Source organism: Vombatus ursinus, unplaced genomic scaffold, assembly GCF_900497805.2.
Source record: "Vombatus ursinus unplaced genomic scaffold, bare-nosed wombat genome assembly UNPS02005236.1, whole genome shotgun sequence".
Classification (NCBI taxonomy): domain Eukaryota; kingdom Metazoa; phylum Chordata; class Mammalia; order Diprotodontia; family Vombatidae; genus Vombatus; species Vombatus ursinus.
Window position 1 is genome coordinate 3417402 of NW_020945014.1, and position 144179 is coordinate 3561580.

The window sequence follows — 144179 nt, forward strand, 5'->3', positions numbered from 1 at the left end:
GTGATGGTCTAGGAAAGAATTGAAGGTAGAAGAACAGACCGGGGTCCCAATGAGGAGGAAGAAGCATGGCTAGGATTTTCAAGGCAGAGGGAGAGGTGGAATGGCAAGAGATATGATAAGAGATTGTGACCATATAATGCAGGGGTGGGGAACCTGCAGCCTCGAGGCCACATGTGGCCCTCCACATCCTCAAGGGTGGCCCTATGACTGAATCCAAACTTCACAGAACAAATCTCCTTAATAAAAGGATTTGTTCTGTAAAACTTAGACTCAGTCAAAAGGCCACATCCAAGGACTTAGAGGGCCACATATGGCCGTGAGGCTGCAGGTTCCCATCCCTGATATAATGCAATGGTGTCACATTCAAATAGAAATGGGGGTTACTAAATCATATATAAGGATCCCTGTGGGGCACATACTGACTTAGAAAACTACATGTTAATATTACCTACGTATTATTGTGTTTTTATTTACTTTTCTTAAATATTCCCCAATTGCATTTTAAGCTGGTTTGGGCTGCACTTGGGTGTGTTGTGGGCCATATATTTGACACCTTTCATATAAAGTATGGTGGTTGGCAGCTCTCTGAGAACAGAACCAAGCAGCAATTTTTTAAAGTCATTTTTTCTATATTAAAGTTTTATTGGTGCTTTTTTTTCCAATTCAACAAGCATTTATTAATAGTAACAGTAATAGGTTTTTACAGGTTTTCAAAGCACTTTACAAATATTACATCATGGGATCCTCACAACAACTCTGGGAGGGAGGGAGGTGCTAATTTATTAAACACCTAGTATGTGCCAGGGTTTTATTGTTACCTTCTTAGACTTTTCCTTGTAACAGAGATATCCAACCGAGCAGAACAAAGAGTTTCCCAGGTCTTAACAATTTATGTTCATTTCATTCTCTACTCCACCATTAAGACACTACCTGTGTGACCTTAAGTAAGTTGCCTAACTTTTGCATCTGGGTTTCCTCATCTGTAAATTGAAGAGGTTGAATTGCATGGTTTCTGAGACCCCTTCCAGATCAAGGTTATGATTTTCTGAACTTTTTGGCTGAGCACAGAAGGGAGGGACCTGTGTTCTATGAAGAATTCTCTAGAGTTGATTGGCCATTACATTGAACTGATTTCTGATGCCTTTAATGTAAACAGTGTGGTGGTTATTGTATATATCTCTTGGTTCTTTTTACTTTGCTTTCTAACAACTCATAAAAGTCTTCCCGAGTTTCACTGCTTTACCTATAATCATAATTCCTTATGGAATATAATATTCTAATAATCAAAAAGTATTAAGTGACCATAAAGGGTTCCTGGCACTGTACAGGGGAAGGGAGGGAGGGAGAAAGGAAAAAAGGAAGGAAGGAAGGAAGAAAAAGAAGGGGGAAGGTAAGAAGGAAAAAAAGGAAGGAAAGAAGGAAAGAAAGAAAGAAAGAAAGAAAGAAAGAAAGAAAGAAAGAAAGAAAGAAAGAAAGAAAGAAAGAAAGAAAGAAAGAAAGAAAGAAAGAAAGAGGGAGAAAAGAAGGAAGGAAGTAAAGGAGAGAGGAAGGGAAGGGAAGAAAGAGAAGGAAGGGAGAAAACAAGCATTTTTATCAAGCATTTACTATATGATAAGCATTGTGTAAGGACTTCACAGATACTCTCATTTGACCCTTACAATAACCCTGAGAGACAGGTGCTATGTTATTATTATTCCCACTTAACAGTTGAGGAAACTGAGGTTGGGAGAGGTTAACTGACTTGGCCAGGGTCACACAACTAGTATGTGTCTGGAGGTAGGATGTACATTGGGCCTTCCTGACTCCAGCCCAAAGTTCTATCTATTGTTCTACTTAACTGCCTAGATTCCTTTGTTCTGGAGATACATGTATTAAAAATAAAACCAGTCCCCTACACAAGCACATACACACACACATACACATTTACATACCTATGAATATATGTACATAATATATGTATAAATATATATGCACATCATAGATAAATATATACATATATAATAAATAGTTAAAATTATAACAATAGCTAGCATTTATATGGCACCTTAAAGGTTGGCAAAACCCGTTTATAAATTTTTCCTTTTTTAAATTTTGAATAATATTTCATTTTTTCCAATTACATGTAAAAACAATTTTTAACATTTGTCTTTTTATTTTGAGTTCCAAATTCTCTCTCTCTCTCCCTCCCTTCCTCTCTCCTCAAGATGGCAAGTAATTTGATATAGGTTATACATGTTCAATCATGCAAACATATTTCCATATTAGTCATGGTGTGAAAGAAAACACAGACAAAAAACACACACAGAAAAAAAGAAAGTGAAAAATTGTATGCTTCGATCTGCATTCAGCCTCCATCAGTTTTTCCTCTGGAGGTGGGAAGCATTTTTCAGCATGAGTCCTTCAGAGTCTTGGATGGTTGTATTGCTGAGAATAGCTAAGTCATTCACAATTGATCACCATGCAATTTTGCTATTACTGTATACAATGCTCTGGTTCTGCTCCTCTTCACTTTGCATTAGCCCATGTAAGTCTTTCCAGATTTTTCTGAAAGTAATCTGTTTATCATTTCTTATAGCACAATAGTATTCAATCACAGTCATATACCACAGTTTGTTCAGTCACTCACCAATTGATGGGTATCCCCTAAATTTCCAATTCTTTTCCACTACAAGAAGAACTACTATAAATATTTTTTATACAGATTTGTCCTTTTCCCTTTTTTATCTCGGGGTTATAGTACTCACAGATTTATAGCCCTTCTTGGGCATAGTTCCAAATTTCCTTCCAGTCAGATCAGTTCACAATTCAGCCAACAGTCATTAGTGTCCCCGAGTTTCTCACATCCCTTCCAACACATCATTTTCCTTTTCCGTCATGTTAGATAATCTGATAGGCATGAAGTGGTACCTCAAAGTTGTTTTAATTTGCATTTCTCTAATCAATGGTGATTTAGAGCATTTTTTCTTTTTTTGTTTGGGTTTTTTCTTTTAGCGAGGAGGAGAGGTAATCAGGGTTAAGTGACTTCCCAAGGGTCATAGAATATCTTTTTTCATATGACTATAGATAGCTTTTATTTCTTAAACTGGAAACTCCTTGTTCATATCCTTTGACCATTTATCAAATGAGGAATGATTTGTATTCTTATAAATTTGACTTAGTTCTCTATATATTTGAGAAATTTAGGCCTTTATCTTGCTATAAGATACTTGTTATAAAGACACTTGCTATAAAAATTTCTCCCAGCTTTCTGTTTTCCTTCTAATTGCATTGGTTTTATTTATGCAAAAAACTTTTTTGTTAGTCAAACTTACCCATTTTACATCTCACAATGCTCTTTATCTCTTGTTTGGTCATAAATTCTTCCTTTATCCAAAGACCTGACAGGTAAACTATTACATGCTCCCCTAATTTGCTTATGGTATCACCCTTAATATCTAAATCATGTACCCATTTTGACCTTATTTTGGTATATGGTGTGAAATATGTTGGTCTATACCCTAGTTTCTGCAAAATCGCTTTCCAGTTTTCCCAGTAGTTTTTTTTTTTTTAAATAGCAAGTTCTTGTTTCAAAAGCTTCTATCTTTAGGTTTATCAAACACTAGATTAATATGGTCATTTACTACTGCATATTGTGTACTTAATCTATTCCACTGATCTACCACTCTTATTTCTTCAGTACCAGATAGTTTTGATGATCAGTAGTTTGCACTACAATTTGAGATCTAGTGTGGCTAAGCCACCCTCCTTCACATTTTCTTCATTGATTCCTTTGATATTCTTGATCTTTTGTTCTTCCACATGAATGTTGTTATTATTTTTTCTAGCTCTATAAAATAATTTTTGGTAGTTTTATTGGTATGGCACTGAATAAGTAAACTAATTTAGGGAGAATTATGATTTTTATTATATTGACTCAGCCTACCCATGAGCAATTAATATTTTTCTAGTGGTTCAGATGACAATGCATAGGTGGGGAACCTGCAGCCTTGAGGCCACATGTGTGAAAAATTGTAATTGTGTTCATACGGTTCCTGGCTTTGTCTTGGCAAATAGACTCCCAAGTATTTTGTATTCTCTACAATTATTTTAAATGGAATTTCTCTTTCTATCTCTTGCTGCTGGACTTTGTTGATAATATATACACATGTTGATGATTCATGTGAATTTATTTTATATCCTGCAACTTTGCTCAAGTTGTTAATTATTTCAACTAGTTTTTTGATTGATTTTCTAGGGTTCCCTAAGTATACCATTATATAATCTACAAACAGTAATAGTTTTATTTCTTCATTGCTTATTCTAATTCCTTCAATTTCTTTTTTTATTCTTAGAGCTAAAATTTCTATACAATATTGAAAATAATAGTGTTGATAATGGGTATCCTTGCTATACCCTTAATTTTGGTGGGAAGGCTTATAGCTTATCCCCATTAAAGAAAATGCTTGCTGATGGTTTTAGATAGATACTACTTAACATTTTAAGAAAAGCAGGTAGGTGGCGCAGTGGATAGAGTAACGGCCCTGAAGTCAGGAGGACCTGAGTTCAGATGTGACTTCAGACCAAACACCTGACACTTACTAGCTGTGTGACCCTGGGCAAGTCACTTACCCCCAATTGCCCAAAAATCTGAAGCTCCATTTACTTCTTATGCTTTCTAGTGTTTTTAACAGGAATGTTGCATTTTGTCAAAAGCTTCTCTGCATTTATTTAAATAATCATAAGATTTCTGATGGTTTTGTTATTATGGTCAGTTGTGTTGACAGTTTTCCTAATATTGAACTAGCCTTGCATTCCTAGTATAAATCTCATGCATGATCTTTGTGATATATTGCTATAATCTCCTTGCTATTATTTTATTTAAAAGTTTTACATCAACTCATTAGGGAAATTGGTTTATAGTTTTCTTTCTTTGTGTTTACTCTTCCTTGTTTAGGTATCAGCACCATATTTGTGTCACAAAAGGAATTTGGAAGGACTCCTTTGCCTATTTTTCCAAATAGTTTATATAGTATTGGAATTAATTATTCCCTCTATGTTTGGTAGAATTCACTTCTTAATCCAACTGGTCCTGGAGATTTTTTCTTAGGAAGCTCATTTTGATGTCTTGATCAATTTCTTTGTCTAAGATAGAGCTATTTTAAGTATTCTATTTCCTCTTCTGTTAACATGGGCAATTTGTACTTTTATAAATATGCATCCATTTCACTTAGATTGTTAGACTTATTGGCAAAATATCGAGCAAAATAGTTCCTAATAATTGTTTTAATTTCCTGTTCATTGGTGGTGAATTCACTCTTTTCATTTTTGATAATGATAATTTGGTTTTCTTCTTTCTTTTTTAATCAAATCAATCATTGGTTTATCTATTTTATTGGGATTTTCCCCCATAAAACCAATAGCTCCCAATTTTATTTATTAGTTCAATGGTTTTCTTGCTTTCAATTTTATTAATCTTTCCTTTGATTTTCAGGACTTCCAATTTGGTGTTTAACTAGGGATTTTTAGTTTGCTCTATTTTTTTACTTGCATATCCAATTTATTGATCTGTTCTTTCTCTATTTTATTGAAATAAGCATTTAGAGATATAAATTTTCCCATAAGTACTGCTTTGGTTGCATTCCATAAATTTTGATATATTGTCTTATTGTTGCCATTCTATTTAATGAAATTATTGATTATTTCTATGAGATTTGTTCTTTGACACATTCTTTAGGATTAGATTATTTAGTTTCCAATTAATTTTAATCTATGTTTCCATGGCCCTTTATTGAATGTAATTTTATTGCATTATGATCTGAAATAGATGCATTTAATATTTCTGCTTTTCTGTATTTGGTTGCGAGATTTTTATGCCCTCATATATGGTCATTTTTGTATAGGCGTCATGTATCACTGAAAAAAAAAACTACATTCCTTTCTATTCCCATTAAATTTTCTCCAGAAGTTTATCATAGCTAACTTTTCTAAGATTCTTTTCATTTCCTTAACTTCATTTTGTTTATTTTTTGGTTAGAATATCTAGTTCTGAAAGGGACAAGTTGAGGTTCCCCATTAGCATGGTTTTACTATTTTCTCCTATAATCCTTTTAACTTTTTCTTTAAGAATTTGGATGCTATTCCTACAAATACTTTTTCATGTGATTCCCACAACAACCCTGAGAGGTAGGTGCTATTATTATCCCCATTTTACAGATAAGGAAACTGATACAAACAGGAGTTGAGGAACATGGCTAAGGGTCACACAGCTAGTAAGTATCTGAGGCTGGACTTGAACTTGGGTCTTCCTGACTCCAGGCCCATTGTTCCATCCACTGTGCCATCTAGACAAGTAGGACATAAACCAAGAGAAAGCAACATCACACTAACCGTAAGAGGGAACAGTAGCCACAATTTCTTTAGCCGTTACCCAAATGTTGGACTCACATTTTGTTTTCAGTTCCTTACTATTACAAAAAGGATTGCTATAAATATTTTGATATATGTGAGACCTTCCCCTCTCCTTAAGGGACATACAACAGTGGTAACACTGAGTCAGAGGGTATGAATAGTCTGGTAACTTTTCTAGCACAATTACAAATTGTTTTCAAGAATCATTAGACTTTGCAGTTCCACAACAGCACATTAATAATAAGTAACATTTATATAGTACCTATCACATGGCAGGCACTGTGCTAAGCACTTTACAAATATTATCTGATTTGGTCCTCACAACAATCCTGGGAAGTAGGTGTTGTTATTATTTCCATTTTACAGATGATGAAACTGATGGTAAGTGACTTGCCCAAGGCCACAAATCTTGTAAGTATCTGAGGCTGAATTTGAATTTGGGTCTCCCTTACTCCTGGCCTAGGACTCTATCCACTGTGTCACCTAGCTGCTCCTATACAGTTTTAATGGTTGGTGAAAACCTACAATTTGACAAGTGCTATTTTACAATATAATTTTAGGTCTGATGATATACTACTACTTTTAATTCATGCTTTTTTTCTCTTATTTCCTTTGAGATTCTTGACCACTTTGTTTATCCAAATAAATTTTATCTAGTTCTCTAAAAAGTAGCACTCTTGTACTTTGATTATCATAAAAATAAACATGTTAATTAATTTAGGTGTGCAACACCTAAATTTTGTTACATTGGCATAGCTCAACCATGAGCAGTGAATGTCTCTCTAATTATCTTGTCTACTTTTATTTCTGTAAAGAATTTTTTCAGTTGTATTTATTACAAAGGTATCAAAGATAGATACACGTATTATATATGTAGTATATGTGTGTATTTGAGATTTGCATGCATTATTTTTTGTTTATTTTGAATTGTATTTTTCTCTATATCTAAGGTAGTGAGGTGGTACAGTGGAGAGAGCTGGGTTCTTTTAAATTAAGAAAAGATGAGTCTAAATCTAACCTCAGACACTTACTAAATAAGTGAACCTAGACAAGTCACTTAATCTCCATGTGCCTCTAATTCCTCTGGCATAAAATGAGGATGATAATAGTGCCTGGTTTCCAGGGTTGTTGTAAGGACCAAATGAGGTAATATTTGTAAAAAGCTTAGCACAGTACCTGGTACGTAGTAGGTGCTTAAAAAGTGATTGTTTTCCTTTCTTCTTTCTGGGTGTTGTTAGTAATATAAAAGAAGGCTGATTTTGTATCCTATTAGTGTGATTATTGTTTTGATTACCCTTTCCATTGAAACTCTGAGATTCTCTACGTAAACCACCATATTGTCTGCCAGTAAGAACAATTTTGCCTCCTCTACAAGGCACTTGACCTTGGAAACTAATACTAGAGAGGCCTGTCTGCAGTCTCCCTGAGTCCATGTATCAAGGCAGAAGTGGAACAGCAGAAACACTAAGCCGCAACTACTGCCCACTTTCAGTGATTCATTGTTGTTGCGGTTCAGTCATTCAGTTGTGTCTGACTATTCATGACTCCATGGACTGTAACTGGCCAATACCGTCCATAGCATTTTCTTGGCAAAGAATGTTTTGCCATTTCCTTTTCCAGTGTCTAGTGATTCTCCTGGACACAAATGACACTGCCAAAAGGAACCTAAAACATGTCATTAGAGATTTCAAAGTTCTGAGCATGAACCAAAAGATCCTTGGTTTGCAGGTGGTTGGTATATTCATCACTGGCTTAGCCTGAAGAACAGCGAACATAGAGGACATGTAACAGCTCCTTCAAGTATTTGACGAGTTGTCATGTGAAATAAAAGTGTTGGACTTTTTCTTTTCAGTCTCAGGAAGCAGAAGTAAAAGCAATGGGTCAAAAGTGGAAGAGGCTTGTTGTCAGGAAAAACTTCCTACTCATTGGAACAATCCCAAAGTGAAGTCAGCTATTCAAGAAGTAGAGTGCTCTCTCTCTCTCTCTCTCTCTCTCTCTCTCTCTCTCTCTCTCTCTCTCTCTAAGGGAAGGCTAGATGATGGGAACATCATGGAGGAAGGCATTCTCAGTCTGGGTGAATTGGACTAAATGACTTCTGAGGTTTCTTTCTATTTGAAGTTCAGTGTTTCTGTGATTTTGACTTGAATAAAAAGCATAGATAACATGAAAATTTAATAATGATAGTTAACAGATTGGATGACAATCAAGAAGGATAATGGGTGGCTAGAATGATGGCCTGAAGGTTATAAGATGAAATTTAATAAATTTAAATTCTTATACTTGGTTGTGAAAAAGCAATTATAAAAGTACAGGATGGAAGGAGAAGGTTAGACATCTCCCCCCATGAAAAATATCTGGAAGTCTTCACAACTGGAGTCAACAGTGGAAGCCAAAAAAAAAAAGTGAATGCAATCTTAGGATTTGTTAAGAGAGGTCTAGTGTCAAAAACAGTTACTGTGCTTCTCCCTTGCCCTGGTTTGACCTCATTTGGAGTGTTGCATCCATTTATGAGTCCCATATTTTAGGACAGAGTGTCTGGAGCAGTCCAGAGGAGGAAAACAGATGATAAGAGGACCAACTGAGGGACCTATGGAAGTTTATCCTGGAGAAGAGTAGGTTTGCAAAGGACCAAGTATTTATGGTCAAGGTCATAAAATATATGAGTTACTTATTGTTGCTGCTGTCATTCAATCATTCAGTCATACCCAACTCTTTGTGACCCTATGGACCATACTCTGTATGACGTTTTCTTTTGCAAAGATATTGGAGTATGATTTACCATTTCCTTATCCAATGGATTAAGGCAAACAAAGGTTAAATGATTTTTCCAGGGTGTCTTAAACTAATACAATTTAGAATCACTGAATCTTAGAACCAGAAGGAAACTAAGAGCAACACCTCTCCATCAATCTCCCTCCCTCCTCCTCCACAAAAGAGTGCCCTTTAAAGCGTTGCTAACTGTCTAGGTTAGGTGTCTAATATACTAACCTATTTAAACATGGGCATCGAGGTGGCCCATTGGATAGACAGGTAAGCTTAGAGTCAGAAAGAACTGAGTTGGAATCCTGCCTTAGGCATTTACTAGATATGTGACCTTTGGGCAAGTCACTTAACCTCTTCCAGCCTCAGTTTCCTCATCTGGAAAATAGGGATAATAAAAGCACCTACCACATCTTGTTGTAACAATCAGATGAAATAATCTTTGTAAACTTTATAGTGTTATATAACTTCTAGCTGTCATTATTATTATCACCATCATCATTATTATCTTTAGTGTCAAGAAACCTACTATATCACAAGTCCATCAATTGAATAGCATGAATGTTTCATTAATAATTTATAGGGTTTAGAGGCTGCCAATATTCCATGCCTGACCATAAATTTCATCATAGCAGAACCTGAAATTAGGAGATCATTGAGGGGATCTCTTCAAAGAGAGAGCCAACTTCTCAATCATCACAACCAGTACCACACAAAGATCATTGGACTTAGCATCAGAATATCTTGGTTCAAATTCTGGCTTTGGCACCTGACTTAGCTGTTGAACAAATCACTTAACTTCTCTGAGACTCAGGCTCCTTCTTTGTTAAATGAACAATAATTAAATCATGTGTCTATAGATTCAGGGCTGCAAGGAGACGTAGAGGTCATTGAGTCCAACCCCTTAATTTTAGGGACAAGGAGACTGAGACCCAGAGAGGTTGGTTAAGTGATTTGTGTAAGGTCAAATATCTGGTAGACGTCAGAGGCAGGATTCAAACCCACATTACCCTGACTCCAGGTGCAGCATTTTATGCACTATGCTAAGCAGTGTCTCTTGCGTTCCTCACGATAGTCTTGTAAGGAAAGGAACTTTGTAAACCAAAGTGCTAGCAAAATTCAAGTAATTATTACTATCATTGAGCAAAGGTTAAGGGAGACCTTTCCCAAAGCTTTAGCCAATGGGCAACCCTTGAACTGGCCTCTTCTGTTGTTTGTCCCCACTCTCATGAAGATTTCAACCACTGGGACAATACTTTCTAACTACAAGGAGTTGAGCTCAGTCATGGAGGTCCCATAAGTGACTCTCTGGCCCAATCTATAAAATACATAATGGTGTTTGTGTTAGTGGGACAGTAGATATAGTACTGTGTCTAGATCAGGAAGACCTGAATTCACATCCAACTAAAGACATGTACTAGCTATTTGACCCTAGGCAAGCCATTTAACCTCAGTTCACTTATTTGTAAAATGGGGATAATAGTAGCACCTACTTCCCAAGGTTATTTTGATCGAATGTGCTAATATTTGTAAAGTGCTTAGTGCCATGCCTGGCAAATAGCAGGTGCTTAATAAATATTTGTTCTCTCCCGTTCCCCCAGCCGCTCAGATTCCATCCTGGCAATACTAGTCCTTGAGCTATTGCCCAGAATTTCCAACCTCAAGGGAATGCTTACATGCCGTGAAAGCCTCCTGAGGCATACACAGCAGCCAAAGCCACACACAATACCAAACTCCAGAGACCGGGGAACAGCCCAAGACAGGATCAGTTTCTTGGACCTTTCCCACACACAATCTTGGCATTGAAAGAGACCTCAAAGGAGGATCACAAGATCACAGGTGTAGAGCTTAGATGGACCTTAGAGGCCATTTATGCCAGTCCCCTCATTTTACAGATGAGCAACCTGAAGAATCCCACAAGGGTAAGCAATTTGCCCAGAATCCTAAAAGGTAGTGAGAGAAAGCTGAAGTTTGAACTTGGTCCTTTGGCCCTATATCCAACTTCTCTTTCTACTGTGCCAAGTGTCAAGACCAACTCATACCTGAATAGAAATATCTCTGCAACATATACAAGTGATCATTTTGTATTAACTTGAAGACTCCCAGTGATAAGAAACTCACTACCTCCCAAAGTAAATTGTCCCCTTTTGGAATACCTCTACTGCTAGGAAGTTTTCCCACATTTTGAGCTGAATCATGTCCCTCCCCTTCATTGCTCGCTCTTTTTCTCTCTGGCAGGTCCAAGTGGAACAAGTTAAATACTTCTTCTCCATAACTGTTTTTCTAATGATTGGAGACAGCTACTGAGCCCTCCTAAGTCTCTTCTTCTCAAGGCTAAACAGCAGATTTCACTTGTCAATGCCCTTCCTAAAATCCGTTGTCCAGAACTGTAGTAATAGCACCCGACATTGGGTCTGAGCATGGCAGGGTTTGCCATGCCCTTCAGTGTGTCACACATTGAACCGGCAGAATTTCATCAAGTTGAGTCAGCCTCATCATAAATATAGTACACCAGCTCTGAATGCCAGTTCTATAATGCTTGACGTTTTGCAGGGTGCTTTCCTCATAATAACCCTATGAGGCTGGCAAGACAAGTATTATAGTCATAGTATAGATCATCAAACTCAGTCTCAAAAAGTTAAGTAACTTCTAGCTAAGGCTCGGAGTTAGGATTTGTATCCCAGACATAGTTTCTTTTTTAAATAAAGTTTTATTGATGGCTTTTGTTCTTACATTACCATACTTTTTAATGTATCTTTCTCCTCCCATCCTATCCCAAAGAGTCATCCTACATAATAAATGTATAAAGAAAGAAAGAATAGGTGGGGGGAGGGAGGAGTTTTGAAAACAAAACAACATATTTTTTAAAAGTCTTGTATTATTTGCATTATCCCATACCCATGATTACCCAGTTCTGCAAAGGAGCAGAAGGAGGCGCTTTCTTGTAACTCTTTGGGGCCAAGCTCAGTCATTACAATTTTGCTGCATTTCACTTTGGCTGATTATGTTGTTCTTCCCATGTATTTGGAATTAGTCATAATCTATATAGCTTTCCTGGGTTTGCTTATTTTACTTTGTATCAGTTCATGTAAGTATTCCCATGCTTCTCTGCATTTGTCACATTCATTGTTTCTTTGTTTAGTAATTACCCAGTGGACCAGGGTCTACTTTGTTTCCAGTTCTTTACTATCACTAAAAGCATTTTTATGAATATTTTAGTAGAGGCAGCAAGGGTGGCGGCTTTCTTTTTGTCATTGACCTTCTTGAGGTATATGCCTAGCAGTGGGATCTCTGGGGTACCCAGGCCACCAACTCCAAGGGTAATGCTGCTTCTGTATATGTCGCTTCCTTTCAAAAATGGCTTCCCTTAAAATAGGAGCAAGAGAAGCTCCTGATGGCCTATCATTGATGCCTAGCCTAGATGTGTTCTGCCACCCCTGTTCATGATGCTAACATACCCACTGCTCTGCTTTCTACTTCAGATTATCTTCCCTCTTCCCTTCAAAGTGGAAAACACCCAACAGAAAACCTAGTAAACCCATCCATAAAGATTTCATCTGTGGGGAAGGTATGGTCAAACCCACCAGCATCTCACTGAAAAAGTCCAAGAGCAGTCAGGTAGCTTTTGTACCACAAGACCACAAAATATTCATGGAGGAAGCATACAATTCAGGTGAGCCTGGAATCTTGATATCTTCTATCATCCCCCCCCCACACACACACACACACGGGATATAGTAACAGAGTGGGAGAGACTATACCAACCTCAGTTCTAAGTCATCCTCAGGGAGTGAGGGACCCCAGGGATATGAAGGGAAGAGAGCTAATTTCCAATTTAACCACTTGGCGCAAGCAATGTAAAGTGGCACTGAGGGGCAAGCAGATGGGTGCTAAGACCAACTCTGATGGAGAGAAGACCCAAATATTAACTTCAGAGGCAGAGACCTGGGATATTACCTCATGGTAAGAAATACAGAGATCGCATAGAAGAAGAGTGGGGTGAGTTGTGGAAGGCAGGACCTCAACACACTATGAAGCTATCGTTGGGAAGGCTGTTACCTGAGAAGGAGCAAAGGGTGATTGGAAAGTTGCCTAATAGAAACTATTCTCTCTAAATTTCAGTGCTTTCAAAGCCACTGTCACCCCCTTCTAGTTACAACTTTAGTAAAGGGTCCAAGTGCTCCTTAGGATTTATGAAAGGGCTCAGGACACCTGAGAGAAAGTGAGGGGCCTGGGCCCTTCTTATGGAATGTGAAGTACCTGGAGTATCTCTTGCAGATGTGAGAGCCATGCCTAATCCGAAAGGTTAATGATACCCAGGGAAAATGGTACTATATATCCACCCACTCCCCATCCCATTCAGATGAAAACCCAGAGCACCCAGAGCACTCTTAAAAGAGGAAAAAAAATTCCTAAAAAGTAGCCCAAGGGGCATGCGGAGAGGAGAGTTGTGGTATTGGTAGTTCTCTAGAAATTGGTCTTATACATTTGAGCCTCATCTATCTCCTCATCTACCCCAACTCCAATCACTTCCCAAAGTAAGACCTGGGCCTGTCATCTCTAGCCTCTATACCTGAGACTCAGGTTGGGTTCTGTAACTTCTCATCTTTTTATTTCCTCCCCGGAGTTGAAGTTAGGAGCAGCTAAATGGTACAGTGTCAGAGTCACAACTACCTCCCAGGGTTGTTGTGAGAACCAAATGAGATAATAATTGTAAAGCGCTTAGCATAGTGCCTGGCAATTATTGTTATTATTATTATGCAACAGATAATAATAATGATAACAGTAACAACAAAAACAAGAATAAATATCTGACATCTATGATTCATTTCACAAAACGTTATAACTAGGGGGAACCTTAGCAGTCCAGAGGTTCCCAAACTTATTTGACCTACTGCCCCCTTTTCAAAAAAAATTTACTCAGTACCTCCTTGGAAATCTACTTTCTTTAACCCTTTAATGTTTTTTTAATTTGCATCATTTCAAAAATATATAAAATATATTTTAAATGATGCATCTTAAATTTAATAATTTATTATAAATTTGTGGGTTTTCCCTACATTGAAATTTTGATGACTCAATATTGCATCATGTAACTGTATAGTATTATATTACAAATAAGTCATTACACACACGTATTCCTGCCAATGTATGCTAGATTTCCCAACAATGCACAATACACTTGCCTGCCAACACTTGCTTGTTAAGACCTGTCAATGGACTTGACCAACAATTGGTTATTACTTGTGTTTTGTGTGTTTATTTGGAAAATAATGCAATCACTATGACTTTAAGTCTGTTACACAACAAATGAAATGTGTACAAATGATTTTCAAATTTTTTTTATCTTCTTTCATTATGTTTCCATCCCTTCCCCTTATTTTTGTTCAATGCTCTCCAATTGTATCTGAGGCCATTGCCACCCCCCTGGATCATTCCAACACCCCCCGGGGGTGATATCACACACTTTGGGAACCTCTCTGGTCCAACCCATCCCTGAGCAAGAATCCTCTCTAATTATCTCTATATTATTCCAGACAAGTGATCATACCTAGTCTTGGCTTAAAAACTCCCACTGTTGAGGAAACTCACTACTTCTAGAGATTATCCATTCTACTTTCTCATTGTTCAGAAGTGGTTCCCTACATTGAACTTAAATTTACATCTTCCACCTATCAGAGTTCTGTCCTCTGAGGCCAAGAAGACATTGATACAGGATATCTCATTCGTTCTTTCTCTGTGTGTGTGTGTGTTAAAATCACAGTCATTCTTTATTATTCCCATAAATAAATTTCTATATGCTCCATGGAACTCATATACTGCAAATACACAGGTCTATATCCATAGGGCCCCCTTGAGGGAGGAGGAGGAGAGGCCAGAGGATAGATAATCCTTTTGCAAGGTCTTAATTTTTAGGTTTGTCATTTGATCTTTAAGGAAAGGTGAATTAAGTCATGTAACCTTATCATGTAACCTCATGTTACAAATGAGGAAACTGATTTCTTTAGGACATACTACCTGGAATATTGGTCAATAACTAGTTTTGAGTTACTTTTGGGGTAGGTCACTGGGCCCAGCATGCTCTCCAACCCTCTTTCCTATGGTCATTCAATTCATCAATGAGCAGGAGGCTGAGCACCTCCTACAGGCCCAAGCATAGTAAGGGAGCCTCTGGTTGAACAATCACTCACAATATGGAAGAGTGAGAGAATGCCAGACAGACAGCTCTGAGTGAATAACAGCTGCTTTAACTTCTAAGCCTGGAGGGGAACTGGGAAATCAGGAAAGTATAGTTCAAGGAGCTCTTAATTATAGGGGTTAGAAGATCTGGGTTCTAGTCTCAGCACTAGCTCACTATGTGACCTCAAGCAAATCACTTCTCTGTGTATCAGTTTCTTCATCTATGAAAAGAGAACATTGAACTATGGTCTGTGCTAGCTTTAAGAATCTAACTATAAAACAGGGTACAATAGTATCCCATTATGGGTATAGGCCATAATTTGTTTAGTCATTCCCCAACTGAGGGGCACTCCCTTACTTTCCAGGTCTTTGTCACCAAAAAAAAAAGTGCTCCTATAAAAATATTTTTATACATATGGGTCCTTTTGCTCTTTCTTTGACAGGTATAAGCCTAGTAATGGTTTAGTTGGGTAAAATGGATAGACTTAAGATCTCCAAACAATGCACGGATTCAGGGTGCAGAATGAGACGTGCATTTTTGGACATGGCCAATGTGGGAATTTGTTTTGCTTTGCTATGAATATTAGTTAGGAGGGTTTTATTTCTTTTTCTTTCTTTTTGGGAAGAAGAGGGGAGAAGGGAGATAAAATAAACACTTGTTAATTTTTTTAAAAGAACAAAATGTAATTTTTAAAAATGGCAGGGCAGAAAGGGACATGTCTAGAGAGAGACACAAACTCAGTTCTCAGAGTGTAAAAGAGGATCACCTAAGTTAGCATCAATGATAAGATACCAAGTGCTCAGAGTCAGCTAGCTATCCCTACCCATGTTGCATCATAACCCTGTTCCTTTCCATCCTGTCTTGTCCATTTCAGCCATCTGTTTTAAGCTTCTCCAGGACTTGGGGAGTTCTGACATCCCCCAAGTGAAAATGGTAACCAAGAAACTCAACAATATGGCTAAAATAGAGCAGAACATGGTACTAGAGACCATCAACGATTACTTCATGGACAACTTAGAGGTAGGAACATTGAAAATGAGTCATTTTAAGAGATGCATCTTGGCCAAGAAGAAAGAGCTCCAGGCTTGGAAAATCAAGAGAGACCTAGATAGTACTCATACCTTTACCATAGACTCACTGTATAGCCTTGGGCAAATTTCTTCCCCTTGCCAAGCCTTGGATTCTGTTTCTAAAAAATGAGGGGGTGACCCACCACTTAATCTTTAAGCCTTCCTCAACTAATCATTAATCTGGTTTCATGTCAGCATTTTCACATTGGGAATGAAGCCATGTGCAAGGTATTACGTGGTACATGGCAAAAGCAGGCATAGCCCCTGTTCTCACGTGGTTTATCATCTAGATGAAGGACCTCTAGATGGTGACTCCAGAAATGAGATAATTAGCCTTTGAGTCAGAAGGCCTGGACCAAGTCCTGGCTTCTCATTTATTAGCTGTGTCACCATAAACAAATCATTTCAGTTCTCTTAAGTCTCAGGGTTTGTTTTTTTTCTCCCATCTTTTTAGTGGGCTCTTCTTCCAATGTCCTTAATGTTGGTGCTGTCCATGGTTCTGATATAAGCATTTTTCTCTCTATATTTCTTCCTTAGCAACGTTATTTACATCCCCAGCTTTCATTACCTACTCTGGGCACATGAGTCACAACTCTCCTGTCTCAATACCTTTGCATTGGATGTAGCCCATGCCTTGGAGGCACACCTTCACTTCCATCTCTTTGAATTCCTCATTTCCTTCAAGACTTAACACAGATACATTCTTCTAATGTTTGTTGTTGACTTCTACCTGAAGTCTTTTGTATTCCACTTCTACTACTTTCCACCCAAAACTATCTTGTACATATTTTGCATTTACCTAACATATATACATCTACACACACATATATATACATGTATATGAACATATCATTTCCTTAACCTTAAATTATAAGTTCTTTGAGAGTAGATACAGGTTCTCATTTTGTCTCTGTATCTCTAGAGCCTAGCACAGTGCCTGACATTTTAAGTACTTAATTATCATTGCTTGATCTCTAATGCCTGTCTGTGATTCTCCTTCCACTTGGTATCTCTGATCCTACACTTTTGTTTGCCATCTTTGCCTGTTTATCACACTATCACCCAAAATTTAACCTGTCTCAACTATACTCCTATATCAAACTGAAAAATGTTTCCTTCTCACTCATCCTTTAAATTACAACTCAAAGGCCGCCTCCTCCAGGAAGATTTCCCTGATCCTCTGCTTTGATAATGACTTTCCCCCTCAGACCTTGTGTAGCTTTCTGTTTTATAACTATTCAATACAATTTGGAATAGTTTGTTTATGGATTCAAGGAAGAGACGTACATATGACTTATTCTCAGAGAATTGATCTAACAAGTCTGCTATTAATATCCAACAAAGGATATATTGAGGACATGCACATTTCTGTGACTTAGTTGTTCTGGGTTCTAGTCTTCTGTCTTGACCCTGGGCTATATCTCAGACACTTACTAGCTGTGTGATTCTGGGCAAGTCACTTAACCTCTGTCTGCCTTGGTTTCCTCAGGTGCAAAATGGAGGTAACAATAGCACGTAGGGTTGGTGGGAGAATCAAAGCAATAATATTTGTAAAGTGCTCAGCACAGTGGCTGGCACATAGTAGATACTTAATAAATGCTTGTTACCTTCCTCCTTATATCATGGCCCATGTAAGTTCAAATAGAAAATGGTCAGGTCTGCTAGGACAAGTCTGGTTTTGAGTTGTCTATTGCTTCTCTCATGCCTGAAGGTGCATTCCTTTATACTTGAGAGCAAACAGTCTATTCAGATGTACTTAATAAATGCATCAATCATAAGCAAGCCAGAGATGACTAGCTGCCCAGGATGGTTCAATTTATTTGATGCTTAAGGTTGCTCCTTAATGCATTCACCATTTACTCTGGCTCATTCTGTTGACTTGTCACCACTTCTCTCTCTCTCTCTCTCTCTCTCTCTCTCTCTCTCTCTCTCTCTCTCTCTCTCTGTCCATATATATATATATATATATACACACATATACATATATGTATATATATGTATATATATATAATCTGTCTCTATCTCTCAACATGAGCATCATGTATGATTAGCCTGTGTCCCATGTCTTGTGTAACCTGTGGCCCAGTGCCTCATACTCTAGGTTTCTACATACCTTGTTCTGTCTTGGGAGCTTCTTAAAATGCACTCTTTGCCTTATTTGTCCCCAATCAGAGTAGCCTCTAGAAATCTCTATAACTCATGGGTAGGTCTCAAAAATGGGTGAAAGGTCATTCAGGCACTGTGTAAGCATCCAGTTAACAATGTATTTCAGCCACAGAACTACTTTTAATTCCATACTACAGAAAATGTAGCAGCAAACTAAAGGATTCATAATAACCAATAGTCATTATAATTCTCCTTCCCTCTCCAGTACTACTCTAAGAGTTTGGAACTCCCCAAAAGGAATTTGTTGCTTGGGTTCACTAGAGAAGACAGAGACTACAAGTTGTAGATAAATTTCTAATGTTCTAAGCCCTCTAGAAAAAGTTTGCTTCCTCTACCAATGAAACCACATGTCCAGACTACTAATGACAACAAATTATTCCATATCATCTTAAACTTATTATTCCAAGTTTACAGATGAAAAAAGTTAGATTTCAATCACAAATATCAGACCTAGAATTCAGACACATGTCTCTTGATCAAATCTAGCACTATTTTTAATAAATTACAATGGTGGGCATGTCTAACCAGTGGGAGAGAAGTTTGGAGCAGGAGCCTTCCCCAGAGACCTACAAATCTTACCCAGGAAGGCAGTTGTTGAAGTTTAGGGTCATTTACAATCTCCCCCTTGTCAAGTCACATTTCTGGTCCTTAGTGACTTTCTCTCTGTGTCACCTACAGCTTTCTGCCAAGCATAGATACCGATTATTCCAGATCCTTGAGTGCATCATCCTCGAGGCTCCGCAAATCCAGGAAGACTGGGGAGAAAGATGTATTGGGCTTGCTTTGGAAAACATGACCAAGACCACGGTAAGGACCTTTTCTGTAAGAGGTTTAACCTGGGACCTTTGAAGGCAGAAAGCCTCCCCTCCATCTAAAATACACTAACACACAGTCATTCACATACATACATACTTATGCTCACATACACATATGCACATGCACACACACACACATACACACACACACACACACACACTCACACAACTGGACTCATAATCAGTAGACCTGGGCTGAAATTCATTTATTAAGCACCTACTATATGTTTAACATGGCTCTTAGGATGTGAAGTTTAAATAAGAAACAGTCTATTCTCAAGTAGCCTACAGTCTATGATACCCACCGTTACATGATAAATATATTCTAAGTGAAGTCCCAAGAGGAAGACTGTGACTAAAGGGCAACAATGAAGGAAGGTTTTCAACTTCTTGGCTTTTAAATGACTTTGAACAGGTAACCTCACCTCTCTGAGCCTCAGTTTCCAGAACCAGTAAAATGGGATCATGAGACCTACACTACATACCTCATTAGGATACTTGAGGGAATGGGCCTGTAAACTTTAAAGCCCTTTAGAAATATGAGGTAACCTAGGCAAGGAAGGGGTGGGTTACTGTAACAAAGAGAATGTTCTCTCTTTCCTGCTGCCTACATTGGTAATGGAGTCTTGCAACAAAAGCCCATGGCTACATACACCCAGTTATGAATAATGGCCAATCTCTTCCACTTCAGCTCATATTGTTAGAAAGTTCTTCCTTTTATTGAGTCTCCTGTAACTTCTCCTGTAACTCCTGTAAGCCTCTGGGTTTGTTTCCTTTGGGAATCAAGAACAAATCTAATCCTCTTTCCACATTACAATCCTTCAGATATTCAAAGTAAGGGCTTGTGTCAAATGAAATGTCTAGTTATATGCCCCCAAAGCTGGTCTTCCTCACTTCACTATTTCTTTCAGTGACATCACTGTTTACTCAGACTGCCATAGTGGAAATCCTAAAAATTCTATCACTGACCCTACTCCCTCATTTCCCATATCTATTTAGTCACCAAGTTCTGCCATCTCTCTCTCCCATATCCCTTCTTCCTCATTATTCCCTTTGTCACCATCTGGTACAAGCATGGACTATTCTACAATAGCTTCCCAGCAGGCCTTCCCATCTCCACCTCCTTTATTTCCGTTACCTCCAGTTTGTCCTTCATATGCTGCCAGATTAAATTTATTGGTCATGTCACTCTCCTGCTCAAAAACTTTTGGAAGCCCCTTTTGCTGTAGAGGAAATCCCAAACACACTTTAGCCTGACATTCAAGGCTTTCCACAATCTGGTACCCTACCTTTCCAGACTGATGTCATAACTCTCTTCTTTCCCCATACCCTGTGGTCTGGTTCACTGGAGCACCCTTTGGCCCCTAAATGCAATGCACTTTCTCATTTCTGTACCTTTGCTCAGATTATTCTCAGCCTTTGCAATGAATTTGCCCTTCACTGCACCTATTGAAATCCCACCCCTGCATCAAAAACCAGGGCAGATGTCAACTTGAGGGAAGCCTTCTCTAGCTAGTTAACAACCTTCCTCTGCTGCCTCAGAGCTTGGATAGCACTTTGAACCTTTCAAATGCACCTGTCATGTATTAATTTGCAGTGTTATACCCTCCATCATACAGTTAGCTCCATGAAAAGAAGGAATATGTCCTATCTAAGTTTTGTATCTCCTGTAGTATCTAACATACTACTCTACACAGTAGGAGTTTAATAAATATTTTTGCTTAAATAATTCTAACTATTCCTTACATCGAGAAATAATGCTTGGCAGCTTACAAATTACCTGCACACACACACACACACACACACACACACACACACTCAATTAACACTCACAAATGTGCTATGAATTTGGTAGCATAGAAATGACTATCCCCATTTTACCAATGAAGAAATTGAGGGTCCAAAGATAACGACTTGTTTAAAGTCACATACCAGTAGTAACAATAGCAGTAGCAGTAGTAGTAGTAGTAGTAGTATATAATAATAATAGTAGTAATATTAGTAGTAGGTATGCTAGGTAGTGTAGTGGATAGAGTTCCAGGCCAAGAAGACTGATATTCCCGAGTTCAAATCCAGCCTCAGACACTTACTAACTGTGTGACCCTGAGCAAGTCACTTAACATGATTTGCCTCAGTTTCCTCATCTGTAAAATGAGGTGGAGAAGGAAATGGCAAACCATTTGCCAAGAAAACCCCAAATGTGATCATGAAAAGTTAAACAGAACTGAAATGACTGAACAAGAAATAATAGTAGTAATAGTAATTAGTAATAATGGTATTATCTAATAATAGTAATATTAGTAATAATTATAATCATTCACATTACTAGATACTTTTTTAAGGTTGACAAAACATTTTCCATACCACAGTCTTGTAAGAGATATAGGATAAGTATTAATATTCCTACTTTACAGAAGAGGAGGCCGAGTCTCAAAGACGTAAAAAGTAAAATGACTCCCACATCATTCCATGACCAACAAATGTGTCAGAATCAAGATATCAATGAATGTTCTCTGACTCCAGGGCACTATATAGGGTCCTTTCCACTACACTGCAGCTATCCTAGAAGTAAGTGAACTCCAGATCCAGGCCTATGCAAGAAACTCTTTCCTGGCCAGTGTTCTTCCCACAATGCCACCCTAGCTCTCTCTACTGAGACAGTTCAATGCCTTCCTTGAATTTGGATGCAGATTAAGATGATGGAGAAACCTCTGTCCATGGCTAGCCTCAGAAAGCAGTGAGACCAAATAGCTACTTCATTCATACCAATAATGTACCCCAGGAAGCATTCTTGAGGAAGGGATTTCACCTTTACAGGCTTCAGTTTTCCCATCTGTACAATGGTAATGAAAGCATGTGTGTGTGTTATGTGTGTATATATCGTCCAGACCTTTGCATGAGCATTGGGAAACTTCTGATGAGGAAATTATCTCTACAAGACAGAATTCTCTCTACATCTATTCTGCAACTTATCATCTTAGAAAGGTAGTTATGACACTGAAACTCTAAATGACATGCCCACAGTCACACAGCCAGTATATGTCAGAAACATGAGATGCACAACTGGGTCCTCTGACTCCAAGTCTATGCCATAGTGTCCTTTGGATAAGGATTATATCATAGTGATAATATATCATTTCTATCTCATAGAATTCCTCTGTTTTTGAATAATCATAATAACAATAGCTAACATTTATATACAGCCTACTATGTGCCAGGCATTGTGCTAAGTGCTTTACAAATATCATCTCATTTGATCCTTATAATAACTCTGGGAGGTAGATCCTGTTATTATCCCTACTTTATAGATGAAGAAGCTGAGGCAGTCAGAAGTTAAGTGACTTGGTCAAGGTCACATAGCTAGTAAGTACCTGAGACTGAATCTGAACTCAGGTTTTCCTAACTCCAAGCCTGGCATTCTGCCTACTGTGTCCCCTGGTTATCTTCATGGCACCCTTAAAGGTTGCTCAAATACCCCATTCTACCCAAAGCTTTTGCTGTTTCCCCCAGCTGCCAGTAATGCCCTCTTTCCTCAATAAGCCCATTATATGTGATTACTTTATATTTATTTTGCATTTGTTCTGTGTATATTTCTATATGTGCATGTTGTCTCTGTCCTTAGAATGCAAACTTCCCGTGGGCAGGGACTCTTTTACTTTTCTCTTTGTGTCTCCAGAGCCTGGTCCAGTGGCCTGGCACATAGTAGGCACTTGATAAATATTTGTTGATTGATTACTGAGATGTGTGTACTATACAGATAGCACATATAAAACACTATGTATGCTGTTAGATGCTCAGTGACTATCATTTGACTCATCAGACTTCTGCCCCACATGCTCGTCTTAATCAGGTTTTCCCCCTCCCCCTCTGTTGCTCTAGGAACTAGAAGATATTTATCAGGATGCTGCCAGCAACGTGCTCTTGGCTATGTGCAAACACTCTTGGAATCTAGTATTCAGCAAGATCGAGGAAGATTTCCTAACTGGCATTTTCCCCCATCGCAGCCTTCTCTATGTGCTGGGCATCATCTCTACCAATGGTTTGGTTCTTCCTATGTGACTTTAGTGGTCCCCAATGTTTGGTGTTCAGTTCACAGGGTGGCAGGTCTAAAAGACAGGATCAAGAATGCTCCTATTTGATGTTCACACTGTCAACCACCCTCTGCAGAATTACAGCCAATTATAGCAGCTAGGTGGCACAGTGGATAGAAGACTGGGCATGGGGTCAGGAAAACCTGAGTTCAAATCTGGTCTCACTTACTGTGTGACCCTGAGCCAGTCATACAACTGCTGTCTGCCTCAATTTATTCAACTGTAAAATGGGGATAATAATACCTACTTCCCAGGATTGTTTTGAGGATCAAAGGAGATAATTGTAAAGTGCTTATTATAGTGCCTGTCACAGAGTAAGTGCTATATAAATGGTAGCTGTTAGTGGATTAGATAAAGGAGTGGTGATAAATAGGAAAGAGACAAAGACAAACTTGTGTGAATGGGAGGATAGTGATACCTCAGAAAAGATAAAAAAAAAAGTTTGGAGGAGGGGTGGGCTTGGGGGGGAGTTAATTAATTCCATTTTGGACCTGTTGAGTTCGAGATGTTGATGGAGCATTAATTAGGTGGTGTCGATCTGGAATCAGGCAGTGGAAGGCTGGAGTTAGGGAGGATAAATAAGGTTAAATATATAGATTTGGGAATCACCTGCTCTGGAAGCTAATAAAATCTTCAAGAAAATAAATATAAAGGAGAGAAGGCTCAGGACGGAATCTTGGGGGACAACCATACTTAGATGGCAAGAAATGGCTGAAGAATCAGAAAAGTAGAAGATTGAGAAAAAAATGTTCAGGGAGGTAGGAAGACCAGGAGGAAGTAATGTCACAAGCTAAGGGAGAAGAGAGTGTCCAAAGGAAGGGAATAGTCATCAGTGTCACAGACTACAGAGAGACAAGTCAAGGAGATGGGATGACTAAGAAAAGGCCATTGGGCTTAGCAGTTAAAGCACTGGTACCCTTGGTGAAGAATAGTTCCAGTACATAGGCAGAACCCAGATTGAAAAAAGAACTAAGGAGTGAGTGGTAGGGCAGTGGAGACTGAAAGTGTAAGAAATTCTTTACAAGAATCTGACATTGAAAGGGAAGAGGGAGATCTAGAGTGGTAGCTTGAGGTGATGGCAGGGTCAAGTGAAGGGTATTTTTAAGGATGGAATAGCCCCAACAATATTCATAGGCAGTAAGGAAGGAGCCAGTAAATATATGAGGAAAATGGAGAGAGAGGTAGAGAAGAGGAGAGGAGGAGAGAGGACAGGACAGGAGAAGAGAGAGGAGAAGAGGAAAGGGGAAGGGAGGGGAGGGTAGAGGAGAATAAGAAGGCTGCTAGGTGCTGTGCTAAGTGCTTTATAAATATTACCTCATTCATAAATATTATCTCATATCTCAGAAGAATTGAGGGTATATGAATAGAGGGGCTAGCCTTGGAAAAGAGAAGGACCACTTCTTTGCTTAGAGGGGTAAGGGAGAAAGAGGATGGATGAAAATGTTGAGAGGTTTAGAAGTATGGAGTAGAGATGAGGAAATGTGTGATTGATGGTCTCTATTTTCTTTAAGTGAGAAACCAAGGCCATCTGCTGAGAGGTAGAGAAGTGAGAGTGACATTGGAGGTTTAAGGAGAAAAGGAGGAGTTTTGGACCAGCTGTGGAAAGGAGTGGGGCAAGCAAACAAGTACAAATGGTTTTCTTTATGTCAATGAGGGTCCCATTGGGATTCAATAACTTGGATGCATAATGGATGCAATCAATGAAGGAGCAGATGTGGCAGCATAAAGGGTTATTAAGGGTGATTAAGGGTTCATGACAGCAAGGGGGTGGGGGATGATGAATGGCAGGGAGGACAAGAGGACAAATGGAGTCAAGATTGCAGGACAACATGAAGTTGAACTGGTCAACTCTAGAGTCAAAGCTGCAAAGGGAATAAATGAGGCCAGGAACAGATGTGGTAAACTAGAGGAATGGAGGATTTGGCAGCAAAGGATAGATTTAGAAGGAGGGTGGAGAACTCTAGAATGAAGGAGAGAGGCAAGGTGGCACAGTATATTAGAGGAATGGACTTGAGTCTGAAAACTATGGTTTGGATCCCGTCTTGGATGCAAACCACCCATGTGACCCTGGGCAAAACATAGGTTTGGATCTTTTCTAGGACCCATACTAGTTGTAAGACCTTGAGCAAGTGACTTAACCTTACTCAGCCTCATTTTCTTGCTCTGTTAAGTGGGAATAATGATAGTAGCATTTACCTCACATAATTTACGGAACTCTCAAAACACTATGTAAACAGTGCTATTGTTATTTATTAATGATGAAACTCAGATTCCAAAGCATACAGTGCAGGGAAGGCAGAAGAGAGGGATTACAGTGTGATAAAGTCAAAGGTGATACAGTAATAAGACTATGGGGAGAGATAGATAGGGATAGGAGAATTTTACCTGTGGAGATATAGTAACCCTGATGGGCAGGGATTTAGAAGGGAGTGAAATGTAAAAATTTGATAACATAACTGGAAAAATAACAACTGATGGAGCCTTTTTCCAGTATCCTTTGATGCTAGAGGACAGCACTGATACAAGTGTTTTCCTCTCTAAACATGGGAGCTTAGGGTTTGGAGAAGTAGTTGGTACCAAAGGCCTAAGTCTCCATGAACCATACTGGGGCTCACACTCTAGCTATATCTCAGCATGCTAGAAGGTACACTCAACAGAAATCTTCCACTTGGAGCATGCTCTTTGGCAGTCCTATCATTTGTGACCCTGGTCCCTTTGGCATTTGATCTGATAACTAAAGCCCTAGTTAGGAGAGCATTTGACCTTTGTCCCAGCCTTTCCAGTACCAGGCACAGTTGCCATCCTCTAGATTAGCTTCCGGTTTGTCCCTGCTAAAATGTGGCACCCAGAACAAGCAATATAATCCTCCACGAGTTCATAAAATGTAGTCCAACTCCTACCTAAAGCATGGACATCCTCTACAAGAAACATCTATAGCTCTATTTGATTATTTCCAATCTCCAGGAATTCACTCCTTTGGACTCTCTCCCCATACTGTCATGGGAGTGCAGACTCCTTGGGTGGAATCTTTGCCACTGAAGCACCATGTCTGCTGCCAGAGTCAAACTGGAAAAAGAGAATAGACACTCCAAGGCACAGATTGGGCAATGGAATTTGTTGTTCCATCAACTACATGATCTAACTCCCCTACTAGACTGAAAGCTGCATGAGGGCAGGAACCATATATTCTTTCTTTTGGCTATCTCCTTCCAATGTCAATCACAGATACTAGGCAGTTAGGTGATATTATGGATAGAATACTAGACTTGGACTCAAGAAGATCTGAGTTAAAATCTTGCATCAGACACTTAACAGCTGTGTGACCCTGAACAAGTCACTTACTCTCCCTCAACCTCAGTGTCCTCATAGGTAAAATGGGAATAATAATAGCACCCACCTCTGAAGATCACTGTGAGAAAGAATTAAATGAGATAATATCTGTAAAGTGCTTTGCAAACCTTAGAGTGCTATATAAATACTAGCTACTATCATGATTGCACATAGTACAGAAAGTACTAAACAAATGGTTACTGAATGCATGGAGGGAGGGATGGACGGATAATCGGAGGGATGGATGAGTATCAGGAAAAATGGGGACCAATCTACGGCAGGTCTAAACCCTGGCTCAGTCCTCACTGCGTCTTTTCTGTCTTTCTGCAACAGATAAACTACTTACTCCCACACAGAGAGATCACTGGCAAGAACAGCTGATTCAGGTATGAAAAACTGGCCACATATCAAGCTGAATGGCTAATAATGTCAATAATAATAATTAATACTTCTTTAGCATTCTAATGGTGTTTCAAACTACTTTCTTCACAACACCCTGTGAGAGTGTTGCATGTATTATAGCCATTTTACAGAGGAGGCTCAGAGTGGTGACATGCTCATACAGATAACAACAGCAACAACAATAACTAGCATTTATATAGTGCTAAGGTTTACAAAGCATTTGACAATATTATCTCAATTGATCCTCAAAACAACTCCTATTTCATAGATGTGGAAACTAAGGCTGAGGGAGATTTAGCTAGCCCAAGATCTCACAGCTATAAATGACTGATTTTTACTCAAGTCTCCCTGACTTCAGAAGCTGTGCTCTACCCACTGTGCCACCGAGCTACCTCAGAGATGAAACTTGGACTCTGGTCTCTCTGACACCAAATCCAGAGCTCTTTCTGATACTTCATGATGCAAATAGTCTCCTAGAAAGCCCATCATCCACAGCTCCATGGGTCAGAGACAAATGGCAATTGTGCATTGACTTTGAGGGTCTATGGAAGGTAAAGGATGATTTTCTGACCTTCAGAGGCCAAGGACCTAGAAATTACCTACTGTGAAGTATGTGATGCTTTCAAATCTCTACCCTGGTGAACTTGGTCAGTGCAAAAGTCTGCTTTGTGAATATGAAGCAGCTAGGTGCCACTGTGGATAGAGCATTGAACTTGGAATCAGGAAGACCTGAGTTCCAATCCTACTCAGAAACTTGTTAACTATGTGACCTTAGGCAAATCACTGAACTCCGATGTGCTTCAGTTTCCTAATGAGGGAATAATATCAGCACCTGCCTCCCAGGCTGATTGTGAGGATCAAATGAGTTAATATGTAAAGCATTTTTCAAACCTTCAAGATTGGTACATGGGGATATGAGAGTAGAGGATAAAATCTGCAAGAGTAAGAAGTGGCTGAATAAAGGCCTGGAGTTTAAGGAGAGTGCTTAGCAGAGTTTTGAAAGAGAGAGGAGTTGTGGTTCAACAGAAAGTATGATGGATTTGAGACCAGAAGAGCTGAGTTCAAATTTTGGCTGGGGAGCTCTCTCCCTCTCTCTGAACCAAAGTTTCTCCATTTATAAAGTGATGTCGTTGGACTAGATAACTTCCGAGCTCTCTTCTAGCTTTCTATCCTTTAAACACGAAAGCCTATGAAGCATGACATGAGATTTGGTAGAGGATGAGGAAGGGAGGAAACATTCCTGGCAGGGTGGGCAGCAGGTAAAGGAGCTTTGGAGCCAATGAGGGTGAACCACGTATAGGAGACAAGTAGGAACAAGGAGGTTTTGACCAAACCCCAAAAGTGATGACCTGAGCAGGCTAGATGAATCACCAAAATGCCAAGCCACCTTGTCCTCTCAAACCTGCATTCCCCCAGATCTCCTTCTATCACATTTCTCATTCCTTTTAGGTTTGGGGATCAGTAACCAAATGCTAGAACCTCACAACTGGAAGGAACCTTAGCGACCACCTAACCCAGCTTCCCTTCCCAAATAGGCATCCCTTTTACAGCCCCTTTCCCCCCCTACCCCCCCCCCTGCAGGTATTTACCTAATCCCTTATGGAACATTTCCATTAGGAAGCTTCTCATCATTAGGTCTGTTTTAACGAGTCTGCTTTAAGAGGGGAAACCCCCCCTCCAAAAAAAAAACTTGTACTAGATGTTATCGAGTCTGCTATGCCCTAAATCTGTTGAAGGCTTATAATCTTAAGGCTTAGACACAGAATACCAGGAAACTAAATTCCACAAAATAAATCCACAATTTTGCTCAAGAAAGAGAAAAATGTAATGGGAACACCCAGCTCATGGATGATTAGCTCACAAACAAGCATGCAGTCCATAAAAAATTATTCCTTTTTAATGTAAATAGAATAATTAATAATAATCCTAGAAATATGTCATGATTATTCCTGGAAAGAGGATGCCAATGGAATAGTAATGATATCTATTCTAGAAACAGTGGAGCCTGCCTGAACATGAGGCCATGTACACTTCCCATCACCTATGAGAACAGACAGAAACAAAGACAAGGAGAGACAGACAGAAAGAGAAAAGGGTATGGGGGGGAGGATAGGGAATTAGGAGAAGAAGAGAGAGGGGAAGAAAAAAATTGCAACCAGACCTGTTCTCCTTGAACTTAACTCCAGATTTAAGCAAATCTAAAATAGCTAGCAAGGTTGGGCCACATTTCCTCTCTTATGGCCATACAGAAGGGAAAGACCAAGGACACAGCCAAGATGCTACTGCCTGGTTTGCCAGAAAAAAGGGAATAGAGTAAGTAAAAATCAAGAAAAAATATCCCTTAACACCTGATTGATGCCTCACCTACTCTTATGTTCAAACGAGGTCATGGACCTTTTATCATGTATCTTTAAACTAACTCTCTTCTCTCCCAAAGAGTAAGACAATCCTATCTTCATTAGAAGTTGTGCCATCCCATATTGCCCCACTAATCTATTTGGACACTTTACCTTGGTGAGAATAATGTGCAGTACACAGACACGAAGAGTGTAAATCGAGTTACCAATGATATTCACATGTCTGCTCTTTCTGCCTTGTTCCTCAATCAGGTTAAGTACCACCTTCTGTACTGGTGAATGGTGGTACCTAGTTTGGGAAAGTGTCATAGCCAATTTGACGGTTTATTAATCACAAAATAACAATAGATCTCTAGCTTTAAAAAAAAAAGTTGTGCCATCCAGGAGTTAGTTTGGAACACAGGTAGTCTGACCCCATTGTGTGAAGAGAAAGTAATCTACTTCCATCTAGTCCACAGGACTCCTTGGGACTGCATCTCTGGATGAAGGGAGTCCTACCCTATATTTCTTGTAGAAAGCAAGCTATCCCCTCAATAACACGTCTAGAAGGTGTCATTTGATAGCTGTGATAGTGACTGGGATGTGAAGAAACTGAGAAAGCCTTGTCCTATGTGTCAAATGAAAAAAAAAACTCAGATTTAAAAGATCTAAGGGTAGAATTGTGGGTACGAAGACAAGAGGGGGCAGCTAGGAGGCCATGAGTTCAAATCCGGTCTCAGACCAGATACGTGACACTTACTAGCTGTGTGACCCTGGGCAAGTCACGACCCCAATTGCCTCAACCAAAAAAAAAAAAAAAAAAGACAAGAAAGTGAGCGATATGATGATTCAAGGCATTGAAAACCTGACATTGGGGAGATGTATGGGTGCTAGTTGAGGCAAAAAAAAAAGGGAACCCTTGATTCCCTCTCACCCAGCTCAGATAGGGGAGAGATTCAAATCTGCCATCTCAATGACTTCTTAATATCTGCCCACAGATAGGAGCCAGGTCTGTTCAGTTCTTAACAGTAGATGGATGGGCAAAGTCACTAATGCTTGCTGTCACCAGACCTGACCAGACTTACATGGAGCAAAATCCAGAAAAGGTTTGTTTCAGAGATCTCCACTTCTCTCCACCCTAACATTCACTGCCTCTTCTACTCCCCTACCTGAGGACACGGCATCTCCATTTACCTAATGCCATGATACACACTGGGAAGGAAAATAAATTGGCCACCCTCCAATTTAACCTCCTCTGATGGGGGAACCATCACATATCATTATAGTTCATAATTACATAGCATTTGGGGTTTTACAAAAATACTTTGCTCATAATTTCCCTGTAGGGTAGGTAATGTATAAATGGTCCCACACTTTACAGATGGGCACAGTGAATAGAGCTCTGGGCCTGGAGTCAGGAAAATCTGAGTTCAAATCTGACCTCAGATACTTACTAGCTGTGTGACCCCAGGCAAGTTACTTAACTCTGTCTCAATTTCTTCATCTGTAAAATAAGGTGGAGAAGGAAATGGCAAATCACTTTGCCAAGAAAACCCCAAATGGGGTCACAAAGAGTCAGACATGACTGAAACAATGGAATAGCATCTTATAGATAAGGAAACAGACTACGTGGGGAGGGTAAAGCATCCCACTCAGGGCCACACAACTCATATCAGAGCCAAGGCTTGAATCCAAGTTGTTTGACTACTTCCCTTTTTCCCTTTTATTAAAATTCTGATTTAACAAACACCATATAAAATGGGCATTTCCATATACATAATAGAACAAACTAAAGAGGATTATACATGAAATTGCAGTCCTCTATAATGTATAACTTGGTTTTATTTTAAAGCAGTTTCAACGGGTAACTTTCAAAGTTGTCCTTCTTATCTGTGCGCATCTTTTGGACCTTCTTGTGTGTTTTCTCTTTATTTTTTAAATTCAATTTTATTTTGTTTTTGGTTCTGAATTCTCTTCCTCTTTCTTTCCACCTCCACTAACCATTGAGAAGGCAAAAATAATTACATATATGTATGGTCATGCTAAACAAATTTCTGCATTAGTCAAGAAAGAAAAAAGAAAGAAAGAGGAGAGAGAGTGAGAGAGAAAAAGAGAGAGAGAAAGAAAAAAGAGAGAAAGAAGGAAGAGGAAGGAGAGAGTAGAAGGGATGGAAGGAACAAAGGAAAGAAGGAAAGAAAAGGAAGGAAGGGAAAGAAGAAAGAGAAAAATGAAAAGAAAGAAAGTCAAAGAAAGAAAAAGAGAGGGAGAAAGGAAGGAAAGGAAGGGAAAAGAGAGGGAAGGAAAGAGAAAGAAAGAAGGAAGGAAGAAAAATAGGAAAGAGAAAGAAAGGGAGAAAGGGGAAGGAAAAAAGTAACAAACAAAAAGAGAAACAAAGAAAGTAACAGAAACAAAAAAAGAAAAAGAAGGAAACAAAGAAAGAAAATATGCTTTCATCTGGGTCTGTCTGCTCTCTCTCTGGAGATTGATAGCATATTTCATGTTTTCATGTCTTTACATGTTTCAAGAAAGATACCTCAACAACTATCCTTTGTTCTTTCCACTAGACCACACTGCCCTCATGAGTCTCAGTTAGAGTGGGAGGTTGAGAGTGAGAGGGGCTCTAAAGAAAGGAGCAAGGCCTTGCCTACACCTTTGGCATGAGCAATGTTGCCTTCCTTTGCATCGCCTCAAATGCCATTCCTCCTTCCTCTCCATCTTTGAATCCTACCCAGCTTTCAAGGCCTAGCTTTCGTCCTACTTCTTAAGGCAGGAACTTCTCTGGCCACTCTAGGACACCTTCATCTCTTCCTTCTCTGAATCCTTCTACGATTCTTAAGCAGCAGCAATAGTAACTCGGTGGACACTTAGCACGTCCTGCCTTTTCAAATCAACAAGTATTTATTGAGGCCCTACTGTGTGCAGAGTACTATGCTAGGGAAGGAAGGTGGTGTTGTTGAGTAGTTTCAGTCATGACTGACTCTCTGTGACCCGCTTTGGGGTTTTCTTGGCAAAGATACTAGAGTGGTTTGCCATTTCCTTCTTCAGCTCATTTTACAGTTGAGGAAACTGAGGTAGACTGAGTTGAGGAAACTGGGGACTTGCCAAGGGTCACACAGCTAGTATCTTAGGCTGAATTTGAACTCAGGTTCTCCTGACTCCAGGCCAGCGCTCTATTCACTGCACTACCTAGCTGCTTTTGTACTTAACTACTTTGTGTGTATGTCTATATGTATGTATATATGCATTCATTAACCTTATATGTGTGTATACATATTTTTTTTCTTTTTTATACATACCTCTTATCTGTGCCACTAGAATGTAAGTTCACTGTAACTAGGGGTTGTTTCACTTTTTTGTATTCATATCCCCAGAACCTAACACAGTACCTGGCACATAGTAGGCTCATAATAAATACTTGTTGATTGATTATCACTCTTCAATTTATTTCACTCTTTATGCTTTTGATCTTTCAGTGTCTCCTTCACTCTCTCTGCCTCCTGTTTCTCTTCTCTGGCCTCCCTCCCTTCTCTCACTGGCATGAAACTATTGTCTTGTCCCAAATAGATACTCTGTTTATCTCTTAGCTTCAACAATCTAGAAACTCAGGGGGTGGGACTAAAGGACCACTAAGGTCTCTTCCATGCAATGGTGCACTAGAGCCAGTTGGGAAGGGTTTACTGGAGCCAATTATTAAATTTTCAATGTGAGCATTCACACCTCAAAAATGGACAAATGCTACAAATCAAGGCTTGATTTATTGTTTTGTTGATTGTCTAGACTTACAGTGATGGAGAAAATTCTAACAATGCAAATTAGTGTGTGTCCATATATAAATTTTTTTTCCCAAAATGATGGTTATTATACATTTACGAGCATAGCCCTGCACACATCTCTAAATTCTATAATCCTCTATGTCTCTGCCTGTGCCTTCTACATTTTTATATCCTTGATGTTTCAGACAACAAAGTTAGAGGTTGGAAGGTGTACTCCAATACAATCTAATCTAATAAACATTCGTTTTACTTACTATGTAAATAAAACTCACTTTACTTTACTTTTTTACTTACCTTACTTTATGTTGACTATGTACCAGCCACTGTGCTAAGCACTGGGGATACAATTAATTAAAAGAAAGATAGATTCTGCCCTTAAGGGGCTTATAATCTAGAGGGGGGAGACAGAACATAAAAAGAGGCAGGGAAGGAGAGAGAGAGAACGCCAGGTAGTACCAGTCATGGGGGCATCTTGTTCCAAGGAGTTGAAGAGCAGCAGACACAAAGCAGAGTGAGCTGAGAGTCCAGTTTCTACCTTCTATAAAGGAAGGCATTGTGTGGAGTTTGGTACTCTGTCCTGCAGCGCCCCCCCCCCAGAGGTGAAAACTAACACCTATACTCTACCACATATCATCAAACTGCATATAAATGTCAGCGGCTTTTTGTCATCTGCAAAAACATACTGTCTGCTCCCCAGGTGATGGTTGGGCTCAAATGAGAAGATGCATGTTGAGAGCTTTGTAAGTCTTAGAACATTACTTAAATGTTAGCTATCATTATTCATTAGGATCTCAGGGAAGGCTTTGCGGGAAGGGCCTCTAACCTACCATTCCAAGCAGTTAAGTGGTGCAGTAAATACAGTGCTAGGTATATAGTCAGGAAGACCCGAGTTCAAATCCAGCCTCAAACAATTGCTAACTATATGACCCTGGACAAGTCACTTAAACCTTTGTCTGCCTCCATTTTCTCAACTGTAAAATGAGGATAATAATAATGCCTACCTCTCAGGATCATGGTGAGGGTCAAATATGATACTATTTGTGAAGTCCTTCCACAGTGTCTGGCATATAATAAGTACTTAATAATAAATGATTATTTCCTTTTAGGCTTATTTCACTGAACTCTTCATTTCAGCCATTCCAGCTGTTTCCCAAACCCGACACTCCATTTTCCTTCTCTGTGCACTTGTACAGACTATTTCCCATGCCAAGAAGGACCCTCCCGCCTCATTTCTATTTTTCAGAATATCTATTTTCCTTCAAGGATCAGCTCAGCTGTAACCTCCCCACAATGCCATCCCTAGCCCTAGCCCCTAAGTTCCTGGTGTTCTCCCTTTCCTCAGTTTATCTTATCTTTTTGAACGTTATATCCCTCTGGAGAATGTAAGCCCCTTCAAGCCAGGGGCTGCTTCACTTTTTTCCTTTTGAATTTCTAACACCTAGCACAGTGTCTCGTTTATAGTAGGCACTTAATACTTGAAAGAACACCTAGGCCTTCTCCTCACTCTGGCCCAGGTATCAGGTGGTAATTCCCTGTATAACTCTAACCTTGTACCTTTCTCAGACTTTCCTGTTCATCTACTATGGGATGATTCTCCGAGCAGCCAACAACAGCTCCATGGTCAGGAAACACCTCAGGTCACTTCTGGACACATCCCATCAGTCCCTGCAACAGAGAGAGGTGATCATATCAATAGCTATCCCAGACTGTTCTAGTGCACGTCTAACTGTGAAGAACTCATCTATTCACAAAATATACCTGATCGTTTGGTCATAAACTGAATACTAATTCATTCACTGGCTGAACCCTATCCCTAACTAAAGATGACTTACTCAAACTCCCATCACAGCCTGAGCCCTAAACTCAACCACAGATTAGGCCCTAACCCCCACTCCAGACTGAGTGCCGACCCTATGACCAGCCTTGACCATCATCACAGACTAAGATCTAACCCTGGTCCTAGGCTAAAGTCTAACCCTAACCCTAGACTAAACTCTCCCCACAGCCACAGACTAAGGTCTGCCTCTGTCCACAGACTGGTCTAAGTTTAGAAACTAAGCCCTGATTCCAAGCATACCTTGTCATCTAATTTTATCTTCCTCATCCCATATCTGCTACCCCAGGTGCAAACAACTTCCCTAGAAATAAGGTAAAACGCAAGGTCACATGGCTCTCAAGCAGGGGTGTGCTGGAGCCAACTCTTTCCAGCCCATTAGAGTGAATTGTTAAATTTTCAGCGTGAGCATTTATACTTCCGAAATAGGCAAACCACAAATCAGAGGCTTGATTTATTATCTAGACGTAAGAAAATGATAGAGAAAATTATAACTATGTGTCCTGCTTACATTTTTTCCCCAGAGAACCAAATGTTAAACATCTACTAACCCACCTCTGCCCTTAGGGGGAAATCCAGCAGACTTGCCATATTCTCATACCTAAAGGGTAACTGTCCATACCTCTGCAGTGCTTTAAGATTTACAAAGCATTTTCCTCATGGTGATTCCATGAGGTAGGAGGTACAAGTCCTATTGTCTCCATTTTGCTACCTTAGACAGGCTTCCTGATTCTGCATCCAGGGCCCTTCCCATCATTTTTCTCTATATGCCAATGTAATGGGGGAATCAACTAGTAAGTGCTCAATCCTTAGAAAGTGGCCAGTCCCATAGTATAATTTTTTTTTATTTTTTTTAATTTTATTTTTAATTTATGGAATAAAATAAGCATTTTCATAACATAATATAATAAAAAACAAAGATGATTGGACATAAAACTGCAAACCTATTATGTACAACTTGCTATTCTTTATAGGAGTTCCAAGTTTGACCTTTGTCCCCTTACAAAATTGTCCCTGTCCCCACAAATACCTTCTGATCATTGAGGCCTAAAATTCAGTAAGGTCCTGAGTTTCATGTAGTATGATATGGTATGATGTAAAGAACCCTAGACTTGGAGTCAAAATATATGAATTCATATCCTGATCTTTTTTTTAAACCACAGTACTATGGGGCAGCTAGGTGGAGCAGTGGATAGAGCACTGGCCCTGGAGTCAGGAGGACCCGAGTTCAAATTCAGCTTCAGACACTTAACACTTGCTAGCTGTGTGACCCTGGACAAGTCACTTAGCCCTGATTGCCTTGCCAAAAAAAAATTATTTTTTAAAAACCACAGTACTATGGGAAGACCACTCATCATTCAGAGCCTCAGTTTCTTCATCTATAAAATAGGAAAAGGGAAGGGGGAAGGGTGTTGAAAGGAACACACATTTATTAAGCACTTATTATGTGCTAGGCACTAAATGCTTTCCTCACAACAACCCTGGGAGATAGGTGCTATTATTTATCCCAATTTTACAGTTGAGGAAACTGAGGCAGACAAAGGTCAAATGATTTACTCAGTGTCACACACCTAGTAAATGTCTAAGGTCAGATCTGGACTCAGGTTTTCCTGACTCCAGGAACAGTACTCTATCCGTTGCTCTACCTAGCCATCTCAATCCTGGAAAATGCATTGACTTTTGGGTCCCTCACTTCACCTCCCTGGGTGTCAGTTTCCTCATCTGTAAAACTCTGGGATTGGACTAGATTACCTCTAAGAGCTCTCCCATCTTTAAATCAATGATCCTAAAAAAAAAAAAAAAAAAAAAATAACATTTATATAGCCTATCTCATAGGGCTTCTGTAAGGAGGACGCACATTGTAAAATGTAAAGCAATATGAATGTTATTGATTTTGATAGGGATTCAGGACACCTGAGTTCTATATCTGCCTTTACCACTGACTCACTGTGTTATCTAGGGGGAATGACGTCCCCTCCCTTCTCTAGGCCTCAGTTTCCCCATGGAGTAAGCCCTTTCTCCTCTAAGATCCCATGAACCTTGGACCAATCTGTCTTGTTCTGGGAACCTGCAGTTTACCAGCATCCCTACTTCTCTTGTCCTCTTTCAGGGAATTGCCCTCACCATAGGATTAACAGCAGCACGACATTTGGATGATGCTTGGGCGGTCCTAGACCAGTTTGGCCGGACAGGACCTTTGAAGCGGATTCTTAACATCTTTAACATTAAGGTAGTTGTACTCTATGTCCACAAAGGAGCTCTGCCACCACCTCTCCCTCACCTCTTCACAGGGACATTAAACAATAAGGGGTCTATGACACATAACCTGTCTAATGTTCAGCATGAATCTCTCCATCTCTGAGCCACAGTTTTAGTAACTATAAAATGGGGAATTTGTGTTAGCCCTTCTCCCAAGTCCTTTTGATCTCTAAAGCCGAGGATCTCTTGTATCACAGAATCTCACATTCAGGATTCTCTGCAATGCCCACCTCCCCCTTCCAAACAGGAATACTTCCTCAAATTACCGTTCACCCACCATCAGCATCACGCAGGGACCTATGACAGTCACTGCTCCCTGAAACATAGAAAAGGAGGATAAGTGGAAAGGAGCAGAGAATGGGCAGCAGGGATTCCAAGTAGTAGAGAAAAGAATTGGAAAACTGAAGAGATTATAAGGACAAAGAAATATTGCATGCAATAAATAGGCAGGGTGGGGCACAGGAAGAGGGACAAACATCAACACCCCAAAGAGAAATCTAAAACCTAGAAGAAAGGAGAGAGGCATTTGCATATGTGAATACATGAGTCACCAAATCAATTCTCCTCTTCCTTGACTGACTAAGCTGTATGAAAGCATCATATATCTTCCCCAACATGAAGCTCAGGGCCCTATACTTAGGATATGCTCAATAAATATTTGTTGAATCAGTCAATAAGTTGATCAATGAATGAGATTTGTTTAGGGCCAGCCAGGCAAGAAGGGCTTGGATTCTTGCTACCATGCATTGACTTTCCCCATGACATAAACTTCTCCAGGCCTGGAACCCACCCACCCTTTTCAAGTCTATACATTTTATAAATTGGGGAAAACAAGGGCCCCAGCATGGGCTGCTACCTCTTGACTTCCTCCTCTTCCCTCTCCAGGAAGAATTAGGGACCTGAAGCCAAGCTCCTTACCAGAGAGGCATATTGTTCAGGGAAAATTGATGGATTTGGAGTCAGAGGACCTGGGTTCAAATCCCAGCTCTGCCATTTACTATCCATGATATTGGGCAAGATGTTTACCCTCCCCTGGCCTCATTTTCCTAATCTGTAAAATGATGGGATTATACTCACTGACTTCTAAAGGTCCCTCCTCCTAGTTCTAAATCTATGATCCTATGATACCTGGTCCTCGGGATGCCACTGTCCAAAAACAGCGATGCCTGTCGACAAATCCAATGTTAAAGACTGTGTTTGATTGTTCTTTCCTTCTGCTATCTCCCTAGGAGGAAGAAGACCCAAAGTGGAGGTGGGCCAGCAGTACCATCCTTCTCTCCTATGGGCAGATGGCAACCAAGGCCAAAGAGAATATCCTCCCTTGGGTGGACAACATCTCCTCGAGAATGGTCTTCTACTTCCGAAGTAGCTACTGGGTATCAAAAACGTTGCCTGCTCATAGAGAACCAGAAATTAAGATCACAGACTCTCTTAGAATCTCAAATTCAAAAGCACAGAGATGTAGAATCTTAGAATTACATACAAAATATTACAATCATAGAATCATAGGATAATGGAGACATAGAGTCTTTAAATTATAAAACCTCCCTTGTCTCACTGAAGCATGAAAAGACTAGGGAGAGCTCTGCCTTCTCAAAGGCTAAACCAACAGAACCAGCTCTTATAGGCCCTACGAAGATGGAAAGGAAAGTCTTTTGAGTATAGGCCTGGTGATAAATTTCTTTCAGTTTGCTGAAGGCCTGCTTAGCTAAATGGAGAAAGACTCATTTCCTGTTTAGTCACAGGTGCTTAGGAAACCATTTATAAGTTGTGGAGGGGTTGTGGTATCTGTTAATGAAGGGCAGCACCCACATGAGTAAAATTATTGTTGTGGGAGCTATCTTCTGTGTTGGGTTCATACTCCTCCATCTTGGGATATTACTAATGAGTTGGTGACATGACAGAGTTCTTTCTGATCTCTGGGGGCTTGGACCTCCAGGCTGAACTTTCTGCTACCACCTCCCCTAACTTCATAGTATTCAGAGAGGGAATATTGTGCCTGAGCCATCCTTCAATATCATAAAACCCAAAAAGGTAAAAGCCCCAAACAACTGGTTCCTATGACTAATAAATTCACACTTCCTCCTCTCTTAATCTCAATGACTCAGTCCCTCTCTGCCAGAGATAAATATCCCTTTCCATGCTGCCCTTTCTCTGTACTCTTGTCTAATTCAAGTCAACCCTACCACTTCTCAGCCCTTTACATCCTCAAGCCTCCCTTTCCATGTGCACCCTTTGACTGAATTCAAACTTCACAGAACAAATCCTTTCATTAAGGGGATTTAGATTCAGTCAAAGGGCCACACTTGGGGACCTAGAGGGCCACATGTGACCTCAAGGCCACAGGTTCCTCAACACTGTCCAAGACCATCCCTGCTTCTCTACCCTATTCATATCACAGACCATACAGTTGCCAAGAACATTGTTCTCCACCCTTGAACTCCCTTGCCTGTGGTCTTAACCACATTTCATTATTGCTAATCTTCAAACCTGTATCACTTCTACCATCTGCCTTCTCCATAATCCCAAATACTTCTGAAGGAAACAACCCCACTGTTCCAATTGAATTTATTTCAAATCCATATTATTTGCTCCCAGTTGGGCCCTCTTTCTCTTCTTTCCTCAGGCCTCTCACACCACCATCTGTTCTCTCTTAACCCCATTCCCCACAGATGTCATTATTTCCTTTTCCAAGAAAATAGAGTCCATCCTTCATGAACTCCCTCTTTGCCTCCTATTCCACACCTCGAAATCTGTCTATATCTTTACCTAGATGTATCTCCATTACTCCTTTTTTGTTTTTGAGGTAACCTCTCAACCTTTATCCTTGAATCCCTTTCCCTCCTATCTCTCCTAGGAGCTTGCCTCATTGAATGTTTCCCCTCTTTCTCTCATAATCAATCTCTTGCCTTTCTATTGGTTCTTTTCCTGACTACAAATGTACCCTGGTCTACCCCAACCTGAAAAAGCCCTCATTTGACTCTGTTATTCCCTCATGCTATCATTGTGTAAGTCTCCTCCCTTGCACAGCCTAATGACTAGAAAGAGTTACACATGTTTTCTCTACTTCTTCATTAACCCCTCACTACTCAAGCTGTTGCAATTTGGCCTTGAACTCCACTACTTGACTGGTTACCAATGACCTCTTAATTTCTCAGTCTTCAACCTCCTTGAGACTCTGCAACTTTTGATACTCAAAAGCACTCCCCTCCTTCCATGGAAATGTTGTCTCATTTCTCATCTTCCCTGTCTGTATCCTTTTCAAATCCCCTTGGCTGGATAATTATCCATTGCGTTTCCTATTAACATGATATTTTTCATCAGTTACTACTTCTAGCCCCTCTTCACTTTTCTCTCTTGGAGATTTCATCAGCTCCCATAGATTCCAGTGTCAGCTCTTTGTAGACAATACCCATGTCTCTATGTCTAGCCCTGATCTAGTCCACCTTCTGAATTCTAGGCCAGAATTAGCAGTATCATCAACTATTGCTGAATTTCTCTTCCTGGATGCCCTATAGGCATTTCAAACTCAACTTGGTAATAAGGTCAATTGCTGTTTTCTTCAACTAAAATCTCCAATCCTCTAAACTTTCATATTTCTGTTGCAGGTGCGACTTAGGTTCAAGACCATGGAGTCATACTGGACTCTTTCCTCCCCCTTCCCTCCCACATCCAATCATTTGAGAAATCTTTCTGGTTTTGTTGAGTCTAACCCCAAAACATCTCTTGTGTTTATCCCCTTTTTGCTACTCACACAAGCAACACCCTAACTTAGGCCCTTATCTCTCATATGGATTACTATAAAATCCTCCTAATTGGTCGCCCAGTTTCTTAGTGTTGGGAGGACCCTCAACCTGACTTCTCACTGAGTAGGAAATCCCTTCTTCAGCATCCCTGCACATGAGTATCCATCCTCCTTCTTGAAGGCCTAAAGTGACAAGGAAACTCATTACCTCTAATACATACCATTACACTTTGAGTTAGCTCTAATTTCCAAGGAAGTTTTTCCTTCCTTCAAGCCAAAGTTTGTTTGCAACTTCCTTCCCATTGCTCCTAGAATAAACAGAATAAATTTAATCCTTCCTTGATGTGACAGCCATTCAAATAGTTGATGATGGAGCTGGCATATCTCTCTTAAGTCTTCTCTGCTCCATTCCCTCTTTTCTTCAGTTTTAACAGCTTTAAAATGCACTAAGACTTTTGGCACACCCTGTATATGGTGTTTTACAGTCCCCTCATCATCCTAGTGAGTCTACTCCAACCCTTCTCCAGCTCTGTCCTTCCTCAAATGTGGTGTTCACATCATTATCCTCGCCTTAGAGAGAAGGAAACTGAGACTTGGGTTGAGTGATTCTCCGGCGTCACATAGCCAGTAAACGACAGAACAGGGAACTTCTGACTCCAACTCTCAAACTTTTTCCAGTTCCTTGTTACTATCCTTAAATATATTCAAAATAAAAGGCCCACACGAATTTGTGGATGTGATTACTGAGCCCCTATTGTAAACTTGCAAGGGCTTGTGGAGAATAGGAGAGGCGCCATATACCTAGAAACAGATAAGGGTGGTCCCATTTTGCAAAAAGACAAAGAAAATGGATTCTGCAAAGTAGTCACCATTGAGTTTGATGCCTAATCTCTCACAATTCTCAAAGGATTATAAAACAGACGGATATTGAGGACTTTGAAGGGGAAGTGATCTTCACTTGAAACTAGGAAAGATCCCCGAAGAATAAAATTTTTCCAGATCAACCTCATTTCCTTTTTGAAAGAGTTACTAAATGAGCAGACTATTTTAAAATTAGTCTACCTAGAAATTAGTAAGGCTTTGGCAGAACCTTCTTTGGTATTCTCATGAACAAGATAGAGATATATGGCCTAGATGATAGCAGAGTTTGGAGGATTCAGAAATGGTGGAATGAGCAGACCCAGGTTAATTAATGGGTGAATGACAGCCTAGATAGAGATCTTTAGTGAAATGCCAAATGGTTTCTGCTGGAGTCTAAGTCTGTTCAATATTTTAATATTTATGTACTTATCTATCCTACATATGTATGTATATATGTGTTTGTTTGTTTGTTTGTTTTACATAGCTCGGTGGTGTAATAGATAAAGCACTGAGCATGGAATCAGAAAGACCCGAGTTCAAATCCAGTCTCATACACTTACTAAATGTGTGACCCTGGGCAAGTTACTGCTGTCTGCCTCAATTTCTTCAACTATAAAATGGGAATAATAATGGTACCCACCTCCCAGGGTTGTCATGAGGATTAAATAAGATAATAATTATGAAGTGCTTAACATAGTGCCTAGCACATAATAGATGCTTATTAAGTGCTTATTTCCTTCCTTCTTTCTTTCCTTCCTTTGTTATGAGTTACTTAGATGAAGTCATTCTAGCATGTTTATGAAATTAGTAGATTATATATAATTTGGGAAGGGACATATCTAACTCACTGGATATCAAGGATAGGGACTCAGAAAGATGAAAATTAGTAGGTATTATCTTAAAATCCATCACTTAGGTATAAAAATAAATAAACAAACAGGACAAATATAGGAAGGAAGAAGCATAGCTAGAAAACAATGTAAGTTATGAAAACTAATATTGTGAGTCAAATAATGGTGGGTGAGGCTAGGGAGATTGAGTGTACTGAAAGCTCAATATGAACCAATTACATGACGTGGAAAACTACACACACATACATACATACACACACACACACACACACACACACAGAGTGGTTTTAGACTATGTGATTGGAAACCTAATGCCAAAACAAGGGAAAACTCTATTATCCCCTACCCTGGTCAGACCTCCTACCATCCAGAATGGTATTTTCAGGTCTGGGCACCTGTTAGGAAAGACATCAACAGATGATAGTAGGAAGGTATAGAAGGAAAGTAATGCAGGTGTTGAAGGGACTTGAAATTAAGTCAATAGTTAAAGAAAACTTGAATTTTTGAGCTTAGAACTAGTTGAGGGGAGGGCATAACCATGGCTTCAAGTACTTAAAGGGCTAACATGTGAAAGAGAGATTAAATTTATTCTGTTTGGCCTCAGAAAAATTAGAAACAGTGGGTAGAAATTGCAGAAAGAAGTTGATTTAGGCTTGATGTAAGGAAAAATTTAATAATCAAATCTGGACAAAAAGGGAATGAGCTTGCCTTAAGAGAGAGTGTTTCCCATCCTTGGAGGTCTTCAGGAAATGGCTGAATGACCCCTTGGAAGAGGCAACATGGTACAGTAGAAAGAACATTGGATTTAGAAGACCAGGTTTCAAATCTCAGTTCAGTCATTTACAACCTGTGTGACTTTGGATAAGTCACTTCATCTCTTTTGGCTTCAAGTTCCTCATTGGGAAAATAAAGGCATTAGATGATTTTGGTAAGGCACTTAACCTCCTGGTGACTCACTTTCCTTATTGGCAAAATGAGAGGGTTGAACTACAGGACCTCTGAGGTCTCTTCTTGCTCTAGCACTATTGTCCTTATTAGGAATGCTGTCAGAGGGCTTTTATGAGTTGAGCAAGAAATTAAACAAGATACCCTCTGAGCTCCATTCTAGTTCCATAAATCTGCTTTCATGAATAAAAAGTGAGCCAGACTGTCTGGAAAGGAATGGGAGAGAGGAAGTAAACCAATTTGGGTTAAGAAGGGGAGGCATGTTGGGGAAAGAGGAACAATGGCTCAGTCTAACTAGAGGGGAAAGTGCATTTCTGGGGCGGGGGGTGGACAGTGTCTAGCTATAGGGGAGAATACAAGCCAGGGAATATGAGTAAACCAGTCTCTGATTGGAGAAAGTTAAAGTCAGAGAAAATAAATGGTCCCATCTTCTAGAAGAAGCGTTTCCCAACTCTCCATAATGTTAGGGCCTTCCTTCTATTGATTATCTCCAATGTATACTGTATATAGCTTGTTTGTATATAGCTGCTCACATGCTGTCTTCCTCATTGGACTGTGGAGAGCAAGGACTATCTTTTGCGTTTTTCTTTGTATTCCCAGTGCTTAGCACACAGAGAACCCATAGTAGGTGCTTCAGAAGTTCTTAATGAATGAATGAAACATTCTGCCTAGAGACGAGTGCTTAATGGGACAGTAAGTAGAGGAATATGACTGAAAAGGATACTTATTGAGGGACAATGAAGGGGCTGTGCTTTGTGGGACAATGAATGGATGAGGGGATGGATTAGTCTGGCTGCTGAGGAAGTTACCTTTGGGGAAATGGTGAGTGAACTGGCATGGCTAGATAGTAGGCTGTGCACTGGGAAACAGTGGATAAAAGCAGAATGCATGACCTGGCTAAAAATAATAATAATAATAACTTTTTGTCCAGAATGGTGATTTCTAGAGAATTCTTGTAAATAAACTCTCACTAACAATGCAGATAGGTCTGCAACTCTTAAACTCTCACTAACAATGCAGATGGGTCTGCAACTCCTTGTCTTGAAAGATTGTCTGAGGCAATGGGGCACACTGCCAGGTCTGAGGCAAGGTTAGAACTATTTAGTTTTTCTAGACTCTAAGGCCAACCTTCCATCTACTACACCATGACATTTTTCAACAATAATAATAATGATGCTGATAACAACTGACCATTTATATAGTGCTAGATAAAATCTGCAAATTGTTTTACATACATGAACTTATTTAAGCCTCACAACAAGCTTAAGAGGTGGGCACAAACAGATATCATTATGCCCATTTTACAGATGACAAAAGGAGGCTGAGAGAAGTTAAGTGATCTTGCCCAAGGTCAAACAGTAAATATCAGAAGCAAGATTAGAACCAAAGCCTTCTAGCCTCCAGATGAAGAAGTGTAAACTTGAGAGGAAGTGTAATGTTGGGGAACCACTCTGGAAGACAATGGGGTTGACTAGCCTGACAACTAAAGAGGAATGAGCAGACCAAGGACAGTGAAGTTTCATTCCATTTTAAGAGGAAGAGGAAGCATGCTAGGGATGGTGTGTGAAAGGAACTGTAGAGGAGAATGTGATGTTATAGGGCTGTAAGTGATCCAATCTGGCTGGAAAGGCAGAGGGTGAATTCGGGAGTAAGTAAAGGAATCTGGCTGGAGCAGTGGGTACCTGTCAGGGATAGCAAGTGAACCAATGTGGCTAGAGAGGTGAGCACATATAAGAGGTAATGAGCAAGCTGGAGAGAGGAAGATGCATGTTGGGGTCAGAGTCTGACTGTAGAGGAAGATGTGTGGCTTGGGTAAAGTAAATGGTCTAATGTGGATAGAAAGGGGGAGGTATGTTTGAGGGAGTTTGAGTTGACAAGTCAGGTTGGAAATGATGGTGTATGTTTGGATGGCCATGAGGGGACCAATTCAATTGAAAAAGAGCGTTCATATTTCTGGACAGTAAGATGACAAACCTGTCTGGGGATAGTCTATGTATAAGCAAGTATGAATAGAGGGCACATGTTGGGAGACACTGAGTGATTGTCTCAGTCTCAATAGAGAAGAGGATTCATTCGGGGAAAGTGAATGAGATGATCAATCTGGCTAGAAAAAAGGCAGTGTACTGGGGACTGTAAGTGCGTCAGTTTAGCTGTGAAGAAAATGGGTACCTGTGGGTATACCTCAAGTAGACAAGGTGGGTCCATGTACAGGATAGTAATGGAATAATATATTCTTGCCACTGAAGAGGCTACATTCAGGGACAGTAAGAAAGTAGATGAGCCTGTCTACAGAGCAGGGGAAAATAATGAAGAAGTGTGAGTGGACTAGACTGGCTGTAAAGGCAGTTACATTACAGAGCACAGGAAATGAACCAGTCTGACTGCTGGAGGTGGACCCATATTAGACCCAATGAGTAGACCAGTTTGGCTATCTTTTTTTTCCTTTTTAGGCAATTGGGGTTAAGTGACTTGCCCAGGGTCACATAGCTAATAAGTGTCAAGTGTTTGATCTGAGGCCAGATTTGAACTCAGGTCCTCCTGACTTCAGGGCCAATGCTCTATCCACTGCTCCACCTAGCTGCCCCCCAGTTTGTCTAGAGAGATGAGTACAATGTCGGAGGAGAATGGATTGACAAGACTCCCTGGAGAGGAAGAAGTTTTGGGGACACTGTATATGTTGAGGAAAACTGAGTGAACCAATCCTACTGGTGAGGAAAATACACATTGGGCTAAAGATAGAGTAAGTGGATCAATTTGATAGAAAAGGAGTAATGCATTTTGAAAGAAAATGAGTGGATCCTTCTGGTTGGACAAGAGGTTGAATGCTGGGTAACAGTAAATAAACCAATACAGCTGAAGCCACAATGGCGTATTTTGAGAGACAATGAGTAGAAATAGCTGACTGCAGAAGAAAATGCATAGTTGATGAGAGTGAATGAATGGGCCAGTCTGGCTCTAAAAGTAGACCAATTAGACCTGGAGGGGAAGGGTAGGGAAAATAAGCATTTAAGTAGCACCTACTGTTTGCCAGACACTGTACTAAATGCTTTTTACAAATATTATCTCATTTGATCCTTAAAACAATCCTAAAAGGTATTCCCACTTTACATTTGAGGAAACTGAGGCAAACCAAGGTTAAGTTACTTGCCCAGGGTTCACACAGCTATTAAGTTTCTGAGGCAAGATTTGAACTTTAGTCTTCCTGACTCCAGGCCCAGGACCAGCATTCTATCTGCTGTGCCACCAGCTGCCTCTGGGGAGGCAGAGGAGAGTTAGTGTGGATGAACAGTAAAGAACAGGCGAGAGAATGTTGCTGAAGAGTGAGGGAACTACTCTGTCTAAAAAGGGGGATAAGATGCATATTAGGAAACACTTAGCATGACCAGTTGGCCCAGAAGAGTTGGGTGCATATGGTGGACCATGAGTTTTCCTGGAAAAGAAGATGCATATTAGTAGACAGTGAATGAACAATCTGACAAGGCAGACAGACATGTTTATGGGGGACAGCGTGGACTGTTTTTGCTAAATAAGAAAGTTTACTTTAGAAGAAAATGAATGGACCAGACTAAATAGAAGGGTACAAATTGTGAGAAACTATATGAACTAATCAGTCTGGAGAGGAAGGTAAGTGCATACTGGGAGACAATGAGTGGAACAGTTTGCCTAGAGAGAAGATGTACATGAGGGAAACATGATTGGGTCAGTTTGACTGGCAAGAGATGGAGTCATAGGATCATAGATTAGGGTTAGAAGGAACCTCAGGGGCCATATTAATTAGTTTTTAAAATGGAATTGTGCAGATGGAGAAGGTTGGTACATGTTGGGGGATTGTTAATGGTCCATTCAGGATGGCTCAAGAGAAGGATGTCTGTGCTGGAGTACAGAAGATGGACTAGTATGGCTGGAGAGGGAGGAGTATTGGAGGACAATGAGTGGATCCATTATTCTGACTAAGAACATTCATGTGAAAGAACAGTGAGTTTTAAGCCAATCTGCCCAGAACGGGGATTGTCTTGGGGGGACATTGAGTGGAACACTTTCGTGTGATACACATGTGAGAGAATGGAAAAAGAGAGGTCTCATCTGGGTGTAATGTAAGAGCATACAGGCAACAGTAATTGGACCAATGTGGCTGAAGAAGAGGGTAAATATTAGGGACAGGAAGTGGGCAAGTCTTTCTGTAATGGTGGGTGCACATCAGAAGGGAGTGACTATATATTTGGCTGTGATAAGGATGCACGTATAGGATAGTGAATGAGCTTCACAGTTTGAGAGGAGAGAAAAATGTAAATTTGGGGACTATGATTGAATGGCAAAATCAGATTATAGAGGATGATGGACTTTTCTAGATAGGAATGTGGATTCATTTGGGCAACCTTGAGTAGATCAGTTTGATTAGAGAGAAGAGTGTGCCATGTTGGAGGAATGGGAAAAGGGACCCCTCTGGCTGGAGGGTTGGGTCTGTAGAAGACAGTGAATGAACCAATCTGCCTAGGAACTCAGGGGGTACATGTTGGGAGACAGTGGATGCACCAGTCTGGCTGCTGATTAGTATGTGAGTATGGGACGGTTCATGAGGGATGTCATCCATCTGAAAAAAGATACATGTTGTGTAAGAAGAGGACCAGCAAGTGGACCCAGAAGAGGCTACCCTTTGGTAGAGAGAAAGTGGACAAGCGTATCAGAACAATAAGTCCTAGGGGATGCTAAGTGTGGAACAGCAAAGTGTATCTCTAGCTGGAAAGCAATAATGTACATGTCAGAAACAGTGAGTGGACCTCTCTAGCTAGAGGGGAAAATGAATTGTCGAGAAGCAGAGAATGGACTTTTCTGGCTAGAGAGGATGCAATGTTAGAGGACTGATTAGACCAGCCTTGATATAGAAAGAGGGGTATGAGAATAAATCATTTTATCTGCAAAAGGAGCTACATTTGGTGGACCATTCTGGAGAGAACAGAATGCATGTTGTGGGAGAGTTGATTGGTCATACTGACTAGAGAGGAAGATAATGTTAGGATACTGGGAGCAACAGCCCTCTGGCCAAAGAAAAGTGTGCTGAGAGATGATGAAGGAACTGCTTTGGCTAGAATAGAGGCATATGTTGGTGGACAGCGAGTGTAGCATTCTAGATGGAGAGGAGGATACATTTTTGTGGACAGTGAATCAACCAGGCTGCCTGGTGAAATGGGTACATTCGGTGGAGAAAGGGAGTGCAACCATTTGGCTAGAGAAATGGATGCATAATGGGAAAACTGAATGGAACTAGAATGACTGTAGAAGAGATGACTGCATGTTGGGACCAATGAGTATACCAATCAGAAAGGAGAAGGATGAATGTTGAGGGAGAATAAGCAAGTTATCCTGGAATGAAGCAACAAGGCATTTTGGAAGGAGATGACTAAAACAAGTTGTCTTTAGAAGAAGATTCAAGTTAGGAGGCCAGTCTAGCTAGAAGGTCTTTATTTGGCAACACTCAATAGGTCAGTCTGGCTATATAGGAAGACGTATATTGGGAGCACAGTAAGTGAACCAAGGTAATCAGAGTTGGGTGCTGATTAGTAGACTCAAGTGGAGACCAGTCAAAATGGGCTGGGGAGGGAGAATTGGGGTACATGTTAGACAACAATGAATAGACATGCCTTACTGGAAAGGTGAACACATTTGGAGGGAGAGGGAGAGAATCATTCCAGAAAAGTACATGTCCAGGACAAATAGTGAGACAGGTTGCAAAGGAAGATTCATTCAAGGGAAAATGAATGAGTGTACTAGTCTATTGGAATGAGGGTGCTTGTTAGGGACAGTAAATGGACCATTGTAATTGGAGATGTGTATTGTTAAGGGAAAGAGAAAGAAAGATATGTATTAGGAAACAATGAGTGGACCAATCTGACCAAAGAGGAGCGTTTACTTCAGGAATACAGTGAGTAGACCGATTTGGCTGAAGAAAGGGCATGTGGGGTAATAATAGAAACGCTGTCTGAAGAGGAGGGTACATCTTGGAAAACAATAAGTGGACTTGTCTGGCAGGAGAAGGGTATCAAAGCTGGGGGACAATGAGTGGATGTGTTTGATTGGAGATTATGAATTTGGGGGGAAACTGAGTGGACTAGCTTAACTCTAGAGGTTGGGCTGCATATTTAGGGAGGGTGAGGGGACCAGTTTGGCTAAAGAGGAGGCTATTTGTTGGAGGATAAGCCAGTCTGATGGAAAGGGCTATTGAAAGTTGGGAGACAGTGAGTGCATTGTGCTGTCTAGATAGGACAGTACATTACTGGGGGACAATGAATAGCCCAGTCAGGCTTAAACAAAAGTTATGTGTTGGGACACAATTCATGGTCCAGTCTAATTGGATAAGGAGGTTTTGGATATTGGGGGACAGCGAATGAAACATGTTGAATACAAAGAAGAGTGCATATTAAGGAGTAAGTGAATAGAATAGTGTGACTAGAGATGAGGTGCCTGTAGGGGACAGCTAGTGAGCGGGCCAATTTGTCTGGAGAGGAAGGTTCATATAAAGGAACAAACAATTCGATGTTGTAGGTCCAGAGGACTTAACGTTTGGATTTTGGAGAGGTAATCAGTCTCTCCCGCCTTTCCCTCACCACTTATTTGTGATTTGTCCAATTTGTGATTTAGTCTTCCTTACTCCAGGCCCAGTCCTTCCTAGTGTTGCCTTCTAAATGGATGGTTATCTAGATCATCCATTTGCCAGCACACAAAAACCATGAAAGACTACCCTGGAACAAAACTTAGATATCCTCATGAGATTTCTTGAAGGCTATTTTTTTTAAGTCAGCTGAGACCACAGAGGCCTTTGATGCAAGGTACTACAATTTTCCTAGGCATTTCTAGGAAGTTTGCATCTCACTGTGAGGCTGTAAATCAAGTCTCATATCAACTATCCATGTCACACGGTGTCAGCATCCTCAGATCAGTTGGTAAGAAGCAGTAGCAAGAAAGGGCTTCCCATATTTCCCTGCAATGTCTCTTCTCTGATGAGGGCTGGTGATATTTCACCAGTTTTATTGCTTTCCAGGGATTCTAAAGCAATGATTGGTGAGGAAACAAGGTATTATCTGTTGCTTCTGCTCTCAAATCTATCCTTTGGGATCTTTGAGAATTAGAATTAATTGAAAAAGGGAAAGAGGGAGAAAAGGAAGGTGGGAAGGTCTGATTCATCCCTTGGCTAATGTTGTAAATATATTGGACCTGTTTGGGGGGGTATTGGCTGGGGTCTGTGACAATTCTTGTCTGTAAACTTCCCAGAGTCCAAGAACCCAAGGGTTTGCACAGATGGACATAGTCTGTACAACTATAGCTCCTTGGAAGTTTGGGGGAAAAAAAAAACTTCTCAAGGTTCAGGAGATAATGCAAGCTTAGCAAATGGCAAATAAACAGTAGCACCATTAAATGCATTATTGGCCTGATTTTTTTTTAACTTAATTTCAGTTTTCTGGAGCCAACCTCAAGATTTTAAAGCATGTTAGTGCCATATACCGTAGGTGGAGTAAACATTAACACTCACTTGGGTTTTTGTCTAATACTTCATATTTAGAGTATTTTGCATCTATGAGATGATTTAGGAGTTAAGGGTTCTAAAAAAAAAGGCCCCTAGAATAATGGAAAAGTCTGGATAGAGAAAAGAATGCATATAGGAAGTTAATGAGTAACTGAATCAGTTTGGCCTTTCCTAGTCCCTCCTCCCCCACCCTAGCTGCTAGTGCCTTCCCCTTAGAGATTCCTTCACCTAATCTGTATTTATTTTATGTGTTACCACTTATTTTCATGGTGTCTTCTCAATTAGAATGTGAGATTTTTTCAGGGGAGAGGGAGGATAGGCATTGTTTTGTTTTTACCTTTCTTTGTATTCCTAATCTTGGCACAGATTTAGCACTGAATATAAAGTATTTGATTGATTGGGTGGGTAGAAGGATGCATGGTTGCGGTACAGAGACTAGACAAGTCTGACTAGACAGGAAGATACACTGTTGGGGAACAGTGAGTGTAATTCTATGGTCATAGAAGAAGTAAGGGGACATCATTAATGTACCCAACTGGCTACAAAGTAGGGTGTATTTTGGGAGACAATGAGTAGACAAGTCAAGCTGAAGAGTTATATGATTGTTAGGGAAAACTGGGGGGAACAATCTGACTGGTGACGAAGTTACATGTTAGGGACAGTGAGTGGATCATTCTGGCTGATGGGTGTGGTGAAGGTTGAGAAACAGTAAATTGACCTATCTGACTGTGGGGATCCATAGAAGGGACAATGAGTGGTTGAATAGGAAGGTGCACGTTCAGGGACAGTGAATAAAATAATCTGACTGGAAAAGAGGAAGGATTGGTGGGGACCAGTAAGTGGTACACTTGGACTACAGAAGAGGTTGTGTTTGGGGGGACAATGACAGAATCAGTCTAGCAACAGAACAGGGTTCATGGGAGAGACAGAGTAACTAAATCAGTCTTGACTGAAAAAAGATGGTGGAAGATTTTGGGTGGAACAATCTGGTGGTAAAGATGGTATATATTAGGGGATATTAAGTGGACTAGTCTAGCTGGAGAGGAAGATGGTTTCTGGGAAGGGATAGAGAGATCAAATTTTGGCAAACAGTGGAGAATGCTATAGTCCAAAAGCATTCCTGGGATTTGTGTCAGTAAAAGAAGCTGGGCGTAGAAAGAAGGGAGGAAGGCGGCCTATGTTTGAATCCCTGTATGAACATAATGCAACAATATAATGGAGATGAGTAGAGGACAAGACCCCTCCCAAGGTCTAGTCAGGCTCATCTCCAGAAAACCAAACTAGAATACACATTATAGAGGGCCCAGGCCATCCTCTTGGATTGGTCTGTCTTGAGACATCCTCCTCCTAACTAGAAATGGCCTTGGGCCCAAACAGTCCCTGGGACTCCAAGCCTCCCAGAGACTCCACCCCTTGCCCTCACACACACTAAGTATGGCTCTGAAAGGGCACAAATGGATACCTTTTCATACCCACACACTCTCTGACTTGATTTTCCATGTCTCCTTCCCTATGGGGTTACCAGGATGACACCCTCAAGCAGAGCTTCCTAGAGGCAGTCCTGTTGCTGGTGGGGGCCATCAGCAGGAATGAGGGGGCCCACAGTTATGAGTTCACCCAGGTGCCTGAGCTCATCGACAGCCTACTGGTAAGTGAAAGGGTATGGAGAAAGAGTGAAGATCAACAGTGGGACAGGGAAAACTAGGACACAGGTCCCTGAAGTGGCCCCTGAACCTGTATAAATGTGGGCAGTGTCAAAGGATCATAGTATTTAGAGCTGGAAGAGACCATAGAACACATTGAGTCCAACCCCTTCATTTTACAAATGACAAGTCCATGGCCTAAACAGGATAGCTGAAATGTGAACCTAAGTTCCCTGACTCCAAATCTAGCACCCTTAACACTAACCTATGGTATTTGTGTCTTGCACAGGGGCTAGCTTCCAATAGGATTGAAAACTATGAAAAGCTAGTCTTTCTAAACATGAGCCAATGTTCCTCACATATGATGCCACTCCCACCATTTTGTTTTTCACTTTTCAACTAATGACTCCTTATCCCACCTAGACAACCACAGTTCCCAAACTCAGAATTCACCGAGTCCTACAACTTTCACCTCAAAGGTCCAGATAACACTAGGAAGCATGAATGGAATCACAAAGCATTTCTTGGTAACCCACTTGGTGCTTTGTACTAGAAGTCCCAATATATTAAGGAAAACATCCTAACAATGACAGAGATCTAACAGTAAGTTCCCCATCAGTGGAAGCCTTCATCAGAGGCTAGATGCCCAATCAATCAACCAGTCAGCTAGCACTTCTTAATGACTGCTTGACAAGAATGTTGTAGAGGGGATTCCCTTCCAGGTATAGGTTTGACTAGATGCCCTCTGAGGTTGTTTTTTACTCTCTGATTTTTAATACCTTACTAGATATAGTCAAATAGCCTGGGACCTAACACATATATGTATACACACACATTTTCCCCATCGCTCATCTAAGACTCAGCACCCCTTTTCTAGGACCACTTTCCTTTTCTGAAACAATGTCCTGTCCCTACTGATAATCCAATAGTAGTTAGGCTACTAAGGGGGAATTTTGGAGTCTCTCTGCGAAGTCCATTTGAGAAGGTACCTAAACGAGAATTCTCCCTAGGATGTCTCAGTCTTCTCATCTGTAAAATGGGAGGTTGGACCAGATGGTCTTGAAGGTCTGTTCCAGGATCTATGATCCTATATCCTGATTGCTGACAATCATGAGGCTAGGAACTGTGCCTTAGCTAAACTTTGCACACAGTAGGTACTTCATAAATGTCTGTAGTATATAAACTTGAATTCTCCCCTCTCTCCTATTCTCTACTTAATTGAGCTCTGATTTCTTCAGTTTGGTGGTCCCTGGGCATGTTTGTTTCGCAGGGAATCACTCTGAGGAGGACTGGGAGGAACAGACTTTGAGAATGGAGAACAGCAGTGGGGAATAGACATGACCACCTGACCAAGACAGGGAATGTCCAGAACTCCCTCGGGAGGTTTTTAGGAGGGAGGGTAGTCTCTACTTTGAGGGGGTTGGGAAGAAGGTGTGGGAGAGGAAATCTGTGTTTGAGGCTAGGCGAGGGCTTGATTCACTGCAGGACACACCAGTTTCTCTGTACAGGGACCTAGAGATCTTAATCCGTATGACTAATCCTTTATTTTGGGGACTTGCAGGTGCTGATGAAGAAAGAACCCCAGGACACTCTCTGTACCACAATTCGACAGCAGGTCATGTGTGCCATTTCAGGACTTTGGTAGGCTCATCCTGTCCTCCTCAGAGTGATTCCCAGTGAAACCAACATGGCCAGGGACCACCAAACTGAAAAAGCCAGGGCTCAATTAGGTGGAGGATGGGAGAGAGGGAGAATTCAAATTCATATCCTGCAGACATTGATGAAGTACTTACTGTGTGAGAAGCTTAGCTAAGGCACAGTTCCTGGCCTCATGGAGCAGGAAGGCTAGTAGAATAGCACACTATGTTGGGGTTGGGGGGTGATGCATTTGAGAGGTGCAAATGAGAGGCGACATGTGGCCTCAAGGCCGCAGGTTCCCCACCCCTGGCCAGTAACTAATTTTCCCTCTGTTGGAGAACTTCTATTGATTGATTTGTTTATGTTCCAAGTTTTTAATTGGATTTTCTCCCTCTCGAAATCATGTTTCCCCAACACTTTCTGACTCCTCTTTTGATGGTTATTGGTATGATGGTATGGTAAAGCACATCTTTTGGTGTGCTCAGGGCTGGAGCACAAAGCTCTCAGACTTGGTACTAATTCCATTGTCTTCTTTTTCTTCTCTATTTGGTCCAAATTAGATTTTTTTTTTTTACTGTAACTCAAATCACGCTCACATTCTTTTGTTTTTCTGATAACCTCGCAGCAAACTGAGGCCAGTGTTGGACTTTAAAAAGAAATCCAAGATTCTCTTCACTTGCTTCCAAAGTGTGTTTAAACTGCCCCTGGTGGAGGCTCTGGAGAAGCACACCTGTCTCCTGGCAGACCCTCCTGACATACAGGTGATGCCACCAGCTGTTCTCCGTTATAGAGGGGTGTTCAGCAGAGGTGGATGGCCAATATCTAGCATTAGAAGATTTATCTTCACCTCCCTTCATCAGGGTCCAAGCATTTTTAGAACAAAAACATCCTAAGGAAGAGGGAAAGATTGTGCTTGTGTTCTCAAAAAAAAGCTATAACTGACCTTGTGGCATAAAACACAAGTTATACAATATCAGACCTAAAAGCAATGTTACCAATGATCTCTTCTGACTGCCCTCATTGTACATCCTGAAAATGGCCCCTAAGTGAAGGCCAGGAAGGGTGATATACCAATAGGAGACACTAGACCATAAATATATGGACGACACATGAAGCAACTAAACAAAGGGAAATGCCTTTATTTGGCTCAAGTCAACCCTGACCACTTAGTCCTTGTCCAAATGAGACCCCGATCAAGGCTACCTTTGGTACAACCCAAGACTCCCTCACCTTTCTGACTTTAGTTTCTCCCCTTCTAGAAACTCTACATGGACACCATGAGCACCTTAGATGAGCTTCTCCAGAGCTTAATCACAGAGAATCCCAAGCCAGAAGAACTTCACTTCATGCTAGGGGTAACCCAGGTTTTGGTGGGGGGCAGAGGGAAACAGGTTTATGTGGGATACCATCCACTAAACCCAATAGGGTAGGAGACTGTATCTGATCTTCTAAGTTACCACACATTGTATCATCTGTTTTTGGCACATATTAAATGCTTATTAAACATTTTTTCATTCATTTGTGGGATGATAATGTGACTGAAGATCAGGACACAAAGTTTATTCTAGGTTCCATTACCATTGTGATTTGGTAGGATGTAAAGTCAGAGAAAAATAGATGTTTTAGCTTTTTAAAAGTCAGAGCTGAAAGGAAAAATAGAATGCAGAACATATTTGGTAAAAGCCAAAATGAACTTAAAATATAGAACATAAAAAGATAGCTCTAATAGGAAGCTTAAAACATAGAATATGAGTGCAAAAGGACTTTAGAACACGGAATGTCAGAACTAGAAAGATCCTAAAATACAGGACACTAGTGTGCATGCTGGAAGGACCCCTACATTCCATCTAGTTCAATCACTCATTTTCAGAGAAGGAACCTGAAGCTCACTTAGGTAAAATGGCTAAGCATGACCATGGTCACATGGTAGAACCTGGACGTTAACTCAAGTCCTAAGGTCGGGAAGAAGATTGGGTTTAAGTAGTAAAGGGATTTATTCTGTTTCATACTTGGTGAGTTTAATGTGCCAGTAGCAAATGCAGATATAAATTTCTAGCACACAGTCAAACATGGGTGTAAAATTTAGGATTGAGGTCATGGTTGCAGGCACGTATTTGGTAGTGATATACATAAAGGTGATCATTGAAGTTATCACCTTTAGTAGATAAGAGTTCTAAAGAACAATGGAGATAGAGAAGAGGGCTGAGATACATAGTCTGTGGGAAGTCTATTTTTTAGGGGAAGGAAAAAGGAAGGAGGTGTCAGAGAGATGGAAAAAGAAGCTGGCATGGTATAGTTCCAGTACAAGATGAAAATATCCAGGAGTGGGGGCCAAATGCTACAGAAAAGACCAAAATGGTGGGGACTAAAAAAATTATGTGGGAGGTATAAGTATGAGGAAATTATCATTTTGAGGATGCACTGGAAATTCTGAATTATCACCACCATCATCACAACTATCAATAAACACCCACCAATGATCATTACTATCACTTTCTAATCAACATCACCATTTTCACCTGAATCATCACTGTCACCATCAGTAGCATCATTGTCATTACCATTGTATTCCCATCATCACCATCAATATTTCCATTGCCATTACTGTATTCCCATCACCATCATTAGCATAATCCCATCACCACCAGTATCACGATCACTATCTTATTCCCATCAACTTCATCAGCATCATTGTCACAATCATTACCATCCCCATCCCCATGACTTCATTCACCATTACTATCATTCTCATCATCCTCATCACCATCATCAAAATCACAATTTTATTCATCATAGTTACTATTATCACTTACATGAGACTATATTTATTAACCCATAATTAAATATAGTGTTGGGTTTGTTGCTATAATGAATGATACGATAAAACTGGAAGGGAAGTTGGTATGGCCCAAAAGAACTAAGCTTGAAGGTCTCTAGCTTTATGGCCCATCTCTAGCAATTTTCCCAACACTGTCCTCCTAAGGGCTAGACTCATACCACACCAGAGTGAAGGGTACCCCTTCAGAATCCAACCTAGGGTTCAGTATCTCCAGTGCACCAATGATTCCCAGTGATAAAACATATCAAATGATCTCTCCTCTTCTCCATTTATCTAGATACTACCCATCTTTCAAAGTCTAGCACTGATCGCACTTCTGCCAGGAAGCTTTCCTTGACTCCTCTAATTGGAAGGGATCCTTCCCTTTCCCTAAATATGATAGGGCTCTTTCAATCTAAATCACCTGATCTTTCCCTTGATTACAATCTGTCTTGTGTTGATCTCTAGGGTCTTAAACCCTACTCCAATTCCTAGGACTAAGAACATGGATAAAACAGGATCGGGAATAAGAAAATCTTTTATGTCTATATATTTAGCACTTTCTACCACATTAGCCTCATGTAGGCTGCATTTTTTTCCTCCAGTTATGATTTGTATAAAACCCAAGTGCAGCCCATAGTTTGTGCTGTTACAGCACATATCTATAACTTTTTTTTCTTTCACATAGATCCAAAAGGATGAGAGTGTAATGGTGGGAAGAACCCTGGAGTTAGCTCTAAAAAAAAAAAAATCTGACTCCTAATCTCAGTTCTGCCTCTTACCACGTATGTGACCTTGGGCAAGTCACTCCCTCTCTCTAAACTTCAGTTTTCTCCTCAATAAAATTAGGGGACTAGACTAGATGATCTCTAAGGTCCCTTCAAGGGGCTTTTATCTTAGGAGTTGACACCTATATTTGAACCGATATGTTACTTTTGTAACCATATGTAACCATTTTCTCACTTGAATGTTCCCAGAGGTAAGGCAAGGGGTTATCATCTCTACATTACAGATGAGGATACTGAGGCCCAGAGAAGTAAAGGGATTTTCCTCATATCTCTATGCTCTTTAAAAGTTACAAAGTGCTTCTTATGAGATAGGTGCTATTACCCCTATTTCACAGAGGAGGAGACTGAGGCTCAAATAAGTTAAGTGACTTGCCCAGGGTCTCACAGAAAGTAAATATTAGAGGTAGGAAGTGATCCCAGGCCTTCTGATGCCCAGTCAATGCATTTCAATCATACTATACCACATGATATTCCCTCAACGTCAGAAATCCTTTTGTCAAGGTCCCTAAGGAAGCATCAGTTGCACCTACCTATATATTAGTAAAAGCCAAAATGAACTTAAAGTATAGAACATAAAAAGATAGCTCTAATAGGAACCTTAAAGCATAGGATAAAAGTACATATATAATACATACATATATATAGCAACTACCTATCATTTGCCCCATTCTGTGCCCCAAAAAACATAAGGAATAGAAGAAAATAAGAAAATTCCCTCTCCTCTCATATAGTTTTACATTTTTCTACTGGAGACAAGAGAATCATAAAACAAGTGGAAATACAAAGCAGGCTATATGGCATAGAGACATTCCTGTTGCTTAGAGAAGCCAAGGAGAGCTTCCTAGAGAAGACGATGTTTGATCTGGGGTCTAATGGAGGATATAATTTGAATAAGGAGGGAGAAAGAGAGGGAGACATCTCCCAGTGGGAGGGATGGGAGTAGGACAGTAGATGCTAGTGTACCTTCACAGATGTTCCGTTGGTCCCAATGGCTCTGTCCTAACTGCCCCTTTGTTCTCCCCCAGCACATGTACAGCTGGCTGGCCTCGGAGAAGGCTCATGAGCGTCAGCGGGCTGTTAGATGCTTCATGGTTCTCCTCAAGTTTCTGGCCCAGAAAGCCTTCCTGGATGTGAGTATCACCATCACCTGACCCCTCCCCCATCCCTTCTTTACTGCATCCTTCCCTATTGCTGATGGAAATGTATAAGTGAACTCTTCCACATTATAGACTGTAGGTATAAAAGGAGTTCCAGAAAATAAGGCAGTCCTAATCTCTATCTCCCGTCAGGACTACATTTGAAGGAGAGGATAGATCAGCCCATAATTATGCCTAAGGAGGGAGATTTCATACCTACACTGACTGCATAAGCATCATAACTTTCATTAGCACTATTATACGATACCATGCTGGGGGGAGAAATGGGGGGAGCTACTGTTGCAGAACTAGGCTTCCAATCCCAGGTCCTCTAACTCCAAATTAATCATTCTTTCCACTATGCCATACTCTCGACCCACTTCTCTCTCTCTCTCTCTCTCTCTCCCTATAGATATATATATATATATATATATATATATATATATACACAAATATATTTACAAACATATATACATATATATAATGGAAAACTTTTATTGTATGTGGAGCAGGTTAGCTGAAAAGTTTGGATGATTCCAATTTTGTTGGCAATATCCAAAGCCTCATAGTTTGGGGCATGTCAGAGCTAGGTCTCCTCTTCATCAGGCCAGATCACTGTGCTGACCTTGGTCAAACTGATTTTGTACCACTTCTCTTTAGTCAGCTTGATCTGATGTTTTTTGGCTTTAACATTTGCAAAGAATACCGGGGTAGGGGTATTTGAACTTCTTCACAAGAGACTCAATGGTCAAGGGAAACAATGATGGCATGGTAACCAAGCTTGTTCGTTCTAGGGGATACTTTTCTGAGGGTACTTGGACTGTTTTTAAACCTAAAATGTCTTGGATTGCCAGAATGTGAAAGACATTTGGATTTTCATCTTTTGGGAGCAGAGTTATGAACATCCTTCATCACTGCCTTCTTGACCTTCAAGAACTTTGACTTGGTTTCTGTCTTGGGAGGGACAACCACTTCCTTCTCTGACTTTGGATACCATATTGGAGGAAAGAGTGCATAACACTACCTCTTGAAACACTGAAAATAAATATCAATGTTATAAGTATACTTTGGCTAAGCCCAAAGATAGATTTGAACATAGAGATTACTCCAATGGCTCTCTAATCTTATCATCTTATCAAAATTCTACAGATTTTTGATCCATCTATGCCTGCCCAACTTGGATGATTCTTGAACAAGTCCTAATAAATTCACCAAAAATCCTGGAATCCTCCCTTACTTTTCCATCAGAAGAATATCAGTGGAACATTCAGATTGTTCATGTTAGCTCTTGATCTTAGCACATGGACTTTTTTATACTGAACATTTTTAAATGACATCTTTTACTCTGTTCTCCTTAATCCCTTCTTTGTATTATTTTATGGACCACTTCCACTAGTCATGGTCCTCTCTGTTGGTCTCTTAGTGATAATCACATTTAATTGTTTGGAGATTGTTGTATTCCATGACTCATAACTATAAGATAATACCAGGAGAACACTGGTATTAAAGAGATAAGTCTTTGTTTCAAGGAGAAATTTGGAGTCATTAAAAGAATATGGCAATTTCCCCATAGGTATTTCAGCCCAGTCTCAGCTTCCTGTTTAATTCTCCAGTTAACTGTCCAAGTACATTACACTCATACATGTATACATATATACATATATGGAGATATATCTATGTTTCTATGTAAATGTATGTGGCGTGTATACATATTCACATACATGTGTGTATTTATGCATGCATGTGTGTGCATATAAACACATATATTCACAAGCTTTATAACTTGCCCATCTCATTTTATAACATGTGTTGGACAATAAGCATTCTTCACTTGGTTTTTCTTGTGGGAATAATTAGGCCAAATTCTTGAGTAGTTATGAGCCTCATTCAGGAGGCTCTGTAATAGATCAGGAATTAATGCAACCAGCACAGTATCATCAAGCAGGAGCCATCAGAAAAATGTTGCCATCTATCTACAGGGCATCCCTCTTCCTTTTGCACTTTACACCACAGCCATCACCTTAACTCTCCCTGTTTTATGCCCCAATTGATATCTTCCCACCTATTCGTATGTTCCTTCATTCCACAAAATTACTCTGTATTCACTACATACATTCACACATGTATATATACACAAATAGACATGTAGCTATATATTATGCATGTAAACATATAACTATTTACATGCTATAAAATGTAAGTTCTCACTCTGACCCCCACAGTAGAATGTAAATTCCTTGTGGAAAGAGATTATCTATTTTTACCTTTCTATCCCCCCAGCATCTACCGTAGATGTACGTGCTTAATAATTGCTCATTGAATTAAAATGATTTGAATATTCATAATCAGAATCATCAAACAAGTCATTTCTGGGTTTGCTTCTCTCAACAATCTTTGTCTGACTCTAATATCTACTTGAGAGACCCCTTGTTAGAGTAGAGCTTTGAAAAAATAAAAGCTGCATTTTGCTCTTTCTACATAAACAAATGCCTTCCTTTCTTTCCATTTTTGGTAATCATCAAACATAGGAGAAACTCGTAATGACCTTTCAGTCAATTGTGTGACATTAAAAACATAGGTGTCTGTAGAAACTCATCCTGTGAGGATTCTGGAATATTCCTCTCTCCAAGCAGCCACCATCCCCCACTGGTGAGCTCTTCTGAGGACCCCCATTTTAAGGAGGGGCATGGGCCAAGCACCCTTCATTCCTTTCCTGGCTCTGCTTACTTTCTGGACTTCTCTGACGTGCCTCAGCTGCCTCATCAGCCAAAAACATCCTGTAGCCCCTTTCTCCCTTTGATGAATTCCTCCCAAGACCTCCATTTTGAGGGAGGCTCAGACCAGCTCCTCTTCTTTCCTCACCAAGGTCTGCTTCTACCTCCATGCCCTTGCTCAGGTACTTCCTCCCTCCATTCCCCCAATTCACACTTTTCAAATCCCTTTCATGTGTTATCTCCCCTCATTAGAACATAAGCTCCTTGGGGACAGACACTGTCTTTTTTATTGTACTTGGATCCCCAGCCTTTGGCACAATGCCTGGCACATAGGAAGCACTTAACAAATGTTTGCAGATTTGTCTTGTGAGGGTGCTTAGGTGCATTTTAGGGGTGGAAAACTAGGACAAATAAATACCTCTATGCCATAGGTCAATTGTGGAAAGAGCAATCATTTAAGAATCAGAAAGCCTGGATTCAAATTCGAACCTCAGTTTCCTCATCTATAAAATGAAAAGGATGAGTTAGATGAGCTCTAAGGTCCCCAGCTATGTTTCTCTTCTTTATTTTCTCTTGCCAGACAACAGAAGAATTTGGAAGAATTGGGCACCCTGTGGGCATGCTGGGCATGTTATGTCAGGATCCAGACAAAGACATACAGCAACTGGTGCTTGAAGCAATTAACTATCTCTACCAAATCCTCCTATATCAGAAAGGTGATCCCTGGCAGGACCCCTCATTTACTGACTCACCTTTCTGTCTCCATACCTCCTCCTACAAAGTTACCATCAATCCCAAACTCACCTCCCAACACTGAGCATGCCCTGACGAATGATCTTATTCCAACCATGATAGTAATCTCTGTGACAACACGCTATGTGACCATGATCCCACCCTAGAACACCTCCCTACCCTAACCTCACCCAAACTCTAAGTACATTTCTATCACTTATCCACCTCCAGTATTCCTGACCTCATCCTCCATACCAGCCACATCTCTCAGGCTTGACAATACTAACTCCTGGCCATGCCATCTCAGCCCTGACCTCACCCCCAACTTTGACCATACCATGGCCCTTACCAAATAACCAACCTTGAACTCACTAGAAACCTGACCACAATCCAGCTCTAACATTAATTCATTCATGATCATGTCCACTGACCTTGACCAAACCCCCAAGCTTGACCACATCCCACCTTTTCACATATCCCCATCCTGACCTAACCTGATCCAAACCTGATTCCAACTCTGACCTCATATCGAGCCCTATACACACCCTTCTCCCACCATACCCTAATATCAACTACATCCCCAAACTTGGCCCCTCATTGACTATGCCCCAACCTTGACACTTACTCTATTTCCAACTCTGAAATAGAAATAGCGCCAACTAGAGTTGTTTTTTTTTAAGAAACAGCAGCCATTGACAATCATCTCTCTTCACCAGGCTTGAATGCATCTGACCTTTTCAGAAACGTGGGGCAGAGTGAAGAAACCCAGTATCTATCAAAGCAGGAACCAATACCCATGCCAGATGTTCCTCTCAACCCCAGCTCCCACATTATTAAGGTCAAAGCTCTCAAGGGACTAGCGGGGCAAAATGGGAGGGGTTTGCTTGGATCTTCTGGGAGATTCATGTCTCTTGTAGGCCAGCTAGAAGCTTTACCTCCCAGCCTTTACTGAAAAGACAATGGTGAAGAGTAACACGGAAAGAATATTGGATTTAAAATCAAAAGTGGTTGTTACTGTTGTTGTTCAGTCATTTCAGTCGGGTCCAACTCTTTGTGACCCCATTTGGTGTTTTCTTGGCAAAGATACTGGAATGGTTTGCTATTTCCTTCTCCAGCCCATTTTACAGATGAGGAAACTGAGGCAATTAGGGTTAAATGACCTGCCATGGGTCACATGGTTAGAAAGTGTCTGAGGCCAGATTTAAACTCAGGAAAATGAGTCTTCCTGACAGGATTTGGGTTCAAATGTCACTTCACTCTCAGCACCTACTACCTATGTGACCTTGGAGAAATCATTTAACTTCCCTGGGTTTCAGTTTCCTCATCTGTAAAATGCTATCAGTTCCTTGATGGGCACATATATACTGTGCTATATTTAAAAAAAAAGTCATTTTCTAAAGTTAACCTACAAGTCATGGTCTTTAGTGATGGGGTTACTAGCCTGGTAAAAGAATGGAATTCTATAGACACAGTATTGTATGTGAATTTCAGCAAAGCATTTGACAACCACATTATCCTTGAGAACAAAAATGGATAAAGATGTAGGTTGGCTGGTTGACAGCTAGGTAAGCTTTGAAACTGTTTATGCCTGAACCTAAAAAGTAGTCATTAATGGAGAGATAACAAGTTTGGCAGGAGGTTTGAGTGGAGAGCTTGAGATCTGTTCTGTTTAACTTTTTCTCAGTGATTTGGATTAAGGGATAAGGTACAAGAGCAGCTAGGTGGCATAGTGGATAGAGTGCCAGGCCTGGAGTCAGGAAGATTCATCTACCTGAGCTCAACTATGGCCTCAGACACTTAACTAGCTGTGTGACCCTGGGTGAGTCACTTAACTTTGTTTGCCTCAGTTTCCTCATCTGTAAAATGAGCTGGAGAAGGAAATGGCAAACCACTCTGGTATCTTCACCAAGAAAACCCCAAATGGGGTCACAAAGAGTCAGACATGACTGAAAGTGACTAAACAAAAAAAATCGTAACAGGTGCATGCTTATCCAATTTGCAGACAGCACAAAATTAGGAAGGAAAGAATAGTTCAGGGGATCATAGTGTCATAGATTTAGAACAGGAAGGGAGAGGACTTCAAAACTATCATCAAGTCCAATGATCTCATTTTACAGCTTAAGAAACTGAAACCTAGAAAGGGGCAACAAAGTGCCCCAGGTCACACAAGTCAAAAGTAATAGAGCTGGGGTTTAAATCCAGGCCCTCTAACTCCAACACCAGCATGTTTTTTACAATAGCACATTGGATGCCAGAGTCAGAATCCAAAAACATCTCACCAACTTGAGCACTGAACCAAATCCAATTAAGTACATTTTTTCAGACAATTGGAATTAAGTGACTTGCCCAGGGTCACACAGCTAATAGTGTCAAGTGTTTGATCTGAGGCCGGATTTGAACTTAGGTCCTCCTGACTTCAGGGCTGGTGCTCTATCCACTGTGCCACCTAGCTGCCCCTCAATTATGTACATTTTTATTAAGGATCATTGTAAAGACCTACACTTGGGTTAAGAAAAACCAAATGGGTCCAGTGGTCTGATAGATCTCGGGTACAGATCTATTAGCAGTTAGAGAAAAAGCTTAGTTAGATTGGCCTCCGCTTCAGCAAGGTCTCTCTCCTGCTTAGAGTTGTTGTTAATAGTAGTATTATCATTATTATTATTTTCTATCTTATAGTGGAAAGAGCACTGAATTTTTGGAATCAAGAGAACTGACTTCAAATCTCAACTCTGCTATCTACCTATGTGACCCTGGGCAAGTGGTCCTACCCCTCTGGGCCTCCAAATATGTCCAAATGAAGATGCAATGATACCTGAGGTCCCTTACAGTTCTAAATTCTATGACCCTATGAACAGTTCTAGGAACTAGGGGAAAGGGGAAAGGAACAAGCATTTATTAAGGACTTACTATGTGCAAGAAATGGTAAACCACTCCAGTACCTTTGACCCCAAATGGGGTAAGAGTCTAACAGGACTGAAAAACAACTCAACAAAAATGTGCCAGGCACATCTATCTCATTTGATCCTCACAACAACCCTAAGAGGAAGGTGATATTATTATCCCCATTTTACTTGGGGAAACTAAAAAGAAAGAAATTAAGTGACTCACCCAGGGTTACCCATTGAGTAAGTGTCTGAAGCCAGATTTGAACTCAAATCTTCCTGACCCCAGGCCCAGCACTCCATCCATAATGTAACCTAACTTTGGAACATACAATTATTGTGTCTAATCACTGAGGGTCCAGCTATCAGATCTCTTGCCATCTGACCATCCAGACAAGCCCTTAATATTAATTGGTCATAAGACATAGTTCAGGAAAACAATCCCTGCACTGAGTTAAGAGAACTGGTTTCTTACTCCAGCTCTGACACCAAATTGCTATGAGACCTTCAATTCTATTCACCAAGAGTTTCTTAGGAGCACCTACTAGGTTGCTCTGGATGGTCACTGGAGATGCAAAGGCAAAGATTAAACAGTCCCTGGCCCTCTGAGAACTTACATTCTACCGGGGGGAAATAAAATCTACCCAGATAAGTAAAGACAAAAATCTATTCAAAGAAAATCCACAGTAATTTGTTGGGGAGAAATAACCAACAAATGGGAGCATCAAGAAGGCTTCTTGGAAGAGGTGATCCTTGAGCTGAGCCCTGAAGGATGATGGGGATTCCATGGCATGCTGGTGAAGAAAGGGAGCAATCCAAGTGCAGGGAACAGCCTGTACAAATGAACAAAAACAGGAAATGGAATACTATGTACAGAAAGCAACAAGCAAGCCAATTTGGCTGGAAGACACATTTTGTGAAAGGGAATAATGTGAGATCAGCCTGAAAACATAAGTTGGAGCCAGATTATAAAGTTCTTTTGTGTCCATAAAGAAGAACTTGTATTTTCTCTCAGAAGCAATAGGGAGCCCCTGAAACCTATTAAAGAGGGGAGTAACATGGTCAGATGTGCATTGTAGAAATATCAATTTGGCAGTTGCATGGAGAATGGATTTGAAAGGAGAGGCTAGACTTTAGTTATCAGATACAAGGAGACCAAGTAAGATTCCCTTCAAAGATTCCATTTTAACAGTCCAGCTAAGAAATGATGAGAAGGACTAAACTGTGTAAGTGGAAAGAAGGGGACACATAGAAGAGATGCTATGAAAGTAGAATAAACAAGACTTTGACAACTGGTTGAATATGGAGGGAGAGTAGAGGCTCATGGATGACTCCAAGATTTCCTATCTAGATGATTGGAAGGATGATGGCACCATTGAAAGAAATAGGGATGTTAAAGAGAAAGTTGAGTTTGAAGGGAAAGATAATGAAGTTTGAGATTTCAATGAGACCTCCCCAGTGGAAATGTCAAGCAGGCATTTGGTGATGGCGGACCTGAGCTCAAGAGTGAAATAAGGGCTGAATGTGTTGATTTGGGTGTTACCCTGCATAGAAATGATATTTGAATCATGGGTACTGATAAGATCACCTATAGAAGGTGTGTAAAAAGAGAAGAAAGTACTAGAAGATAATGTCAGTTCAGCAAAAAGATTGAGAAAGGGGAGTCAGAAAGACAGGAAAATCAAAAGAGGGCAGGGTCATGAAAACCCAGGAATGGAAGAGTATCTCAGGGTGGTCGTTGGTGTCAAATACTATACAAAGACCAAGAAGGATTAGGACTTAAAAGAGGTCATTGGATTTAGTCATTAAGAAGTCACTGGTGAACTTTCAGAGAGCATTTCTGATCAAGTAGTGGGATCAGAAGATGGATGTACAAGGGATTGAGAAGTGAGTAGGAGGCGAAGAATTAGAAATATCAAATACAAATGCAGACAAAGGCAACTACTTGGCACTGTGAATATGGTGCTGTACTAGTTTGAGTCAAGCCTCAGATAGTGACCCTGGGCAAATCACTTAACCTTTCTAAGCCTCAGTTTCTTCATCTGTAAAATGGGGAAAATAATAATAATATCTACCTCCCAGAGTTGTTATGAGGATAAACTGAGTTAATATTTATAAATCATTTTGCAAACCTTATTGCACAATGTAAATGTATTATCCCTTTTATTATTAAATAGCATCTTCTAGAATTTTTTACCTTTGGTTAGTCATTCATTTTTCTAGGCCTCAGTTTTCTTTATCTATTAGATAAGAATAATCTTATCCTGCCTTCCTTGTGAGTCAAATGAGACAATGCCATGGAACCATATGGCTATGAAAATTCTTCCAGATTTTAAAATGCCCTGCAAATATAAAACATGATCATTTTCCAATCAATCCAGGAAACCATCCTGAAAAAGGTGAGATTTCAGGGGCCATTTACAGGAGCTAGGTAAATAAGGGAGTTAGTGAAAAGAGGCAGAGTTAAACTCAAAGGGAAAGAGGTTAGACTTTAGAGGGATTGGGCATTGGCATCCATAGGGCCAGGAGAGTTATTGACCCCAGTGTGACTTGTTTCTCTTTGTCTGATGTAGGAGTTTTCGAAGCATTTCTCTTTGCCTCAGATGAAAGATCTCACTCGGACAGTGATGGATGGTCTAAGTAGTAACCTGGATTTCCGAATGGAAACAGCAGGAGATATGCTCATTGTCATCCTAGAAGATTTTGGGCCTTGGGTAGAAAAGGTATGAATGTTTGAAGAAGCAGGGATTGAGTGAGAGGGAGCAAGGCTAAGGCAGAGAGCCTAGAGTTTCCTCCTCCGGGAAAGGGGGCACAGTCTACGTCCTAAATAGTAAAGTACTCAAACAAACAGGGGGTGGGTTGGATTGGAGGAGGTGGTACCATAAAGAGACCTGGATTTGGATTTAGAGTCAAGGACCTGGGTTCAAATCCAACCTCTGCTACTTGTTACTTGTGTGACCTTGGGTGAGTCACTTTCCACCCCGTGCTTGTGTCTCTAAGGTCCCATCTAATTCTAAATGCTATCATCCTTTTGATGGATCTCCAGGGGCAGACAGGAATACACCAAAATAAGTCCCAGGACACAAGATTGGCTTTTCCAGGAGGCTCAAGTCAATTGCTGTTGCCCCAGTAGAAAGTATAATTTACCAACCAATTAAGCATTGACTTTGGACCTGGTATCAATCAATAAGTAAAAATTTTATGAGTGCCTACTATGTGCTAGGCATTGGGGAATCAAAATTAAATAGTCTCTGCCCTCAAGGAGCTTACACATGCTCAGTCCCACACTCAGCTATGGTGAAAGGGAGACAGGAGGTGGAAAAGTATGTCCTGCCTGGCAGAGTTTGGGAGTTCCAGTCCAACTGGGAAAAAAACACTCAAATATCAAAAAACTATGAAAGAACAGCCAGTCAACTAGTATTTATTAGATGCCACTTTGTTCCAGGCACAGAGCTAAATGTTGAAACAATGTAGGACAACCAAGGCTCAAAAGTTGGACTGTAAGCTACAGGGTCTCTCAGGGAACAGAGAAATCAATATGGACTGCAGTAACCAGAGAAAATGTGGGAAAACTAGACCCCTGGCAGGAAGGACATGAGCCCACATCATAATAATAGCTAGCATTTATATAGTACTTTCAGATTTACAAAGCTCTTTATGTATGTCCACTCATTTAATCTTACAACAACCTTGCGAAGTAGGTGCTATTGTTATCCTTTATTTTACAGATGAGGAAACTGAGGCATAAAGCGGTTAAGTGATTTGCCTAGGATCATACAGCTTGTAAGTGTCTGAAGCTAGATTTGAACTCAGGTCTTCCTAACTCTAGGTCCTGAGGGCTATTCACTATGCCGCCTAGCTGCCTAGATTCAATCCTTCTCCCCCTCCCCCTTCCACCAGCTGTGCCCAGGTTTTCTTCATTTTCTTTAAATTAAAATTGCTTTATGATAAAATACCTACCCTCTGAAATTCAATGTAATACTCTATGTTCATTACTTCAGTTGAGCATAATTACTTCTCTGATTATAGATGCGAGCAAACCAGACCCCTGGCAGGAAGGACACCAGCCAGATGATAATAATAATAATAGCTAGCTTTTATATAGCACTTTAAGGTTTGCAAATACCTGTGTTCTGAAATTCAATTTAAAACTCTCTTTATTAGCTCTGTGGAGCCTAAGGAGCAATAGATTTGTATCCAAAGGGAGCTCAGCTTCACTCCAAGCTTAGTTATAATTACCTTTGCAACCTTGAATAAGTGATTTTCATTCTCTGGTCCTCAGTTTCCAATTTCCCTTCTAACTCTTAATCTATGAGTCAGGATCCCTTTAGATCCTCTAAAAAAAATCCCTTATAAATTCAGTTCAACTTAAGTGAAAAAACATTTACCAAGATCCGACTAAGGTTGAGGTCACTATATGCTAAGGGGAAGCAACATACAGACGACAGTAAAGGAATCATGTAGAGGAAATCTCCAACCTGGAAGGGACTTTCAAAAGGGGGTTAAATCCCCTATTTAGCCTAGAACATCTGTGACATGTGGTCATCCACTCTTTGCTGAGAACCCCATGGCCATTCTAGAACTAGGCCCCTTCCCTTTTGGACGACGATAATCATTAGGAAGCACTTCCTGTGTGAAGCTAAAATCTACTTCTCTGCCAGTTCTCTCTGGGGCCAAGTAGAATGAATGAAATCCCTCTTCCACATGAAGCTGAAGTCCTTCAAATGCCTGAAAACAGTGAGCAGGCCTCTTCTGTAAAGTCTTCTCCATGCTAAACATCCCCACTTCCTTTTACCTGAGTTCACAAAGCCAGATTTCAAGGCCCTTCGATTTGATTCAATTCATCGAATACCTATTAAGTAAGAGGGCAGCAGGGTTTAGTGGACACAGAGCTGGTCTGGAAGTCAGGAAGACCTGGGTTTGAGTCCCACTGGGTAAATCTCTTAATCTCTCAGTACTCTGGCCAGCTGTCTTAAGTTTTTGGTGGAGGGAGTTTCTTCACTCAGGAATTCCCATTATCAATAAGATCACAGGCCCAGTCCCCATCTTATCTATTAAGGGGAATTCGCAATTATTAAGTGCCTGCTGTGTGCTAAGAAGCATTGAATTTTTTAAAAATTATATCCCTACCCTCAAGCACCTTATACTGGTTCTTGCCAGTGTTCTTGCAGATCTCTCATGAGATGGTACAATTGCCTGCCTGTTTGCCCACCTCCCATTACATTCTTTCTTATCCCCAACTTATCAATGTGATGTGGTGCACAAAGCTGGGCATAATAGTCCAGATATGTGGACAATGTTCCAGATGTGTTCCAATCTAGGGACAAAGGACAGAGAAACACTATGTCTCTTAATACAGCCCTTCTCTCCTTGCTTTCCACCCAACTGTGGCTCCTTGGCAGAATGACAATCCCCCAATGCCAAAAGCCTCTGGAAATCTGGGGAACTCTTAAGTAAAATGTGATGTACCTGCACACAGACATTCCCACTCCACCAAGTCTCTGTGGTAATGCCCTTGAGGGAAAGGGTTACATTTATATCAAACCTAAATTCACATCTTTGTCACTTGTGTCTTTGCTCCTAATCCTGCCCTCTGAGCCCAAGAAGCACATGTCAACCCTCTTCCACCTGACAAAATCTCTTAGGTTCCCTTCCTACTCTAAATCTATGACCCTATAGTCCCATGAAATATTTAAAGTCAGCCCCCATGTCTGAAGCTAGATTTGAGCTCAGGTCTTCCTAACTCTAGGTCCTGAGGGCTATTCACTACGCTGTCTAGCTGCCTAGATTCAATCCTCCTCCCCGTCTCCCTTCCACCAGCTGTGCCCAGGTTTTCTTCATTTTCTTTAAGTTAAAATTATTTTATGATAAAATACCTATCCCCTAAAATTCAATGTAATACTCTTATGTTTATTACTTCAGATGAGCATAATTACTTCTCTGATTACAGATGCTAAGGGGAAGCAAAAAAAAATCCCCCCTAAGTCTTCTCCTCTTTTGCTAACCATTCTCAGTTCTTTTCATCACTGCCTCATAGCACAAACTTGAGTAGCAATCGCTGTTTGGTTTCCTGCTCCATGTTTTCTCCATCAGCAGATGAGAAGAGTACAAAGATAATGATTGGCGGTCGGGGCGGGGAGAGAGACCTATCTCTGAATTTTTTATATTAAAAAGGGAACCTCATATAGTTGAAAAAGTTGGAGATCCAATGTTCTAGCCCATAGAGATGGTGGTCCTATAATGCCTTCAAGTGGGCTCTTTCCCTTTCCTGGAATATTTTCCCTTCTCACCTCCATGATTTTGAAATCTTTAGCTTCTTTCAACGCTCCTTGGAGTACCACCTCCTATAAGAGGCCTTTCCTGATTCATACCTCCATCTCATGTTTTTAGAACCTGGAATTTACTTCACATTTGCTTCGTAGGTATTTTCTATTAGTCAACAGCTATGTATGAATAGTTCCCCACCCTTCATTCCTAATACCACGTAGAATGGAAGTTCTCTGAGGGCAGAGACTGCTTACATTTTAGTTTTTATCTCCAGAGCCTAACTAGCACAGAATCTGACAAACACTAGGTTCTGGATAAACCAGGATGCTGAAGGGCCTTCAGTTCATGTCATGTAAGGATTGTCTAAAGGAACTAGGGGTGATTATTTTGGAGAGAGAATACTTAGGGAGGATGTGTTAGTTGCCTTTAAACACCTGAAGGACTGCTATGTGAAAGAGGGGTTTGATTTGTTCTGTTTGACCCCAAAGAGCATAACCAGGAATGATGGTGGTTACAAAGAAGCAAATTGAGGGTAAAGGTCAGAAAACATTTCCTAATAATTATTAGAGCTGCCCAAAAGTGGAAGGAGCTGCCCCAGGGGCTGGTGGGTTCTTCCTCTTAGGCGGTTTTCAAGCAAGGCTGTATGAGCACTCAACTGGTACATTAGAGTCCAAATTTCTTCAATATTTGGATTGGACTAGATGGCAGTTAAGGTCCCTTCAAACTCATAAATTCTGTCACTTTGTGAAATACTTGTTGAATTGAATTTCCTACTTTTGCTAATGGTGCTACTATAGAGGCAGCTAGGTAATATATTCAAATAATTGTTTGCTGTGTGACCCTAGACAAGTCATTTGACCTCCCTTAGTTTCCTCATCTGTAAAATGAAGATAAGAATAGTACCTACCATCGCCATTGTACTTAATAGATTTGCAGTTCCATGTGCAATCATCTTTTTTATTATACTACATTATAAAAATGTTTGTTTTGTTCCATAAGTTAAAAATAAAATAATTTTTAAAAAAAAGAATAGCATCTACCTCCCAGAGTTGTCGTGAGGATCAAATGAGTTAATATTTGTAAAGCACTGAGCCTAGTGTTTGACACATAGTAAGCACTTACTAATAAATGCAGCTAGGTAGTGCAGTGGATAGAGCATTGGGCCAGGAGTCAGGAAGAACTGACTCCAGGTCTCCAAAACCAGCCTCAGACACGTACTAGCTATGCGACCCTGGACAAGTCACTTAACCCTGCTTGCCTCATTTTCCTGCTCTGTAAAAATGAGCTGGAGAGGGCAGCTAGGTGGTGCAGTGGATAGAGCTCTGGCCTTGGAGTCAGGAGGATCTGAGTTCAAATCCAGCCTCAGACACATGATATTTCCTAGCTGTGTGACCCTGGGCAAGTCACTTAATCCTGACTGCCTCACCAAAAAACAAAAAACAAAAAAAAAGCTGGAGAAGGAAATAGCAAACTACTCCAATGTCTTTGTCAAGAAAACCCCAAATGGGGTCACAAAGAGTCAGACACAACTGGAAACAACTTCCCTTCCCCAACCATTCATTTCATTCATTCCAATCTCCATTAGCCACCAATGTTTACAACCTCCTTTTTTGACTCTTCAACCCTCCACACCCAACCAGTCACCAAGTCTTTTCAATGCTGTCTCTGCCATGTTTCTCCTACTTATTTCTTCTGCTTTTCTTTCCCTTCTCCCAGGTTTCAGACATCAGCCAGATGCTCTATTGCCACCTCACGTCCATTGACTCAGTGAATGTCAAGAAAAAAATCCTGAAGGCTATCACCTTGCTGTCTAGATACCACACCCAAGAACTAGTGAACTGCTTTCTGGATTATTCCCTCCCACTGGACTGGTACGGTGGGGCATCTCTGGGATCCCAGCCTGGCCAGACCTCAGCAGGGCTGCAGAGCTGGCTAAGTTCACATGGTAGTAGTATTCAGAAATCTGTAGCAAGATCCTGTCAAGATGCCTGGCTATCCAACAGGATGCTTGTATGACCTGGCAAGGCATTTCCCCTCTCATCCCTCAGTTTCCCCTTCTGCAAAATGGGGGCGATAGTCCTTGTGCCACCTGCATCCCAGTTGTGGTTGTAAACAAAGTGCTTTGTAAACCTTAAAAACTCTAGAAAGAGGAGGTTTTTACTATAATTAATGGAAAAGAAGTTGTAAGGTATCATTTTCTTTAGTGTTCCTAACCCTAACCCTTCCCAGTTCTGTGATGTCCCCTCCCACCCCACTTTCCAGAGTCCTCTGCTAGAGACTAAGGGGGATTAACAGAGAAATATAACATACAGTTCCTACTCTCAAAGAGCTTTCAGAGTAGTGAAGAAAACAAGACTCATTCACTTAAAGCAGGATAGTCTAAGGCAATGGAACTTTTTCAGTTGCACCATAATAATAATATTAGTTACTATTTTAAGTGTCATAATATTGATACTAATAATCCCTTCCATTTTTTAGAGCACAGGTTTTCAGGACCTCTGTGAAGTAGGGAGTGTAGGTACAACTGCCACCTTTTGAAAGAGAGGGAAAACTGATACTATAGGTCCAGGGCTCATTGATCTAGATAGGGAAGGAATCTTAAAGTTCATCCAGGCCCTCACTCTTATTTACAGATGAGGAAACCGAGTCCCAAAGGGGATAAGTGACTTGCCCAAAAATCACACCGCCAGTGTTAGACCCAGGATCGAAAGCCAGGTAGCATGTACAGACCAGACCATGGCAGATGAAGAGTTAAAGGAAGAAGGGGAAGATAAGGGACTCAGGGGTCAGGGAAAGTTGCCTGGAGGATAAAGCACTTGATTTGGATCTGGCATTATGGGGTAGGGTCAGTCTAGGTCTAAATGACCTAAATTGAACTGTGCATGTTCAAGGGACAGTAAGGACACCAGGTCTAGCTGGAACCATGGGTTGGTATTGGAAAGTAGCAGCCACTAAAGCCGGAAGGGTAGATTGTGACCAGTTCTGGAGAACCAGGAACGCTAAGCTAAAGAGTTCAGACATTAATTATCCTGTAAGATAGGGTTCTCCAATCCTTTAATGGGGAAGTGTAATAAATAACACATTTATGACTATATAAATGTGAGGAGCTGCCATTTATATCTTGGAGCCATGATATCACTGGGTAGTGGGGGATAGTGGGCAGAGGGGATAACTGAGGGGATAGCCCCCAAATTCCCATGTTGAGCTTTTTCATTTGAATGACAGACCTCAATCCATTGCTTGGGGGGGCCCTGCCCTAGGCACTGGGAAATCTTTAAAAATTATAGTATCTCTTAGGCAAAGTATGGTCAGTTAGTCCCAAGGTTATTATAGACACAGAATTTAATAGAGCAGGGTTACAAGGCTAAGGTCAAATACCTTGAAGGCAGCATAGTGCATTGAAAAGAGTATGCTAGATTTAAAATCAAAGGATCTGAGTTCAAAATACCATTTTTTTAAGATGTGTGACCTTGAACAAGTCACATGACCTCTCTGAACCTCAGTTCTATTATCTATAAAATGAGGGAGCTGGGCTAAATGGACCTCCGTGGTCACTTGCAGTTTTCTGTCTTTAATCTGTGAGCTATGAAACAGACCAGAGTCAGGCCCACACTGGCCAAGTTCAGGAAATGCTCTGGCCTCATCCCAGAGCTCTGGGGCTCCTTATCTCTCAAATGAAGGAACTGGATTAAATGCCCTCCATGTCCCTTCTGGCTTGAAATACTGTGATCCATTGATTTAGTGGAACAGTGCATAGAGGATTAGACTTGGAATAAGAAAAATCTGAGTTCAAAACTTTGGATTGGATGTAGGAAAAAGTTCCACACTTCAAAGATTTTCCTTGACCCAGAAGGAAGGGTACAGAGTTTAGAATAAATTTAGAGTTAGAAGAAGTCTGCCTGAAGCCCCAGTGAGGGACCTGGGGTTAGGAATATGTGTTAAGAACCAAGCCAACCCAAATAATTTATTGCCACCTTCCCTGATTCTTGCAATTTTGGGCAGTGAAACCATCAACATTTGGCGGGCCATGGGGTTAGAGAAGCTGACGGCCCCCAAGGTGCTCCACATGCTGCTCACCAAGCTACAGGAACGGCCAAGTCTGGCGGAAGTCACCAAAACCAAGGAGACTGAACCCTACCTGGATTCACTAGCCGTAAGTTGTAAACAAGGGATCTTCATGGAGCCCTTAGCTTCTCTCTCTCTGACAGGAACCAATCAGTCAATTAATAAACATTCATTAAGCACCTCCTATGTAACAAGCACTTTGCTAAGCACTGGAGATACAAAAAGAGGCAAAAGATAGTCCCTGCCCTCAAAGAGCTTACAATCTAATGGGGGAGATACACTCAAACAAATATATACAAAGCAAGGAGCCACTTGGAATTTCTCTCCCTCATATCTTCTTCACAAAGCAAAGACAAGGCCTGTAACCACCCTGCTGGCAATCCAGGATTAACTGGCTTTGGGGAAGAAGGTATGGCATACGTACAAAATATCAGAACCAAAGGGCCTGTGTCCAACTCCCACTTCTGACACTACCTATATGGCCTTGACAATTTTCTTGGGCCTCAGTATCCTCACTTGTAAAATAAGGGGGTTGAACTAGAAGGCCTCTTGAATCAGGAAGATCACCAGATTAGGAGTTAGCGACCCAGCACCTTGTGTTTCCAACACAGTCGTTCCAGACTTAATGGTTGGAAAATAGACTGATGTATTGGAAAGCATTGCCCTCAGAGTCAGTGGTTCTTCCATTCATTAGCTCTGTGTGAATTAGTGGGCAGATGTCTTAATTTCTCTAAGCCTCAGTTTCTCCATCTGTAAAAGGGGAATAATAACACATGTCCTATCTACTTAGAAAACTTTTCTGAGAGAAGAGCTTCAGAAACTTTACAAGCACCATAGAAACACTCATTATTCTATCAGAACCCTCTAGCAAGAGGACTTAACCGTTTCTGTGTCATGGACTCTGTATCTAAGGAAGCCTATGAACTCTTCCTCAGAATAATGCTTTTAAATGCATAAAATACAAAGGAAATCAATTATATTGAAATATAGTTATCAAAATATTAGAAAAATAAGTTGATGGGCTCCAGCTTAATCCTGTGCCCAGTGGCCCAGTGTAGGGTCTTAGCTCAAAGACTGGGACTAGGGAGGGACAAACTGGAAGAGCTAAAGGAGAGATCTGCCCTCTCTTCCTAGGAAATCTTCACCCTAAGATTCACTCTCCCATGTCTTCTTCCTGGCAGGCTATGAATACACTCTATGAAATTCAGGATTGCCATGAATACAAAGAGGCTGTACAGAACTGGTACCCACAGCTCCTGCTGGGCCTCCTTACTCAGCTGCACTACATCTTTGAGCTCGGCTTGCTTGAATCACCCAAGAAGAATGAGGCGTCACAAAAGGCAGAGCCGATGCCCAGCCCTCAGAGGTAAGGGCCACAGCTTGTGGTTTGGTAGAAAGCCGTGGCCTCTGGGAGGCATGTCCTGGCTCTCCCACTGACTCTCAAGGTAACTTTGAGACAGTCTCTTCCTCTGAGACTTAATTTCCTCTTTCATAAAATCATAAGAGGGTTATGTGACCTCTATTCTGACACTATTTTCCAAGTTCTAAAGCCCCTCTCAGATCTAAGATTTTATGTTCTGAATTTCCTTAGAGCTCCGATACTCTATGATCTACGGATTGATTGACTTCTTTCACCTAGAATATGCTGCTTTCTAAGGTCCTTTCCAGATCTCAGATTGCATTGATCCTCCAGAATTGGATTTTAGTTACTGGTGGGGAGTAAAGAGAAAGCAAGAGCATGAGAGATGAGCAGGGAGAGAAGCTGAAGATAGATGGGAGTTTATTTTTATTAATAAAAAATTATAAATACATAAATAAATTTTATTATTAAAAAATTGTAAATAAATAAATAATACTTACATTTGTGTGAATTTGGGCCAGTCACTTCCTCATGTGGGCCTCAGTTTCCTCACCAGTTAAATGAGGGAGTTAAACTAGATGATCTCTACAATACTGTCCACCTGTAGATCCCGTGTTCTCTTTGTTAGCTCCCCTCTTTCCCAGGCCCCAAAGCTCTCTGCTGGTTAGCCTGAAGAGTAGACTAATCAGTGGGAATTTATTCATGGCATACACATACATACACACACACACACACACACACACACACACACACACACACACACATACATATATATATATATATATATACATCCTCCTTCCCTCCTCCCTCTCTCTGTCTCCATCACTGTCTATCTTTTTGCCTCTGTCTCTATCTCTATCTCTCTGTCTCTGTCTCTTTCTCTCTGTCTGTCTCTCTATATACGGCAGAGCAAGCATAGATCATAAAATTTAGAGCTAAAGAGGCTTTACAGGTCATTTTGTCCAACCTCCTAATTTTTCAGATGAGGAAATTGAGCCCCAAAGAGGTGCCATGATTGCCCAAGGAAGAAGTGTCAATCTCTCAGTCAACAGCACACTTCCTGCAAAACCCCTGAGTATAGCCCAGACTAGACCAAAATGGAATTGGGAAATGTTTAATGAAATAAATGAAAAAACAATACAACATAAATAATGTGAATTTGTGATTTTCTAAGTCAACATGTGACTGCCAGGGATGGGTTTCCATTTGAATTGGGCACCATTGGCTCAAGGTCACACAAAAGGAGTAAGTCGTAGAGGCAAGGTTCAAAACCCAGTACTTCTAATGTTGGGATCCATTTTTCTGCTGTTTTTCCTTCCCCTGTGTCTGCCTCAAGACTTCATTAACCTTAACCTTTCCTGTCCTCCTCAAGGCTTGGATCAGCATAGCTCCACAGGGCAGAAACAGGACAAGTCAGGGGAAAGTTAGTGACAGGCATATTTTGGCTCATTACAATGATGTCCAAATGGTCATAACTGATGTCCCAATTAAATGAGCTGCTTCCTGAGAGATAGCGAGTTCCACATCACTAGAAATGATCGTGAGGGAGCTAGAGGACCACTTCTTGTTAAAAGATGTAGTGTGATCAGTTCTGGAATAAGCGCGTTGGGAGAGACATTGACCAAAATGTGTCCAGAGATAGGAGACAGTCAGCACAGTGAGAATAGAGGTGGCCTGAGACAGAGGAAAGTGGAATGGCTCTGAAGTCAGAGGTGGTTGTGATTAGTCAATCATTTTTCAGTTGTGTTCAACTCTTCGTGACCTCTTTTGGGTTTTCTTGGCAAAAACACTGGAGTGGTTTGCTATTTCCTTCCCCAGTTTATTTTATAGATAAGGAAATTGAGGCAAGCAGAGTTAAGTGACTTGCCCAGGGTCACACAGCTAGTAAGTGTCTGAGGCCAGATTTGAACTCAAGAAGATGAGTCTTTCTGATTCCAAACCCAGTGATCTACCTACTTTGCCACTACCTGCAATTAGAGCTATCCAAAACAGGGATTATCAGGGGCAGGTAGGTGGCACAATGGATAAAGTACCTGACTGAATTCAAGAGGACCTGAGTTCAAATCCGGCCTCAGACACATAACAGTTACTAGCTGTGTAACCCTGGGCAAGTCACTTAATCCCATTGCCTAACCAAAAACAAACAAAAGAGGGATTGTCTTGGAAAATGTAGATTCTGCTTTACTGGAAGTCATCAAGTAAAAGCATTTTGTATGAAGTGATGCAGTGAAGTAAACAGAACCAAGAGAACAATTTATATAATAGCAATAACATTCTCAAGATAAACAACTTTGAAAGACTTTAATTCTGATCAATGCAATGACAGCCACAGTTCCTGAGGTCCAGCAATGCAGCATGCTACTTACCTCCCAACCAAGAGGAGATGAATAAATCCAGACTTATCATGATCTTTGGCAGATTGAAAAATATAACCTTTGGACAATGGGAGGAATTTGTTTGACGTCACTATACGTATTTGTCACAACAGTTTATTTTTTCCAGTGCAGAGGTCCAAGGTGGAAGGGAAAGAAAATCATTGATTTTTGTGTTCATTGAAATTAAAAACAAAACAAAGAAGGTGAGGGCATATCATAAAGGGATTTTTATTTAGGTAGCATTTGAACCAGATGATCCCTAGGGCCTTTCTGACTCCAAAATGTTGTAATACAATGAGAACTGTCCAAAAGTATAAGGGGCTCTTTGCCCATGAGGATATAGTGAGTTCTTCTTTCATGGAGATCTTATAGAGAATGTTTATTACCATTCATCGGGGATTTTTTTTTAACTCCCTATCCAGGGAAGGGTTAGACTAGAATGACCTCTGAGATCCTTTTCCCTTCCAATGCTAAGATGTGGTGACCCCATACTGCTTAGGGCAATTGAGGTGCTCCTCCACCTGCAGGTAGCGGGGTATGGCACTAATCTTTATAGCTATTTACAAATACAGTAAAATCATATAAATAAAGATCTGTAACAAAGTTAAGTGGTCACCATTCCTACTCTGAAGAAATATCCCAGTGAAATGATCTTATACTATATTGGAAAAGATTAGGATTACACATAAAGGAGAACTTTTAGTTCAGCACTGAAGTGGAGGTAGGTAGAAGAAATATCCTTCTCCTTAGTGAAATGGCATCACTTTCATCAGTCTAATATTGGTTGGAGGTGGGAAGGTCCTGGCCTTGGATAGACAAAAAGATGGTCTATATACCTCAACCTCCCCCCCAAGCACTAAGAGCCCAGAACTGACAGAAAACCCTCGGGAGGCAGAAAATATACAGTAGATTGATTGAGTACTGGATTAGGAGCCAAAAGACCTGGTTTCAAATCCAGACCTTTGGCAAGTTACGCTACCTTTCTGGGCTGTAGCTACCTTCCCTGTAAAATGAGGAGGCTGGATGAGATGGCTCTCAGGTCAACTCCAGATTTAAATCTATAATTCTATGACAACATTGTGTAATATATCTGGCTAAGTCTCTTCCCCTCTCTACATCAATTCTTACATTGGTAAAATGAAGGGTTTGTACCAAGTGATCTTTCATGGGGCAGTGGAGAAAACCATGGGCTTGGAGTGGAAATCCCTGGACTCAGATCTCTGCTCTAACCTTTGCTATATGTAGGGCTTCTGTATTACTCTTTGAGGGGACCACCATCCTCTGAGTCTCCTAGGCTCCAGGTAATCCAGCAGCCTTGACTTCTCACTCTCTCACTTCCCCATAGCTAACCTTTTGCCAAAGCCTTGTCTATTTTATGACCTCTTCTCTCATCTGACACCGCCACCACTCTGGCACTAGCCCTCATCATCTCAAGCCTGGAATATTGCAACAGCCTGACGGTTGGTCTTCCTGCCACTCCAGCCCACCCTCCACTCAGCTGTCAGAGTGATCTACCTGAAGCACATGCCTGACCATATCACTCCCCGCCCCTTACTCAATAAACCCCCATGGCTCCCTATCACCTCCGGCGTCAAATATAAAATCTTCTGTTTGATGTTCAAAACTCTTCATAACCTTCCCCCATTCACCTTTCCAGTCACGTTTTTCAACCTCACAAACTCTTCTATCCAGCAACACTGACCTCCATCCTGCTCTTTGAACAAGACAGTCCAACTCCAGACTCAAAGCATTTTCACTGGCTGCCCTGCATGCCTAGAATTCTCTCCTTCCTCATCTCCACCTCCTGGTCTTCCTTTAGGTCCCAGCTAAAATCCCACCTCCTACAAGAAGCCTTTCCCAATTCCCCTTAATGTTAGCGCTTTCCTTCTGTTGATTATCTCCCATTTGCAGTGTATATATCTTGTTTGTACGTGGTTGTTTGACTCTTGTCTCCCCCATTTAAACTGAAAGCTCCTTGAGACAGTCCCTAGACCATCTTTTGCCTTTCATTGTATCCCTAGCACTTAGCACAGTGTGTGCATGTAGCAGTAGACACTTAATTGATGTTTGTTGACCGACCAACTAGGAACCTAAGTAAGAAATTTAATGTGTCTAGGCCTCCATTTAAGATGAGAATAGGACCGAATAATCTCCAAAGTCCCTGCCTGCTCTAACCCTTGGTGACTCTAAGATCCATTCCAGCTCCAAAATCCTAGGATTGCTTAACTGACTCTGGTTCCTCTTGGCCATAGAACCTCTCTGGATTCTGTGAAGAGTCTTCTGTACACCAGTGGTCACTGGAAGGACTTTGCACAGTTAGAGCTGCAAGGAGCCTGGGATCTCTTCTCCAGCTTTGATACCTACAATCAGGGAGTGACCCTCATTGCCAGGTACTGGACTGCGAAAAGCTGTGCAAGTGGGGCAGGGGAGAGGAGAGGGGAACAGAATTATTCAGTTCAACAATGTAGAATGAAAGATCTTAGCCATATCATCTCTGCAGCCCCTTCCAGCTTCTGAGATCCTATGTTCTACATTCCACAGCTCTGACATTCCAGGTTCAATGTTCCAAAATCCTTTCTAGCTCCGACATTCTATGTTCTATATCCCGAGTTTCTACCCAGTTCTGAAATTCTATGTTCTATCTCCCAAGTTTCTACCCGGTTCTGACATTCTATGTTCTATCTCTTGATGTTACAATTATTTCTAACATCCTATGTTCTATACATTCTATGTTTTGGTTAGGTACAGGTTGGACTAAAATGGCCTTTTTAAAAAAATAATATTTTTCCCCAATTACATGTTAAAACAATTTTTTAATTATTTTTTTTAAGTTTTGACATTCAATTTCTATCCCTCTTTCCTTTTCCTCCCTCCTCTCCCCCCCTCCCTGAGATGGTAAGCAATCTGATATTGGTTAAACATGTGCAATCATATAAAACATTCCCATATTATTCATTTAGTATAAGAAGACTCAAACAAAAAATAAAAAGAAAGTGAAAAATAGCATGCTTCAGTGTATATTCAGACAACATCAATTCTTTCTTTGGAGGCAGATAGCATGTTTCATCATGAGTTCTTTGGGATTGTCTTGGATCATTGTATTGCTGAGAATAGCTAAGTCATTAACAGTTCTTTATCATACAATGTTGCTGTTACTGTGTATGATGTTCTCCTGGCTCTGCTCACTTCACTTTGTATCAGTTAATGTAAGTATTTCCAGGTTTTTCTTAAAATCATCCTGCTTATTTGGAACTATGCCCAAAGGGCTATAAAAATGTGCATGCCCTTTAACCCAGCAATAGTACTTCTAGGGCTATAACCCAATGAGATCATACAAATGGGAAAAGGACCCACATGTACAAAAATATTTATAGCAGTTCTATATGTGGTGGCAAAGAATTGGAAATTGAGGGGATTCCCATCAATTGGGGAATGGCTGAACAAGTTGTGGCATATGAATGTAATGGAATACTACTGTGTTATAAGAAATGATGAACCTGGAAAGACTTGTACAGTTTGATGCTGAGTGAAGTGAGCAGAACAAGGAGAACGTTGTACATAGTATCAGTCACGTTGTGTAATGACTAATATCGATAGACTTAGCCCTTCTCAGCAATGCAAGAATCTAAGACATCTCCAAAGGCCTCGTGATGGAAAATGCTATCCACATCCAAAGAAAGAACTATGGAGTTTGAATGAAGATCGAAGCATACTATTTGCTATTTTTTTTTCTTCTGTTGTGCTTTGTTTCCTCTTTCTGGTAGTTCCTCCTATTTGTTCTAATTCTTACTTATAACATCACTAATGTGAAAATATGTCTAATAGGAATGTATATGTATAGCCTATATCAGATTGCACGCTGTCTTGGGGAGAGAGGTGGGGAGGGAGAGGGAGAAAATTTTAAAACTCAAAAGCTTATGGAAATGATTGTCGATAAATCAAAATAAATTAATAAAAAAACAAAATCATCCTGCTTGTCATTTATTATACCACAGTAATATTCCCTCACAATCACATACCACAGACTGTTCAGCCATTCCCCAATTGATAGACATTCTCTCGATTTCCAATTCTTAGCCACCACAAAAAGAGCTGCTATAAATATTTTAAATGGCCTTTTTAAAAAGTTCCTTCTAATTTGGAGATTCTGTGATGTAAATTTGCCCAAGGGTCAGTCAGATAATAAGTAAGAGACTGAATTCAAACCCTGATCCTTTGTCTCAAGAGCTAGTGGTCATTCCACTAGACCAAGTCACCTCCTGGATTGGATGGCTGGATGGTAGGCTCTACAAAAGTTAAAGAGGAACCTCAGAGAAGGATCGCTTACCATTCATGCTATGATCTATTACAGAAATCCTTCCATCCTTCACGGCCTCACTCCTCTAAGACCTTCATCCATCAAGAAGATTTCTTTGACTGTTCTAACTGATACCAATCTCTCTTCTTGGTTCCTGATATGACTTGACACCTTGACACTCAATTACATTAAGCTAGCATTTAGGTAGTATTTTAAGGTTTGCAAATAGTGTCTCATTTCATCTTCACAACAACCATAGAAAGGTAGGTGCTATCATTAGCCTCATTTTACAGAAGAGGAAACAGAGGTTGCCCAGGGTTACACAGCTAGAATATCTGAGCCCAGATATGAACTCAAGTCTTCCTGACTCCAGGGCCAGTGCTTTATTCATTGCCCCACCAAACCGCCTCAATCTAACACCTGATTCAATCTTGTTTTGTACTTTTTACACACATACCCCTATAACGCTCTCTCCATCCTCTCAGCCTATTTGAACCCTGCACTTCTTTGGAGACCCCCCTCAAATTCTCCCTCCCTCCCAGGAAGTCTTCCACAAGTATTACAGCTCCCAGAAATCTCCCCTCCTGAGCTCCTTTTGTCCTTGTAATCATTATCACATAGACCCTGCCTTGTAAGCTCTCAATGAGCTAGGGTCTCCCTCTAGATCTCCTAATGTTGGGCCTGCAAATGACTCTTTTTTAAATAATCTATCTCTAAAGTCCTTTATAGACTGATTCTAAAAGTCTAAGTGGTTTAAGTCTTCCATGGACTCTACTTGTCCAGTCTCATCCTTTGCAAACATTCATATGGAGGCATATGACACTGGAATCTGGGGCCTCACATTCATATGTATATACATGAAGACACATAGAATACACATGCATAACTCTTACTCATACAGAAATCTGACACATCATTTTCATAGCAATGACACTGTAAGACAGGCATATGCACGTCTGATGATCTCCATCCTATGGATAACTCTAAAAACTCAAGTGACAGGCCCACAATCACAAAGCTAGTGAGCATCTAAAGTGACATTTGAACCGAGGTCTCCTGACTACAAGTCTAGCCCTTTCTAGTACATCACCCTACCTCTCCTACTCTGATGGATCTGTGATCTCAGACTATGGACACTCCCTCTAATGGTACATATTGCAACCCATCTATACCTCCTTACCCTGGGCCACCCTAATCCATGTCCTCCCACAGATTCTGCCCAGGGAATTCACCCAACACTCTAGGGAGGGCCTTTCTTTAGAAAACCTTGACATTGCGTGGATGCCAATGGAGCACAGAGGCCACTCATTAGTTACCACTTATTTTCCCTGCATGACCCACCCACCTTACTTTCCAGTCTATAGTTTTCTGACATTTTTCTTTTAGGCCATTTCCTCTGCATATTTCTTTTTTGGCAATATATGCTACAGCCTACTCACACCTACCATGTGTCATCCTCACAACATAATGATAATAATGATCATAAAAATAGCTCTGCCAACATCCTCCTCCAATGCCTCATCATGCCAAAAGAGTCAGCAATCCTGGCTTCTCCAAGGCAATGCCAGTAGCCCAAGCTGTGGCTGGCACTACCAACCTGGAAGAGATTTCAGTGCAGGCCCTCCAATGGACTACATGCATAAAAAAGCCTAGTGAAGTGCTAAGGAACTGATCAGCAGAGAATGCAGATCTTGCTGTTGTTTTATGGCCACAGAAATACATCTAGATCCTACCAAAGCATGGAGGGTTATGAAGTGTATTGTTTCATAGTGAGACTCTTGGAAAAAAAATCATCTGGAATCATCAACTTGCCTCTCTGCCTCTCATTTACTCCTCGCTATCTGATTTTGAACAGCACCACTTAACTGGTGGGTTATTCCTTCCAAATGGCATCAATAATCTCTTAACTTCTGCATCCAATGGCTTTGTCTCAGTCTTTGTCCTAAAAATAACTTGCATTTTTGTAGTGCCTTAAGGTTACCAAAACACTTTCATCACAATAGCCTTATAAGATATAAAGAGCAAATATTTCTAACCTCATTTTACAGGTGAGAAAACTGAGACCCAAAGAGTTAGCGTGACTTGCCCAGGTACATATCATTGCTAGTGTTTAAGTGACCTGCCCAAGTATCATGGGTAGGGTTTGAGAGTTTAAATGACCTGCCCAGAATAACACAATTAGTAAGTTTCATGTCCAAAGAAGGAAATTTTTAAGCGACTTGCCCAGGATACCTAGTGCCACAGTGACTAGAACACAAGGCTTTTCTTACTACAGTGCACTCACTACTTGTACACATGCCATACACAGAAAAACAAATAGCCACTCACAAAATCAAATGTTGGTATAGGATGCCTTGGTTGTAAGTATGTCTCATGCCCTCCTGTCCCATTTCAGGGCCATGGTGCATAATTCCTGCAGTCAAATCAAAGGACTCCTTTACCAGACCATCTCCAATGTGGAGGCCAAACCAGAACGTGACAAGAAGGTGGCCAGCCTCTTTTTCACAGAGGTAGGATACTTGCTGAGGGCAGGGAGAAGAACTCTTTGTATCTTCTTCAAGAATATTCCTTTTCCTATCCCATTACTAAACAGAAGAGAGAATGCTAAAATCCCAGAGGTAAAGTGGACCTCAAAGACCAGATCTAGTCCAATCCACATGTAAATAATATGCTTGGCAAGTGATTTAACAAGTCACCCTACCTCCACCTGAAGGGGAGCCCATTCTACTTAAGGATAACCCTTAATAGACAATTTTTTTTTCTTTACATTGAGCCTAAGTCTTCCTCTCTGCAACTTTCACTCATTCTAGTTTTGCCCTTTGGATCCAAGCACAACATTACTAATCCATCCTCCACAGGACAGCCCTTGAAATACTTGGAGACAGCTATCATGCCCCTTTTGATAAAAAAAAAATCTAAAACATTCCCAGGGTGTAAGCCAAATGCTCTAGCTCCAGAAGTTTGGGAAAGGATAGGCCAATCTTCTGGCACAGAGGCAGAGACTAATCCTCCTTGGGCATCCCTCATTGTCCCTTGAGACAACCTTTCTCCAAGTTCTACTTTCCGTACCTCTTTTAGAACTTATTTCACTGCCCAATCTGGGCCCCAGTGTAGGAGCAAAGCCTCCCAGGGCCTTTTGCTACCAGAAGAAAGCAGCCTGTAGCTGTGCCTCAAACTCCCTCCCCTGACCCAAGAAGCAGAGCTAGAACTTAAGGTAGACTACCAGGGCTTCATCTGAGTGGGGCATTGCCACAGGGTGGAGAAATTATCCCCGGAGGGGATATAAGTATGAAACCAGTAGCTGTATAAGAGTCAGTCCATCAGTCAACAAGCATTTATTAAGCGCCGGCTGTATGCCAGGCAGTTTAATGGGGAGATAACATGATGACAACTATGTACAAACAGCCTATGTATAAGATAAAAATGGAAAATTAAAAGGGATCAGGAAAGCCTTTTTTTGCAAAATGTAGTTTAATGTTAAGGAAAAAAATGTACTAAACTCATTTTAAATGACTAGAAATCTCTAACATTAAACAAATACAGAAAACCTGGCATTATTTACATAATGCTCTGAGATAGTTTAATATTAAGAGGTATAGAGAAAGCTTTTAACAAGAGCTCTCATCTAACAAAAGTATTGTTAAAAAATAAAGTATGTATAACATAATTACGTGAATGAGTCTTAAAGGCACAGGACAATGTAATTCTTTTAGAGACACATGGAGCCAACACACAAAATTACATGGGTACCCCTGAAAAAGAAGACAAGATTTTAGCTAAAAACAGAAGGAAACCAGGAGAGGCAAGAGGCAGAGATAAGAACATTCCAAGCATGTGACACAGCCTAATGTGAGGAGAAAGGGCACAACAGGGAGGTGACATCAGGACCTTCAGTAAGGACATCCTGGGTCCCTTATCCTGAGGGCAGTCTCTTTCCCCTAAAGTTTTGTTCTTCTTGGCTTCTCAAACTTTGCTAAAGCCCAGAGTCCTGGGGCTAGGCAGGACTGGGTTAAATATACAAAAATTAATAGAGGAAAACAGAGAGACCCCAATGAAAGAAAGGAAAGTCATTTTGGGCTAACTGCACCCTAAAGTCAGATGAGGAAAAAAAATAAAAAGCTTAATTAGTACTTCCAAAAGAGTTAGACAATGATAAGAAGACAAATGGAGGGTGGGGGAAGGCAATGTGGTGTGGTGGAAAGAGAACACTTGATTTGGATTCATAAGATCTGGGTTGCAATCACGGCTCTACCTGTGTGACCATGGGTAAATCGCTTTATTTCTCTGGGTCTCAGTTTCTTCATTTTAGAGGTGACAGCTGCCCTGAGAAGGGAGGAGGAGGCCCTTGAGAACCCCAGAGGTAAAACTGAAATATGATCATCATATCAGACCCCTGTCCTAGAAATGTCCACGGCTCCACATTGCCTATAGAGTGAAGGCACTCTTGTCAGCTTCTCCATCTTAACCCTAGCATTCCCCCATTAAGCCTGCTTGTTCTGAATGCTCTATCTCAGATCTTTGAAACCAGAAAAGCCAATCTTTTTACTCTTTCCACCATGGGAAAACAATAATTCTGCCACAGAATTGTTATGTGACAAATGACACGTCCCTTTCCCATCACTGGGCCCTCCACTTCCTTCCCTGTAAAATGAGAAGGTTGAATTAGCTGTTCTCTTCCAACTTCCTTCCACCTCTGAAATGCCAGTTTTAATTTCTGACTCTATGCCCATCTATCCCCTTGAGCCCCAAAAGTAGACACCATACTATCCCCTGCCACATTACTGTCCCTAGTCCCTTATCTACCTAAGGGCTAGACTAGATGGGCAAAAGAAGGAAATAAACATTTATACAGCTCCTACCACATGCCAAGTACTGTGCTAATTGCTTAATTCACTTGATCATCACACCAACCTTGTGAGGTAGGTGCTATTATTATCCCCATTTTACAGTTGAAGAAACTGAGGCAAATAGAGATTAAGCAACTTGCCCAGGGTCACACAGTAAGTAAATGTCTGAGGTACATTTTGAACTCAGGTCTTCCTGATTCTAGGTCCAGGGCTTATCCATTGCTCTACAGCTGCCTCTAAGGTTCCTTCCATTCCTGACATTCCATAGTTTTCATTTCTGTCTCTGTGCCCTGTCTATCCCCCTAACCCCTAGAAGTAGAGTCCATACTACCCTCTTGCCATATTACTGTTCCTAGTTCTTCATCAGCCCAAGAGAGATCACTCCCCGAGATAAAAGTTCTAGAAAGATCAGCCCTGATTGCTCCTATGCCATCCTTATTCAAAATATGCAGCACCACATCTACACATACCTCATTATCAGAGAAACACCCCCATGAGGGGAGAGAAGGGGACTGGGGGATGACAGTGCCCCCTCCCCCACTTCAGTTTCTCAACAGCCCTGTGATGCTGGAGGAACTACCTAAACAGGCCGTATTGTCACACCTCCATCAAGGGCTGGCTGACCCCAATCCTTCCATCCGAGTGATCAGCCTGCAAGGCCTCAAGAATGTCATCTTTGACTCAGAGAAGGTAAAAATGGCCAAGGAGGCCAATTTTGTCATTCATTGACTCAGTCATCCATATACGGTTCTCAGGTATTTATCCATGATTGGGTACATGGGTGGCTAAGAATAGCCTGACCAGAGAGGAGTGAGTGTGATGGGGATTTATAGATGTGGTAGGGGGTAAGGGGAGATAGAAGTGAGCAAGAGGGGAGGAATAACAGCCTCATGGCTTTGAATGCTAGGCAGACTGTGGACTTGTTGAAGAAGACAAATAGGGAGCCATTTTCTGTTCTGAGTATAAGATCATAGGATTCAAGGTTCAAAGAGGAGAAAACTAAGGTCCAGAGAAACAGAAAACCAGAGAAGAGCCTATTAGTCCAAATCCACGAGTTAGTCAATAACAGAACCAGGTGTCTGCCCTAGGTGTCCTGACCAAGTCTAGAAGAGCACTTCAAATCCAGAGCCTTTCCTATGAACTCCCACTGGGGAGTGACATGATGAAAGTGCTTCTTGGTGAGATTAGTCTGGACAAAATTTTCCAAAATTTCCTGAGGAGCAGGCAACCTCATAAGTGGGTTCCACATTCCTGAAGGTCTCTTGGGAAAACTGAGTAATTATTTGTCAGAGGGGATTCCTGTTCACTCATAGATCGAGCTAACTGCCATCCAAGGTCTCTTCCAGCCTGGAGGGTGTATAATTATGGATAGGAAGGGGCTAAAGTGCCAGAGAGATCCCATACTGACTGAGAAAACCACAAATTAACATGGGCTGTCTTGTATTGTATTTTTATTTATTTTTGTCCAACATTTCCTAATTACATTTTAATCTGGTTCTGATGACCCTTGGTAGTTTTGTGGGATTGGGCCAGGCCTCAGATTTGACCCCTCTGCCTAGACTGTTTTTCTGTCCTCCAGGGCAACCTTCTCCGAGCCCAGCTGCCAGCCTTTCTGGAGGGTTTCTACCATGACAATGAGCCGGTGGTCATCAGGGTAATGAGCACAGTGGCTGATGTCCTGTACTGCCTGGGGCAGCAAGGAACTGGCCACCAGTGCCAGGAGATCGCCCTCAATCTTCGCAATTTCTTCGACGATGTGAGTGTGGCTGTGAATGCATGGCCCCCAGATATCTCCATGTGTGCATCTCCTTCTACAAGATTCCTGGGTGGGGTTCAAGCTGAGATCTTAGAGGGTGGGGACCTCGAAGGCTGTGTCTGTGCCTGGAGTGTACTCTCTTCTCACTTCTGCCCTTTCTCAGACCTTCTTATTTTATAGAAGGAAAAACTGAGGCCCAGAGAGGAGAAAAAGAAACCTACCAATGGTCACACAGCTAGCCAATGGCAGAATCAGGAACCCCTGACCCCAAATCTGGAGCTTCTTCCATTTCAATACTCAAGTTGGCATGGAGCAATGGGAAGAGCCCTGGATATATTGGTTTGAATTTTCAGTCTACGACAACTCTCTGTGTGACCTTGAGCAAGTCACTGCTCTCAGTTTCCTCATCTGTAAAATGAGTTTGGATTATATGATTCTAAGGTCCCTTCTAGGTCTGGGCCTTAGGGATCTATAAGTATATACGTGTTCCTACGACCAAGAACGCATATCATTTGCCGCCAATAGCCCCAAGGAGGGCACCACTGCCTCTCTCCTTGTCCAGAGTTGTCAAGAAGTAATAGATAAGATCAGGCAGAGCCAGAACCCAAGGTTATGGGCTCTAAAATTGATGTCCTACGTGCTGGCTGCAGAGCTGAGTATGTAGACAGGAAGGGTAAGCAAGAGAGCCCTGTTGTGAATGGGCGAGTGTCGTGTGCCAGACTATGCTGTAACTTGGCATCCTTTGGGAACCAGAGGCCTGAGAGCTATAGGATGATTCCTAGGTCACGATGTCAGGCACAGCTGTATCTTCACAGCACCCTCTGAGCCCTGCCTCCTGCTCAGGGTGCCTGGCTCAGAAAACGCATGATCCTGATAATAGGATTATATATTGGAGGTCATTTGTTGAGAGATAATGTGGGTACAAGTGTGCCATTGTGTGTAAGGAGGATTGTGGGTATATGTGAGACTTTCTGTGTGTCCAATTGTATGCATGTATATACATGTATGTGTACATAGCAGTGTACATGTTTGAGAAAGAAAGAAATCCTCTCCTTCCAAATTTTTTGCCTAAAAGAAGAGTAATAGACCCTGGTCTGAGGTAAAGACATAGACTGGGCCAACTGTTGCCAAGAATTCTAGGGCCATACATCAAGGCTGACACGTAGTGGTAAAATGAGGTAAATGCTGCTTGAGGACAGGGATTGTTACAACCCCAAGCATACAGTAGGCACTTAATAAGTGCTTTTAGATTTATTCATTGATGATGGTTGGGGGTGGGGTGGGGGTGGGGGCTCCTCTGGGCATGTCATCCTCAGGATCGAGATAAGGTCCGAGCATCAGCCATCTCCCTGTTTGGAGACCTAGTGATTTCCATGGAGGGAAAGGATTACTACACTCTGAAGCCCCAGGTGTACCAGAGCCTGATACCCCTTCTCATGCACCTGAAGGACAAATGCCCAGCAGTTATAACGGTCAGTCAACCCAATGGTCAAGCAGAGTGGCTGATTGTCAGATAATCAGGCAACCAGCCTGTCAGTCGTCATGACAAGTAGTCACAGAGACAGGCAGTCTTTCAGGTCCAATGGTAATCCAATAAACATTCAGACAGACAGAGAGGTTAGGTGGTCAGTCGGTCAAGGGTCAGGGAAGCACTGGAGTCAGCCAAGACATCCTTCAAGCTGTTACTGAGTATACCCTGGGGGAATAAGCCCATCTCTAGGGAAACGGATTCTCCCTTTAACCTCAACGAAAAGACATTGAATCTTTGCCCCCGGGGAGGTGGGAGGATGGGGGAGAAAAAAAAGGGGGATGGGGAGGCGGGGACAGCAGAAAAGCTAGGGGAAAGAAACAATTCTCCCTCCAACTCTGGTTAGGCAGGGGATGAACCAGGCAATGCATATTCACACTGTCTACCACCTTCCCCCACCTTAGACTGGTCTTATTTTCATTATAAATCCACTGACTGATTTTGTTTAGAACCATAGTCTTATTTCATTTTCATTCAATCCAATGCCCTGTTTTCATGAAGACAACTCAAGTATTTTCATTTGGCCTAGTGCCCACTTTTCATTAGGAAAGATGCTTTATGAAACTCATCATTATTACATATTACTCCCCTTTAGACACACTACAATCCAGCCAAACTGGCTGCCTTGTTCCTCCCAAAGATGACTCATCTCCTGTCTCCAAGCCTTTGCACAGGCTGTGTCCACACATGGAGTGCACTCTCTCCTCACTTCTGTCCTTACTCAGACCTGGCTTCCTCCAGACAACACCACATCCCCTTCTATCTCTTTCATTGTATTCACATCCCACTATATAGACCCAATGGTTTAGGAGGAGAAATTGGAATAGTCCCTTGCTCTGACATTTCCAGACTCTGTCTTTACTGTCATCTCTCAGTACCCTCAACTACTCTGGAGTTCATGGTATCAAAATGTTTCAAGCCATTCAAATCATGGTGACTATTGTCTACCAACCCCCAGGTCATTCTCCCTCATATCTCAAAACGTTTATTGCCTGGCTCACTGTCTTTCTCTCCTCCCCTAACTCTTGTTCTTTTAACAGGGGATTTCAACAGCCACAGTGACGCTCCTTCAATCTCTCTAATATATTATTTCCTTAAATCTCTCAACATACTCCTTTACCTCATCTCAGCTATACATAGGGATGGTCACACCCTGGATCTCACCATTACTTATAAGTGCTCCACTTTCTTCATCAAAAATTCTGACATTCCTCTACCTGACCATAACCTGCCATCATCCTATCTCACCCCGTGCCTCACCCTTCCTGAACCCATTCAGGTTCAAGGCTTCATCTTGACCTCCAATCCTTTTACCCTTTCAGACAATTACCCTTGCTCCACATTCTTATCCCCTCTTGAATCCTTCACCCCTTATCACAGCTCATCCCTTGTCAAATTTCACCCCTAGATTACTCCCATCATTCATCTCTTCTGTTTCTACTCTCGTGCAACTGTACATTGAGAGCTAGAGGAAGTCACACAACCATGCAAACTGAGTACACTATAAATTCATGTTAACCAACTTCAACTGGGTCCTCATTGGAGCAAAGCAGGCCCTTTATTCCTCCCTAATCAATTCCTTATCTTGCTCCGTCAAAAGCTATTTTAACCCTTCTGTCTCCTCAAGCTTTCCACAATTTCCTTTTCTCCCATTCTCTCAGATGAGAACCTCATCTCTTACTTTAATGGGAAAATTAAGACTATTTACCTCAAATTCCCTCTTCTAACCTTCTGTCAACAGTTAACAAGCATTCACTAAGTACCCACTATGTGCCAAGTACTGTGCAAAGTGTTGGATCCCTTGATAGAATTTTCCACTTTCTACTCCTTTCCTATAGTCTCTGATAATGAGGCTACCCTGGGGATCTTGGCCAAGGCTAACCCCTCTACATGGGCTTGTGAGGCTGCCCTGGGGATCTTGGCCAAGGCTAACCCCTCTACATGGGCTTGTGAGGATGCCCTGGGGATCTTGGCCAAGGCTAACCCCTCTACATGGGCTTGTGAGACTGCCTTGGGGATCTTGGCCAAGGCTAACCTCTCTACATGGGTTCATGATCCATCCTCTCCCAGCTTCTCCAGCAAATTGTCCTCTCAATCTACTACTCCTCCAAACTTCAACCCTGCCTCCCTTCTAGTTCTTCCCTGCCTTCAAAAAATACTCAAACCCTCCCCTATCCTTAAGAAACCTTCACTAGAGCTATCCCCTTAAATTTATCATCTTATATTACTCTCCCTTTTCTCAGCCAAACTCCTTGAAAAAGCTCTCTAGATACATTATCTAGTTCCTCTCCTCTTACTCATTTCTCAACCTTTTGTAATCTGGCTTCTAACCTCTTTACTCACCTAAAACTGCTCTCTCCAAACTGCCAATGATCTCAATTGACAAATTTTTTCTCAGTCTTTATCCAATTTGACTTCTCTGCTGCATTTGACACTATGGACTACCATCCCCTCCTCAATAGCCTCTCATTGCTGGGACTTCATGCTACCTACTATTCTCACCTGGTTCTCCTCCTACTTGTCATTCGTAAGATCCACCATCTAGCTATATAAAAAAAATCAGCAAAATAAATTTCAGTTGCAAATTTATAACTATAAGCTTTAAAAGTATAAGCTGTATGTAACTCAGAAAATACTGGTAATATTTTATAACAATAAATTACACATTCCTAACTATAAGCATTCCCCCAAACTCTATTCTAGGTCCTGTTCTCCTCTTCTCCCCATGGATTTAATTATCATCTCTAAGCTGATGAATCACCAATCTATACAATATATTCAGCCCTAGTCTCTCCCCTTCAGTCCCTTATCACCATCTTTTAACCACTTCAAACTTCATGTCCTACAGACATCTTATACTTAACACGTTCAAAAAAGAAGTCATTATCTTTCCCCTTAACCCCAACCCCACCACCTTCCTCACTTTTCTATTTCTGTTGAAGGCATCACTATTTTTCTAGTGCCTCAGGTTAATAACATCAAAGTCATCCCCAACTCCTCAGTTTTACTCACCCCACAGAGCCAATCATTTGCCAAATCTTGTCATTTCTAGCTCCTTATCATCCCTCCATTCACAGGGTGGCCTCAAATTATTGGAATAGCTTTATAATTGGTCTCCCAGTCTTGGTTCTCTCTTCACTCCAGTCTATCCTCCAAACAGTTGCCAAAAGAATGTTAAAGAGGTAATTTAACATTTCACTCATTTACTCTTGAATGGCTCCTTGTTTCCTCTGAGAAAAACTCATTTTAGCTTTCAAAGCCCTTCACAACTTGGCATCAATCTATCTTTCCATCTTCATTACAAACAGCTCATCCTTATGCACTCTACAATTCTGGGGTGTATGAGGTGTTTAAGAGTTTATGGGATATTCAGAAAAGACTAGCACCTCTGGTACGAGGGCTTGCCAAGCCCTTTTCAGGGATGATCACATACCTTGGGTGTCTACCTGGCACCCAACTCTCACTTGTGGCTCCTGTAGCAGGTGCAGTGGCCTTACCCTGGTAAACCGTCTTGGCAGACAAGCTAAACCAAGTTGAGGGTGACCGACAGCCTTCAAACCCCTCAGTTAGTTAGGGAGGTGTCTACCCCAAGCACTTGAATAGGAACATGAGAACAAATTGTTTCAACATCCATTAAGGGACTAAAGCAGGTGCTGTTGAGCCTTAGAGCTTGGCCATACATCGAAGATTCCAAGGTCAACCACTGCATCCCAGGCTATTGCCAGTTCTCTTGACTTTTGTCTTGCCACTGGACTTTTGGTGACTCTGGAAGAGAAAGTGAGGCTGACAACTTTGTATAACCCTGCATCACTTAAATCCAATTCACACATGAGTCAAGACATCACCCTGTGATGTTACTGGTCTTCTTCGAAAACAAAGGACAAATAACAACAACAGTTCTGCCAACCTGGCCTTCTCTCTGTTCCTCACACAGGCAACTCTGTCTTCTGTCTCTGCCTTTGCACTGGCCATCCCTCCAGCTTGGAATATACTCTCTCCTCACCTCTGCCTCCTAGAATTCCTCTCTTCCTCCAAGATCCAGCTCAAGCACCACCTTCTCTTAATGAAGTCTTCTCAGATCCCATCAACTGCTAGTTCCCTTCCTCTCCAACTACCTTGTATTTATCCATATTATTTTGGTATTATTTTGGTATTTATTCTGTATACACTTATATATGTATTTCTTGTTTCCCCTTTCAAATGTAAGCTTCTCATGAGAAGGGATTGATTCATTCTTTATATTTGTATTTCCAGTACTTAGCTCAGTGCCTGGTACACAGCAGGCACTTAGTAAATGCTTATTGATTGATAGAATCCTTAATTTCCTTCAAAACTTAGCTCAAGTGCCACCATCTTCTTTACATGAGACTATTCCTAATCCTTCACCCCCCCCCAACAAAGATATTAGTACCACCTTTCAACAAAAAATCATCTTGCATTAATGTTTACATATTTTATATCAATATCTACACCTTGCTTCCCCCAATAGCATATAAGCACTTTGAGAGCTATTTCATTTTTGTCTTTATATGCTTAGCTGCTATACAATGGATGGTAGTATAAGGCTCTTAATAAATATTTGTTGACTGATTCAGACCCCTGCCTGAGGCAGTGGTACAGGACAATGAGACTTGTCTTTAAATCCTGGCTTCAATACTTACTAGTTGTGTTGCCCTGAGCAAATTACTTAATCTCTCAGAGCTTCAGTCTCCACTGTGTCAAAAGGACACAACAATATAAGACTGACAATCACTCATGCTAGTATTTCTTGCCTTTGAGGCTGTCATAAGGAAAGCACTTCATAAATCTGTAGCTTGGAAGACATCATGATTATTATAATTTCATCCGATGGGCCCTGGGTCAATGGCTCTCTATTTACAACTAGACATGATGATTTTCCTCAAGGTCCTTCTGGATCTTGAAGGCCAGCTTTCTATATGCAGGGGAGGAGGAGGGAGATCTGGAGCACCCTGGTGAGCTAAGGAGAAGGAAGACCCACCAGCTCTATCTCTACCTTGCAGAAAAGCAAGTTCACTTTCTACCGTTGTGCTGTGTTCTTGAACTGGAAGCTCCGCCACACGCTGTTCTGTACACTGGCCTGGGAAGGAGGCCTCAGTGCCCGCCATTTTCTCTTTTCCTGTCTGGTGAGTGAGTCAGGGCTGAGGTGGGAGGAAGAGAAAAAAAAAATCTTAATGATTTGGTTTCTATTTGGTATTGGCTAAAGAGAAGTCAATCAGTGAAAGATATTTGGTATTTAACAGACAAAATCAAATACAGTAGCATCAAGTTTGATAAACCCAAAGACCCCCCCTATTGGGGCAAAGACTCAGTATCTGACCAAAAACATCTGGGAAAATTAGAAAACGTCTGGCAGAAATCAAGAAATCATTACATATATGTGTGTGCATATATATATATATATACACATGCATACATACACATATATATTATTCATATATGTGTGTGTGTGTATATATATGTACATATACATATATGTATGTATTGTAATGTGTATGTGTGTATGTATATATGGGGGGGTGTATAGTTCCAAATGAATTACATGACTTAGATATAAAAGGTCATATCATAAACCAAATAGAGGAGCAAGGAAGGAAATACCTAATACAACTATGGATAGGGGAAGAGCATATAACTAAACAAGGCAGGGAGATCACAGAAAATAAAACAGATAATTTTGATTATGCAAAACTAAAAAGTTTCACACAAAGGTAATGTAGTTAAACCTAGAAGACAAGCAGTTTAGTGGGGGGAGGGAGAGAGTATCTTTGAAGCTCATTTCTTCAAGTCAGATACCCAAGATACATAAGGAACTGACTCAAATTATGTAAGAACAGAAGACAATGTCTGATAGGTAATTACAGTCAAAAGAAATAAAACACGCAGCCCTCAAAGGAGGAAATCTAAGCTATTAACATATAAAAAATCATGTAAGAATATCACCAATAATGAAATAATAAAGTGATTTAAAATAACTGAAGTGACACCTCAGATTGGCGAATATGACGAAAAAGAGGACCATTGTTGGAGAGACTGTAGGAAAACAGGCATATTAATGCATTTTTGGTGAAGTTGTGAAATTGGTCCGGCCATTCTGGAAAGCAATGTAGAACTACATGCAAAGAGTCGCTAAACATTCCCTTTTACCCAGTGATACTGCTGCTATGCATATAACCAAAAAGAGGTCAAGAAAAAGAAAAAAGTGACTCACATGTACAAAAATATTTATAGTAGTTCTTTTTTGTTGTAGTACATTAACTAGAAATAAAAGGGGCACCCATCGATTGAGGAATAATTGAACAAATTATGGTATATGAATATAATGGAATATTATTACACCATAAGAAATGACAAAAGGGACAGTTCCTAAACCTGGGAAGACTTTTGTAAACTGATGAAAAGTGAAGTGAGCAGAACCTACAGAACAATTTATGCAAAAACATTGTAAAGAAAAACAATTTTAAAAAAAAAACAATTAAAGTAGTAACCAATCACAATTCCCCCAGGTGGTAGCTAGGTGACTCAATAGATAGAGAGCTGATCCTGGAGTCAGGAAGACTCATCTTCCTGAGTTCAAATCTAGCCTCAGACACTCACTAGCTATGTGACCCTGGGCAAGTCACTTAATCCTGTTTGCCTCAGTTTCCTCATCTGTAAAGTGATCTGGAGAAGGAAATGGCAAACCACTCTGGTATCTTTGCCAAGAAAACCCCACATGAGGTCACAAAGAATTGGGCATGACTGAATAGCAACCAAAACAGTCACCCTCAGGTGAGGGGGAAAATTCAGCCTGACCAGTATCACTGAGACTGAGCAAGATGGTATTCATGACTGGAACATAGCTATGGATGAGGACATCTTAATCAAAAGGAAGAGAACAACTAAATGGGTAGATGGAGTCATAACATATAGGTGATAATAAGTCAATAGGGTCCATGTGTAGACATCTTATGCCTAAGTGTCTAGAATCCCTTATGAGCAGCTAGGTAGTGCAGTGGATAGAATGCAGGGCCTGGAGCCAGGAAGAACTAAGTTCAAATCTAGCCTCAGATACTTACTAACTTGTGACCCTGGGCAAGTCACATAACCCTCTTTGCCTCAGTTTCCTCACCTGTAAAATAAGCTGGAGAAGGAAATGGCAAACCACTTCAGTATATCTGCCAAGAAAACCCCAAATGGGCTTGGTCACAAAGAGTCAGACACGACTAAAATGAGTGAACACCAAAAATCATAATTCCAGAGGACCAGTGATAAAATATGCACCTCACCTCCTGACAGGAGGTGCAGAAAGAAACACTGATTTTTAGATATGGATATTTATTTTTGCTTGACTCTGCAAATGTGATACTGGGATTTGTTTTTCTCTCAATTTAGGAGCTAGAGAGTTCCCTTCAGTTTGGAGAAGTTGGGATGGGGGTGGGGAATGAAAATGAAAATGAAAAAAATAGAAAAATAGAAAAGATCATTGAAGAAGAGAATAGAAGGATGGTCAGTAGCAAACTGACAAGCAGGACAGTTTTGAAAGCAAAATTCAACCTGCTGAATTTGTTTGGAGGATGAAGCTAGCTATCTGTGATGCAGATTCACAGTGGTGTTCATGTTCCCCTTTTCCATTATGCTTTGCTAGTGGAAATTAGCATCTTGTTCGATGTTTATTAAGTTCAGAATTTAATTTTTTTTCAGTTGTGTCCAAGTCTTCACGACACCATTTAGGGTTTTCTTAGCAAAAATCCTAGAGTGGTTTGCCATTTCCTTCTACAACTCATTTTACAGATGAGGAAATTGAGGCAAACAGAGTTAAGTGACTTGCCCAGGGTGACACAGCTAATAAGTGTCTAAGGCCAGAACTGAACTCAGGAAGAGGGCCCAGTGCTCTATCCACTGTGCCACCTAGCTTCCCAAAAAAATAAGATTACAAATAAATAAATGATATGGTTCCTCCAATGGGGAAAAATAATTGATCCCTTTCCTTAAGAGAACTACAAATATATTTATGAAGCACCTGATCATAGTGATTTAAATTTTTTTTCTAGAGAGATATAAACTTTATATAATAACAACAAAAGCAACAATAATAAAAGAATCCGTACTTGCATGGCACTTTAAGGTTGGTAAAGCACTTTCCTCACACTAACCCTGTGAGTTAACTTAGATTAGGCACCATCCCTGCCTTTGAGGAACCTACTATCTAACAAGAAACTATGACACCAGTACTAGTAGCCATGATACAAACTGTTAAAGGATAAAGGTAAAGGTGGAGGGAAGTATAAAGTCCTGTATGAGGTCTGAGGGGAATGATCATTATGAGGAGGGATCAGGAAGGCTTCCTGTAGGAGTGGTGGTATTTCAGATGAACTTCAATTCCAATGGGTAAGATGTCAATGCATGAAAAGGGAGAATGAGGGCCTTCGAGGCATGGATGGACACTAGGGTAAACAAAGACAAAACAGGCAGAGTTAAGGCAATGTTCTAGGAGAGGAGAATAAGAGTAAACCAGTTTATCTAGAGCAATAGAGTTCCTTGGAACTCCTTGGAAGGGGGAGAGAGGAGAGCAATAGGAAATGAGGCTGAAAATGTAGGGTGGCAACAGGTTATGGAGAGCTTTGAATGTCAAGTCTACACTTCATGCAGACAGTGATTGGGAGCCTCCTATTTGAGCAAAGGAGGCACATGACTAGGCCTATGCAGAAAGGAAGAGCCTTCTGTGTTGCAGCCATTGAAGAAATTCCATTCATTCAGCAGAGATTTATTGCCAAATTCTGTACTTGGTTCTGGGGAAATGCAAAAGAGACTCAGGCAAGCATCTGTGCCATCATAGACCTCACAATCTATCAAGGGGCGTCAGACAGGCAAGGACCCAAATATCGAGACAAAGAGAAATAGAAAATAATAATAAAATGGGCAAAAGCTACTGAGGGGAAGGGAATGGGGAAGCAGGAGGAAGGGAGCAGTTCAGAAAGGAGAGAAGAGTTTGGACCTGGAGATCTAGGAAGGCTTCAGGGAGGAGCAGCATTTGGGCACGCCACTCTAGAATGGGGAGAACATCAACAGAGAAGATATTAAGGGAGAGTGTTGGTACCAGCATGGGTAACGTGAGAAGCTAGAAAGCATGGAACAGATGAGTTTAACAGTTCAGCTTGACCAGAGTGTAAGATTTATAGAGGGGAACAATAGGAACATTGTATGGGACAAAGAGCAGTGTATGGCAAGAAGTCGGGAGTCCTGGGTTTCATTCCTATCTCTGCCACTAACTTTCACTTTGACTGTGAACAAGTGCCTTCTCTCTGGGCCTCAATTTTTCCATTTAAAAACAAATTTCACTGATGTGTTTTGTTTTTACAATGTTTTACATTTTACATTTCTAGATCACCTCCATTCCTCAAGAGGTATCTTAGTAAAACTAACGATATAATGACCTCATCTGAAAGTGCATGTGACATTCCACAGCTGTAGCACCTCATTTTTAATATTTTTATTAACAAATCCATTTTCTCTCCCTCTTGCCCTTGCCCCATTGGGGAAAAAAAAAAAACAAATTCCTTGTAACAAGTATGCATGGTTACTCAAAATAAATTCTCGCATTGACTATACACAAATATTTATGTATATATCATATATATATATGCATGTATCATATATATGTGAGATGTTTGTGTATATGTATATGGTTCTGGGGAAATGCATATATGTATATATATATGCATATATGTGTATGTGTATATATACACATACACATACACATACACGTATATGTATATGTATACAAATTCTTCACCCTAAATCTTTTACCTATACTCTATCTCAGGAGGTAGATAGTATATTTCATTAGCAGTCTTTTGGGTTCCTGGATCATTGTATTGATCATAGTTCTTACAATTTTTAGTTGTTCTCTTGCTGTTGTCTATATTGTTCTCCTGGTTCTGCTCATTTCATTCTTCATTAGTTTATAAAAGTGTTCAACATTGTTCATTTTTATAATATTGATGTTGTAACAAATTATTTTTACAGTTCTACTTTCTTCAGTGTGCATCACTTCATTTAAGTCTTTCCATGTCTCTTTGAAATCATCGATTTCCTCATGCATTCCATCATATTCACACACCACACACAACTTATTTAATCATTCCTCAATTGATAAACACCCCTTTAGTTTCCTTTTTTTGCCACCACAAAAAGAGTTACTCAGTTTCTTCCACTGTAAACTGATGGTGCTTGGATGGATAGATGGATGGATGGATGGATGGATGGATGGATGGAATCCATCCCATCCAGCTCTTCTATCCTCTGCTGTCATATGCTGTCAAGATATTTTATGTTCTAAGGTCTTTTCCAACTATAATAGTCTAGAATTCTCTGGTTCTATACCTAGACCCCTATTAATGCAAATAATTAATCCCCTGAAGTAGTCACATGTATTTGAATTTGCATTATTTGAAGTTATAGAAAATATGATCACTGGTTCCAGCCCAGTGGAAATATGCAATATGGATTTGAACACTGCCACCACTGGGGGAGTTCATCATTTGCACCAATAGCAGCCTGGCCATATTATTAATTGGAAAAGATAGGCTGAGACCAGATTGATGGAACTAGAACAGATGGCTTCTCAGGTTCCGTCTACCTCTAGATAGTTTCTGCTCTTAGGTTCCTTCCTGCTCTGCCATTCGATATTATATGATCTGAGGTCCCTTCCAACTGTAATAGTCTAGACCCAGGGTGTATTTCAAATAGAAACGGCCTCTAAACCATACATAAGGATCTCTGCCTGCATACTGACTTTAAAAACCAAACGTTAACATTATCTGTGTTCTATTGTATTTTGTTTATTTTGTTAATATTTCCCAATTACATTTTAATCTTGTTCAGACACTCTTGGAGGTACTGTAACCAGAATGAGGCTGCACATTTGACACCTCTGGTCTAGGATGCTATGACTATTATTAAGTAGAAAAGGCGGACTGGGGCCAGATCACAGAAAGAAAGACTATTGATTCCATTTAATTCGACAAAAGCTACTTGCTAAGCCCTGGCACATTACTCTATATTGTAAGAGGCTATTTCCAGGATGACATAGTTTAGTACTCTCAATTTAGGTACTTAAATACTGAATAAGCAATGGAAAGTGCATTTGACTAGGACTTAGAAACCTGAATTCAAATTCTGTCAATACCAATCACTGGCTGTATGACCTTGAGTGAGTCCCTTCCCCTCTTCAAGTCTCAGTCCCATCCTCTGTTAATTGGGGGGAGGGTGATCTCCTGAAAGCTCCCTTCCAGCTTTGACAGTCTCTGAATCTGCAAATCTACCACCTTCTTTATTTACCCAGCCTGTCTTTCACACCCACACCTGCATTCTCAACATCTTTTTTTAAAAAATAGTAAGTTGTACAGCAAATGTTTCCATGTTCTCAATTCACACCCACGTTCCCTCTCAAAATTTTCCACTCAAAAGAAGCAGCAATTCGGGGTTTCTTTTTTCGCTGAACCAATTTAAAATGAAGGTAACTCGGAATGCACTGAATCTTTGTTTCTCTAAGAGTTTCTAATTGCAAACAGGAAGGTTTCCCATCACTCAAGCAATGGTAACAGTGAACTCTGCCAAGGCTCCAGTGTTTCAAAGACTTGTGCCTGTACATAGGAAAACCTTAGGGCCTCATGCCTCCAAGTCAGTTCACTTGAATTTTAGCTTCACATCTTTAGAATCGCAAGTGAACTTAGAGTAATAGAGGAAAAAAAGTCCTGTACTGGATTAGGACTGAGGAAACTAGACTGGAAGTACCAGCTCTACTATTAGCTAGCTGGGTGACCTTAGTTGGATAAGTTATCTCCTTTCCAGGCCTCAGTTTTCTCAACTGTAAAATGACAGGATTGGATTAGGACAGGTTCTTAACCTTTTTTATATCATGATGCCTTCTCCATACACATACTCCCAGCCCTTTGGCAGTCTGGTAAGACCTATGGATTATTTCTTGGAATAATATTTTTAAATCAATAAAATAAAGTACATAGGGTTATAAAGAAAACCAATTATATTGAAATACAGTTATCAAAATATTTTTCCAAAAAGAGTTCACAACACCCTATGTTAAGAACCCCTGAACTAGATATTCTCCGAGGATATGAGTCTCACTAATAAGAAGAAGGTGGTTTTTCCAGGGTGGAAATTATGAGAACTTTAGGGAGAAGCAACTGCTCTATACCAAGAGGAGCAACTAGGTGGCAAAGTGGTTAGAACACTGGACCTGGAGTCAGGAAGACCTGAGTTCAAATCAAGCCTCAAAAACTAGCTAAGTGACCCTGGGCAAATCATTTAACCTCTTTCTGCCTCAGCTTCCTCATCTGTAAAATGTGAATAATAGTAGCACTGGAGTGACTGTGAGGGTCAAATGAGACAATATTCGTAAAGTGTTTTGCAAACCTCAAAGTGCTACATAAGTATATGAATGCTAGTTATCATCATCATCACCATTTATAATACAGTAGAGGAGAGCCAGGCATAGTCTGACATGCACTTTAGATTTTGGAAAAGCAAATTTAAAAGGGAAAACAGATTTCAGGGGAAGAATGGATAGAATTCTTTGAACTAAGATTCTACAAAGGAGGGATGGAAGATGCTCAAGAAGTAAAGGCTGAAGATACAATGAGAAACAATTCCAATGAGAAGGCAGAAACAGAAGCTGGGGAGATTGGTACGGACACGCAATGAACTCAACGACCAACTTAAATTTTTTAAAGATATGTATGGACAATGGAAGCAAGGGCAGGGAACAGGATCATTCTAAGAGCATGGCAGAGTCCTGTGAGAATAAAGGCAGGAGGGCTAAAATTCACTTTGAGTGGAGGACGGCAAGGAAAGCCAAGGAAGGACGAAAGGGGAAGAAGGAATACCATCACTTCTCAAGGTGAATGGAACAATGATAACACAATGAGACAAGACAGGGCTGCTCAGTTCTTCTCTCGCTTCCATTTCCTCAGAAAACTTTGGCATTGAAAATGAACTAAAAATGGCTAATAGAGAGTTGTTACAAAGATAAGGGAGGAGACAGCAAAAGAACACCCAGCTGCCCTTAATGAACTCAACCCCCTTGAACCAGAAAAAAAAAAAAGAAAAACCTGAGTACCGAAAGAACTGGCGAATGGGATTGCGGAGCCACCCTCGGTGATACTCGAAAGATTCTAGAGAATAGGAGAGGTACCACGGACCTGGAGAAAGGCAAATGTCTCCATTTTTTAAGGGGTAGGTGGTGAGAAAAAATAGAATCAGAAAACTATCAGCCAATGGGTTTGGCATCAATTCCTGGAAAAATTCTAGAATGAATCATTAAAGAGATATTTAGTGAACATCTAGAAAAGAAAACAATAATTTCAAAGAGTTTAATATGACTTCATTAAGAAGAGGTCCTACAGGGGCAGCTAGGTGGTGCAGTGAATAGAGCTCTGGCCTTGGAGTCAGGAGTACCTGAGTTCAAATTCGGCCTCAGACACTTAACACTTACTAGCTGTGTGACCTTGGACAAGTCACTTAACCCCGATCACCTCACTAAAAAAAAAAAGAGGTCCTACCAGACCGACCAGATCAAACATAGACAACAATACATTTTAAAACTAAGTCAATATGCAGTTGGCAGACATCCTTATCAAAGGTTTGGTGGCCTCTGGCTCCATTTGAGTTCAACACCACTGACTTATACCATGTACCACAATAAGCTAAATATGGTTGTATGAATTTGAATTTTAAAAGTCACATCATAAAAATAAAAAAACATAAAATAATGAGAAAGTAGCACCTTTCAGAACTGTGGCTAAGGGGAGAATTCTTTTTTTTTAAGAAGTAGTAAGAGGGAGAAAATGATCATAAATACTTTCAACTAAAGGGCAGCTACATGGTTTAGTGGATAGAGTGCCTGGGCCTGGAGTCAGGAGGACCTGAGTTCAAATCTGGCCTCAGATACTTATTAGTTGTGTGACCCTAGGTATGTCACTTAAATCCATTTGCCTCAATTTTCCTCATCTGAAAAATGAGCTGGAGAAGAAAATAGCAAACTATTCTGGTATCTTTACCAAGAAAACCTCAAATGGGGTCAGGAAGAATCAGACAGGACTGAAATGACTAAATAACAGCAACTTTTAGCTACATTAAATTAGGCTTTTGCACAAATAAAATTAATGAAGGTAGAATTAAAAGAGAAATAATAGAGTAGGAAAAATATGTGTATCAAATATCAACAACAAAAGTCTGCCATCCAAGATATAGTGACTGCATTGAAATAGAGAATACCAAGAGAAGCTATTCTCCAGTAGATAAGTGGTCAAAATACAGAAACAGCTTTCAAAAGAAGAATTGGAAACTATAAATGGTATTTTGAAAATATACTCCAAATCAGTAACAGTAAAATAAATGCAAATTAAAACAATACCTCACACCCTGAAAATTGGTGTGCATGCACACGAACACACACACACACACACACACACACACACACACACACACACATTATTCCAAATTGGAACAATCAATGGACTATGTGGAGTTGTCATTTTGGAATTACGCAAGACAACTTGTCAATTGTCAATACCGGGGTGGGGAACCTGTGGCCTTGAAAGGGCCATTGCCCAGCCATCTAGGTCCTCAAGTGAAGCCCTCTGACTGAATCCAGACTTCAGGGAACAAATGAATTTGTTTGGAATCAGTCAAAGGGCCACACCTGAGGACCTAGAGGGCCACATGTGGCCTTGAGGCCACATGTTCCCACCTCTGGTCAATATCAGGGGTCAAAACCCAGTGACCCCTCAGAATACCCTAAGGAAGTCAAAGACAGAAACAAAGATCTAATACATACCAACATATTTGGAGCAGCACTGATCACAGTAGAAAAGATCTAGAAAAAAAAGTTGGGTTCCATCAACTGGGGAATGGCTTCAGAAACTATGATATGTGAATGTGTACTGCCTAAGTCCTTGGCTCACTCATCCAACCTATACTCAGACTAGCGGAATGAGTTCCAGAGCATGGCTGGCTACCTCACCCTGCTGGGTTCAATGGGCAACCCTGAGGGATAGAGGAGGGAATTTCCGGGACTATTATTTATGAGCTCCTACCTACTTCATCCTCCCCCTAATATTGATCATCAATTAATATCTGACCAATATTTAACCAATTAACATCAATCAGATATAATAAAGGAATATTTACTGAGAAGGTAGCAAAGTTTGAAGCACAATATCTCAAACTGGAAACACATTCTCCTCTACTTGCTATGCCCTGGGAAGAATGAGTCAGATCTCCAAATGGTTGCTATGAAATACTCTCCCTCAAACAAGTTCACTTCTAGGTGTGGCATAGGTGATGAACAGTCACTCCCTTGCTTTCAGGACACAGTATCTTAGCTGCCAGGTCAACTCACTACTGGGCTTGCTCAAGCAAATCACTCCTCAGGGTAAGATTCTTATCTGACCACCCATCACTACTCTTGGCAGGTTCCTTTACCATCTCCAATTATTAGGCCTCTGATGGCAACTAAGTGGGAGAAAGGCATACTCAATTCAGGCCTATCAGCCAATTAAAAGGTTTTTTCATCAACATACACTAAGCCAACAGAAACAGAGAATACACAGGCATATTATGAAGTAGGAAACAAGGGCCCCTCCATTGCACATTTCTGGAAGCAGGCTTACCCAGCTTCCAGATGAACATAAGGCAGGCTTTAAGGACTGAGCCCTTATTGGCCCATCCTTCCATTAAAAAAAAATAATGGATATTTCCATGCACTAAGAAATAACAAAATATCAAGAATTCAGAGAAATCTGGTAGGGAGACATATGTAAGCTGTCACCGGGTGAATTGAGCGCACAATCAAAGGAATAAAATGCACAGCATAGCAACAATATGAATGAAAAGATCCCTAGTTCTTTGAGTAGCTGAAAAGCCGACGAAAGGCCCAGAGAATAGACAACGTAACATACCTATGGCCTCATGGCAGATAGGTGGGGGACTACTAGGATAGGATGTTGTATACATTGCCAGATGCTGTTTCTATATTGAGGGTTTGTTGTGGGGGGCGGGGTATTGATTTTCTTTGTTACAAGCAAAGATTCATTGGAGAGTAGGGGTGTTGGGAAAGGTCTTTTTCCAAAGATAACTGATATAAAAAGACATCAATAAAGCATTTTTAAAGGGAAAATATATGAATGTTTTAGTGGGCAGCAAATTTAGAGTGAGCCAGTAATATGATATGACCATCAAGAAAGTAATGTGAACTTGGGCTAGATTAAGAGAGATGTGGCTTCTAGAGACAAAGATGTCACCTTGCCTCTGTCCTTTGCCCCGGTCAAACGACTTCTGTAGTCTTGTGTTCAGTTCTGCATACCACATTTTAGGAAAGAATTATCATTTGGGGAGCATCCAGAGGAAGGAAACCAGGATGATATAGCTGAAGCTACATGGGAAAAGGAATTGGGAATAAGCACTTCTTAAGCACCTACTATATGCCTGGCACTGTACTACACATTTTGCAAACATTATCTCATCACAACAACCTTGCAATGTAGTTGATGTTATTATCCCAATTTTACAGTTAGAGAAACTGAGCCAAACAGTGACTTTCCCAGGGTCACACAGGCTAGAAAGTATCTGAGACTGGATCTGAAGTCAGGTCTTCGTGACTCCAGGCCCAGGGCTCTATCCACTGTGCCAACTAACTGCCCATAGTTGAAGAAACTAGGAATGGTTATCCTGAAGAAAAGAAGACCTGGGGGGGAGGGGAAGGGAGCTAGGATAACTGTAATCACATAACTGAAGGGCTGTCATATGGAAGAGAGATCAGACTTGCTCCTTTTGGCCCCTAAGGGCAGAACCAGGAGCAGGGAGAAGAGGCAGAAAAGACTCATTTAGTTGTAAATGTCAGGAAAAAGATCAGCAACAATTAGAACCATCCGAAAGTTGACTGAGCTCCCTCAGGAACTGATGTGTTCCCCTTCAAGAAGAGGCTGGAGGAACACACACCAGGTATATTATAGTAGGAATTCTTTATCAGATAGGGGTTAGCCTAGATGAGGCCCCTTCCAACTCTACAATTTTATGATTCTGTGGCCTATGGGGATAGATACACACACACACACATACATATATATATATATATATGTACACACACACATGCATGTATGTATATGTACATATGTATACACATTTATAGATAGATAGATAGATAGATAGATAGATAGATAGATAGATAGATAGATAGATAGATCACTCTCTACTAATTGCTAACTGTGTCACCTTGGGCCAGTCTCTTGACCTCTCTTGGCTTCCAAGGGGTGCTCTTTACAGACCCTTCCAGCTTCTAGCTCTGACCAGCTAGAAAGGATAGCCTGGTAAGTGTTTAACAGCCAGATCTCCGGGGAGGGGGGAATGGGGGGAAATAATGTACAGACATGCTTTTAAGTTTAATCTACATTAACACTTTCTCCCATCATTTTTAAAAGTCTAGACAATCAACAAAACAATGAATCAAGCCCTGATTTGTAGCTGACTTCCAAGGTGTCAGTAATCTCACTGAAAAATTAAGTCAGCTCTTAGGAGTCCTTACGAGCTGGCTCCAGCAAACGTCTGGTTGTAATCCTAACATTCAGTGCTCCATATTCAAGCAATCTGTTTTCTTCAATGTTCTAAGGGTCCACGATCCAACTTTCATACTCTTTACTTCCTGCCCTTGGTTATTGTTTGCTTTCATACTATTTGCAGTCATTTTTTTATTAATGTTAAAAACATGTTGCTGGGTTCATTCTATGCACCTTTCTTGAACTATAAGTAAGCTAAATTGGTAGAAAAAGAGTCAGAATTATTGAGAGGGTAGGGGAAAGACACAATCCCTGCCCTCAAAGAACCCCAGATCTCAAGGGATGATCCCTGGCCCTCTCTAACTTATATTAAGTTCCTTGAAGGCCAGAGAATCCAGTCTTACCTTCTCCTTCCCCTCCCAAAGAGCCTATATTACAGGATTGAAAATGCCGTGGGTGTTGAGTAAATGTCTGATGTCTGATGTCCACAGTTAAGACCACGGAAAGCAGTACTGAATTTCAACAGGTATAGGTGTGAGTCCCACTTCTGAGACTTCCTATCTGTGCGATGACCATAAACAAGTTCATTTAACCTCACTTAAGCCTCAGTTCACACATCTGTAAAATGTAGTTAAAAATTCCTGCACTATCTCACAGGGTTATTATAAGGAAAGTGCTTTGTAAACTTTTAAAGCCTATAGAAATGAGAGCTATTTTTATAAATGTTCATTATTAATAAATGATAGAGAAAATGTGCAGTAAACACACAGTATACCTGGGGAGGCCAGGTTATGGACTAAGGGCCCAGGGTACCAGGTCAGAGTTGATCCCTTTTCCTCCTGAGGGACCCAAAGAGCAAAGAGCACACAGTGCTCTTTGGGATATAAGACCCATAACCCTTGCGGAGAGGGCAGCCAAACCTATGAAATGAAGGCTTCCCCACCATCTTCTCTCTGATACAGATTGAGAATGGCGATGAAGAATTTCAGATCCACCTCTCGCAGGCCCTCAGATATCTTCACAGTCGCCATCGAAACCTCAAAATTTCAGCTGCTTTGTTTATAGGTAAGGAAGGGAAGCTTGAATATGCTGAGCCTTCTCTCCTCCCTTCGATCTTTTGTTGTCCTGTCCTCTTTTCTTTGCCCTCTTCTTTCTCCTTTATTTTCTCCCTTATCCCTCTTTCTCCAGCTCTTTTCTCCTATTCTTCTCTCCTCATTTCTCTCTCTCCTCCTGTCTCTGTCTCTCCTCTCTCCTCTCCTCCTCTTCCTCCTTCTCCTCTCTCTCTCTTTCTTTCTCCCCTCCCTCCTCCGTCTCTCCCTCCCTCTCTACTCCCCACTCCCTCAGCTAACTTTTCTCCCCTTTTCTACTCTCCCTTTGTTTTCCTCCTCTCCTATTTGTCTCTGCCCTCTCTTCTGCTTTCACTCCTCTCTTTCCCTTACTTCTCCTCCTTTCCTTTTCTCAGCTTTCTTCTCCTGTCTTTTGCCCGTTCTGTGTCTCTCCTCTCTTCTGTTCTACTCTCTCTTGCTTTCCTTTCCTCCAATCTTCCTTGTCTCATTTCTCTCCTCTCCTGTCTCTCTCCCTTCTCTTCTTTTTTGTATCTCAGTCCTTTCTTCTTCTCTATTCCTCTTTTGTCCCTTCCTTTACTCCTCTACTCCCCTTTCCTCTCCCTTTCTTACAGCACAGCACCAGCTTTATCTATAGATGAAATAGAAAATTAGTCTCTGAAATCCCAGCCACTTACAAAACACCCAACCACCAAAGTGCTCATAATGCCAACCCTGACCAAACTCCCAATCTAGACCCTGCTGCAGCCCCCTCCTCACCCAGCTCCTGACCACACCCTCACCTAGCCTCATCTATATCCTGATTTCACCCCTACCCTGAGTGGAGACCCAAAGATGGCCTATGGCTTATCACTCACACCCATCATCACCATCCCCTTCCAGGGAAATGAGGCCTCAATGAACCTTTTGTTTGTTTATCCATTCAGGCTACATCATCTGTTACTATCCTGATGCTATCTTCCAGAAAGCAAGAGATCCTGACTTGGCCTTGTTCTATTCCAGTAAGCCCCAGACTGGAATCAGCCCCCTGCTTTCCTGAGTGCCCATTCAGTCTCCATCCTGTTCCATCTTCCTTTCCCTGCTCCTCTCCTTCTAGCAGCTGGGCGTCCACTAGCCCTGGGATCTAAAACTATAGAGCATAGAATGCCACAGCTGGAGGGGCCTTAGTGGTCACCTAGGCCAGCCTCCCTCATTTTAAGGAGGAGGAAACTGAGACCCAGAAAAGGAAACCGGGCCAGCATGAGGCTCTCAGGTTTCACTTCATCACAAACTGGGCTTTCAGGAAAGGACCTCAGCAGCAAAGGACAAAAAGGCAGGGAGAGCTGTATACATCCCAAGGCTGATGGGAGGAAGGTGACAGGGATGGCAGGCAGAACCAGAAGGAGCTAGTCCTAAGAAAATGATTCATACGAAGGACCTCAAGGCCATTCATGGAGACCATTCTCTCCTCCCTGTCATCTTGTTCTTGTTCTTCTGTCAGGGCCTAGACGTCTGGGAATCAGAAAAACCTGAGTTTTCCACTGGACTTTGCCACTCTTGTGCTGTGCAACATCAGATGAGGCACCTTGCTCCTCTTGAAGGCCTCACTCATCTGTTTACACAGATTATAATCCCTACCCTAGCTACTTCATAGGGGTGTGTGGTCCGATAAGGCAATAGAAGTAGACAGGCTGTGAAAGGTATAAAGCAACTCAGCCTGAGTTCTAGGTATGACTCCAGCACTAAATCTCTCTAAGTGATCTTGGGAAAATGTGTTTCTCCTCTCTAAGTCTTAATTTCTTTCTCTGTAAAATGATGGATTCGAACTAGATGACTACTAAAGAATCTGCTAGCTTTAACACTCTTCATTCTGTGTTCTACAGTTCCTTCAAGTTCTAATGTTCTATATTCTAACAGTCTTAAGTTCTAAGGATTCTTCCATCTCTAGTGTTCTATGTTCTGACATCCTATGTTCTAAAGTCCCTGTCAGCTCAAATATTCTGTGTTCTCACTTTCTAAGTTCTAAGGCCTCTTCTATCTCTAGTATTCTATGTTTTAAGGTCCCTGCTGACTCGAATATTCTATGTTCTAAGTTCTAAGGTCTCTTCCATCTCTACTTTTCTATGTTCTGAAATTTTAAGTTCTAAGACTTCTTCCATCCCCAGCATTCTATGTTCTAACATCCTATGTTCTAAAGTCCCTGACAACTAGAACATTCTGTGTTCTTTCTAAGTTCTAAGGTCTCTTTCATCTCCACTGTTCTAGGTTCTGACATTCTAAGCTCTCAGATTTCTATCTCTAGTGTTCCACGTCCTAATATTCTATCTTCTAAAGTCCCTGCCAGTTCAAACATTCTGTGTTCTCATTTTCTAAGTTCTAAGGCCTCTTCTATCTCTAGGGTTCTATGTTCTGGCATTCTATGTTCTAAGGTCCCTGCCAGCTCAAGCATTCTGTGTTCTCACTTTCTAAGTTCTAAGTTCTCTTCCATCTCTAGTGTTCTTTCTATGTTCCAACATCCTATGTTCTAAGGTCCCCAGTAGCTCAAATAGTCTATGTTCTGACATTCTATGTTCTAAGGTCCCTTCTAGTTTTTAATGTTCTGAATTTGAAGTTGAGACAACCTGGGTCCAAATCTGGGCTCCAACACCTGTTCAGCTGTGTGACTGTTGGTTAGTCATTTTACCTCTATAAGTCTCAGTTTTCTCATCCATAAAATTAGAGTAATTATGCATTGACCACTTCAGGAGATAGTTGTGAACTTTATAAAGTACCATCTGTATAATTCAGTTCAATTCAACAAATATTTGTTTAGCATTGCCTGTGTGCCTAATCGGTAAAACTGGAAAAGTCACACTTGTAACTGACTAACCTCCTTGCCTTGTGAGAAAAATACTATATAAGGAAGGTCCTAAAGTCATATTAATTATATTGGTGACCTCTTCCAGCTCTAACATTCTGTGATTAAATTATGGCCTTACCCCAATTATTAAAATATGACTAGTATTCCCTTTCCCTCTGACTCCTGCCCTTTGACCCTGCTTCAGCCTACCAATGGCCCTGAGATGGAGCTACTCCCTTGACTAAAATAGGGGGGTGGAGGGAATATATACATACATATATACATACATATACATATATACATGTACATATACAGATAGATAGATATAGATATATATATATATATATATATATGTGGGCTAGACTTGGGTGGGAGGGAGGGGACAGGGGCTCTTTCTCTTTCTTTGAATGCCAATTGCATTCCACCCCCACCCCACCCTTTGCCCCAGGGAGCAATAGACTACAGATCCAGGGCCCAGGATTGTGGGAATGGCTTGGGTGGTCCCTGGGTAAAAGCAAAGTCAGGGAAATTCTCACTGGGCTTTCCTCTCTTTGAGCTTTGGAAGAACTAAAGCAAGACTCGGAACAGGCCATCAGGGACTTCGCCACAAAGCACATCATCTTCCTCGATGAAGTATCCAAAATGATGCACTGACCTCATAACTTGCCTATCCCACGTCACCCTCCCCCTTCCTCCATGTCTGATGTCTCCCATTCCTTTTGGGCACTCTCCTTATTCCCAAATTGTTTTTGTTTAATTGCTCTGCTTTTTTTTTTTTCGATTTAAAAGAAAAAACTAGGTTCAAAGGAGTCTCTGACCTCTTGCTTGTCCCCCACTCTGTTCCTCTTCCCTTCCCAATGCTCCTTTCCCTCCTAAGAAGGACATGGTGTGGATACCCTGCTGGACTAAGTTAAGCAAGGTGTCCGGGAGAACAAACTAGGCCAAGATGGTTCGTTCTGCTCTGCTTCTTCCGCATGGACCCACTCTGAAATGCTCTTATAGGGGGCTGTGAATGGCCATGCTTGAGCTGAGCTGTAAAGATATCCATTCATGAAGTCATTCTTGGTGCCCTGTGGTTCTCCTACAAATTAAGAGTCCAGGGCCCCTTTGGAGGTAGGTGTAGGAAGGGTGCCTGCCTCCAAACTCTTGGCCCCAGTGCTTCCCAGCCAAGAATGTGGCTCCCTTTGGGCTGGAATCCCCTAGTGTACCTCCTTGCCCTCAATGGGCCTGAGTTTAGCTTTGAGCTAGTGAGATGGCTGCTCTCATCCTCCCCTTTTCTCCACTAGACTCCCCCAACCTCAGGCTCAATTACTTAATTGCTCAACAAATACTTATTTAAGCAGGTACCTGGGGCTAAATGCTGTAGATTCAAAAACAAAAGATGAAACAGTCCCTGACCCCAAAGAGTTTACATTCTACTGGGACAGAGAGGGACATATGACATATGAAAATACAAATAAATAAAAAGTTATATGAGGAGAAAGAGAGTATAAACTGGGACGGTCAGGAAAGGTTTCATGTTGGAAGTGGCACCCAAGCTGAGCCTTTAAGGAAGCTAAAATTTTTAAGACAGTAGTCTACAAACATTTTTTTGATTGTGCATCCCTGTTCTTGCACCATATTCTAGAGCACGTACCCTCAATATATGTATGTATATTAATATCGTAAATTATATACATGTTCATGGTTTCAAAAGTCCAGTTTATTTTAATATTTGATTTTAATTACTGTCATACCTGAAAAAGATACTTCAAAAGATACTTAAATCCAAATGGAAAAAAAAAATGTGTGGTTGGCTTCACTTACTAAATCCTGATACTCATTTTTTAAATCTATTTCATCAGTTACACAAAAGATGTTGGAATTTGGCCAGCAAATTTCTAACTTCTCCGATGTCAATTAGTTAGTCTTGCAAACTAATTGGAAAGTGTTATATTTTTATATTGTCAACAAATGGGTTCATAACTCACTGAAAATCTCCATTTGGAAGAAAAACAGACTAGAAAATTCCATTTCCAAGTTTTTTAAGTGTACAGATAGACTTTATAGGTAACACATCATTTTGGGCAACAAAATCACACAACAATAGAAATATTTCTAAACATCCATTTTCATAATGTTCTTTCCCTTAGCAAGAGTTTCTTTCAAAAAGCAGTTGCTTTTTTATTCATTGTTAAAATTTCACATTTGTCTGATTTACAAAGATATGCAGAGAACTAACACAAATGTATAAGACCAAAAGCCAGTTTCCAATGGATAAGTGGTCAAAGGATATGAACTAATAATTCTTGAAAGAATTGCAAACCATAAATCATATGTGAAATTGCTCCAAATCGTTGAAAATGAGAGAAACATAAAGCAAAACAACTCTGAGATTTCACTTCACACCCATCAAAATTATAATATGAGAGTAGTCAGTGTTGGAGGGGTTGTGGAAAAATAAGCACACTAATTAGCACAGCCATGAATTGATCCAACCATGCTAAAAGGAATTGGAAATTATGATAAAACAACAACTAAAGCGTTCATATCCTTTGATCCAGAGACCATACATTAGGCAATATCCTAAAAAGGTCACAGATAGGAAGGCCTAATATTCACCTAAATATCTACAACAGCACTTTTTGCATTTGAAAAAATGGGGAAAAGTAGATAATGATCATTTGGGGAATGGCTAAATAGATGGTGGCATGATGAATTATTATTACACCAGTTAAGACCACAGGGAGTCATCGGAAGATTTATATGAACTAAGACAAAGTGAAGTAAGCAGAACCAAGAAACAAACAGATAGAATGACTACAACAATGTAAATGGAAAGAATAACAAAACTGAAACTGAACGTGGTATGATTATGATGAAGTTTGGCCTCAAAGAAAACTAAAAATGTATCTTCATTCTTTGCAGAGTGTGACTATGAATATGCTGCCAGACTTGATTGATGAATTGGTTGGTTTTATTGTACTGTCTCTATTTTCTTTTTTATCCTTTGTTATAGAGGATGGTTCTTTGGGTGAGGGGAAAGTATTGGGATGTATTGGGAAATTAAGGTGATGTAAAAATATATATTTTTTTAAATTTAATGTCAACTCTACCTTAAAGAGACAGTTTGAGAATATTTTTTAATATCTGCTAGGTATCATACTACTGATAGACATTTGTCATCACAAAAAAAGATTAGCAAATTTGTGACATTTTTCTTTTTGGAAAAAAATATTAAATTCAGTAATTCTTTTAAGTAATTTTTCAGGAAATAAAGATAACCAGAGAACCTCTTTGTTGTGATAATGTTGGCATTCATAATGGAAGGAGGGGAAAAATTTTTAGAAGGGTTTGTTTTTTTTTCATTTTTTTTTTGTTTTGGTAGCATCTTCCAAATACTTCATCATGAAATTTTTTTTCCAATTTTTTCCAGCACTTGAGTTGAGAAATCTACAAATGTTTTTGCAATATATCGTATATTCAAATATACCTACCTTACTCTTCCTATGGCTTATTTCATGAGTCTAGAGATTCAGCTAAGTTTGTAGCATTAAAATCAAGTATGTGAAGCATGTGAATCAAATACCAAAACTGATCTGTGATTCTATCAATTTAGCAATGAGTAATCAAGTATTAAGTGCCTACTACATTTCAGAGAAGAAAGTACAACTTTGGCAATTGATTGGATATGTGGGTTAAAATTTGGGGCAGAGGATGACATCAAAGTTGCAAATCTGGATAACTAAAAGGATAATGGTAACCTTGACAAAAATAAGAGTTTGGATGATGGATGAGTTTGATGGGAAAGATAATTGAGATTTTTCAGTGCATACTACGCTTGTCCAATCTTGATTCATCTTACCATGAAGGCAAGAGGAACAGCCAAGGGGTACCTAGAACAGAGCAGCCAAGGGGTACCTAGTACAGCCACAAGATGAAGTACAGAATGGAGAATGGGTAAATTAGGAAGGGAAAGGATTTTGCCAATTCCATATGTGTAGTTGCAGAGGGTACCTGGATCATGGTTAGGTTAAAATAGTTTCGTATGAAAGGAGAGGTTGGAAAAACTTGCACAGAAGCAGAAAAAGACAGACAAGAGTAGTGTTTGGGGAATAATACATGAAAGGGGTAGTCATGTTGAAGACGAGATTGGCTATCAACTGATTACATAGGAGCCACAAGAGGAAGGGAATATTCAAAGATGACTCTGAGGTTATAAACCTGAATGACAAGAAAGACTGTAGTGCCCTTGACAAGGATGAGTAAGTTTGGAGGAATTGCAGGTTTAAGCAAGGAAGATACTAAGTTCTGTTGTTTATATATTGAGTTAGAAATGACAATGGGGAACCCAAATGAAGATGTCTAGCAGACAATTGGCAGTGAAGGACTACTTGTTATTTGTCCTTCATTCTTGAAGAGGACCAATGACATCAGGAGGATAATGCCTTGACTTGCAGGTGAATTAAAGTGAAGCAGAGCTGCACAAAGTCATCAGCCTCACTCTCTCCCCCAGGGTGATCGAAGTCCAGTGACAGGACATGAGTCGAGATGACTGGCAATGACCCAGGATGTGGTGGTAGACTGTGGCCTTTTTAAGCTAAGGTCTTTCTCAGGTCTCAGTTTGTCTGAGGCAACACCCATTCAGTGACTAAAGGCTAAATTAGAATTGAGACAAAAGATGGCCAAATTTGCCTCAGTGAAGGACTAGAGTACTAGACAGAATAGAACTAGATAAACCAATCAACCAACAAACTTCTAGAAAGTGTCTTTGATGTGCCAGGTGCTCTGCTAGGTGCTAGAGATACATAGATAAAAATGAAATCCTTGCTCTCAAAGTGTTTACATTCTGTGAAGGCGGGAGAAGAGATAGCAATTTACTTATCTAAATAGAAATTGGAGCCCATGGGAGCTGACGAAATAACCAAGAGAGTCAAGGACAGAGTCTTCAGGAATACCAACACTTAAATGGGTAGGAGATAGTTGACAATCCACCAAAGGAGATTGAAAAGGAGAAGTCAGACATTTGAAAGAGCATCAGATAAGCCAAAGGAGGAGAGATTATACAAGAAGGGCATGTGGTATGCCTCATCAAGAATTTCAGAGAGGTCAAGGAAGATGAAGACTGGTCAGAAGCCAGATTACAAGGGTTTGACAAGTAAATATAAAATGAGAACAAAAAACAACTTTTTGCTAAAATTTGGGCTGTGATGGTAAGAGATATGTTAATAACTTGAGGGAATGTCATGGTCAAGTAGAAAGACTGGGATTAGGAAAGGCAGGAAATCAAGAAGACTTAGATATTTTTGCAGGCAAAAAAAAAAAGAAGCCATTATATAAGGACATAAGGAGGGATTTGAGATGAAAGAGGAAAGAAATGATGTAGGAGGAAAGCTCCCAGAGGCTGATCAGAAATGTGTTACTATAACATTGACAGAATAAGAATGAGAAGAGAGTGAACCACATGATGTCTGTAATCCTTTCTGACATTCTGTGGTCTAAGGTCCCTTCTAGCTTTACCACTCTATATTCTAATCTCTCTTCCAGCCCTGACACTTTATGTTCTTTATTTTAAGGTTCTTCCAAATTTAATATTCTATGTTCTAATGTCACTTTCAAGCTATAGCAAAGGGGAACAACTCATAAAACACGGCAGGATACAAAAAGTACCAAATGTGTGACCCAGACAATAAGTACTATGAGTTTCTGAGAAAGAAAAGATCACGTATGGCTGAGATCACAAGTAGAAACCCATGCATAAAATTATGAAGACAAAGATGAGGGGTGGTGTTGTCTGAAAAGACTTATGGAGATTGCAGGAAACTCACCAACCAACTTCGATTTTTAAAAGGCATCTAGTGAAGATGGAAGCAAGGGCAAAAGAGTCAACAACAGAGAAGGAATAAAGGCATGACAAGGTACTATCAGAAGAGTATCAGAAAGAGCCAAGACTGGCCAGGAGAGCTGAGGATGACAAAAAAATTAAGTCATTAGCAAGGAAAAGAGGAGGATCAAAGAAGGGATAAGAATACTACTTGGGATAGATGGGATGCCAACTGGCAAGAGAGAAAGTTTAGGGAATATTCGTTTTGTCTCAAGGAGAATGATCTTTGTATAACCAGTAGGTGGCAAATTGTTCCCAGAGCTAGAGGTATGGGCGAAGTGTCCCTTGAGCTCCTTATCCCTCTCTTATGGAAGTTTTTCAAACTGCAAAGTAGCTGCCTCACCCACCATGCTCACTCTTGGGGTTCTTCATTAGATTTTAGCAGGAGTACCTTAGTCTCATTTTTTTTAACCAGGCAAACTATAACACTGTCCTCCAGGCTTTGCAATAATTCTAGAATGACTCAGAGCCCCCAAATTAATTCAGCTAGTCAAAATGTCTCTCTCTAGAAGGGGATTTCACTATCCCCTGGCCCTACTCCTTATACTTCTCTATATTTGTAAGCCTTAAATAAAATACAACACATAGCTTAGAATTTTTGCTAGCTAACAGGGTTTTTTTAATCATAGGTTAAGAACTTAGAAACAGTGGCAAGACAGAGTCAAGACAACTGGCGAGGGCCCAGGATGCAGTGGGTGACCTTGGCCTTTCTAAATTAAGGTCATTCTCAGGTCTCAGTTTGTCTGAGGCAATTCCCATTCAATGATTAAAGACTGGGTCAGAATGGAGGCAAAAGTTATTAAATACCCATGGGGACATTTAGCTTCCTCCTAGAAGAGATAGGGAATGACTTTGTCTCTCCTCTCTCATCCCAGCCAGCCTCAATCAACAGTGCAGATTTCACCTAGAACATAAGTCACCCTTGGGTCATTCTCCCTCTCACCCCTTACTGCAGCCCCACATAGAACTCATTGTAACTACTCAAGTTGGCTAGAGTCTCACCATTGGCTCTCTATGGCCCCATATTGTAGCCTCCTCCTTGTGATGTCTTCTCTCTCCCATGTACCTGGCTTCAAGGTGGTTCTACAAACAAGGTCCTTTACCAAGGGTGGAGAGGGGTTTGAGCTGGGCCCAGGAGTCTGGGTACTGTCATGTACCTTCTCCTAATTCTCCCCACCTTTTTCAGGTATGATCAAGTTGGAAATACATTTGGACTGGAAAGGAAACAGCAAAAAGGGCTAAAAGAGAAATATAAGAAACAACTTGGTATAGTAGATAGAATGTGAGACTTAGAGTCAGAAAGGCCTGGGTTCAATTCCTTTCTCAGCTACTTAACCAGTTGTGTGACCCTTCACACCTCCCTTCATCTCTATTGGTCCCATCTGTGAAATGAGGGGGCTGGATTCAAGAATGTCTAAGGTCCTTTCAAGCTCTAAAACAATGACCCTACAAGCTGGAACCCACAATAAGAGAACACCTAATTGCCCTTGATGAATTCATCATCACTGTTCCGGATGAGCTATATCCTTAACTCCCAAAAGGAATGATGGGTGGGAATGCTAAAGCACTGCCAGTATTACGTGAAAGATGATGGTACTTGATCCAGGATATTTTTAAGGAGATAGAAGACTCGGCAAACTACAGACCAATGAACTTGAATTCAATTCCTGGTGGAATTCCAGAAAATATTTAAGAAATAATTAGTGATCATCTAGAAAAGGAGACAGTCTTGTTAGATCTCCTCAAGCTGAAGCAGATGCAATGGGTAGAAATTAGCAAGAAGCAAATTTAGGTTTGATGTCAGAGCAAAACGTCTTAACAGTTAGAGAGACCCATCAGTAAAATGGGCAGACTCAGGAAGCAGAGGATTGTCTCTCACAGGAGGTCTTCAAACAAAGGCTGGATGACCATCTAATTGGGTAGACATAGACGTGCTTTTTTTTTCCACATGTGAGTTGGATTACAAAGCCACTAAGGTTGCTTTCCAGTCTAAAATTCTATAATACTGATCAGGAAGAGCTCCTCCAAAGAGAGTGCTTCATTTGGATGTAGACCCTGATGGATAAGGCTCTATGCCCTAAAATGGACAGAAATGGGTCAGGGAGCACCTTCTCTCTTCCATGCCTGGGAGAGTAGCATAAGGATCGTCTTGGACAGAGAAGCGAGCTTGGCCTGAATGAGGGTTAGAAAAGCCATGGCAAGGTAGAGAATGGAGACATATGTTGGAGAGGAAGCTTGAAGCCACAAAATGGCTGAATATTTCCTTTGCTCTCTTCTCTGTCCCCCAGATTATCCTCTACAGGTAAGAAAAGCCTGAGATTCAGCTAATACATGGACTCTCATGAAGATGGGTTTTAGGATGAAAGGAATCGCAGAGCCTGATAGGACCTCAGAATTCTCTAGCCCAGACTCTGTTCCTTCCTTATGGCCTCCCATCAGTCTCTGCTTAAATCCCATTAATGACAAGGAACCCACTCTCTGTCAAGGAAACCTATTACACCAAGGGACAGTTTTAGGGGCCATTCTTCCTGGCTTTTTCTGGTATTCAAAGTGCCAGAGGCCTGCTAGAAGATGACACCATTTATTTCATTGGCTATTGCTGGGAGACAACTTGAGCCTTTACATAGCCTTTCAGGTGCAAGCAATCTTTATTGTGTTTGAGGAATGGTCATTTTCCAAACTGTCATGACACGCACTCAAAGCCCTGCCAGGAGGCTTGAACAGCAACCATCAGCAGGTTGTGGTTTCAAGTACGCAAGACATTCTCCCTTCACCCAAAATATCTAGCAAAAAAGAAAAATCCCTGATCCAGCCCAGGAACATATGACAGCCATAGAAGAGAGCTGAGTTCTTAATAACATAATAATAGTTCTGCAGTCCTGAGCAAAGCCATTTTCTCTTGTAGGGCCTCATTTTTCTTCCTCTCTAAAATGAGAGGATGAGACTAAATGACCTGTAAGGTCTCTTCCAGTACCAACATTCTCTAAATGGGATCTAGGACACCACCACCACCATTCCAGCCAGCTAGATTTGAAACCTCATTGTCCTCAACTCTTCACTCCCACCCGGCATATCCACTCTGTGGTCAAATCTTATTTCTATCTCCACGACCATGTCTTTCATGTGCCTCCCCTTCTCTCTACTCACACAGTCATCACCCTAATTCAGACCTTCCTCACCACTCTTCTAAATTACTGCAATAGACTCCTATTTGGCCTCCCTGCCTCAAGTATCAGCCCACACCAATCTATCCTCCACACAGCTACAAAAGTAATTTTCCTAAAGCAACACCACACTCCATTAGAATAGAAGATCCTTGGGGCAGCTAAGTGGCATGGTGGATAGAGCACTGGCCCTGGAGTCAGGAGGACCTGAGTTCAAGTCTGGCCTCAGACACTTAACACTTACTAGTTGTGTGACCTTGGGCAAGTCACTTAACCCTATTGCCTAGCCAAAAAAAAAAAAAAGAATAGAAGATCCTTGAAAACAAAGAGGGACCTTTTGGTTTATGTATCCCCAGGACCATCACGCTCTCTCCTCTACTCAGTAAACCCCAGTGGCTCCCTGTTACCTCTAGGAACAAATGTAAAATCCTCTGTTTGGCATTCATAACTCTTCAAAACCTAACCCTTCTTACCTTTCTTATCTTCTTAAACATTCCTCCCTCTCAGCACTCTATGACTCAGGCATAATAAATAGCACACTTGCTGTTTTCCATGCACAATATTTGATCTCCCATCTTCTTTCCCACTGGCTATCACCCATGTTTGGAAAGCTCTCCCTTCCTACTTCTGTCTCTTGAATTCCGTGGTTTTTCTCAAGACTCAGTTCGAGCGCCACCTTCAACTAATTGCTCAGCGGATAGAGTGCTGGACAGGGAGTGAGACAAGCCTGCGTTCAAATCCAGCCTGAAACAACCAGATGCTTACTAGCTGTAAGACACTAGGCAAGTCATTTAACCTGTGTCTGCCTCAGTTTCTTCTTCTGTAAAATAGGAATGATAATAGCACCTACCTCTCAGGGTGGTTATAAGGATAAAAATGAGATATTTGTGTAGCACTTTACAAACCTTAAAATACTATATAAACGCTAGCTATGATTATTACTTTCTACAGGAAGCCTTTCTTGTAATCTCCTAACTCATAACTACTAGTCCCTTTTCCTCTAAAGTTTATCTTATATATATACACTTTGTCTCCCCCAATTCAGAGCATAGGATAATAGATTTAGAGTTGGAACCTACTTCAGAAGCCATCCAGTCCTCCCTCCTCATTTTACAGAAGAGGGAATTCAGGCTTGAGAAAAGTTAAATGACTTACCCAGGGTCATATGGTATATGTCAGAGTCAGAATTTGAACTCGTGACTTCCCGACCCCTAACTTTAGCACTCTATCCACATTACTACTTCTCACACCACAGGGATTAGGATGTAAGCCTCCTAAAAGCAGGTACTGTTCCATTTTTTGTCTTTGTATCTCCAATGCCAAGCATGTAATCTGGCATATAGCAGGCATTTAATAAATGCCAATTGATTGAGTCCCCTACTCCCTGTCACATGGCCTGAAATTCCACCATCAACAGCTTCAACCATTTAGTTTAAAGCATTGTCCATGACCCCTCTCTCTGCCTCAATTTGTAAATAGAGATTCCCAAGACAGGTATAACATGATAAGCCAAACCTAGGTATACTGCACATAGGTTATATTCAATATTTGTTTACTGATTATGCTGAAGAGTTGTGCTTATGGTTTCTCTTTTGTTGCCAAGGTGAATTTGCCTTTCAAATAGCTCCTTCCCTCCAATCTCAGAGGATAAGGCATCTCTCCTATCCAGAGCTAACTCCTCCACCTACGTCTCTGATCCTGCATGTTCTTCTTCCCGAGATCCCCCAGTATGTCTGGAGTGTATGTCTCTGCTCCCAATGACTGCATTGTCTCTTACTAATCCAGTAGCTCCCCTTCAGCACTACGTGGCTAACTTGGGGTGGGGAAGGGGAAGGAGAGGGAAATACCTTCCCCCTTGCAGCTCCCACTTTACAAACTCTCCTACTCTTAAAATGCAGAAATTTGCCCAGGGTTTAGCTATTTAATGGGGAGGGGAGGAGAGAGGTGAAGATGGGGGTGGCTAATTTGTTTGCTCAGCCAATCTCAATCCCTTCTTGACTTAATCAGACAGGCATTCCCACTCATAAAAAAAAAAACCAGGATGTTACACTTCATTAACACATTAAAACCTCATCATGGTGTAATCTCAACTGAGCAGGAGGGGAAATCACATCCTCCTTCTCTCCCATGTGAGTGCGATATGTTGAGTGTGATATGTTGAGTTTAGCAAACAGCTAGCTCCTACTCCAGTCTGGTTAGAAAGTAAGAGTGTATAAAAGGGATTCACATGAAATAAAGCTGAAAAGGTTGGTTGGAACCAGATTATGGCATCCTGAAATCCCAGGCTATATAGATGTTCTATCTACTATGTCTACTCATATATATATGTACATATATAAACACATATTTGCATATTCTGTATATATACATGTATCTATATGCCCATACGTATATATATATCTCTCTTTCTATATATTTCTATCTATTGATATCTATCTATGTATCGATATCAATTTATCTCTAGTTCTATAGATAGATGGGAGTATGATGTAATGAATAGAAGGGGCAGCCCTGAAGTCAGGAAGGAGTAGGCTCAAGTATTGTCTCAAACTCGTGCAAACTTTGAAACCTGGAGCAAATCACTTAACCTATCAACGCCTCAGACAACTCTCTTAGACTATAACATACAGGTTAAGTTAATGATCTGCGTCAGCAGAGGGTATTTTACACACCCAAATTTTCCCACCTGGGATAAAATCACAGGTGTGGACTAAAAAATAAAATGCATTCCTTTGGCTTCAATTGTCACCTCTCTGCAGAGGATTCCCTTTTCTCCCCCCCCTCCCCCCCCACCTCTCTGTGGAGGTTCTGTGATTGGAGACAATCTCATGTTGGACAGCTCCACCTGGGTGTCCGACAAACAGCTACAATTCAACACATTCAAAACTGAACTCGTTGTCCTCCACCCAAAACCTCTTCTTCCATACTCCTCCTTCTGTTGATGCCCTCATCTTTCCCAGTACCCAGTCTCAAAACCTCAATGTCCTCTTTTGCTCTTCTCTCCTCCAGTCTCTGCATTCAATGAGTTGTCAAGTCCTAACCTCTCCTGCATTTGTAGTATCTTTTGTAACCGCTCCCTTCTTTCCACTAACAGTGACCACTGTAGATCAGGCACTAATCACCTTGTCCCCAGATCACTGCTATAGCCCCAGAACAGGTTTCCCTGACTCCATTCTCTGTTCTCAATCCATCCTGCCATAGTAATCACCCTAAAGCACACCTGAGCATATTACTCTCCTATTGAAACATTTTCAGTAGTTCTCTATTGCCTACAGAATGAAGTCCAAACTCCTGATTTCAGTACTCAAAGCAATCTAAAATCTAATCCTGACCTTTCCAGCCTCACTTCGCACAACTCCCCTTCATGTATCTTTTATTCCCCCAGATAGATTGATGTACTTAATCTTTCTGGACTCTGGTGGATCAGATCTTCCCCCACTTCCATGATGTCCACATTCATAGACCACCCACCCTCTGTCCTCTACACCCTTCAATCTGTCTTTTCCTTCAAGTCCCAGCAAAGGTGCCATTTCTCCAATGATATTTTTTTTAATTCCCCCCAACTAGAATTACACAGTTGGAAAGATCTTTAGTCACCATGGTGCAGTGGAAAGAACACTGACTCTAGTAAGGTCAGAGGACCAAGATTCAAATCTTACTTCCAGCACTTAATACCTGTGTAACCTCGGGCAAGTCACAGTTTCCTCAGTTTCCTCATCTGCACAATGATAGTTGGACCGGATGGCCTCTGGGATCTCTTTTAGCTCTCAAGCTATGATTCCACTCCAACTTGTGTCTGGAAAAGGCATATCTGAGAATTGGTCATCCAGCTTTTGTTTGAAGACCTCTGCTGAGAGGATATCCACTTAAGTGACTTCCTTAGGGACGAACAACTAGTAAGTGTCAGAGGTTGGATTTGAGCTCAGTTCTTTCTGACTCCAGCCCCAATGTTCTACCTACTGTCCTATATAACTGCCTCTGTAATCTTAGGAAGATTTTTCCTTATTTCAAGCCTAAAGTTTTTCTCATTGCCATTTCCCTTCTGTATCCCATCTGCATTGTCAAGGCACTAGATATAAATTCCATCTCTGTGTGATTTTGAGCAAGTCATTTAATGATCTGTTTCCTCATATGGGAAATGAAGATGGTGAATGAGCTGACCTCTGAGGTCCCTTCTGGCCCTAAATCCTTGATCTTATCATCCGTTTGGCATCTCCTATGCATGTAATAATCATCTAACTTTTATCATACCTCTTTGTACATATTCTGTATATTTCATAAATAGACTCTAAGCCCTTTAAAGGCAAAGACTGTATTGTTTTTTATCTCTGCATCCCCAGAACTAAACATGGGACCCTAGACATAGTAGGGGCTTAATAAGTGCTCGTTGAAATGGCATCTGGAAGGCTAATGTTACCTGGAGGTGGGGGCAGCAGGGCAGGGGGGAAAGGGAAGTAGAATTCAATCACACTCTGCTTAAAGAAAACATCCACAATGGCATACAAACATCCACAGTGCTTTGCATATAGTAGACATTTAATAAGTGTTTGTTTAATTGAAATGAATTGAAAAATCACTCTGATGTACAAAGAGCCCTAAAGGGAGCAGCTGCCCTCAAGTAATGACTAGAATCAAAGAATCATGGACTATGCAAGCTGAAAAGAACCTTAGAAGTGATCTGAGTTATCTCTTTATGTTCCCCACTGTATATACCCAGGGCTTGGCACAGGACAGGCACTCGATAATAATAATGATGATGACAATAGCTCATACTTACAGAGTGCTTTTTAGGTTTACAAAGTACTTCCTCAAAGGAGTCATCATAATAATCGATTATTCTTCTGAACTATCTGTTTGCTAATTTTTCTGTCCTTGGGTTTACTGTCTTTGTTCCCAAGGATAAGTGGAGATGGTTATCTTTTTTTAAAAAACTTTGTGATATGCTAAGAGACCTACTGGGAACAAATGGCACCAGTGAAATACTAGAATTATGGTATCCTATAACATCAAACCTAGAAAGGGGGTGTCAGTGAATCCAGAGCCCAGCACTCCCTGCCTCCTATCCACAGCCATAGGCCAGCATTCTCTGCCACCCACAGTCCACCTCCTGAGTAGTTGTCCCTGGAAACCACACCAATGCTCCAACAGCAACAAAGACCTTGGCTGCCTCAGAAAAGAGCTGCCCTATTCCTGTCAGCAATAATGTTTTTCTCTTCCCAGCTCAGTGAGATGAATGCACAGGGGAGCCCGGCATTGGAATGAATGAGATTAATAGGCTTTATCTGTTCATTTAGCCATTGTGAAGTGGCGTCATTGCGAGGGCAAAGAGGCAGAAAGAGCAAAAATTGTTCCTTTTTCAAAGACACAATCCTGTTTCACTCCCCACCCCAACCCCAACCCCCAAGCCTTCTCTTTAGCTGATTTACTATCTGCTTTGTTATAGAAAACCAGTTCTGATTTAGGAGTCCAAAAACATGGGTTCCAGTCTAGTATCTGACCTTGAGTCAATCTGTAACCTTGAATAAGCTTCCCCCCTCTGAATCTCAGTTTCCCCACAGAAAGAGGGAAGCAGCCTGCATCAAATGTTCTTAAACAATTTTGTGTCATTGATCTCCTTGGTGATCTAGTGAAGACTATGGACTCTTTCTGAGAATACTGTTTTAAAATGCATAAAGCAAAATACACATGATTATAAAGGAAACCCATTATATTGAAATACAGTTATAAAAAAAATTTTAAACCAAGTTCACAGATCTCAGAATAAGGACCCCTGGAGATGATCTCTAAGGATACTTTCAATTTTAAAATTCTATGTTTTATGTTCTAAGTACCGTTCCAGCTCTAACTATATATTCTATGCTATTATAACTCTTCTAACTTTGATATTCTTCATTCTATTTTCTAAGGTCCATTCAAGCTCTGACATTCTATTTTCTAAGTACCACAAAAAAGTTGGAAATTGCTGGTTTTTTATTTTTCTGAATGGGGAAAAGGGAGAAAGTCTCACAGATCAGGATGAAAGTACGATAAATGCCCCGATTTTTAAAAAGGCAAGAGAATGGAGTTTCCAAACTATAGGTAAATGAGTTTGACTTCAATTGCTGGCAAATTCTAGACTGTATTGTTAAAGGAATTTGGGGCAGGGAGGGAGCATTGATGAAAGGAAGCAGGGATCACAAAGAATCAGCCAGGATGGCTTCACCAAGGAGAGGTTATGCCAGACTAGCCTCATTTCCTTTTTTTACAAGGTTATTAGGCTGTAGTCAGGCAAGCATTGTGGAAATGGTTTAGGTGGATATTAGCAAAGTATTACATAAAGTGTCTCATGTTTTCTTGTGAACAAGATGAAGAGAGGTATGTTAGACGATAGTACAATTAGGTGGAATCTGAATTGGCTGAATAATCAAAGGATAATTATTAATGGTTAATTTATACCAATGTGGGATGAATGAAATAATTAAAAAGCACTTATATTGTGTCAAGCATTGTGCTAAGCTCTGGGGATACAAACAGAAAAATCAAGGCAGTCCCTACTTTAAAGGAGCTCACACTCTTAGCTGGGAAAGAGAAAACACATAAAAGATGGTTTCATCTGCAGAGAGGATGGAAATACCAGGAAGATTTAAGGGTGCGGATCCAGAGAGGTTGGAGAGTGGAGAGTTAGGGCAGAGCAAAAAACTCCTGAAGTCTCCCTTTAGAATAGTTCTTCCAGCTTTGATATTCTGTATTGTACTTTCTAAGGTCCATTCTAGGGCTGAAATCTTATGCTCTCAGTACCACAAAAATGTAGGGAGTTGCTGGCTTTCGATTTTTCTGATGTTGTTCCAGCCGTCTCTTCATTTGCCACCAGCTGCTCTCCTAGGTTTCATATCTTCCCTAGCTCTTGTCCCTTTTCCCATTCTCCATCTACTGCTCTCATTTGATTTTTTAAAATCATTTTTTAGCTCTTTCTTAAACTCTTGCTTTAGTTCTTCTAGGAATTTTAGCTGCACTTATGCCCAAACTGTATTTTTCTTTGAGACATTGTTTGTAGATGTTTTTGAGTCATTCTCTTCTTTGTGGCTTAAGCTACCTAATATCTCTTTATGGTTGTGGGGTTTTTTGGTTTGTTTCTTTGTTTGCTTCTTCTGCTAGCCTACTTCTGCACTTTAGACTTTATGTTAGGGCTGGATATTGCACATTTCTGGGAGGTGAGAGAGAGGGAGGAGATGTCTAGCCTGTACTTCTGTCATCACATCTTTCTGCTGTTTTCAAAACTCTGGCTGGGGACTTGCAAACTTTCAGTGCCCCCAAAGTGGTAAGATTCAGGGTGGGGGAGTTCTGTTCACTGCCCTCCTGGTCTGGGTTCTGCAAGTTCTTGAAACAAATTTGGGTCTACTGGCTGTTTTTGGTGAATAGTTTCAGTATGCTATTGCTTGATTTAGTCACTATTGGCCCAAAGGGCAGGTTCCGCAGGTTCAGAATGATTGAACTGCTGGCCCGTCTTTGGTCTGGGATGCTACACTCTACTCCTGGGCTCAGAGCCACACAGCTACCATATGCTTCCCAAAACTTGTTCTGTGCTTTCTCACAGATAGAGCCAACACTCTGCTCTAACTGCTCTTCCCCGCCCTGTATCTGCGACCCAGCACTGGCTAGTGGGTAACAGAGCTATTAGAGAGTACCCTTTCCTGCATTGACTGCTTATCCCCCTGGGATTTCTTTCTGGTGCCCTATCTTGGCCCTCTCTCAGTCCCTGGGCACTATAATACTCCCTACTGCTGAAGGCGGGCTCACTATCATGGCCAGAGTCCACAGACCTCTCTATCCATCACCCTAAGCTGCCCTGGGTTTGAAAAAAATAAAAATTCACTGACTTCTTTTTTCACTTTTCCCGATCAGAATTCAGTCTGGTGTGTTCTCTAGCTCTTTGCTGAGGAGATGGGGTGGGGGAAGCTAGCTCTAATGCTTCCTCTCTCTCTCTCTCTCTCTCTCTCTCTCTCTCTCTGACAGCCTTTGTTTGGTTGAGTCTACCACTGACACCACCACCACCATCATCATCATGCCCATGCACCAGGTACCCTCTGGCACTCCCCCCTTTTCAGCTTCCTTTTGTGTATTGTCCATGCTCTAGATTGTAAGCTCCTTGAATGCAAGGGCTGTCTTTGTTTTTCTTATTTGTGTCCCTAGCACTTGACACAGTGCCTGGCACATAGCAGGTATTCAATAAATGTTTATTGCATTGTACATGGCAAGGCCTGATGGCCCTCCATCTCATGAGAAATAAAAGAGCTGGGGGGAGGGGGCAGCTCTGTGGTAGATAGAGCTCTGGCCTTGGAGTCAGGAGGACCTGAGTTCAAATCCGGCCTCAGACACTTGACACTTACTAGCTGTGTGACCATGGGCAAGTCACTTAACCCACAATTGCCTCACCAAAAAAAAAAGCTGGTAATTCCCATCTTATTCAAGCAGTATGAGCAGTCAAGCAGCCCTAATGGGGCCTAAGTTGGCAGGGACTAAGAGAGAGGCCAAAGGGAAAGTAAAAGAGAAAAGGTAAAAGGAAGTCCAAGTGGAGTCCCTCAAGGATCTGTGTTTAGTCCAGTGCTGTTTAATATCTTTATCAATGACCTGGATAAGAGCAGAGATGGCACAGCGATCAAGTTTGCCAAAAACTAGGATAACTACGAGGACTAACAAATCAGAAAACAGAATCAGGATCAACCAAGATCACTTTTTGACAGGTTAGAAGAATGAGTTGAATCTAATAAAACTAGGTGGTTCAGTGATAGAGTATGGGGGCCTAGAGTTAGGAAGACTCATCTTCCTGAGTTCAAATCCAGCCTCAGATATTTACTAGCTGTATGACCCTGGACCAATCACTTAACTTTCTATGCCTTAGTTTCCTCATCTATAAAATGAGCCGGAGAAAGAAATGGCAAACCACTCTAGTATATTTGCCAAGAAAATCCCCCAGTGGGATCACGAAGAACCAGACACAACTGAACAACAACACTCGTATTCCCAAAATCAACCTCACAAGTATAAGGTGTGGCTAAACAACAACCCACGTGAAAAGTATCTTGGCGTTTTAACAGATTGCCTGTTCAACATGAGTCTAGCATCAATGCTTGGTTGGGTCTGTAATCTCACTGATGGTTCTGTACTCCTTTCACCCATCCATGCCTTTTTATCCTATGTATTTCTCATCCATGTCATCCCATAAATACTCCATAGGGAGTCTATTCAACATGCTTGAGATGTTCCTCTAGATCACTCGACCTTTAGGGGCTACAGTGGGACGCTCTGGGCTATCAATACATGTATCTTGAACAGAGACTGCAAATTGACAACCAACCAGGCCCAGAATTGAACAGGAGAAGAAAAGTAGGTTGGTTTCCAAGTAGGAGTCAGTGTGACATTACAGTTGAAAATGCTAATGTGATCTTAGGCTGTTAAGATAAATTCAGTGTCTGGTACTTAAGAGAAGATAGCCCCACTATACTCTATCTGCCTCAGACCACAACTGGGGTATCATATTCAGTTCTAGGCACCACATTTTAGGAAGGACATTGATAAACTGGAATGCATCCAGAAAAAGTTGACTGAAATGGTACAGGGACCTGTTCAGACCACCATTGGGGTATTTTATCTAGTTCTGGGCAGTGCATTTTAGGAAGGTCATTGACAAGTTGGACCACATTCAGATGAAGCCAACTATAATGCTAAGGGTACTAGAGACCATGTCCTGCTAGGGTCATTTGAAGGACCCTGGAATAGTTAACCTGAAGAAGTGAAAACTTAGGGGGGGACCCAATGGCTTTCTTCAAGTGTCTTTAGTGCTATCTTATGGAGCTCATTCTTATGAGCTATGAGTTATGAGTTATGGAGACTTATTCTTCTTGGCCACAGAGGGCAGACCTAGGGAGATGCATAGAAGTTGCAGAGTTGAATTTAGGTTGGATAGAAGGGAATATTTCCTTACAATTAAGATGCACAAGCTACATCAGAAGAAAATGATTTTCCCATTCCTGGAAGTCTTCCAGCAAAGACTGGATAACCACGTGTCCGCATGCTATAAAAAATATTCTTGTTCAAGACCAGATTGAATTGTGAGATTTCTAAAGTCCCTTCTGATTCTATGATTGTCTAAGCTTTGCTCAGCTTTCTGGAGTCAAGCCTGGCCCACTCAGGGGAACAATGCTCTGGCTGAGGCCAAGACACTGGAATCACCCAAAGAGAACTCCTCCCGAGGTTTCCCAACTGAAAAAAAAATCCCTAAATAGCAGATTAACTGGATATAGTAGGTTATGGACCACAAGCGCCACCAAGTGGACAGAGAGCAAAATAAGCCTTGGTCCCTGCCACCAGAAAGAGGATTTTGGCCTTAAAAAAAAAAAAAATACACACGCCACCAAAGTCCTCTATGAAAGTCATAGAATGTCAGAACAAAAAGGAACCTTAGAACATTGAATGTCAGTGCTGGAAAAAGCTCTTGAACAAAGAACATAAATGTTCAGAATTGGACAAGATCTTGGCAATCTTCAAGTCCAACCCCCTCATTTTACAGCTCTAGAAACTGAGTCCCAGAGGAAGCAAGAGTCATAGGATTTCAGAGTTTGAAGGAACCCTGAAGGTCAATAGAAGCCCAGCTCCCTGCTTGCTGCATGCCTTCTAAAGTCTAGAAAGATATAGTGACTTCCCTAAAGTCAAGCAACCTTAGTCAAAAGAAAGCCTTATAGTATATTGGAATGAGCCCTATTATTCCCAGTTCGCTACCCTCTCTGAGACTGTTTTCTTCTCAGCAAAACAAAGTGACTGGACTAGATACTCTCACAAAGGGTCTCTACCCTTAGAAATCTGAGCTTGTGGAAACTCTGAGGCTGTTTAATAAGAAGTAAGACTTACACACAAAAAAAAATGAGGGAAAAAATTGGTCAAAACATATTCAGGAGCAAAGTTTTGGGGTATGAGAGCAATACTAAGGCCTTCTGTTAATTTCCTTCTCACCACCATCTCCTCTCCTTCTGTATTCTCTCTCTCTCTCTCCTTTCCTCTTTTTCCCATTCCTTTCCTCCTGTAAGCTACCCCATAGCCTCACTACCTCCTCCCTGCCATTGTCATTAGAGAACAGAGAATCTATGACTTTGTTTTGCTTTTTTTAATATTTTGATAACTATATTTCAATATAATTGTTTTCATTTGTAATTCTAAGTATTTTATCTTATGCATTTAGCAACATGATTCTGAAAAGGAGTCCATAGGCTTCATCAGACTGCCAAAGGGGTCCATGACCCACAAAAGGTCAAGAACCCTTGCTTTGGATTAACTAGTTGTTTTTTAGATGATCAGGATCCTGTCAGAGTAGCATGAGGCCACCCCTTCGTCCTTATTCTCCCTGTGAGACTGGCCCATCCCCTTTTCCACCTGTTCATCTCTCTGATGACATTCTTTATGCTGCTTCTCCTGCACAATTCTGAGTTGGCAGTGTTTTGCAGTGTTCTCATGCTCACCATTACCCTTTTGAATTAAAGGTGACCCAAAATTTTGGCACAGTGGAGAGAGTGCTGGGGCTGGAGTCAGGAAGACCTGAGTTCAATCCAGCCTCAGGCACTTACTAGCTATGTGACCCTGGGCAAGTCACTTAACCCTGTTTGCCTCAGTTTTCTCATCTGTAAAGTGATGTGGAGAAGGAAATGGTAAACCACTCCAGTATCTTTGTCAAAGAAAACCCCAAATAGCTGTGTGATCCTGGGCAAGTCACTTTACTCCATTGCCTAGCAAAAAAAAATGGGGTCACAAAGAGTCAGACATGACTGAACAACAACAATGAAACTTTAATTCTTCAAAGACTGGTCTTCCAAGATTCCCAGCCATACAGCAAGGATCAGTGTGGGGAGTTCTGGATGTAGAAACATGCTAACACACCCCTACCTCCTATACCCTCTGCCCCAGAAGATCCCAACCAATGTCACTTAGTAGTTAAGTCTTAAGGAACTGTTTGAGAAACACAAAGGTTAAGTGATTTGCTCAGTCACAAAGCTAGTGTTAGAAGCGAGATTTAAACCAAGACTTTTTGACTCCAAGCCTAACATTCTGTCTACTACTTCCTCACTGCCCCTGTACCAAGAAATATCAATTTTAAAAATTCATATTCAGGAAAAGCTTGAGATCAATAAAACTCAACCTTAGGCTACATTAATGTCCAGAGACCACAATCTTCTACCCTGGTCAGACAATTTCTGAAGTATTGTTTCAGTTTTGAGGGATACATTTTAGGGCAGTGATGAGCTGAAAGTTTATAGAGTGAAGATAGAAGACTAGACTATATGAGGTTGAGCCTCTGCTTCCAAGGTTGACCCCCCCATCACTCCACTGAAATTTTTCTTTCATAAGTTGCCAATGATCGATTAATGGCAAATGGCTGGTTTGGTTTGGTTTCAATTCTGCTTGACTTTTCTATCTCATCTGACACCATTGGCCACCCTCCTCCATTGGGGTTATTTTCTCCTGTCTTGGCTCACCTGGTGTTGTTCTCTCTTGGTTCTCCTCCTACCTGTCTGACTGCTCCTTCTCGGTTTACTTTGCAGCTTTATTAGCCACCTCCTATCCCCTAGGAGGAGCAGTTAAGTGATGCAGTCCGTAGTGCACTGGGTTTGGAATCCAGAAGACTCATTTTCGTGAGTTCAAATCTGGCCCAAGATTCTCACAACAGAAACAACTGAACAATAACAAAGTCCCCTAGGAATAGGTATCTCTCAAAGCCCTGTCCTAGACCTTCCTTCTTCATTGGCTTGACAATCTCATCTTCTCTCTTGGTTTGAATCATATTTCTGCAGATGATTCCCAATGTCAAAAGCCTACTGGATGTCTCCATGATGAGGTCTTATTAGCATGTCAAATTCAACCCATCCAAAATTAAATTCATCATCCTCCCTCCTCTTCTAAACTCCTCTTTTACTGTTGAGGGCACCAGCATCTTTCATGTCACCCAGGTTCAAAACCTTGGAGTTATCCTAGACTCCTGTCTTTCCATCAGCCTTCAAAATCCTGATCTTGCTTTAAGACAGTTCAAATGCTACCTTGTCCATAAAGCCTTCACTTGACTTCCCCCCATCTCTCTTTAAATTACATGTTTTCCTTATGTGTAAGCATATATCCCCTCTAGAAGAAAGTCAGCTCTATGAGGGCAAGAACTACGTACCTAGTGCTTACAACACAGTGCCAGGCAAACAGTAGGCACTTAACATGTTTGTTGAATTGAATTGGAGGAACTTTAGGACTCAGGAGGGAGGCATAGTCATGGACCAGAAAGAAAGATGTGAGACTTTCCTGCTGATACCAGGGCACAGAGCTAGGATCAATGGACAGTCACAGAAAGGTAGCGTTCAGCTCGACTGTGTAATGAGGAAGAGAGGAATGTAGTGAAGAGAACTAAATATAAAGCCTGAGGACCGGACCAAATCCTAGTTTGGCTTCTAACTATGGGTGTGACTTGGGACAAGACATTTAATCTGGGGGACGGGGTGCTTAGAAAATGGGGAAGGGGAAGAGATTTGACTTAGATGATTTCTAAAGTCCCTTCTAAATCCTGTAACTATGCACTACCTAACAATCTGAGCTACCCACAATGGAATAGGATGTTCTGTTAGGTAATGAGCTCCCTGTCAATAGAAACACAAATGCAGAGGCTGAATTAGCCCCTGCCAGAGAGGTTGTAAGATGGGATTCCAGCCCTCTGAGGTCTCTTCAAGCTCGTGTTCTCTGCTTCAGTGGGAATGAGTTATTTTCTTATGGGGTTCTCTGAAGGTGAGGTGGGAGGAAGGGAGAGGGATGGAAGAGAAGCACCAAGGTGGGGGGGAGAGGAGGAAGGGGAAGGGACAGGGAGAAAGAAATGAAGTAATGAAGTGGGAAAAGTAAACCATCCCCCTGCTCCTCAGGTGCCCCATGGGCACCCTTCAGGTTGTTCAGCCACTGTGGTGCCTGTCTGAGCCCTGGCACCTTACCAGTGGCCCTGCCTAAGACCGCTCCAGTTCCCAGACAGTCATCCAGGGAACACACACTCTCTGCAGCTGAGAACCTGGAACAATGCCAGACCTGATGAGACACTCTGCTGAGGGAGGCAGCGAGAGCCTGAAGGCATCTCAGAGTCCGTCTGCTGTGGACCTCCTCATTTCACAGATGAGGAAACTGAAGACCGAGTACGTAGGATGTCCCAAAAGTCTTAGTACGGTTTTGAACTTTAATGCCTTCAGAAACAGAAATGCTACAAACTTTAAAGAGCAACATTTGAAAGGGTAATTATTTCCATCCTTAAAATTTTGATTATTCATACTATTTCTAAACTTTGTAAGAAACTTGCATCAGCTGCTGTTCAGTGACTGAAAGGATTGCATTTGTAATCCTAGCATGAGACAGCATCCAAAACATGAGATTTTGATGCATACATGGCAGTTTTCATGTGACCCCACAAGAAAAAAGTCTAATGGAGATAGATGAGGTACCTGAGGGGGCCGACCAAGAGGGCCTCTTCTACCAATCCATGGGACTAAGAAAGTGTCATCTAGAAACTGCCAAATACTACAATGTATAATGACACGGTATCTTATCTTGTTAAAATTAAAAAATGTATAATTCAAAATTCACAAAACTATGTAAGTGTAAAAGAAATCTAAATAAATTCAATTTGAAATTATGTTTCCCATAATGTAGCCTTTATATTTCTGGATTTATTAAAGCTTAAAACTACACTAAATCTTTGGGACAGTATGTGATTTTTTTTGGAGTCAGAGAACCTGGGTTCTAATTCTGCTTCTGCCATTTGCTTCCTATGTGACCCTGGATGAGTCACCTAACCTCCCTTGCCTCAGTTTCCTCATCAGTGAAACAAGGAGAATGGACTAGTTGACTTCTGGACTTGTCCTCTAAACCTATGATTCTATGACTTGATGTATGCATGTATGACATTCAGGAAATTTTGCCTACAGGATAAAGTCAAAGCCCTGCCATTTTAACCAGCTTCACCTCCACCTTCTCCTCCTTTGAGGGCCTTCTTTGCAACCAATACGCTTTTCCCTTCTGTTGTCCTTTCTGAACCTTAACTTGTATTGTTGCACCTAGACAACCTCCCCCTCTTCAGACTGCCCTCCAAAGCCCAGTTCTGAAGTCACTTTCTCCAAGAAGCCCCTGACTGTTCCCCACACAGTGACTTCTCCCTCTTCTGATCTCCCACAGCATCTTCTACCTCTCCTGGAGTCATTACACATGATAGTTGTTTAGTACACCCACATTATCCCCATCCTAGACTATAAGGACTAAAAGGGAAAAGATCAAAGTTTGATTCCCAGAATCTGAATTAGAATACACCTCAGTGGCCATTTTGTCCAAACTCTACCTCACAAGAAACTTCCTGTACAGTCAATAAGTCCTTATGAAGCACCTACTATGTGCCAGGCATTGTGCTTTACAGCACTCCCAATGAGTGGTCATCCAGCTTCCATCTAAACAATTCCAATGAGGGAATATCCATTCTATTTTTGGATAGGACTAGTTAGGAAAGTTTCTTTACAAAGAGCTTAAATCTGTCTCCTTGCAATTCATCTTCCCTCCTCATCACCTGGCCATTGAAGTTACTTCTGCAGGTGTAATCCCACATTTACAAAACAACTCTTCAAATACTTGGTGGCATCTACCACGTTCCCCCAAGTCTGATAATTTATTGGCTTGCCTCAGAGATCATTGTATCCTTCCAAAGGGCAAGAAAACAATGATAGGAACTGCTATTCCGGATCTAATTCTGACCCACAATGGAAGTACTGGTTGCTGGAGCAGAAATGAAAGAAATCTGGAGAGTGACCCAATTACTCCTAGTTAGACCTTGTGATACTAAAAGAGAAGAAATCTGGGCACAATCTTGCCACACACCCTCAAAGTATGTAGAATAGACATCAAGGGGTTCAGAGAAAGGATAGGTAGGATCCCACTACTGAAAATTTTACAGGGGAGGTCAGCTCAAGGGAGATAGGAAAGTCTCCAAAGGCCATTTCAAAGACAAACCATTCTAATGAGGAAAGGGAGGAGTTCACAAAAGAGCTCCATATACACATGTATACATATGCATTAAATGCACAGGAAATACACCAACCAATTTAAATTTTTAAAGATGTAAGGAAAATTGGAGCAAGATGAGGCCATGGATGATGGATGGATAGATGAATGAACAAATGAAGAAAAAACGCTAAGTGCCATTTCTATGCCAGGCATTATGATAAGTGCTGAGGATACACATTTAAAAGTGAGACAGCCCTTGCCTTCCAGGAGTTAATATTTTAACGAGGAAGACAGCACACATGAAGTGATGGCTAAGAGAATGGGTTTTGGTCTAAGGAGTCATAGAAAGTGCGTGGAACCATAGGGCACTTGACTGCTACTCCCTTTCCAGAAACAATAATAGTATTGATTTATTATTCCTAAAGCAAGAAGTAGAGGGGAGGAAGGGGTATCCTTGAATAGATGGAAACTGTCCAGGGTAGATGGATATGAAGCATGATCTGGGGCAGTCTAGATATAAGGTTGAGTGACTTTGCACTTTCATCAATCAGGACAATTCAGCAGAATGGATTAACTCCTCCAGAGAAGGGGGCATAGTCTCTGGAGGTCCTGTCCAGTGAGTGCTACTGCAGGTGTGGAAAAGCAGGAAGCAGCAACAGAACAGGCCACATGTGAAACATAATCTAGGGCTGATTAGATACAAATGCATTACAGGAAGAGGGATTTTGAAACATTGTTGCATCTTGAAAATTTAGCCCAATTTGACCCTGTGATAATTGCGAGGTACAATCCCCTTAACCCCAATTTTAAAGTCAGAATGGAAAACAAAGATAGTATCATGTAGATACAATTTTCTTCTGAATGAAGCAATAACATTTTCTATTCAGAGTAGATTTTACAAAGTGCTTTCACACACATCATCTCTTTAGCTTCTCAGGAGAGCCCTGTATGACAGGCAAGACAAGGACTATTCCATTTTTACCAATAAACTCCGAAAGGGTAATTTGACCCCAAATCATGCCACTAATAATTAGCAGTTAAGGCCCGAGGGCATTAGCTGGGTGACCCTGAGTAGTAGGTCCCTTCTTCTTTTGATGAGGGTGGGGTTGGGCTAGAAGACCCTGCCATCTCTGACTCTGAATAAAAGAGCCAAGATTCTTTCATTTAAGGATGGATAAATACTAAAGCATGACACAGCCCTGTAAGATAATTAAAAAATGCTAGTACTTAAAATGAGCTATTTTTAACTAGGTATAAGAGATAAAAGGTTCAAAAAGGGGTAGGGACCACTGATTGGGACTGGTGGGATGGTAAGGTATGAGCTACTTAATTTTTACTTTGCCGATTTCTCTGCCAAAGACAATAGTCTTCTGGGCCAGAAAAGACAGAATAAAAGTAGTTAATGGAGAACTAAATTGGAAAAATGGAATAAACGAGAGCCACTAACTTCTCTTGATGATTTCAAGTCACTGGGTCCAAACAGGGCCCACTATAATCCAAGGTACACAAAAAACTGACAGATGTTGCTGCTGAGTCACTATCAGTGATCTTGGAAAGGCTGTCAAGAACAAGGTAGACACAAAAAGACTGGGGAAGGGAAAGTGTTACAGTTTTCCAAAAAAAAATTAAGAGCATTGAATCCGCAAATTACAGCCCGGGGAGCTTGACTTTCATTTCTGACAAAATCCTAGACAATTGTTAACCAGATGGCTTGAGACATTCTTGAAAAGGAAGTAATGACCACCAAAAGTTGGCATGACTTCTTCAAGAACATGTCATGCAAATCAACATTATTTCCTTTTAAAAAAAAAAATTTTGACAAGGTTAACATACTGGCAGATCAAAGAACTGTGGACAGTTTACCTAGATTTGAGCAAATTATTTAATAAAGTCTCTCGCGTTATTCCAATGGATAAAATGAGAAGGTGGTTTAGTTTGGTGGATTTTGGAGCCAGTTGAATATAGCTACTCGCGCTTCAAAGTGGTACTTTAGTGGAGTATTCCAAGGATTTGTGCTTGGTGTTGTGCTATTTAACACTATGTTTAACATAATGGATAGAGAAGCTGGCCTTACTGAGTCAGGACGACTCGGGTTCAAATCCTGCTTCTAATATATACCGACTGTACAAGCCTGGAAGTCATGATCTCTCAGTTCCTCAGGTAACATTCTAAGACTATAAGCTGCAGAGAACATTCCTACCTGTATTGATAGAGGGAATTCCTCACTGAGAGGTCTCTGTATCAATGAAATTACAGGTTCAGTAAAATAAATAAATAAATAAATAACCTGCTACTTAGATAAGCAAGTTATGCTCATCCAATTTAGAAATACAGAAAGCTCTAATACGAAAGAGCTCAAAGTCAATCTGGATTCAAAAAGACACTGACAGGCTAAAATAGTAGAGTCCAATCTAATACGATGATCAATAGAAATAAGTGTAAAGCCTTCGCAACTTCAAAAAAAATCAGCTTACAAACACCAGATGGCAGGAGACGGTACAGCAAAGTTGAAATCCATTTGAAAAGGATCTTGGGACTCTTATGATCTACAGCGCAACACGGCATCCAATAACACCAAGATCATCTCAGACACTGGGTCCAAGATTAGTGAAGTTCAATATTCCTGGCTCCAGGCATATTTTAGGAAAGGTTAAGAGGACATTCAGCATGATTATAGCACTGGAGGTCATGTTATAGAAGTTTGCTTAAAAACTGGGGGAGTTTCACCTGGAAAAGACTTAGAGCGGATGTGATAGCTTCATCTGAAGGGCTGTCACAGGGAAGAGTGATCACACTTGTTCAGCATGGTTGGGGGTGGGGGGAAGGGGCAGACCAAGGAGCAGAGGGTAGAAGTTACAGAGGTGGAGTTAGATACCACTTAAAGAATTTAACCGGCCAAAGCAGAATGGGCAACCTCTAGACAAGTGGCATTTCCGCCACTGGGAGTCTCCCAGCCAGGATGAACAAACACTTGTCGGGGATTTTCTAAGGTCAGTCACCCAGGTAGGCGCTGAACTTGTTTTCTGAGATATCTTCAGACTCTGAGATTCATTGATCTATATGTATAACCTTACCATGGGGGTCATTAAGATATGTGTGTAGGATGGATGAAGGAATGAAGGCTGGGGAAAGCATAGGACATAAAAGTGAAGGAGATTCTCCTCTCTTCCCACTCCTGGACTGAAGGAGATTCTCCCCTCCCCCACCCCTGGAGACATACAACACACAAAAGCTAGGTCAGTTTTCCTTGGAATGTGATTCAAAACCTTGGGAGTAATTGTTCCAACCAGAGACAAACCTAGGCTGGAGCCTGGGCAGCTCCCAGGAATAATGGGAGTCAGGGGGCCAGATTCCAAGAAGTCATCTTGAGGTTGTTACTGGCTTAAGAGAAATACTCCTCTCGGGACACATATCTACAAATTGGCCACAGCTCCGTTCACTTCGAGTCTTGAGTCATATATTAGGGGTGCACAAATACTACCACACACCCAGAGTTCAGGGTTGAGGAAGATTCACAAATGTGTTCTGGTCAATTAGAAGAAATATCCCTCATGTCCGCTTGCCTCAGCCCTTCCCCACCCCCAAACTCTGAAATTTTAGGATTTGGTTGAAAGGGCCTTCTTGTTTAGCTCATTCCCTTTACATCCACACACACACGGTAACTCCAGTGATCAAGTTGACAAGCCCCATCATTTATGAAACTTCTCTGCATAAGACTTCATAATTGCAGCCCCCACCCCACCCCTACCCTCTTGTATTTTACTCTCCCTATGTCTGTTGTTGGCAATGTGGTTATAATGGCAAAGAGAGGGACCGTGGTGTAGTGGAAAGATGACATTAGTCCAAGTTTTACTGATGACCCAAACTTTGTGACCGAGGACATGTCACTTCACTTCCCAAATGTCCCCAAGCAACACTTCAGATTACAAGTTGAAGAGTTGCCAGTTTGGATTGTTAGAAGGAGTCCTCAACTAAAAGATCCCTACAGCAATCAAATCACATCCAAGTAAAAATAATAATAACAGGAAAACCACAGGACTCGAGTCAGGAGAAACCTGGATTTGAATCCCACTTAACATGAATATGGCATTTATTTAACTCCTCCCAGCCTTAGTTTCCTCCCTCATCTGTAAAATGGAGACAGTACCTGTAGTACTCACTCCACAGGGCTGCTGTGACAATCAACTGAGTTGAATTCTATGAAGTGCTATATAAATATTGCTATTAACAGACACAGTTATGTGTCCCATGGGCCTTGCACACAATATGTACTTCATAAATGTTTGCTGAATTTTAATTTAGTTGCTGACTCATTCTGGAGTTTAATCCCATCATGGTGGTAGAATTTCACATATGGCATTTCACAGCTCCAATGACAGAAAGAGCTAGCCACCCAGCAAGGCTGTAATTCCCAAATAGTCCTCCAGGGGGTGCATATACTCAGCAGAGAGGACTTGCAACAGAGACAGCTTAAATGACCTAGCCGTGCTCCGATGAATTCTAAAAACCGAACTGAAATCTCCCTTTTCTGTGAAACCAGGGCCCCACAGTTTAGAAAGGCCACTGCTATGCTGGGGAGTGTCCAGAAGTCCTCGAGTCCATATCAGTATGAGAATGAGCTGAAAGAATTAGGAATGGTTCGCCTGAAAAGGTCTAAGGAGGCACGTGGTTAGTTATATTCAATTACATGAAGGGCTGAAGAGCAGAAGAGATGCAAGCCGCCCAAAGACAAATTTCATCTTGATGTCAGAAGACGCTTCCCAGCAATTAAAGGAACCCCACAGTGGGATCCTTTGGGGAGACGCCCGCACTGGGTCTGCAAGCAGGGACTTCGTGGATTAGAGTGGGGATTCAAAGGATCATGGACCCAAAGCTGGCAGGTGACTCGGGGGCAATCTACTCCAACCCCCTCACCTCACCAAAGAGGAAATGGTCTCAAGGAGATTCAGAAACCTGCCCACAGTACAGGCTGAACTCTACGGCCTCAGAGGTCACTTCTAACTATGAAATTCTGGGACTCTGTGAACTTCCCCACTGTGCTCGCTCTGGGGCCAAACAAGTCTACCGTTGTTCACAATCTCTTCTGGATCCCTCCCACGGCAGACCCCAGTGGCTGGGGAGGCTGGGGCTGAGGATGAATTCAATTTCATTCAATTCAACAAATATTTATTAAGCACCTACGGTGTGCAAGGCACTGAAAGCATCCCAGGGTCAAGTCTGGCACAGCCACCCCGCACCTAAGTTTCTCAGGGGACTTTAGACAAAACCACCAACTCCATCTGCGTCTTGTCTAGGCACCTTAGGACCCATTCATTCATGTGAACCTGTGGCCAGGCCTGGAAACCGAATCCTTCCTCAAAGATAATTCTAGGCCAAGAGAGGGGATCTTAGGCTATGAAAAATCTAGAGGGGTCCTAGAGGAAACCACAAAATTTTGGAGCTGGAAGAGACCATAGGAGTTTTATAGTTCAGCCCCTCTCATTTTACAGGAGTCCCAGAA

General features: G+C 41.0%; 1 protein-coding gene across 1 annotated transcript; it reads left to right on the forward strand.

Annotated features, from left to right (window-relative positions):
- The first annotated feature begins 12717 nt into the window (after positions 1-12717).
- Positions 12718-114280, forward strand: MROH5 (maestro heat like repeat family member 5). Its single transcript, XM_027845115.1, has 29 exons — positions 12718-12820; positions 16203-16348; positions 19243-19371; positions 23259-23418; positions 27134-27186; positions 30537-30644; positions 34875-34991; positions 37256-37375; positions 38634-38780; positions 52851-52973; positions 54530-54609; positions 55232-55367; positions 55866-55961; positions 59238-59342; positions 62643-62778; positions 63511-63632; positions 68250-68399; positions 73660-73814; positions 75946-76096; positions 77190-77374; positions 81996-82133; positions 86436-86550; positions 89434-89577; positions 90467-90643; positions 91960-92115; positions 97193-97315; positions 110707-110809; positions 111735-111809; positions 114183-114280. Exons 1-29 carry the CDS (start codon positions 12718-12720, stop codon positions 114278-114280), a joined length of 3651 nt encoding a protein of 1216 aa, XP_027700916.1.
- The last annotated feature ends 29899 nt before the right edge of the window (positions 114281-144179 follow it).

Coding starts and splice junctions, on each gene's coding strand:
- MROH5 (XM_027845115.1), top strand. CDS start 12,718: ATGGTCAAACCCACCAGCATCTCACTGAAAAAGTCCAAGAGCAGTCAG. Junction 68,400..73,659: donor TTGGGCCTTGGGTAGAAAAG/GTATGAATGTTT, acceptor CCCTTCTCCCAG/GTTTCAGACATCAGCCAGAT. Junction 110,810..111,734: donor TTCAGCTGCTTTGTTTATAG/GTAAGGAAGGGA, acceptor TTATCCATTCAG/GCTACATCATCTGTTACTAT.